We start from the raw sequence: 144179 nt of genomic DNA on the forward strand, positions 1-144179 counted from the left end.
AATGGTAAGCCTAAAGGAAAACAGAACAGAAGTCTGGATGACTTGGGAGGGCCACAGAATGAGACTTGGACTTAACTTGGGGAACAGTGAGGAGACAGTAAACATTTTGGAGAAGAGGAGTGACTTTATCAAAACTGTGCTTTAAAACACTGAACTTGGCAGAGACAATAAAATTGACCAGGATCTGTGTGACTCTAACTCAGGAGGGCCAGTAAGAAAAATAGCACTGCAGGTGAAAAAAAAAGAGAATCTCAAGTAGGGTGGAAGCAACGGGAATGGAGACGAAATCCTTAATGAGACACACATGAACAGCAGACTCCGCTGGAGAAGATTTGACGAGTGAGGCAGTTTTCTCCGCAGGAGAAGACTATGTTTCAGTTAAAGGTAGGTTTTAGTAGGAACTTTTCAAGATAAGGTCAAGGAAATTTCTTCTCAGTAGAATAGCACACAGTAGTCCCCTACCAAATATTTGTTCCATAGACAAATACATGAATGAATGATTTGGATTAAGTTCTAAAGACAAGAGTGGAAGATGGTAAAAGAAGAACCCAAAAGCTTGAGAGAGTCAGTTGGAGGAAGGTGAGGCTGGTTGGACAGCAATGGGAGTTAAGAAGTAGCATAGCGGGGCCTAGAAGCTAGATTAGGAGTCAGCCAACTTGAGCCCATGGGCCAAATCCAGCCCACAACTCGTTTTTGTGCAGTCCATGAGTTAACAATAACTTTTACATTTTTAAATAATTGAAAAATATCAAAGAAGAGTAATATTTCATGACATGTGAAAATGATAGAAAACAATTTTGTGTCCATAAATCAAAGGATAACTTTTTCGTTGTTTTATTATTGCAGAAGGGACCAGCCTGCACCTTACAGGAGCAGTAACAATGTGCTAAGCACTTTATAAACGTTATCCACATAATTCTCACTACAACCCTAAGAGACATAATTCATTGTTCTCATTTTACTGATGAGCCAACTGAAGCTTACGTTGCAGCCAACGTCACACAGTTCATTAGTGGCAGAGGCAGAAATGACACCCACATCAATCTGCCTTTCCAGACTTCCCATTTTCCCCTGGGATTAAAGCACTGGCTTTAAGACCAGGGAGGCCAGGAAATGCTTATAAAAGAGGGTTGGGGAGTGTGCCAAATGCTTAGAGGGCAGTATTAGAACTGAGTCGGAGGAAGGGGATGGTTTATGTGACGACGCAGTTCTAAGGGATGTGTATGAATTAACTCATTTAATTCTCATAACTCCTCCACTAGTTGGATACTATTATTAAAAGTCCTGTGTTGGATAAGTCGTGGCCTTCTTAAAGACCACCTTCCAGGTAAAAGGCCCAGTGTATAGATGCTTTAACACTTTGGGTCTTTTGATGGATGACACCCCTGGGCCTCCAAAGGCTCATCCAACCCTAAGTACCTATGATCCCCTGTTCAGAAGCATTTAGGGAAGGATTCCTATGGAATCCTTTTACCCCGTGTCCTGCATTCCTGCCCTAAGACTCCTCTGGAATCTCCCTCCTTTCCCCCATAGGCTTCTGAGACTTCCTAGCTCATAGTTCTCTGGTTCCTCCCTGATGCTTTCTCTAAAGAGACTGTCCTGAATCACAGCAAGTCCAAGTGCTGAGGGGTGGGGAGGCACGAAGCTCTTCCACAGAAAGCAGGGATGCAGAGGACAATCTTATGTCAAAGATTTCAGCAGCTGTAGATTTCTGAAAGTGGTATCTAGCCTTGTAGCCAGTGTGTTTATTCCTGCCTTTGTCACCTTTCGCCCTTAAAGCAGCCACTTCTCACTTGGAACTGGCTCCTGGCAGCTGCTGTCCTAACAGGAAGTGATTAGAATGCGGTCTGTTTTCACAACTCTCTGAACTTCAGGAGTTTTAAAACAAGTTTCAGCAGTGGATTTACTGCCTTGCTTTATTCTCCCTCTTTCTTATAAAACAACTGTGTAGGGGTTAAAGTTTCAGCACAAAATCCTCCACAAAGACTGACTTAGTTACTCTCCTTACTTAGTAAAGTGACCAGCCCCTCCTGCATATTAAATTCAAAGCGAGCTTGTTTTTTTTTTTTTTTGGATAGAAATTGGTGGGGGTGGGGAGAGAAAAGGAACTGGGAGGAGAAGGAAGGAGGGAAGTTAAACCTGTTTCCTTCCCTGTCTTTCTCACAAAAGCAAATATGGCATCTTCCATGAGGAGCTTGTTTTCTGACCACAGCAGATACGTTGATTGTTTTCGGAAGTTTCTCGACAATTCCACGGAACACCAGTGCATGCAGGAATTCATGGACAAGAAGCTGCCAGGCATAATAGCAAGGTAACAAAAAAGGACGTTTTTGTCAAAGGGACAAGCCTTGGGCTCGTTTGGTGCAGTGATGGATGGGGCGAGCCAGGGGCGCGGGCTGGGCGCGGGGATAAGAACGCGCTACCGAGAGGCTCGCTCGGCCCCCGCGCCCCTTCCCCTGCGGAGCTTTAGTTAGACCTTCGCTGCAAATGTTCAGAGGCGCAGATTCGTGCAGGATTTCCAGCTGCACCGAGATAAACGTTAACCATTGAAGGCACAAATCCACGTTCATTTGGGAGAAGATAAGATACAAATCTTTCAGCTCAGATTTTTCAGCTGCCCCTCCAAATTTTACATTTCAAAAACGTCCCAAACAGAGTCTAGTATTTTCATTAGAATCAAATATAAGTAATTGCCAAATACTGTTTGCCCCTGAGGGTTGAGAGGGTGCCTCTCAGTTCTCCTAACATCTATTTAAATTCATTTTCCTTATCCATTATTATAGTTATCACTCTCCAAAAAAAAGAAAAAATGTCGTTTCCTTTCAACTTAATATTAGCAAAAAAGCATTTTCCCATTATCAGTGAAACTCACTAGTTCCTATCCTTCTCTCGCAGACTCCTTTTTTTTGGTGATTAATGTGTTCAATTTGTGCCAGAGCCGATAAGCATTATAAGAGTAACAGATTCCACATGCTAAAGATAATCAAATCACCCATCTGGGGGTGGATTGCTGTAACATACTCTGTTTCAGGAAATAATGATGGAAAACTGGGAAGAAATGACTGTGGATCCAATTTGCAACAGCGAAGGAAACTGATATTTTTATCTTTTACTGGATTTCTCTATTGTAGGCCTAAATTCTTTCACCAGGACAGTACCTCTGCCTGACCAGAACAGGCATTCTTGGATGTATAAGGAATTCTGTTTCCTTTTCTATTTTTCATGGTTCAGTTTTTAAGTGTGATTTTTAAAAATAGAGTATTATAGAATATATTAATAAGTAATAGGATAGTTAAAAGTCAAAGCAGACAGCAAATACAGACAACTTCTTATCTAGGAACTAATTATAGTGTACTTCTTTGGGTCTTTTTGCTCATTTCTAAAATTAGAGGTAATGAGTTAATTTCTGAGTTATTTTGCAGTACTAGACTTCTGTGTTCACGTCTGTAGCTTATCCAGATCCTTGGTTTCCTTCAGCCATCAGTTTGGTTTGAAGAGGCACCATAGATGGATGTAACATAGTGAATGATGAGCCCTGTCTTCAAAGTGTATACAGTGTAATTGGAGATACTGAATATAGAGTTTATGAAAGACTGAAGAACTTCCAAAGGCATAACTAAGTTTGCATTATAGTGGTAATATATAATTAGGAATGATCTAAATCGAAGTATCATTCATTTGAAAAAGTACTATTTTCCTGAGGGTGATATTTGTAATGAGATTTAGCTGAAGGACCTTTAAAATAGCTGCTTAAAGTTGTTTATAAGTTATAAGTAGGCAACATGCCTGCTTCATTTTTCATTTATAATTTTTTTTAAAAAGCTAATGTTTCTAAAAAGCTTATAACAACAATAATGACAAAAATACTGGTTCCTTGCCCTACTCCCATCCCTGACTCCCACTTTCCAGAAGTGACCACTGTCAACATGCTAAAATCTTTTAGTTGTTTCTTAGGGAATTTTCTTTCCTAATTCTAAATAACATGTTATTCTTCTCCTTCTTAATTTTACTGTATTAAAAGAGCTAAATATACTTGCACATTTCCTTCCCTATCATATCAATATATTTATGTCAAAATTTTTGGCTATATAATTTGTTCATATCATTTTTCCTATGTACATATTATTCATAATTAAACAATGCATTATACTAACAATTACATTTCCTTTCATGTACGGATTTTTCCTTTTCCTAGAGTTAACTATTTTCTTGATTTTAGTTTCTTTTCTTAGTTTTCTATATACTTAACCATTATTTATACACCAAACATAAGTATTAATTACCTCTCAATATATTCCAAGTGACCAAGTAATCTGTAATATTTTCCCCAAGAGAACATCTTTTCTGAAGCTCTCTGTTCTTTTATTCCAACCTGAAGTGACTGGCTTTTGGCCTGCTATACAACTACTAATGAGGGAATTTATTTCACCTTCTGGAAATTCTCTTCTCTTCTCTCCAGTATTGGATTCCCTGATTCTGGATCTCATGCCATTCTTTTCTTGGTTTCCTTAGTCTTTTTCTTTTTCTTCAGCTAATCCTTTAAGAGCGTCCCAAGAAGAGTGCATGGGAGGTAAACTTTTCGAGACTTTGTGTGTTTAAAGATGTCTTCACTCCATGCTCATGTTTGTTAGATAGTTTGGGTATAAAACTCTATCCTGAAATGATGTTATATCAGAAATTCAAAGGTAATTTTTCATTGTCTTTTATTTAGCTACTAGAGTTACTGTAGAGAAATCCAATGCCCTTCAAATTCCTCATCTTCGGCTTGTGACATTTTTGTTGTTATTTTGTTTTTGTTTTCTCTACTTAGAAGCTTTCAGGATCTTCTCTTGTATCAAGTATTCGGAAATTTTTAGATAATGAGTTGTGGTGTGGGTCTTTTTCACCCATTTACGTGTGTAGTCCCTGGGCCATTTCAATCAAGATTCAGATCCCTCAGTTCAGGGAAACTTTGCTATTGTTTAATCATTCCTCCCCTCTGTTTTTCTCCTTCTGGAACTTCTAGTCATCAAACACCAGACCTCTAGAACTGATTCTCTAATTTTCTTATATTTCCAGTTTTCTACAATTTTCTCTCTCAGCTCCTTTTTATTTTTTGCTATTATATTTTTAATTTACAAGAATGTCCTTTTTTTTTTATACCATCCTGTTCATCTTTCACAGATGTAATACCTTCTCTTATCTATTATAAAATTTTCCTCTGCTCTCTATATGTCTCTGCTGAGTTCCCTTTTTCTCTTTCTTTTGGTCTCTGTCTCTCACTGTAGTAATTGGATATGGACTCAGCCATATGCTAGGGAATTCTCAGATTCTCTGTTTCCCCAGGGAGGAATCCTTCAGTGATATCTCTGGCTGTGGAGAGGGGATGGTGTAAGTTACAGTAAATAGCTATAAATAGTTGTTGGTTGTTGTTGCATGTAATGGATTTAGATCCTTGCCTGGAAAATAGTAAGTTTTCAGTAATTGTTAGTTATCACTGTAATATGTGAAATGGGATAATAATAATACCTGTTACAGGGGTTGTGAGGATTCAGAGTTAATTCATGTAAATCACATAGTTGTGCCTGGAATAATAATGATTGCTAATATATGTTGAGTGCTTGTCATGTGCAGACACATTTCTAAGAGATTTACATGAATTAAATCATTTAATCCTCACAACACCTCCATAAAAAATACGATTTCAGTCCTATAAGGTAAGTGGTATTATTATCCTGTTTCATAGGTAATAAAGATGTAGGGAAGTTAAACTACTTGCCCAAGGTAACATATAAGGAAGCTGAGATTTCAGTCTGGGTCCTTTCCTGCATAGCCTCATTGTGGTACCCACAGATATAAGCATTTTTAAGAATTAACCAAGAGGATAGATAGGGACGAGTGTATTAGGATGCATGAGCTGGAAGATAATTAGAACCAAGGAAGGCAATTCATTCATAGGTGTCCTTGACTCCTTCCAATTTCCTTAAGAACCTTGCTTCCACCTGTCTTCATCCTATTAGTCTGTGTAGGCTCTTTTACTTCAGCTGCAAAACAGGCTCATTTACCATCCCAAAGCCCAAACAAATACCATTCTTTCAGTTCATGTTCACCTCTAGCCATCATTCCTTTCTCTGTTCACTCATTCATCCTATTTCAATGATCTCTAGATCTTCCTCTTTAACAAGTTCACTTTGAATCCCACAGCTATCTGACTTCTGCTTTCAATCTTCTTTTAAAACTGCTGTTATGAAAAAGATATTCATATTGCCAAATTCAATGCATATTTTTCCTTTTTTATTTTTTAGTAGTACATTGCCACCTGTGACACTACTGATGGCTTTCTCCTCCTGTAATTGTCCTATCATCCATCTAATTGTCCTACCATCTCTCTGAGCTTTACCATTTTCCTCTACTTTGAATATTCCACATAATCCAGTGACTTTTAAAAGTTGGCATTACATCATCATCCACCACTCTTCTAACAATGTGCCATATCCTTGGGTGGTGGAATCTACTTTCCTAGTTTTGACCATTACTTTATGACAGTAATTCTCCAGAATACATCATTGATCCTGACCTCTGTCTCACCCAGCTTAAATCTTGCCTATCTAAATGTCTGTTGAATTCAGATTTCTCAAAAACAGAAAACAAAAAAAAAGAAAAAAAAAACCCTGACGAAACATAAATTTGCCGCTAAACTATATTCTCCAGCTTCCTTTTTGGCACCACACTTAATTAAGTCATCAAAGCTGGAGACTGGGCAATCACTGTGCACTCGTTGTTTTTCTGACCCCTTTACATCATCTAAAGCAAGTCCCACTGCTGCTTCCCATTGCATCAGTTCCACTCTATTTCTAGTCCTAGAGCTATAATGCTGGGCTTTATTATCTCAGATTCCAAATTGAGAGCAAAGTAGTGTCTTATTCATTTTTATATCCTCAATGCCTAGGATGGGCATATAATAAATGTTTAATAAACCTTTGTTTGTTGAAAGGAAGTTAGCCAGAAGGAAGGATGGAAGGCAGATATCCTGGAGATAGTGGGAATCCCCTTAGCTTTCCCCCCACCTACAATGAATGTCTGATGATATCACTAGACTCAAAGGCCTACTTTTTCTTTTTTTTACATTTAATATTTTCTTTTCTTTTTTAATTGAGGTAACACTGGTTTATAACATTATATAAATTTCAGGTGCATATTATTATATTTCGATTTCTGTGTAGACCACATCATGTTCACCACCTAAAGACTAATTACCATCCGTCATGGTACACATGTGCCCAGTCACCCCTTCCCGCCCCCTGCTTCCCCTCTGGTAACCACCAATCTAATCTTTATGTGTTTATTTGTTGTTGTTGTTATGAGTGAGATCGTATCCTGTTTGACTTTGTCCATCTGACTTATTTCTCTTAGCATACTACTTTTTCTATTCTTGTTCTCCAAACAATCTCTAAACCAATGGTTTTCCTACCTCTGAGAAGTTTATAATGCTGTTTCTAAAAGTCTCCCAGTTAAAGACTGTTAATGAATGGAACCTATATTTCTACAGGTTGCTCAAGACAACAATATAACCACTGAAATGATTGTGACCTTTCATGTTGGCCTAGTTTTTGTTCACTGTAATTTCAGTCTCTTCTCTTCAACTAAACCTGATAATCAGATTTTACAAAGCACCTAACACATTTTTCTTAAACTACATGCATTTGTTTTTGCAGGATTGGAGACAAAAAGTCAGAAATTAAGATTCTAAGCATTGGCGGAGGTGCAGGTATGAATAACACATTTTAAAAATTTGTATTTCACTCCAAACATCATGTTGTTTGATGGCTATATTGTTCATTCTTTAAGAAAGCTATTTTCCTTTGCTGTTGGAAAAGATTAGCTTATTAAAAGTAAGGGCAATACCACTTCAACTAAGATGAATGCCCCTGTAGATTTATAGGGTTTGGGACTTCAGCCTTCATTACTATCTGTAATGTGGATAAGATGTGGCTTTCTTTTTTATAAATAGAGAAACATATAGGACATGTTTGGATAACTTTTATCCAAAATGATTTAACTGTTCACAGAAAAGGAAAATTTCGTAATACATTCCTTAAGCTTGCTCCGCTTAAAGTGTGGCCCATGGACTGGTTGCTGGTTTGCAAGCTGTTACTGGTCCACAAGGAGATAAGAAGCATGCCCTGGACTGTAAATCAACACACAGCTCCCTTCACTGAAAAAGTACTGTTGTGGGGAAAATATGCTTAATGACATAGACTCTTGTGACCCCACTCTTTGAGTTGCACTGGCCTAAACCATCCCCTTCCTCTGCTCCAGTTTCAATACTGCCCTCTAAGCATTTGACACACTCCCAAACACCCTTTCATAAGCTTTTCCTGGCCTCACTGCTCTTAGAGCCTGTGCTTTGAGCCCAGGGGAAAATGGGAAGTCTGGAAAGGCAGATTGATGTGGGTGTCATTTCTGCCTCTGCCACTAATGAACTGTGTGACGTTGGCTGCAACATAAGCTTTAGTTTGCTCATCAGTAAAATGGGAAAAATGAGTTATATCTCATAGGGTTGTAGTGAGAATTATATTGATGTTTATAAGGTGCTTAGCACATTGTTATTGCTCCTGTAAGGTGCAAGCTGGTCCCTTCTGCAAAAATGAAACAAAAAAGTTCATCTTCAGACTTTGCCTCATATCAAATTCCTGAGTAGTGTTTGCTTTATTTTTTAAGTTGCTAGTAATTTGGAGGTCTGAGTTAATATATTAATATATAAAATATAGTCATATATATTATATTATGTATGTATATATTTATACATATCTTTATTTATTTATTGTTTTCTTTTGAAACAATGACTGAGTGATAGCTTAGTATTGGTTACCACTTGATAAGTGGACACTCCATTACCACTTGTTACACAGTGCCAAGTGGTAACCTCTTGAGTGCTCCAGTGCCACATGAATGAGTGAATTGTGGCACATATTAAAACAAAGGTGGCGCTGGCCTGATGGCGCAGAGGTTAAGTTAGCACATTCCGCTTTGGTGGCCTGGGGTTCACCGGTTCAGATCCTGGGTGTGGACCCATGTATCACTTGTCAAGCCATGCTGTGGTACACATCCCACATATAAAGTAGAGGAAGATGGGCACGGATGGTAGCTCAGGGCTAATCTTCCTCAAATAAATAAATAAATAAATAAAACCAAAGGTAACCAAGAGCTCTCTAATAGAATGGGACAGCTAGTTTTTGATGTCATTATTTGTTCAGTTTTTAATAAAATACACTGTGATATAATGTAATAAGGACTAACTCTTAAAATCATTTTACTTTATTATCATCTTTCACCAAGGACACAAAAACCAATAAGAACAAATAATAAAGGATATTGTCATGAATGATCTTAGAGAGAGTGTTTAAGCTGAAATACTCTATTATTGCTTACCGATATTTTGAGTCCTAAGGACTCTAAGAGTGGTGAACTGCACAGAGTGTCCTGTTAATTCATTTAACCAAGACAGTCATTTCTAGTGTGTTTTGCATATGAGTTTCAGGCAAGCAACAGGCAATGAGACTATCATTTGATAGTGTCACTTGTGCTTGGACAAGAAGAGAAGCCCTACAAGGAAAAGCAATTAAAAATAATCTTTATCATGGCCGAGTTAATTGACCTTTTAATATAAAGTTAATTGAATTTCTAATGTAAATTTATACAGATGCTTATAAGCTATCTAGAGCAAGGAACATTTGGCCTACACAGTGATTCCTTACATAAAGGTGCACATAGGAGCCAGTACAGAGAACTTATCAAAACAAAGGGGGCAACACTTGCAGTTCTTCTGATTGAGCACTAACATTGTATTAATAACTGGCTCTGCCTTGAGGTGAATATGGGTACCCTCTAAGGTCACTCTTCATGAGAAATTGATCAGAAATATAAGAACTCCAAGAGAAATTCAGGCTATAGATACTTTGCTTTCACTGCTCAAGTAAACTACATGAAATCAAGAGCAATACATTTAAAATCCCTAGGTCTAGATGTCCCTGGCATGAAAGAGCAGTGTTTGGGAAGAGAGGACTCCACACGCAGTTTGAGTGCTCGTATCCCAACTAGGAGATGCTCACCTGATAACCTGTCATTGCCTAACTGCAAACACTGGGCAGAAGAACAATATATTGCAATACAGTGAGGAACTTCCTGTCCTTACCTTAGAGCAATGGTCTCCCCACATGTTCCACAATCTACAGTGTGCCTGAGATGTTTTTGCATTATTCTGCGGCTTGAATATCCTTCCAGATCAGTCACTGAACGCCAGTCTCTGGCAAACAAGGCCATTGGCCCTGTCTGGTACATTGTGCCCAGCTCCCATAATGCATCTTACAGGGGTCTACTTTGGCCTTAGCGTACAGGCCCCTCTTGTTTCACTTCCTAGATGTTCTCTTGGTTGCCCAGACACCTGCAGATCAATCATATTCTGCATATCTTTGGTGCAAATATTCTCTCTGCATTCATAATGGTGCTCCCACTTCTCCCCACCACAATGGAAAAACATACCAAAAGCAATCAAACTAAAAACCCCCTAAATAAAACTGTTGCTTTCATATCACTTGATGCTTATGTTCTTTGAGAGCCTATTTGATTTTCTTTTCAGAAACATGAGCAGGGGGTGCATACGCACCCTTTTCTGTTTTCTGCCTTTTTTCTATAGAGGTTAGTGTTTCTGTGGAGAGAGGTTCCACAGTTTAAGAGAGAATCTAAGGTTTTGGAGAAGGGTGTTTGGCAACTCAGTTCAGAAGCCAAACAAATATTAGGGCTCGGAGTAGTTCAAAAGAAAGGGAGTCGATGGCAAACTTTTTGATGTTGTCTTTAAGCAATCTACCACCTCAGTAAAATACAGTCAGTCAGCAGCACTGTTACCCACAGACTATATGTTTACTGTTAGGAAAATGTATGAAATAAATGTTATATGAACCTGAGAAAAGCGAGAGAGGAAATCAGGAGAAAAACAAATCACAAACGGAAATACAGACAACGTAGCTTTTACAAAGCCCAAATTGGGCAGTGTAAAGCCGCGTGTGTATGTGCATGAGTTTGTGTGCTTTAATGCAACACAGTGAGCAGCCAGGATTGCTTTATTCAAGGTATTCATATCATGTTCATTTCAGCAATTGTTTTTAGATATTGAGAGCAATTGCATTGTATTCTAAATCTCACAGAATATGCTTTTTGGTCCACCTTCAACAATGATGCTTCCTAAAATTAAACCACCCAATGGAGCTTCATTATTATTCAACTTTTAATGAGTGTTGTCTTTATGCTAGATGGTACATGGAGAAAAAGAAACCCATATTCTTTTTGGTAAGGGAGAATGCTATTAATTTACAGTACATACATTTATGCCTGGAAAAAGGTTTCAGAAGGCAGTAATGGGCAATGTGTTCTCCTTGCTCTGGGCTTTGCTTAAAGGAAAATCATTCTATCTGCTGCATTGTTTAGTTCTCATGTTCAAATGCCAGAAAGTTTTATAAGGGTTAGACAGGACTATAACTCAAATAATCTCATTTTATCAGCTTTTTTATTAGCCTGTTGTGTACCAACTCAATTGCCACACCATATATAATATAATAGTATATATGCTTGTAGATAATATTTTTTAATCCACTGAAGCAACTCACATATGAAATACAGGTGGTATGAATCCTCTTATAACATTTTTTTGGCAATGATTTTGATGACATATGTTGAGAGCAGTTATGTGGTTTTCCTGTTCTGTAACATATAGACACCAGCATTCCTACAGAGATTAAAAAACAAAAGCGAGTTTAGAGACCAAAACCCTCATTTTACAAATAAGAGACCTGAGAACCATGAAGGCAGAACAAGACCCAGGTGTCTGGATCTTAGTCCGGTACAACAAATTATACTAAGCAGCTATAGAAGTTAATTATTGACTTGGCAAAGGAGAGATTAGGTACTTAGTAATGACCAGCTATTTGAACAGTCTTATTTTATCAGATTATTAATCTTGTCTCCTTTCATAAGCGACATATTAAGGTGACACTGAAGTTTAATCTTCTAAGTTGGTTGGATAGAAGTGGAACAAATGTAATTAGGGCAAGAACTGGAAGAATCAATGTGTCAGCTTTAGAAGCCAGGAGGTAATAAGACACAAAAGTTAATGTGTTCCAGTGGTCTAGAGTAAGACAAAAGTCTGTATCAGCAAATTAGGAATGATTGGGGAAATACTGGGAATTGGTGGATTTTTTTTTGTCCAGAAAAAAAGAATGTGAATGAGTTTATAGCCTTCTTCAGATATTTCCTGTTGAACAAACTACAGAATGGTTGAATTGGGCCAAAGGTTGAGAGATTTCTTGGTTCAGTATTAGAATTTACTAATGATCAAACCTGTTCAGAAATGGAAGCACACATCTTGGGAGATAGTTTATTCTGTCACTCTAGGAGGGCCAGCATAAGCTGGAAAAACACTTTTCAGGCACGCAATAGAAGGGACTCAGGCACTGATTTCTTGGGTGTTTGGGCCATTAAAAGTACTTTCAGTCCCGAAAATTTATGGTTTTATGAGTAACCTTCTAGAAAGAAGTAGGCATTTCTCCAGAGTGGTGTGGCTAACACCATGTTGACTATATTGAGGAAGTGTAATTTAAATGGGATTTCTGGATAGATGAACACTTTTTAATCTGTATTCTAATTGCTTATAACTTGAAATGAGTAAGAACTATTGTACTCAAGCGCAGCATGCTAGCAGGTACTTCATTACTGGAAGGATATGGACTCTGGTGATTCACTAATCTACAGGCTTTAGGACTGTCTACTTCAGGTAACCATAGTTTTGGGCCTCAGAAATAAAGTATTGTTAAAGGCATTTATAACCATATTATTAAAAAAAAAAAACTATTCCTCATATATAATTTTACCAAAATAGTTTCCCCCATTATATTGTATTTAAAACTTTCAGTAAACATGGAAGTATTTTTAAAGACAAATACATTGCTGATTTGAGAGAACTAACATAATGCTGCAACATTGGAACCTTTGTCATTAAAACCAGAGTAAACAAGATTGTTTTGGCTAATTCAATAAGCCTTGAAACAAGAAAACAGGGGATAATGAGCAGAGTGAAGACAAAGCTACCATTATTTGCAGATTAAATGACTGCATACTTAGAAAAGCCTATAAACTCAGTTGTGCAGCCTTAGAATTAATAAGAATGCAGTAATGGCCTGATATAAGTAAAATAGGTAAATAGCAATATGGTAGATCCACATTCTTTTTTTGTTAACATTTGAGTGTTTTTCATTCACAGTTTTGATTATTTACAAGGTACTTGAAAACCCTGGCATGTGGTTGTCTATAATTTTGCTGAAGGTCAAATTTGTATCTCGCCAGTTCTTGTGCTAGGGTGGGATGCGGACTCTTAATTATTGAATAAGCTTCCACTTAACATACACTATTAAATAAAACTTCGCTATTTAATATACATACACATGCAACCCTGGCGTAGGGGGTCTGTTGTCATCTTCATTTAATAGATGGTGAACCTAATCACATGTGCCACAAGGGTTTTGGGGGTTATGGAGATTGGGGTCAATACCCAGGGTCTTCTGTCACTTTGTCTCTATTAATATCAGCAAATTGATAGAAATGAAAAAATATTTGATTAGTTAGCTAATAAGATATTTAATACAAAATATAAGAAACTTATTTGAAGAAAAGTTCAAATTTTTACTGAGAACAATTTGAGAAGGTTTAAAAAGCCAAAATGCAATATAGATGAGGTTACAGAGATATGGAAGCTTTCATGTACAAAAGGTAAGGATATGAAATGAAACAAAGTTTTCCTAAAAGTAATGTGGCATTATGTTTCAGTAACAGTTCCTATCTTCATCTAATACACAAAGGCCTGGTCATGCTGATTGTAAAAATATTGACATACTGGCTAAATAGCCACTCCCCTGCTGTCTCATCACAGCTCCAGCTGCTGCTTCAGCCCCTCCTCCTGGACTCCCGGATATCCCCCACCTCCCACTCTGTACCCCTGCCCGCCCCCCACCAAGAGCGCCATCAATTGGACTGGTCTTGGACCCCCATGGGGCCTCTAGGAACATGCTACAGTTCTTCAGCCTGCATCTTTTCTCAGCACCTGGCACCCTTGTCCTTAGGCCTGTTTTTTGTTTTGTTTTGTTTTTTGTTTTTAATATCACTAAAGAGCAAGGGTCCAATTCTAACCATTAAATCTGGTTCTCGGAATTAACCTGAAAAAATTAAGATTTTGCACAAAAATTCATGATTTATTGTCAGGCTGTTCTTAACAGAAAAAAATTTAAAACTAACTATATATAAAAATATATTTCCATATATAAATATATATTCATATATATTTCCACATATATATGTATACATTTACATATACTTTATATAAATGTATACTTTTATTTTATTTATATTTATAAAAGATAATAACCAGTTATACCCATTTTAAAGACTATAGTGTCACCACTACAAAATTCAAACAAATTTTGATATATTCACGGTTTAACTCTCAAGTGAGAACATTAAAATAATCCATATACACAATGATCTCACCTGGGTAGACTAAAGAAAATTATTTACTTGAGAGAAAAAAAACGGAAGAGCTTAGGAGGAAATAAACCAAAACGTTAACTTTTGTTTTCTCTAGTAGTAGATACTTTCTACTTTATACCTTTATCTGTTTCAAGTTTTCTACAGTGTTTATTTTATAGCCAGGAATAGGAACAATAAAACCAGTTAAAACTATAATTTTACAGTTAATGAGAGATGACGGTAGAGAGTAGACTCCCTGACCTCTGACAGCTCCTTCAGCTATTTGGCTGACGCCCAGAGCATTGTTCCGGCACATATGTTTTCATGACAATTTTCCTTCGGCCATTTTTGACTCACGTAATAGTATTTATGCCTGTACAGATACTTTAAGAACAATTTCACGTGTATTGTAGCTTAGCAGAGCTTTTTTTCAGAGCCTATAGACTCTCCCATGCCTGCTCCGAGTACGTGAGCCATGATGATGAGAGTGAGGGTGATGATCAAGAGGACAGTGGTTGTCCACTGTCTGTTCTTCGAGGTACTTGATGTTTTCCGTTGATGATTTCTTGCTTGTTATTCCACAAGGACAGCAGGCTCTCAGACTCTATTCACAGTAGGGTATGAAGGACTGATAATTTTCCTCAGCAACATTTGGTGTTTCAACCACTATTAACGTGGCAGGCAAATGGAGTGAAGCTCAGATGAGAGACCCTGAAGGTTATTTGAGAACGCGTGCGCCAGAGCCAGAGCGCGCATGAGTGAGCGCATGCGCACTCATATTGATGACGTCACACCAACTACATGATTCTCTTGGACTACCCTTGCCACATCAAGTAGTTTCATTTTATAATCCTGTGTTTGGGCATGGAGAAGGTAGGAGAAAGTTAGCACTTCATTAAGGGTAACGCAATGTAACTTTTAAACATTACAACATTGTATGTGTAGAATTTACTTCTCTTTCTAGGTATGTGCTGAAGTAGCAGTCAAGTATCTGTTTAAAATTTATAAATTAAAAGTTAACGCAGGATTCAGTCTTTTCTGAGTTGTCTATCAAATTCTCTACACTTCAGTATTCAGTACCCTTTGTGGCATTGTCTCGAAGTTTGTATTTCATGGAACATTTTGGTAATGTGGCTTTTCTTAGGCCTCTTGCAGTTGCAAAGCATTTAGGCAGTATTGTTCCTGGGCCAAGAGCCAGAAGACACAGGAAAGCAAATGGCAATGCCCTTTTGACTCAGAATGTATATGTGTAATCCCTTTCCTGAGGCCCTACACCTTTTTTAATATTCTACTCTCATCTTTCCATACTGACAGAACCGCCTCGATACTGAGGCACCCAGGGGAAAAGAGAGAGAGAGAAGGAGAGAAGAAAAGAAGTGATCTTGTCAAGAATCTTCTCTCTTTCTCGCTGCAGCCCCAAATCAGATTATACTTGCTCTGGTTGCAAACCATAGCTGAAATTATTTTTCATCTCTAAGCACAGAGTTATCTGGTCAATTTTTCTCCCTAGAAACAATTTTTTTGTGCCTGATATTCTAGTAGAGGGAACAAGAAAGATAATAATCTTAATGCAACATGTAATAGAATAAAGATTTTCCTGCTGATAATCTAAAGAATTCACATATATTTTGATGTGAGAAATGAAGCAAGAATAGATGGAAATCAAAGGGCAGGAGATACAGCCACAGTCTTTAATTCTCCATTTTCTTGACCTGCAGTTTTTCTCATTTGAGGAAGCCCCAGGGCTCTCAAATTGGGATTTGTGTTTCACTTGATGTCAGAAGGACAAGCCATCACGAATACATGAGGAGTGCTCTTCCAAGTTGTCATTTTCATATGGAGCTGCCCATTTAGAAAGGCGAATATTCATTTCCCTCATTCCCAGTCTCCTTCAGACTTCCCTTAAATGTCAACTTTTTTATGAAGCGGACTTGACCACCCAATTGAAAATTGCAAAGCCCCCCATCCATGGTGTCCCCTCACTCTTTTTTGCCTTGGTTTCCTCCATAGGACTTATCAGCATCCATGAAGGTGGGATATTTTTGTCTGTTTTATTCATTGCTGTGTTTCCAGTGATCAGAAACTTGCATTTAGTAGGTGTCCAAAAATATTTGTTAGATTAATGTATCATACCTTCAATTTATTGAGCAATTACTATATATCATGTACTCTGGTAAATTATCTCCATATAATGCCTCTAACCCTCTAACCTTTAAAATGACCCTGTAGCATAGACCATATTATCCTTAATTTACAGATATGCAATTTAAAGGGCAGAGATATTAACAAATTTGCATAAGATAATTCTGGTGAATACTAAATTTGAGTTCAGTTTCCTCTCTCTCTAGCCTCTAACTTTTCCTTTTCATATATTTTTTTTCCATTTTCAATTGGATGACCTTAGATTTCAAGCAAAAATGTACCATTCCCCTGCCATCTCATTAAATATATCCTTGAAGTTCAGGGAGTGGAGAAAATTTGTCTAGAAGATCAGATCTCCCCCTTTTCTTTGTTTTTGACTTTTTATAAATTCTACTGTCAGAGGTTTCAATTATATGTCCCTCTTTAAATATAGGCATGATGCATTTAAAATATGGCTTGGATGAAAGCAAAGATATTATAACCACAAAAATATCGGACTGTAAAATTAAGTAAAACACTCAACACAGCCCAGAGAGGAGACATGAGATGTAAACCTATAGTTGTGGCTGATTTGAGGGACAAGGTGGTACAAAAGAAAGAGACTTGCAAGGAAGGAGATTTTTTAAAATTTAATTTTCAGGGGCCAGCCTGGTGGCGCAGCGGTTAAGTTCACACGTTCTGCTTTGGTGGCCCGAGTTTTGCCGATTCCAATCCCAGGTGCACACCTATGCACCAATCCTCAAGCCATGCTGTGGCAGGCGTCCCACATATAAAGAAGAAGAAGATGAGCGTGGATGTTAGCTCAGGGCCAGTCTTCCTCAGCAAAAAGAGGAGGATTGGCAGCAGATGTTAGCTCAGGGCTAATCTTCCTCAAAAAAAATAAAATAAAATAAAATTTAATTTTCATTTAACTTTCCAAATCAAAAAGTCAGCATATCCTGTTTGAAAGAAAATAACACAGGAGGGAACAAAATAGAAAAAAACCTCACAATCCAGCCTAATAGAAAACAATTTTTGGTTAAAATAAAATTTATTACCTTTTGGGCCTGGCCCCGTGGCCGAGTGGTTAAGTTTGCACGCTCCGCTGCAGGCAGCCCAGTGTTTCGATGGTTCGAATCCTGGGCGCGGACATGGCACTGCTCATCAAACCATGCTGAGGCAGCGTCCCACATGCCACAACTAAAAGGACCCCCAAGGAAGAATATACAACTATGTACTGGGGGGCTTTGGGGAGAAAAAGGAAAAAAATAAAATCTTTAAAAAAAAATTATTATCTTTTGAAGTAATTTATGGCCAGATAACTTCCAAAAATTCACTAATCAATATTTTTCAATGAAAGTTGTTTTTTGTCCTTTATATGCTGTAGTAACCTAAACGATCTATGTACTGTATATTATAGAAGAGGGATCACAGAGGAACTAAGCTTGGTTGAAGACGTGTTATTTTCCAGGCACATTACTAGGCACATCATATATGTTATCACATTTTATTCTCATAACTTTATGGGGCTTCATTTCAAAATGAAGATGCTGAAGTTCAGATATTTTGAGGCTCAGATGGTTTAAAATGTGCATCATCAGGTATAGATGGTGGAACTAAGATCTAAGCCCAGGTCTAGTTTTCCCTAAATCCCACAGACTTTCCCTCATATTATAAAACCTCAGCCACCATATCATGCAGGACCTGCCCAATTGCTTATAATTATGTTAGAGAAAGTTTTAGAGTCTTATGTGGTCCAAAACCTGGCAGAGAGCTAACAGAAGGATACACAGATAGCCCAAGGGTTCTCTCTTCCCCAACGTGTTCTCTGCTCTCTGCCCTGGGCTCACTCTCACCTCTTCTCTCACTACAGCCAGTGACTTTGTACCTTCATTGTTTCTGTACAGGATTCCATCACGACAGTGTGATGATTTATTGCACTAAATGTGGTACCTGTCTCCCTTTACCAATCTGTACATTTTTTCTTCTGTTTTATATTTTGTGTGATATCTGTTACTCATTGCATGCTTTTGTTCACTACTCTACTCTGAAGATTCCCCTATATCGCTAGGTGTGCATCTGCTCTGTGGATTCTGGCAGGTAGAGAATCCTGAGTGCTGTGCATCCACCACAACTTTTCTGTCCTACAGTTTGTCTCCATCCTCCTTTCATCACAAGTAAAGCTTTAGTGAACTTCACAATACAGTATCTCCTTATAAAGCTGTGTGAGAATTTCTTTGGATTACATATATTTCCAAATCCAGAACTCCTGGGTCATGGATATATTCGATTTGAATTAAGTATTTCCAAATTAGTCTCCATAATGGCTGCACAGTCTACATTCTGACCAGTCTCAGTGAAATTTTCTCTATCTGAATATTCCTGGCAGCACTTAGGAATTTTCCAGCTTTCTGCCTTTTTATCAGTCCAATAAGCATAAAGTGATATCTTATTGCAATTTTAATTTTCCTCTCTCTGATTACTGAGTTTGAGCAATTTTTAATATGCCCATTAACTTTAAAAAAATATATCTCTATAAACCCAATACTTCGGACATTTCCTGGCATATAATAGATCCTTAGTAAATACATGATTGAAAGAAAAGCATTGTAGCATGCAAAATTCTCAAAGTAGCCTTTGGCTTAATCAACTAAATTTTCTTTTGGTGAGGAAGATTGGCCCTGAGCTAACATCTGTTGCCAATCTTCCTCTTTTTGCTTGAGAAAGACTGTTGCTGAGCTAACATCTATGCCAATTTTCCTCTGTTTTGCCTGTGGGACACTGTCTCAGCATGGCTTGAGGAGTGGTGTGTAGGTCCACACCCAGGATCCAAACCTGTGAAGCCTGGGTCGCCGAAGCGGAGTGTGTGAACTTAACCACTACACCACCAGGCGGGCCCCTAATCAATTGGTTTTTGATACTTTCTTCATGTTATCCCCAAGTCTGAACAACAAATAATTATTCCAACTAAGTTTTTGAGCACAATCACTATATTAACCAGTTGTCTGATTTTATGACTAAAGATAGTTCATAATTTTGATATAGAAAAATTAAAATAAAGAAATCTACAAAAACAAATTTAAGAAAATAAGTTATTGGTACAGCTACTGTGGAAAACAGTATGGAGATTTCTCAAAAAATTAAAAATAGAAGTACTAGGGCCCAGCCTGGTGGCATAGTAGTTGAGTTTGTGCACTCTGCTTGGTGGCCCAGGGTTCAAGGGTTTGGATCCTGGGAGCAGACCTACACACTGCTCATCAAGCCATGCTGTGACGGCATCCCACATACAAAATGGAGGAAGACTGGCACAGATGTTAGCTCAGGGATAATCTTCCTAACGAAAAATAAACAAAAAGAACTACCGTATGATCCAGCAATTCCATCTCAGGGTGTTTATCTGGAGGAAATGAAATCACTATCTCAAAGAGATATCTGCTCCTCCATGTTCATTGCAGCGTGATTTATAATGGCCAAGACATGGAAACAACCTAAGTGTCTGTCAACAGATGAGTGGATAAAAATACACAGCCACACACACACACGCAATATTATTCAGCCATAAAAAGAAGGAAATCCTTCCATTTATGACACGATGGGTGAACCTTGAGGGCAAGTGAAATAAGTCCGTCAGAGAAAGAGAAATACTGTATGATCTCACTTCTGTGTGGAATCTAAAAAAGCCAAACTCACAGAAACAGCAGATTGGTGGTTACCAGGGGCTGAGGGTTGGGGGAAAGGAAGAGATGTTGATCAAAGGGTACAAACTTCCAGTTATTAGGTGAATAAGTTCTGGGGATTTAATGTGGTAGCTATAGATAATACTATATTGTATATTTGTAAGTCACCACCACCACAAAAATGGTAATTATGTGAGGTGATGGATACGTTAACTAACTTTATTGTGGTAATATTTCACAATATGTATGTGTATCAAATCATCACATTGTATACCTTAAACTTACACAATGTTAATATGTCAGTTAGATCTCAGTAAAGTTGTATGGTATAAGGAGTGAATGTGAGTTATACCTTCCCATTTTATAGGTGAGGAAATGAAGTCAGGAGATGTTTAATTGTGCTATTCAAGTTATGAGGAATTGTGGTAGCCTGATAGGGAAAAATGAAAAGAGCTGGGCCATTTGACTAGGGTTGGCGTGAGTTCATTAAAATCATTACGAGATTAATAAAAGATTTGATATCCCAACAATCATGCCATGAGGGTCTATATTCTGTCTCTCAATAGTAGCAAACAAAGATTATCGTTTTACAATAACAAGCAGGGCAGTTTAAGATAGAAGAGACCTCACAGGTAAGACTGTCAGTTTCTCACTGTCTCCCTCCAATGTGCACAGACAAAATGGGTGTGTGGTAGAGGGGTGCCACAGCAGCCCCAAAAACATGGGTGAAGAATTTATAAAGGCCCTCCAACTCCATCCGTTAACTGCCCTGGGATCTTGGAGGGCAGACACATATATCCATCATTAATTCAAGTGGAAATGTATGCTCAGCTTAAAGACATGGCCCCCGAATAGGTTTCCACAGTGTGCCAGCTCAGAGTGGGGCTGGCAGGGCTTTTGCTGGGAATTTCCTTCTGGCATCTCTTCACATCCTGCCCTTTAAACATGCTTTTGTATCACTGCAGACCACCTAGAAAACCTAGTTTTCCATGTTATGCCTCCCTTCTTTATAGATACTTTTTTCTTCTAGTCATCCAAGTAGCTATTTTACTGGGAGCTGTCAGTCTGTCGGTCTGTCAGTCTATCCATACATTCATGCATCCATCTAACCAATTATCTATCTTTTTTTAAGCAACAAAAGTTTCATTTTAGCCTCCTTTACTGGTACACTCATCCAAAAGAGAAAGTCTCCAACTCAGAAGATCATCCCTTTAAGTCACCAGATAAAGATATCTATGATCTAAGTTATGGTCACATTCTTCAATGTACTAACATTTACTATAAAATAGCCGGGCCTCATAAAATCAAATATATATGATTTTATAAAATCAGATACATGCATCCCATATATGAGAGAACAATTTCTGTACTATAAAGGATACCTTATTTAAAGATGTTTAATTAGAAACTTAGTGGTAAAGAAGGTTCTAACCTTAAAAAGTAATTATTGTGGAGAGTTTAAATAATTACAATAAGCTAAATGCCGAATTGTTGATAATGTGAGTTGTTCCATATTTGGCTGTAAATGTCTCAGGATAGTCATTTGCATAAAAGAGAATAGCCAGAATAAGTTTAGAGTTACACCTATTTCATAGCAGAGAGGATTTTGCGATGGTGGGGGGGGGGGGTGCGTTGTGAATGGTAAAGGAAAGGATTGTGTAATTTAGAAATGAACATTTCAAAAGTAATTAACTCAAATAAACTCCTGTAGAACATTTTAAATTATAGATGAGCAAAAAGAGGGGAATGGAAAATAACCTGTAACTCCACCAGCCTGAGATAACCTCTGATTGTAATTGGGTGCATATCTTTCTAAATGCTGTGTATTGACATGAAGTTACTCCGTAACCCATTGATTCATAGTGACACATTTGGACTTTTCCTAACTTTGCTCAAGTTCCACATATCGATCAACTGAGAAAATCAGTCACATCATCGTAAAATGCACAGATTCCAAAATCATTAATTTGCTTTGGTAGTCATGAAAGTGGGGGGCTAGGGGGGAGGGGAGGGAAGGGGAGGGGAGAGGAAGGGAAGTACATTGGAGTAGAGTTGTTTAATCATTATAATTTTTCCATTTGTCACAGGAAACTTTGCAGATTTTGTTCCAAAACTTCAGGGGGAAACACATAATAAGGCTTTGGTTAACCTGAACAACCATTGGCGTTTATGTATCTAATGGCTTAGGATGTCAAAAATTAAGTTGTCTACAATTGTCAGAATTATAATCAAGCAATGCCTAACGAGAGGGTACCTGTGAAAGGAGATTGACTATGAAATGAACATGTATTGCCTTATTCCCCTTAAATGCTGTTTTCTGGAACTCAAAGTTAAGATTCCCAGAAGTCTTTGGAATGCACACTAGAAGCAGGCTGCTGGCTTCCACATTTCTTTTGTTTACCCCTCAATTTGCTGAGAATGTCTGAATGATTTCATGGACTCATTTCTCATTTCCCTTCCCCCATTCTTTTGGCACATTAGTTTGGCTTGTATGTTCTTTAAAAGCATTTATAGGGCACTTAACATCTGATAACTGGAACACATTCATAATGTTACGGCTCCTGCTCAGAAGGATTCAGCTGAGAAAGAACAAATGGTCTTCTTCCGCTTTTTTTGTCTGAATCTCTTTACTGCTGGCTCATGGTACTATAGGGCCTGATAACCTCTCACATGCTCTTCAGTGATTGATGACCAAACCTGCTCAGTTGTTCCATCTAGCATTTTAGAGGCCTTGATACTTTTTAACAAGCTCATTGGAATCAGGCCTTTGCTAGTGAATAAAATAAGTGAAGTAGACCAATAGTTTACATCAGGGAACACAGAAGGTTTTCTTTGTGTTGCCAACTCCAGTCAATTGATGGGTAGTTTCTGTCAGAAGGATTCTGTTGCTGCTTCCAGGTTCTGTGGGAAAGACTACCAAGGTAATTAGTCACGTGTGGAAGAGTTTAAGATGCATAGGGTTTGGTCAGATAAAGTGAGGAAGTGAGGGGAGGGTATTCCTGGTAGAGGAGAAAGCACTGGCAAAAGACAAAAAGCATGGAAGATCACAGTGTATATGGGGGTGGGGGGGGCGGGCCGAGAAGGGTGGAAATGCAGGGTTCGTGGAGCCAAAAGTTTCAAAATATGAAATTCTGAGAGGTGAGAATAAGGAAGCAGGCACGGTGGACTATGCTCAGTTAGGAGCTTGGACTTTATCCAGCTGACTAGTCATTAGAAGGTTTTAAGGAGGGAAGTGATGGGCTTAGGGTTTTAAATGGTGGTTGTAGCGATGGCTTTGAGGGAGACAAGGTTCAGCAGAGATAGGCTGAATTTGGGGGATGTTATTGCAGTATTCCAAGACATAGATAATTTGGGTCTGAACAAGGGCATTGCTAGTAGGGACAGAAAAGAGAAAGTAAACAACCATTTATAGAACTTGCTGATGGCCATGGAAGGAGGATGAAGGAAGGAGCAAAGCTTGGGTGACTGGATGGATAGTGAACAGTAGAGTGATGTATCAAGAAAATATTTATAACTAAATGCTAAATGTTTAGACTAGACTGTAATACCATGGAACATCTGAAGTGCCTCTCTATTGACTCTCTTTTTGTTGAAGAGGTTTGTATAAATCATTTTTAAAAATGCATGTCTCCTATTTCTGAGGAATGCTAGAAGGCAAACTATGTAGGATATGCGACCAAGGAAAAGATTATCATATGGAAGATCTCTATCTCTATCTATCTATCTATCTACATGTGTATCTCACAATAATAAATAATAGAGTCCATTATAAATAACAAAAATAGCACAGAAAAATGAGTGCCTTTTGAGCATGGTGGCATTGTTTATTGTCAAATCCAGGATACTTTTAAGAGTGAGATTTGGATGGAGTAGGTAAAAGAATTAAAATTATTTTAATTTTCTGAAATTTTTATTTATTGAACAAGTTGTTTTTATTATATTGGTTGATTTATAAAATAGTTATTTTAAAAAACTATTTTCAAAAATCAAATTCTAATAATAGTATTTTGTTAAAAATAAACAACTTGGGATAAGAAACAAAGCCAGGTGGGGCCCCAGCACAATGAGCATGAAGTGGAACTGTCCCTGGCAAACAGGAAGTATGGTCACCGGCTTTATGAGGCCAGAAATGAATTTTATGTGCTAACTTCTAAGGAAATAGTTTCATTATCTCCTCTGGTGGTTCATTCGTTTCTGCTAGGGATCCAGCAGTGAATGCACAGATGGCCCATGTCCATACCTGGTTGTTATGTGAGCCCACGGTTGCCATGTCTCAGGGGCAATTTTAGCATTGTGTCCTCTAACATGTTGCCCCAAGAGGAGGGACTGGCTGGCTTTGAATATGGTAGAACATTGTGTTGCTTGGGAAAGTGACAAGATAGGAACATACTCCGGGGATGTGCTAGATCCATTCTGCCATTTGGGTAGATCCAAAATGTTGGGGTCCATCTTAGGAGAAGAAGAGCTCATCAAGCCCCAGAGGGAAAATTATTGCGTTTCACATTATTGAGTTTCAAAATGTTGGATTTGGGATCCTCAGAATTGAGGATATTTTATTTAAAATATATGGCTAGGCTGACAGTCAAGAACAGAACTTCTGGCCTCTGGTTCTTTGGGACAAGCTGGAATCTCTCTATTTCTCATTAGCCTACAGCTTTTCTTATCAGCCTTTTGCCTTAGTTACTTTTTTACTCTTCAAAAATGTTACTGTAGAGAAGAAAAAAAGAATTCTTATGTCCTTTTAATATTTGGTATCCTCTTGTTTCTCAGTATGAAGTAGTTAGAAGAACAAACACTCTGGATGTACCTTATATATTAGGCATATTAATATCCCGTGAGTATCAAATTACTCAAATCACTTTATCTGGTTGGAAACAATTTCATGGAGTTTGTGATAGGACTGTGGTCGAGATCAAGTGAGACATTCCAGGTAAAGTGCCTAACACAGTGCTTGACAAATGGGTGGCCAATAAACGGCAGCTACAGTTATTAAGGAAGGAATAAAAGGTTTCACGTTGGTAGGGCCACCTTTAGAGAAAACTGTCACAGAGGTTCCTTCATCCTCCATTTCAGCTTCCTTCCTACTCATTAACTCTCTCCCCATCTCATATTACCAGTACTTGGGGTTCTCATTATACCCTTAGACTGCCCTCTTTTCCTAGTCTAGCATCTTTTGTTCCTGATTTATCGTCCTCATCTCTTTCCCTCCAGACTTAAGACCTATGTTTTGGTTGTCTGCCATATCTAACCTTGGAAAGGTTTTGTTAATGTTGTTTATGCCCAAACATTAAAGACCAACATCATTTTCATGTGCTAGTCTTGCCAGAAGATAGTTTAATTTTAGTGAAGGTCAACATCATAACCCAAGAGAATAAAAGTGCAAAACTTAAGTTGGAGGCATCAGCAGTAGGAAGAGAAGAGATATTTTTAAAGAGAAGGACTCAATGAAAACAATAAAAATAATGAACAGCTAACATTTATTGGGTGACAACTCTATTTTGCACTGTGTTTTATAAGCATTGCCTCATTTAACCCTTACAACCAATAAATTAGGTACTATGATTATCACTATTTTTCTGATGAGGAAAATACAGCTTGGAGAGATAAAGCAAATTGCCAAAGGTCATATACACCTAATAAGTGGAGAAGACAGTTTAGAACTCAAGTTCATCCAACTTACCACCATCTCTCTCATGCATTCACTTATAGGCTAAATTTTCATCAGGGCACGTATTTATGTGCTCTTCTTATCATTATTTCCTAGAGCCTAGTGCAGTGGTTGGCACATAGTAAACAATCAGTTAATAGTTGGTAGATGAAGTAATGCATAAATATCTATTTGGCCATAACCTCCTCTCCATTTACTCCTCTGGGATCACCTCTTTCTTGGAGGCCCTGCCTTGCCCAGTATGCCAAAACTCTGAACTTCCAGTAGTCCCACATATACTATTCTGCTTCTTGACTTCATGCCTCTGTCTTCCTGTCCTTTCTTCCTACAGTTACCCATTTTCCCAGATGTTTCTGGACTAACTTCCATTTGCTCCATAACACAGAGCTCAGGAGTGACCTCCCTCCATGAAGCTTTCCATCTCTCTGGCCTCTGCTGCTATCCTCTCCCTCACTATCTCCATTCTTCTTCGTACCTCAGACCAACCCAGCCACAGTTCTCTCCAGGTCTACCTTTTCCACTAGATCATGGTGTTTTGGAGGGCAGATGTCTGACGTATTTTTGTATCCTTTTTTTGTACCTGACATTTTTTGTATGCTTCTGGCCTGGCCTAGTTTATAAATTCTAAGGTGCATTTTTGCATATTTTAACATCTCTGAAATTGAAATACATCTTCCAATTGGTGAAATCTTAAAATTATAGTTGACAGTGGGTTTTTTTTTTTGACTTAGGGATACAAAAGGAAGGGTTGATTGCATCCTGTAATTAATGGGATTTACATTAGATTTAGTGTAAAGAGGTTATATGAGTGAATGAATGAATGAGTGACAATCATAGCCCTCTTCGTATCACATTATTATTCCTACTTACAACCTAGCTGTTCTGCATCACAGCATCATTACAGGGCAACAGTTGAGCATTATTCTTTATTTATGATGGGCTTTCCTAGTAAAAGTAAGACAGATAATAAACTAGCTCAAATTATTCTTCATGATTTCTTTCTGGGCTGATGTGACTGTTCCATATGCTTGTCTTCCAGGTGAAATTGATCTTCAAATTCTCTCCAAAGTGCAGGTTCAATATCCAGGAGTTCATATCAACAATGAAGTTGTTGAACCAAGTGCTGAACAAATTGCCAAGTACAAAGGTACCTGTAACCCATGATGCTGTATGCCAATCTTATCCCCAAAGGTAGATCATCCCTAGTGTGTCCCTTCAATCATTTACAACATAGTTACTGCAGTATGTTCTTTGTAAGCTTATTGGGAGGAGAACCTAATTAATTTGTTTTCTTGGCAGGCATGGCTAAACACCTCACAATAGAAACAGTGAATAATTAGAGCCCATTTTTTACTGACTCTCCATCCATTCCCTAGTCACCAACTATTATTTTTGGATGTTTATTCTTGGAGAGAGAGTCATTAATTCATTCAGAAATATTTAAAGAGAATCCGTGTTTATAAAGAGTTTATGTTTAATGGGTTACAGCAGGAGTTGGCAAACTTTTTCCTGAAAAAGGCCAAATGATGAATATTTTAGACTTGGAAGACCACACAATCTCAGTTACTACTAATCAGTTCTGTCATTGTAGCACAAAGCCATCTGTAGACAATGCATAAACTAATGAGCATGGGTATGTTCTAATAAACTTTTATTTATAAACACTAAAATTTGAATTTTATATCACTTTCATGTATCACAAAATATTATTATTATTTTGATTTTGTTTAACCATTTAAACGTATAATGGCACAAGATATGAAAGACAGAGGCATGAAGTCAGGAAGTAGAATAGGGTATGTCTTTTCTGTGCTTTATTTTTTGTTTTTGGTGAGGAAGATTGACCCTGAACTAACATCTATTGCCAATCTTCCTCTTTTTGCTTGAGGAAGATTGTCACTGAGCCATCTGTGCCAATCTTCCTCTATTTTATATGTGGGATGCTGCCACAGCATGGCTTGTTGAGCAGTGTGTAGGTCTGTGCCTGGATCCGAACCTGCGAACCCTAGCCTGCTGAAGCAGAGCATGTGAACTTAACCACTATGCCACCAGGCTGGCCCCTAGGATATGTTTTTAGCTTGCAGTCCACTTAAAAACAGGTAGTAGGCGAGAAATGGCCCACGGGCTGTGGTTTGCTGACTCCTGGATTACAGAATTATATCACCTGTTTTACATCAATTTCCATTGATAAAACTCACCAGTTGATTCCCCATTAATACTGAGATAATGTAACCTATGTCTGATCAGGGTTCTCATAATTATTATTGGCTCTTTCTTTCATCTCTAATTTCATATACTACTAGAAAAAAAATCAGGATGAACTCTCTGGTCTTCCAGAGCTACATAAAAAAGAAAAATGTGCTTTATATCTGTTATGTATATAACATTGATTGCATGAAAATTCTAGATGGAAATGGGTTCCACATTTGCAATTAAAATTGATGGTGTGCTACGACTTCTCTGTATTTTAGAGCTTGTAGCCAAGACATCAAACCTCGAGAACATAAAGTTTGCTTGGCATAAGGAGACATCATCTGAATATCAAAATAGAATGATGGAGAAAAAAGAACTTCAGGAGTGGGACTTTATTCATATGATTCAGGTAAGAAACATTTATTGTTATATACTCTCAGAAAGGAGATTTTTCAGAAATCTGTATGAAGAGTGCCTAGTATTCTAACTTGAAAAAGAAAAACGAAAATCTGATTTTATAAGTGAGCATTATCCGTCCAATTGAGATAAAGAGGTTGATAATACTAAGAGATTCTCTGTAACATTCAAAAAGCTAGTTTTCTCTACTCAAAATACTTCTAGAGTTGTTGATATTGTTTCAATGTTGGCTTAATTAATTTTTGTAGGATTGAAAGGTCGTAGATCGATTTGAGGACAATAGAGGACATATGTCCCACATCCTAGCACAGTTCTCCAGTAGGTCTAATGGTCTGGATGGACCAATGTCCCAGAGTTTTATGACTTCTCTTGCTTTTGCCTTCTGTTGCCCTGGCTAGTGAACATGTGACAGAAGGGGCAGATTAGATGATTCCTGAGGTCAATAAAGTTTTACTGATATCAGACAGTCATTCAGTAGAAATTTATTTCCATGTTCTAGCACCGAGAGTGTAATTCTTGGAAAGGGGGTGACTATTCAGTAGATGGTATGGAGGCATATTTCCAGGGATTACTAATATTTCTCAATAGCATATAGGTGGATAGGCTTTGGATGTTGGCTACCATTAGAAGATGTGTATATTTTAGAAATACCACTTGATTAATAACAAGATGCTTCTTTCTTTCTATGGTCCACAAGTATAGTCACCCCAAAAGAATAAATGTAAAAGAAATCAAAGGAAAAAATGACTGCAAGATTGACATATCCAGGCAATCTTACATCTCTGCTCTCTTAGCTGACCAAATCATTTACCTATAAGGGAGTGCTTAACATTGTCCAGCAAGCCTATGGTGTTTCTCTATTAGACTTGCTTTCCCACCTCTTTAGATAACTAGTTCATACTCCCTCTCTCTCCTTAAACCTCCTATAACCCCTCTCCCACCATTCATTCCCATCTGATGACCTCACTTCATACTGTATAGCAAAAACAGAAACCATCAGATGGAAACTCATCTTTCACCCTCCAGATTTACAAACATAGCTGCACCCGTACCCACTATCTCCTTCTTCCATCTTACTACAAAAGCCTTTTATCAAAAGCCAATCCCTCCACTTATGCTGTGGATCCCATTCTTTACCTGTTATAAAATGTGGCAGCTTCAGAGATCATTCTCCCATTTCTCTCAAAACTTCCATGTTTGTTTTTTCTTTCTCACAGCAACTCTGCTTCCTCTGCATTACTATTTTATTCATCTCTCTTTCTTTATCTACTCTGCATTTTTCTTTGCTATGTTGTTGTCTCTTCATTGATCTTTAGAGTCCTACTGCTCTCATGACATTCTTTCAACTTAATATTCACAGTCAACTGCAGAGAATCTCAGTGTTTATCAGATCAAATTTCAGAGCATCTGCCATGACCCACCTCCTCTTTTTTAGCCAGGTCATGTCATAGATTGTTAGCCATCTTATGGATTAGCTGTATCTGGGTACCTATCTATGTATGGTCCCTGTGGTGAATAGCATGGAGTGACATGATACTAAATATGGCTCCTGAGTCAGCAAGGGCCCTGTGCCTGTCCCTTTTCTTTCATTCACTCATATGAGAGGGGCATAGCTTAGGTTCTTTTTTGCTTTATGCCATAAATTCTGTCATGGGCATCTACATAGAATATTGAACTCTTGTCCAAAAGAGACAAAGATGAGATATAAGTAGTAAGTATTTGTGGGGGTAGATTCCAGGAATGCAAGCCCTTAAGGAAAATTTTCCACCGCCAATGTATAATTCCAAGTTCTATCTGTGTTGAGTGGAAAGACTTCTCCTGCACTTCCCCAAAGATGGTCCAGAGTGATTAAAAATGGGTGGGCTGACCCCTAGCATCTTGTGACCAAGCATGTAATCTCATGCTTTACTCCAGTCTATTTTCCTTGAGAATCTGTCAATATCAAAGTCTGTCATATCTTCTGTGATTTAAAAAAAGCATCTGTGAGCATATGGTGAAGACAGTGCAAAGGGCTTAATTTTAAGGCAATGTTCCACGAAATGGAGTCTGTTTTTATGGTGCTGGCACCATTTTCTCCCAGAAGAACTACAATTCACAAAATAGGGAGTAAGCATAGAATCAATGCTCCCATGTGGAGTGGAGACTAAGCGTCTCCAGCTATAAATAACTGTGTTATTGAAGCCAGAAAGAGTAAATTTAAAACTATTTGTCTCTGGTTGAGCAAATACTATAGTTTTCCCTTTCACCAAATATTTTCTCACATTATTGTTGTATCTCTCCTTACAATTATCTTTAGTCTTTAAACTTCTTGTTTTTTTTTCTACTTTTTCTCCCCAAATCCCCCCAGTACTTAGTTGTATATTTTAGTTGTGGGTTCTTCTAGTTGTGGCATGTGGGACGCTGCCTCAATGTGGCCTGACGAGCGGTGCCATGTCTGTGCCCAGGATCCGAACCAGCCAAACTCTGGGCCGCCGAAGCAGAGCATGCGAATTTAGCCATTCAGCCACAAAACTGGCCCCTTAATTGTTTTGTTGAATAAAAATCCACTCAACTTGAAAATCAAACTTTCTAATGAGTGTCTCTCCAAGTAACAAAGACATTGACATAGAAAAGTGACTCATTTCTCTTTTCCTTCATTTCTAGATGCTATATTATGTAAAAGACATCCCAGCTACTCTGAAATTCTTCCATAGTCTCTTAGCTACCAATGCTAAGATCCTCATTATTATTGTGTCAGGTAAGTTATTTTCATTCAACTGAATTTTAAAACAGCAATAGTGCATATATGCATGGATTCATGTGTTTGTAGGCAGCTGGTATATTTCATCTTCATTATGAAATTCTTGACTTGGCTCCTGATCATAGTCAATTAATTAACACAATATTAGGAAAGTCCTTCACAACAGCTCTCAGTTTAGGGAGTCTAGTGGAATTACACATCTATTTATTTTTTTCTCTTGAGAAAATATGTCTTTGTTGTCTATATATAAATTCTCTTTTATATAACAGAGCAAATACAAATGATAGGAATTTTTTAAATGAGACTAAAAATAGTAAATATATTTACCTCCTTTTTGTCCCTTGAATATCTCTTTTCCCTCTGTGATGTTTATTAATAAACAAAGGTTTAAATATTTTAGATTCTATCAAATTAGATTAATTTGCATTTCTAGAGCCGTTATCAATATTGTTCATTATAGGTTTTCTCAAATAACTATCAAAAATGGTTTGCTTTGTTTGTTTTGTTTTCCAAAGAAGGCATTTGATCATGTCATGTTGCCTCCAGTGCAATAGTAAGTACCACACAGAGAATATAACTAAACATGTTAGCAAAAGAAACATTGACATTATTGAGTTCATTCGTTCGTTACTTCTTTCATTCAGCAATGATTGCCCACACAGTGCTAGGCAGGCCGATTCTAGACGTACAACAGCCTCTGTCTTCCTAAGCTTATACCAGACCCCATACTCAAAAATCATATGTCACAAAATTCATTTGTTCTTCAACATGAGGGACGGCTTTAAGTATGGCAAACATGGTTGTTGCCTGTAATCTTGGGTTTGAACTGATGTGGGAGTTTGGCAATAGAGAGTTCCTGTACACAACCTCTTGCCCAAGAGAAAGTTTTGATATACTATTTTTATCTCTGGTTAGTTAAAAATATTCATTTATATGGGAGATATCTGTCTGTCTTCCCATCTAGAAAGGCTTATGTAAACTGGATGCTTCTTACTAACCTCTCTCTAAATTAGGACACTTGGGTAAAGCATTTTGTACTATATTTAGGGATACAAAAGTAAACTTAGTCATCAACATTGAATGCAGTCAATTCTTGATCATCTGTATCAATAATACAGAAACAGTGTTGCAGACAGAAATAGCAATTCATCCAGAAATCATATATACTTGATTTTAGAATATATTTCATATCAATAGCAGATCTACTCATTTATACTTGGTTTATTCTAACATATTTTCAGAAGTTAAATATTTGAATATCAGAATGCAGCTCTATGAGTATGAGTTTATAACTCCCAATAAGAAAAAGCCTGCCTAAGATTTAGAAATGGCATGAGTAGTCTACAAGCAACTGAGAATTAACTAAGTGCCTTATGGATACACTCTTCTGCTGGCTATACCATGAATGAGTTAATACAATCCATGTAAACTAAAATAGGCCCAGTGTAAACTAAAATAGGCCCAGTGAAATTATGATGATACATGAAGCAAGAATGCTGAGGCATTTCCCAGCAGTGTGAACTTGCTCTATGAGTCTTAGTTTATTCAAGGGCTATTTCTGGATAATCATACCTACATCATATTACATCTGTGCATATATGTGGTTCATATGTACTATGTATACATACCTTCATGGGGAAAAATCAAAAGAAAAGGAGTAAAAGCTCAAAGATCAGCTTTTTTAGAAAAAGGTATTTTGAGTAGAAAATTATTCAATGTAATTTGATGGTGGAAATTTTTTATTCACTTTTTCAAGATGCAGTTCCACAATTCTTCATTACTACACATAGCATAGGATACAAGTGTCCCAAAAAGGAAAACATTGTTAATAGATATTGTTCCTAGACATATGAATGCAACAAATAACAGTTGTCAAATTATTAAAGGGACTCTAATGATGTCCTTCCTTTACCATATGTACTTCTTTCTTAGAAGAGATTTATACAGCTATAGAAGAAATGTTATATACATATCTTCGTAAAAGAAGAACCACTTAGCAAAAGGGGAAAATAGATTTAGGAATTTTATTTTGGATTTTCCACTTCTCTCCTAAGGCTGAAAGTCATAGTTTCATTGCCTCTATTTATCAGAAGAGTTGTTAAGTAAATAAATTAATTAAAGATAAGTAAAATGTTTTAAAAAAATAAACCATCTTATCCAATGTAGTTTCCTTTACAGTTAAAGAAAATATTCTACCTGAAAAGGGAAATAACATTGTTAAATATGTTGATCTTGTCATCAACTTGGGAATGTCTCCAGATTCCCCAGTCTTATGGGCTCCTGCTTAACTCTTAAAAATCCAGAGTAAGTGAAGAGCCGTCATGTCAAGTAACTTGGGTTGTCCCTCCCCCTCCCCCGACTCCCGAGTATTCCTGGGGGTCCGGCTTACATTTTCCTGATGGTGGCCAGCCATTGTTTGCTCCAAATGTCTGCTCCCAGTTTAACTTTTGATTTGTCTCCAAACCTTGCATGTGCTGCAACTACCTTTCCCATCTTGTTCTGGTTTGCCCCCAGCACGGATGTAGCCCTACCTCCTTCCTTCTCCAAAGTACCATTCTTTGATTTGGGGAGATGTTGAGATCTATGGAGAGGAAGAACAGCAGATATGGAATTCTGCATCAAAGTCCTACAGCCACTCTCTTTCTAGCTTTTCCTTTGCTAGGTCAGGGCCCACCTCCCTTGCACTAATTCCTCATGAACTTCTCAGACCTCACCCATATTCTCTCAGCTCAGTACTTTTCCTAAGACATCAGATCCATCATCCCATCTGTCTTATTTATTATATCGAGCAGCTTAACTCCTTTTTCCTCTACCTCTCTCCCCTAGGTAAACCTGTGTACCTATGAAACTGTCTTAACAATACATTTCCCTGAGATAAATTATTTTGCCCCCTCAGTGTATGGAAGAGACTGCAGTTTCCTTTTTAAAAAATAGCAATAATGGCTTTGTTGCATTAATAAAGCCAATACAAATACAGCAGTCCCTCCGTATCTGAAGTTTTGCTTTCCACAGTTTCAATTACCTGTGGTCAACTGCAGTCCAAAAAATATTAAATGGAAAATTCCAGAAATAAACAATTCATAAGTTTTAAATTGCACACTGTTCTGTTGTATGATGAAATCTCACACTATCCCATTCTGTCCCACCCCAGATGTGAATGATCCTTTTGTCTAGTGTATCCACACTGTATATGCTACCTGTCAGTCACTTACAAGCCATGTTGGTTTTAGATCAACTGTCACAGTATCACAGTGCTCGTGTTCAAGTGACCCTTATTTTACTTAATAATGGCCCCAAAGCACAAGATTAGTGATGCTGAGGTAGGGGAGGAAGAGAATTCCTCTATCCTCTCGGTCCTTCTGGCTGGTCTAAGATTTAAATTGACATGAGACAGAATAATAGGAGAAAATCAAGCAAAGCTTTATAACAATGAATACATGGAAGAAACCCAGGAAAGCTGAGTAACTCACCAGAATGGCCAAAGACGCCACCTTAAATAACATTTTCTCCTAAAGACAAAGGAGTATGTTGGGGGTAATGGTTTGGGACTTCAAAGGGGAGGAAGGCAATTCACATGGAGATGGAAAAGCAAATGTTTGGTAGACAGCACTTTGAACAGAATGGACTTGGCAAGGACGCTGCCAGTCTACCTGTCCCCAGAGTTATCTATGGTGATGGCCTGTCCCCAGGACAGGCCTTTTATCTTAAATTCTTTTAGGTAGTTAGGGGGAAGGTCAAAGTTTCTTTCAGAGTCTTTTGTTCTTAAAAATAAGCCAAAGAGACACATTTTGAGGTGGCCAATTCTGATCCCCCACACTGGCAATTCAGATATGCCAAAAAGAAGCCTAAAGTGCTTCCTTTAAATGAAAAGGTGAAGGTTCTTAACTTAATAAGGAAAGAAAAAAAATAGTATGCTGAGGTTCCTATCTATGGCGAATTTTATTACAGTATATTGCTATAATTGTTCCATTTTATTAGCAGTTATTGTTGCTAATCTCTTACTGTGCCTAATTTATAAATTAAACTTTATCATAGGTATGTATGTCTAGGAAAAAACATAGTACATATAGGGTTTGGTACTATCTGTGGTTTCAGGCATGCATTGAAGGTCTTGGAACATATGCCCCTCAGATAAGGGAACTACTGTACACAGGTCAACTTTTGGAAAAATAGATCAAGCTCAGTTTCCAACATTGGAAACAAATCTAATCACAAGAAATTCCCAATCAGATTTATTTTGTATCATTGTCAATCAATAAGTATAGGATTTTTTTAATGTTTTTATTGCAGTAACATAGGTCTGTATTATTATATAAATTTCAGGTGTACATCATTATATTTCAATTTCTATGTAGATTACATCATGTTTACCACTCAAAGACTAATTACAATCCATCACCACACATGTGCCTAATCACCCCTGTCAGCCTCCTCCTTCCCTGCTTCCCCTCAGGTAACCACTCATCCAATCTCTGTCTCTATGTGTTTGTTTGTTGTTGTTTTTATCTTCTATTTATGAGTGATATCATATGGTATTTGACTTTCTCCCTCTGACTTATTTCATTTAGCATCATACCCTCAAGATCCACCCATGTTGTCACAAATGGCAAGATTTCATCCTTTTTTATGTCTGAGTAGTATTCCATTATGTATATACACCACATCTTCTTTATCTATTCGTCTACTGAGGGATACCTAGGTTGCTTCCAAGTCTTGGTTATTGTGAATAATGCTGCAATGAACATAGGGGTGCATATATCTTTACCCATTCATGTTTTCATGTTCTTTGGATAAATGCCCAACAGTGGAATAGCTGGATCATACGGTAGTTCTATTCTTAACTTTTTGAGGAATCTCCATACTGCTTTCCATAGTGGCTGCACCAGTTTGCACTCCCACCAGCAGTGTACGAGGGTTCCCTTCTCTCCACACCTTCTCCAACACTTATTATGTCCTGTCTTGTTAATTATAGCCATTATGATAGGAGTGAAGTGATATCTCATTGTAGTTTTGATTTTCATCTCCCTGATAGTTAGTGATGTTGAACATCTTTCCCTGTGCCTGTTGGCCATCTGTATATCTTCTTTAGAGAAATGTCTGTTCAGATCTCTTGCCCATTTTTTAATTGGGTTGTTAGTTCTTTTGTTGTTGAGATGTATGAGTTCTTTGTATAGTCTGGATATTAACCTCATATCAGATATATGGTTTGCAAATATCTTTCCCCAATTGTTAGGTTGTCTTTTTGTTTTGTTGATGATTTGCTTTGCTGTGCAGAAGCTTTTTAGTTTGATATAGTCCTATTTGTTTATTTTTTCTCTTGTTTCCCTTGTCCAGTCAGACATGGTATTTGAAAATATGCTGCTAAGACCAATGTTGAAGATTGTACTGCCTTTGTCTTTTTCTAGAAATTTCATGGTTTGAGGTCTTACATTCAAGTCTTTAATCCATTTTGAGTTAATTTTTGTGTACGGTGTAATATAATGGTCTACTTCATTCCATTGCATGTGGCTGTCCAGTTTTCCCAACACCTTTATTGAAGAAACTTTCCTTTCTTCATTGTGTGTTTTTGTTCCCTTGTTGAAAATTAGCTGTCCATAGATGTGTGGGTTTATTTCTGGGCTCTCAGTTATGTTCCATTGGTCTGTGTGTCTGTTTTTGTGCCAGTGCCATGCTGTTTTGATTACTATAGCTTTGTAGTATATTTTGCATTCCAGGGAGTGTGATACTGCTAGATCAGATTGTGGACAGCAAATGCATTTGAGAAAGCTCCCAGGTCTTCTGTGGTGCCTGATCAACTTCCCTCCTTACCCTTGTGAAAAAACCATTGCCCTAAACTGCCTTCTTAGTGTTTCTTAAAACCTCATTCTCCATACCTTCCCAATGAAAATATTCCTTAAACTGGAATATTGCCCTAAAACTTGGAACACCTACAGGAAAATGTTTTATACTAGGCTCTGTTTTTATCAGGTTTCTTGCAGTCATTTTCTAAATGGAATTTGCTTCATCATTACCTAGAAGAGAAGTAAAGAAGCCTGTTCTGTGTATTTCCTTTGTTTCAGGGCACAATTGTTATCCATAGCTGCATTGCCATGCAGAAAACTGAATGCTCATTGTAGACGGATTCAGACAAGCCTAGAACTAGTCATTAAATTAAATTTCTGAGAGCACACATCTAGATAGATAATGGTGTGTCTGGATCAACATCTTGCTCTAAACCGTCATCTTAAATATGCCACACAGCTAAGGCTCTTGCCTGGCCATCTCAGTCAGACACTGACCTGTTACTGAACTGATGAGTTATTTCTCTGAATAGGCTGAACTACTCATATGGACACTCATTTTTGAAATTTATTAGATCATATGATAATGAAATATGGAGTCAGTTTTTAGATTTAATTATGTAGAGCACCTAACTTGGCTACTGAGCCATGTGTGTTCAGCCATATTTAAAACAGAGTCTGTAGTCTTCATCCTACATTGACTGCATAGGATAGTCATTGTGTAGATTTGGTTCATTCAGTGGTTATTGAGCTCCTACAGTCAGTCACTGCCAGGCTCTGAAGTTTGCAAAGATGACTATGACTTTTCCTCTGCCTTTGAAAGGCTCCTAATCTATTGGAGGATTCAGATACGTAAACACTTTCAGCAGTGTGCTAAATTTCCTATAAGAGGCATATGCAAAGTTTAAGGAGAGTTCCTTGAGAGCAGAGGGCTCTGCCTCTTACCTCTAGTCTCAGATCTTTGCAAAGCCTTTGGCACCTAGAAGACACTCAGTAAATATGTTTGAATTGAACTGGATTACTGTTTATTATTTCTGCCTTATAATATCCAAACTACAACTAGTTCTGAATGTCCATCCAAAAAAGAGACCATGTTTTAGCTAAAAGTGACTTCATGATGGATGTGGAATCAGAGATTACAGAAAGTTCTGGAGATTTGAAGATGGATTTAATAAATAGGAATAAAAGACTCAATAAAGAAGATACACATGTTCACACACATGCGCGCAGACAAAAGCAATGAAGGGCAGGGAAGTGAAACTAATTAGGAAAAGAAAAAGACATTGAAATCAGAATTAAGTGACAGCAGCATTTACTGGTCAGCCTGTTAGAATACGTGTTGCTTGAGGGAAGAGAGGCTTTCCTTTGTGTTTCTAAGTATCCTTTACAGAAGTAGCACAGCTCAGTAAATAGTTATTTAATTATAACGACCAGAAATTCCTCATTATGAAGATAAAAGATTTGATTTGGGGATGAAAAAGAAGAGAAATAAGAACAAAGGAGGTGGATTTTTAAAATGAGGAGTATCCCACAATAAAATGATGTCTATGGCATGTTTTTCTGCAAATGTTGGAGCCAGGCCTTAATGGAGAGAGTTGCTAATTAAAATGCAATTTATCTGGTTAAGGGAGATCAGCCAGGAGAACACTGAAGTTTTCTGTCCTTCCTTCTCCTTACCTGACTAAGGAAGGAGGCACATCATGGTATGTTATTGTTAATACAGTGCGAAAAACAGAATCTGGTTTATATCGCTTTGAAAATAAAGTTAACACCATATGTTGTGCCCACTGAGAGCCATTATGATAATGCTTCCGTCAGAAAGTGTATAATTGCTCAGCTCAGAAATGGCACCAAGTCACAGAACACTGACACCAGCACATTTTCTGCAATTAGTGTTTGCTGCTTCTTTCTCTGCCAGGTTGAAAATAATAATAATAATGATAAGAGAGCCCCTCCTCAACCTCTGAAATATTTATTTTCTTGTTATGTCTTGTTTGTAGGCAAATTCTTATTTGGGCAAACAATCACTGTCTTCGGAATGAAAGATTTTTTAATATATACTCATGATCCTCATTTTTTTTCATTGAAATGAGGTTTTATTTTTTTTTCTCCTTCATTCCAATTCTCCCTTCTCCTGGAGCATATCCTGCAGTGATCACTCCCTCTTCTGAAATATTAGTGGAACATCAATTATCTAGGCTATTTATTATTCACGATTTCCTGCCTTGGATAGTCTCTTTTGTTAAGTTAAATCGGGGGACTTTAGCCTAGTCCACGGATGAGGGCCAGGGGTCTTTGAGCATCCTATAACTATTTGCAGAACCGTGTGGGAAAGTATCATTTGTGTATTTTCCTGGGGAATCAGTTTCTTTCATTAGATCATAAAGGAGGTTTGGGAAACAAAAAATCTCAAGTATTTGAAATCTTCACTGAAAGTTCATAGAAAATATAGGTTCTCTCTTATATTGCTTTGGCCAAGTCTAGCTTAATTTCCTAACACTTCAACTGTGTTTACTATAGACAGTCATGGTTCTAAGTGCCTTGCTTTCTTAACTCAGTTATTCCCTACAGCAATTCTATAAATAGATTCTATTATTATTCCTGTTTTGCAGATGATAAAACTGAGGCAGAGGCTCATAAAGCTGGTAAGAGGAAAGTCAGGCTTCGCACTCAGGGAGCTAAGCTTTAGAAACCACCCTTAATTACTGCACTGGATCAACTGTGTATGTAACAACCCGGAATTACATGCATTCATTAAAAAGTCCATAAATAAATGCTCATTTGTTTTGATTTATTATTATTATAGGTTTCTGAAGAGCAAGTTTGCTTTTTCACAGTCTCAAGATTACAACCAGTGGAAATACATCATCAAACTAATTCCGTATAATGTTCATTTATTTTGTAAATACTTATTACCCATCTGCCATTACACATTACACATCTGTGCTGAGCATTGTGCAATGATTCACTTACGTTATCTTTTTTAATACTTGCAGTTGCCCCTGATGTAAGTATGGTTATCCCCATCTTATAGATGAGAAAACTGAGGTCCTGAAAGACTAAATAACAACCTCACCTCATTCATGAAGTGTCAGAAGAACAGTCCAACCTATGTCTCTCTCCCTCAGATGCTGCATCTCTTAGCATCTACGCTGGGCTGGGTTTTCAGTTAGATGCAACAGATATTGCTAAAACATCTTCTAAACTTGGGTACAAAATTTGTAGGGATCAGCCCAGTTACTGGCAGTCTGAGGCAGCATCTTATGAGCGGATAGGCATGAGAGGCTACCTCATCTTTGGTTGGAGTAAATCATCATTGTATTTACTGTGCTCGTTCTTTCCATTTCAGTTTTTACTCTTAGACCCTCCACTGAACTCAAGACTCACACAAACAACTGCCTTCCTCCTGTCACCCCCTGAATGTCCAATAGGTATCTCAAGCTTACGTTTCCAGAATGAGATGCCTGATGATACATTTAAAACTGCTCCTCCCTCATTCTTCCCATTTGCAATAATAGCAATTCTCTCTTTTCAGGTGCTTGGGCCAAAATCATTGAGGTCGTCACTGACTCTTTTCTTTCACTCATACCCAATATCCAAATTTTTGGCAAGTGACATTGAATCTAGGAATGTAATATATAAAAGATCCAACCACTTCTCATCCCTTCCAAGTTCGCTGGTCCAGCTTACCATCATTTATCACCCAGATGATTGCAGTAGCCTTCTTATTGTTCTCCCTACTTCCGCCCTTATGCCCCTAGAGTCTAGTCTCATCTGCGTGGCCAGAGTGACCTTATTAAAACTTAAATCAGGTTAAGTTACTCTGATGTTGTGTTGTCCAATATGGAAGACACATTTGACTATTGAAGTTGAAATTTAAATGAATTAAGATGAAATAAAACTTAAAATTCAAAATCGTCCCATTCACGACAACATGGAGGGACCTTGAGGGTGTTATGTTAAGTGAAATAAGCCAGATAGAGAAAGACAATCTCTGTATGACTCCACTCATATGTGGAGGTTAAACATGTAGACAAAGAGAACAGATTAGTGGCTACCAGGGGAAAAGGGGGGTGGGGGGTGGGCGCAAAGTGTGAAGTGGTGCATCTACAACATGACTGACAATAATGTACAACTGAAATTTCACAAGGTTGTAAACTATCATAAACTCAATAAAAATTGTTAAAAAAATCATTTTCTCAGTCACACTAGCTACAGTTCAAATGTTCCATAGCCACAAGTGGTTAGTGGCTACTATATTGGACAATGCAGATATATAACATGTCCATCAGTCCAGAAAGTTCTGTTAGATAGCACTACAATGACTTCCCATCTCACACCACATGACTTGGCACCATATCCACTCCCATCACCACCTATCCAACCTTATTTCCTTCCACTCTACTCTTTGTTCACTCATTTCCAATCTCACTGGCTTCCTGACTAGTTCTTAACATGCCAAGCATGTTCCTGCCTCAGCTCCTTCACAGTTGCTCTTCTCTCGTCCTGGAGTAATCTTCCCTCTGATATCTACATGGCTTGCTGTCATGTCTCTGCTCAAATATCACATTATTAGAGACTTTCTGTGACCACCCTACATAAAACAGCAACTCATCCAACTCTTTGAATCTCCTTATTCTTTGCTCTGATTTGTTTTTCATTAGCAATTAGCACCATCTGATGTATGATTTATTTAGTTATTTATTTAACTTTCTCTCTCCCACCCGCACTTTACTGACTGCTCTGCTCCAAGCCCCTAGTGTACGTACTGCCTGGCGGAGTAGGTAAATAAAAGGAAGAACAATTGAAAGCATGAACTTTGTTCTGTTGCACAGGAACCAGTGGCTGGAGAAAGCTATGGAAAAAGTACGGACCACGCTTGCCCCGGGATGACCTCTGCCTATATGTCACATCTGTTGACCTCACTCAAATGCTGGACAAGTTGGGGATTAAGTATGAATGTTACGACCTTCTGTCCACCATGGACATATCTGACTGCTTTATTGATGGCAATGAAAATGGAGACCTGCTTTTGGATTTTTTGACAGAAACCTGCAACTTTAATTCAACAGCACCACCTGATCTCAAGGCAGAAATTATGAAAGATCTGCAAGAACCTGAATTCAGTATAAAGAAAGAGGGAAAGGTTCTTTTTAATAATAACCTGAGTTTCATAGTGGTTGAGGCATAAATATCATGAGAGTGTCTTCAAAAATTATATTTTGAACAATGTTCATCCTTCACTTATTTCTGTATTAAAATTACAAATATATCTCATAACATAAATAAAGCATTGTCTCTTTCATGTAAAACCTAGAAAATTCCAAGACATTCTTGGAGTTCCATGTAGAATCATATGACTGCTGGTCTTATCCCCATCCTTTCTCCAGGTAAAGAGACCGCTTGCAGACTAAATACTGCGTCAGCTGGAAAAATGAGACAACTAAGTTTCACTGGCTTATTGACAATAAAATCCTTTCCATTTGTTGATAGTACTGGAATTTCCCAGAATACTAATAAAGTGTATGCTATGAATTCTTTAAATACTAGTAAAGTATATACTTATTGATACCTTGAACACTAAGAAAGTATATGTTTACTGATTTCCCCCCTTTTGCAAAGAAGTATTTGTCTTTGTACATTCCTCTATTGTAGTTTCTGTCTTATTTTTATTGATTACTAAAAAGTAAGCACTTTTGGGATATTACAAAATTAACTCTTTGTCATGTGTTGTCATTTCCTCCTATTTTGTTTTCCCTTTTAATTTTATCTATGATTTTATAATATTTTGTTTCTTGATATACTGATGTTTTTCTATTTTATTCAGTCAAATTTAATTTTTTTCTTTTTTTAATTTCTGGGTTTTTGACACGTGTGTGTGTGTGTGTGTGTAAGACTGTCCCTGAGCTAACATCTGTGCCCATCTTCCTCTATTTTGTATGTGGGAGGCTGCCACAGCATAGCTTGATGAGTGGTGTAGGTCCATACCCGGGATCTGAATCCATGAATCCTCAGCCACTGAAGCAGAGTGCACAAACTTAACCACAACACCACTGGGCTATCCCCCGACACATTTTAAAAAGGTCTTCTAAAACCAAAGTTTTAAAATATTAACATTTTTTATCATAATAATTTTATAGTTTCACTTTAAAAAACTAAATCTTTGATATGTTTGAAATTTATGTAAGTATAAAGAGTGAGGCTGAGAACAGCTGTTTCCCCTCAGAAAGATAGCCAGCTGTGTCAACACAATTTACTTGAAAAGAAGAAAACCTCCACTGACTTAAAATACACATTTTATCATTTACTAAATTTCCAGAAAAGCTTGAATCTATTTCAATACTCTATCGTGCCTTATGTCACTCAGTCTAAGATCTCCTCTAAGATCAAGTCATCTTCGGACAAGAGGATTTCAGGGGATTTTTGAAAACTTATTTGATATTTTTAATTTTATCTTTGATAATAAACATCTATCATTCTTATAAAAACAATACATCTATTTAGATAAGTAAGTAATTTGATAATAAATAAATATATTTTTAAAGTGAGTCAATAATTACCACTCCCTGTTGGAAACAAAACAAGAGTAAGGTATTACTCAAGAGCTCATGAATCCTGATTCTCCAGTGATGGAGCCTTCCACACAGCATGATATTCACTCTTTCACACTATAGAGCTACCGCTTAATGCTGCAGTAGAATCATTTGGAAGAGGTACTGCCCCTCCCTGATGATCTAGCTGAGGCCCAGGGAGTACACTGGAGGACAGAGCCTATTCATGCTGACAAACCAAGCTTTGTTGCTCATCATAAGTAAAACTGACTTGCATTGCTCTCTTTTCTTGGACAACTTCATCAATGTTTTTTGAATTATAAGTTCCAACAGATGAAATGACAGTTATCCAATCAGATTCCTGAATGTGAACCCTGAACCATTAATCATACTGATATGTACTACTGACAAAGGAAGTACACGAGGCACACATAATTGATGGATATGGGCCATGATGATCTTAAAAAACTTCACCAAAAGGATGGAAATCAAGACTACAGGGCGAATTATGGCCTTTTCTAAAAAGCACACACTTAAAGATAGAAAAGAAAAGCAGTCTATAGATGGATATTTGTAAATATGGCCCTTTTTGCATCTCTATATAGCCCTTAAAATCTCACCTGCTTCAATTTAATGTAACGGGAACAATCAAGATTTTTTAAAGAGAAAATCCTCATGAGTACCTACCAGTCAGTGGTGTAAAGCTGCATAGGTGCAAGGGATGGAACTGTTGGCTTCTGCCTGCACTGCATGATATTACAAAGGATTTGTGGCAGTCACATATTGACTTTTCAACTTTGTTCTTGTGGTTCTGAAAAAAGCTTGCAGCATGAATTGGAATGTTGTTTTATACATCATTGTACATCTCCCAGTGATTAACATGGTGCCATGCGTATGGAAGATGCTCAATAATGGTGTTCAGTGAATTCTTCCTCAAGTATCTATCTTACACCTGTGTGTTTATATTCTTATTGTAAACATATCTCAAGAAACACAAGAAAACTGTTTGTTGCCCTTAGTATTAATATAAACCTTAACTTTATTTAAAGTGTTTCTGGCCCTTTTTTAAATTTGTTGTTAGGGAGTATTGCCAAAATCCAAAGAGAAAACATTAAGTGGAGCACAGTATTTGAAGACCTTGATATTTGCTTATAAAAATTGGCAACTTTCTTGATTGAAAGCTCTGCCAATCTGGGCAAAAAAATTTTCAAATTTCTGGTGTGCATCCATATAAACAGATGCAAGGGTCACACAGAATACTAGATCTTAAGTCTGTGAAACTGCACAGACCCAAATATATATTTAATGTATTTAAAATGCTTATTTAGTAAGAAGGCTAACAGAATATTTTGTCATATTAAAAGCATATTTGTAGGTATTTATCCGATCAGAATATTATTTCTAAGAAAACAAGGACTTCTTGCTAAGCCCCACAGGGGAATAAATGTATAAAATAGTCTTGTTAGATGGAGTGGCAAGACCAGAAATCTTGGGTTCAAATCCTGGTTTTGTTAATTACTTGCTAGGTGATTTCAGGCAACTTATTTTTTTTCTATTCTCACATTTCTTCATCTTCAAAATGAAGATAATCATAGTTCTTACCTCAGAGGATTGTCATGAGGATTCCAGGAATTAAGCTACATAAATATACTCATAAAGTGTCAGACATGAGGAATTTCAAAAATATTAACTATGATTATTAATTGCTCATAAAAATTCAATATAAAGTGCAGAGAAGACAAAAAAAGTTAAAATTAAGGAAAATTATGACTGAAACTAAAGGAGTCAACCTACTTCCTTGACCTTTCTAGCCAAAGGCATATGGCCTTTCCGTGTCTATTAGAGCTGAGCTGGTGCTTCACAAAGCCCAAGGTGCCACCAGGACTGGGACAGTTAAGCCTCATCTTAGGGAATCTGCCTGCCTGATGCTCTAAGTGCTTATTCTCTGTACCATGAGAAGTGGCCCCCTCCCATCCCTGTCTGAGGGTGGGCAGCTGACAAGGATGGCAACTCATAGGCTGGCCAGAAATTAACTGGAGTGGTTTCTCTTGAAAAATATAAAATGGATTCTTTTAGTTCTTCTCCTAGAAATTTGGAATTACAAATTTTAGGAAATTAGGCATTGATTCTATCACTCATTCATGAAATATACATTCCACCAATACTTACTGTGTGAGGCATTGCTCTAAGCAAGGAACGTACTGTAATAAAGAAAACAAAGTTCGCAACGTCCCTAACCAGATTTCTATTGGGAGAGCAGACAAAAAAATAAATATATGCCAAATAGTGATAGGCACTGTTAAGAAACTAAAAGTAGATAAGGAGAAAAGGGTACCAGAGGGTATAATTTTAGTTGGAGTAGTCAGGGAAGACCTTTTTAAAAGGGTAAGATTGTGAACAGAGATTTAAATGAAGTGAAGGAGCAAGCCATGCGAGGAGTTGGGAGACCATTTCAAGAAGGAAGTGCAAGGACAAAGGCCCTGATGTGGGTGGGAATGAGCTTACATATTTGAAGAACAATCAGGAGGCTAGGTGGCTTTCTACATTAGCTGAGCTGACAAGTCAAAAGATAGATTCAAGTTCGGAGGAGGCACTGTGGGCCAAATGCGGGAGGAATTCACTAGGATGCCACAGTTAGAAAGAGTGGAATGGAGCAGACTTGAAGAGAGAAAGGGATGCCGGGAGTATAAGACCACATGGCCTTTGAATGAGAGATGAGCATTGGCTGCCTCAAGTAATGCTCTTCGCCATTTCCAACTCCTCTCTATGTCTATCCTGAAGACAAATATCCTTTTCCCCAAGGTATCCTTGTGGGTGTCTGCCTCTGCCCTCTCAAATGTCCTAGTTAGAACAGCATGTAAGATCTCATCTGATTCTTAATGAGTTTGAAAGATTGATGATTATCCCATTTTGAAAGTGAGGAAGCTGAGATCCTGACAAGTTAATTCAGCTTGCTTAGCCCAGCAATCAAAGCATGTTAGTAACAGGTGGTAAGCTAGACCCTAAACCTTCTGACTTCACACTATGTGTCCACATATTAGGCAAACTAAATTTATGATCCTCTTTCATCTTAGATGCAGCTTATCTTTAAAAAGAGTGAGACTTTATAGAACTAAATTGCCTTTGCCCTCAAATGTCAATCTGCACACTGAAGGGGATCTGATTACAAAAGGGAAGATGAAGCAGTCGAAGGGTCAAAGGGTAGTATAAAAAATCAACTCCTTGAATGATGAACTAGCACTCTTTCTAAACACCAGGCTTCACTAATGTTTGTTTTAATCTAGTCATAAATACCTGGGTTATCCCAACCATTTGCCTTGACTTTTGCCTTTATTTCTCTACCTCTGTTCCTACGAGATCCCAGGCATCATCAATTTCATGTTTAAATTATCTGCCACCCACATCCTAGTTCTCCTATGATTCATACACTGTGCAATACACATCCATAGTATGCGATCAACTAATGCAGGGTAGTTAAAGCTACGGATCGTGTAACCCATTTCTCAATGTGATATACACCATGAAAAGGCAACTGCAGTAAAAAGGGAGATGATTTAAGAGCCTCCCTGGGCAACGACAGTCACAATTTCCAAACGTGCCAAAAATTCATTAGGGCTCCATGTCAGATTGCCATAATCTCTGTACCAATGGATTAATAAATACAGTGATGTGCTGTTCTGGAGGCTGCAATGACACATTGTGGATATTCTGTATAAGCAGCGTCTTCCTATGATCACATTCTTCTCTTGAAGAATTATCTGTGTTTCCTGATTCGTCTTAATGATACTTGAAGGACTTTGCAAACAACCTGCCCAGGGTAGAAAATGTTGAAATAAATCACAGGGGCCATCAACCACAGTCCAAGCTTGGTGAGTTCTCCAAAGACATTTGATACAGAAGATGCAGGAAAATGTCAGTACCTCTATTTATGTCTTACAGCTAACTAATTTCATGCTAATTTCATTTCTATACTGTGATTCCTTTTTCTACATGTGTTGATGGATGGGCTTCAGGAGTTAATTCTCTAGTTTCCGATGCAGGCAGACTGGACATAAATCCCAGGGTTTTGTAGAAGAGGCCGTTGATCCATGCTACTTATTATCAGCACAAGCACATTGCAGCCTTGGCTTATTTAGCAAGATATTGCTACTGTTCTGGACGTTTTCCAAGGGGCTTAATCTACTCCACAATAGCTTTTAATGGGAGGTGCTTTACAGCCTTTATGGTTTGTTTATTATTATTTTTATTAATATTTTTACTTCTCCAGGTCTGATTGGGAGAAGAATCTGAACTTTTTCTAATTTTATAAAAGATATCCAGAAAATGGGACAAGGAAATTAGCGAGGGCTTACTGCTTCAGAAGAAATCTCATGGGATGGATTTGTTTGGGCAAAGTTGGCAACCCATTGGTTTCCCATCTGTGTGTCCTAGGAAAGTTGGAGTAAACATTGGCTCCCAGGCTTAGCTGCTTCCCTGTGTTTTCTTTGGTCTCTCTAATTTATAGATTTCCTGCTTGAAAAGGAGTTGATCGTGGAGGAAGATTCTTTGCTAAATAAAACCAACCTTAAAGAATTTTAAGTACTCCACATTAATAATAGTTAATAGTTATTGAGGGCTTATGATGTGTTTGGCACTGTTACATTATTTAATCTAATCCTCATAATATGCTTATGAGGTAGTTACTATTTTTATCCCAATTTCACAAAGATGGAAACTGAGGTTTAAGTTGCTTATATAACTTCCCCCACATTCTCATGGCTGGTGGAACCAGAATTCCATCCCACACCGATGAACCCCAGAGACCATGTTCTTAACCACCACATCTTGGCTGCCTCTAATAGTGACTCGTTGATTCTCTGTTCCTTTCTCTCCTAACTCTCAAAGCCTCATTATAGTAATTACCTCCTAGCCTCCGAATTTTCACTCTATTTCCTGGGGACTAATCTCACCTGGTGACTCTGGTACAAAGAGAGCACCTGTCTGGCTTAGTCAATTTTGATCCAACAATGTATTACCTTCAAAAGGCAGCTCGTACATGGCTGTGGCCTGACCTCTTGGGCAGGGAAGGACAATCCCAGTGAATTGATCTATCATTTTGATCTTGTGTAAACGTATTCTCAGTTATTGGGTATCCACAGAAAAAGAGACTGTGTAATGGCAAATAATAAGGCCTGTGTAGCTCCAGCTGGCCAGAGAGTTGTAAGGTAACATGGCAGAGACTGTTTCCTAATAGCAATTCTCCTTTTCTTCTCTAGTAACATAATATCTAATTTTTAATTAGATACATGGCTGCCCAGAGCAAGACTACATTTCATACTCCCTTAGAGCTACATGTAGTCAGATGTCTAAATTCCAGCCAATGGGATGTGAGAAGAAGTAACACAATTTGTGGGTTCTGCTGACAAAAGAAGAGGTATGTTCTCCTCTTCTGCTTTTCTGGATGACTGGAATGCAAATGTGATAGTGAGCTATCTCAGACCATGCAGACAAGAGCAGCAATGCCATAGATAATGCAGAGCAACAGGTAGAAGAAGCTGGATCCCTGGACTTGAAAGAGCCACGTGGCCACCTCAGGGTGGACTGCCTACCCAAAGACTGTTATATGAGAGAGAAACAACATTCTATCATCTGTGTACAATGTTAACTTATTGGGAGAAAGATTATGCCCTGACTACCACAAGTAGGGTAATCAGACCCAAGTCTTTCCCATCTTTTTCAGAATCTTTTTTCTAATCTATAAACCAGGCCAAAAGGAACACTGAGAAAATAAGAGAAAAACTTTGGAAAATACAACATAGGTTCTATTGGGTCTAGGAGCATGGGTCACTATTTTTGAGGAAAAAAAATTTTTTTCCAAATAGGGCAAAATACCAAGATGAGAAGTGTACCCATTTTATCAATCACCTGAATTCTAGATGTTTAACCTGCGTGATGTCAAATACTCACCTAGGAGATGACTTATTTATTCATCACAGTATTTAGTTCTGTTTCAACAAGTTATGGAGACATGAATATCAACAAATGCTGTAAATCATACCCAAACACTGCTTTTAAAGTGTCAGTAGGTAGAAGAATCACCTGGGAGGCTAGTTAAATATGCAAATTTCTTGGTTCTACTCTAGATCTGAACCATGTGTGAGGCCCAGGAATCTGACTTTTTATAGATCAACCAGATGATTCTCTGGCTCACCAGAGCCTCGAAACCTGTAAGGTACTGAAGCTTGTAAGGAATATTGATAATAATCATAATAGAATAATTATAGATATATTGTCATTCACTGATGTACCTAGACAATATTTCTCTAAATGCTGCAAATAATAAAATATCTGAGATGAACTGAGCACTTATGTGTCAGGTACTATACAAAATTTTGACATGTAATTACATTTAATTTTCAAAATAAAAAGGGATTCTTTACGTATTATTCTCAGTTTTTAGATGAAAACTGAGTTTGGATAGGTTTAGATGGATTTGTACACAGCGTAAGCTAAGAAGCGGCAGAGTTGGGTTTCTTCTCCAAAGACCAAGAGCCTAACTCTTATTTTATTATTTTTGGTGAGGAAGCTTGGCCCCGAGTTAGTATCCATTGCCAATCTTCCTCTTTTTCCTTGAGGAAGATTGTCCCTGAGCTAACCTCTGTGCCAATCTTCCTCTATTTTTTATGTGGGACGTGGCCACAGCACAGCTTGATGAGTGGTATCTAGGTCTGTGCCCAGGATCCGAACCCACGAATCCTGGGCTGCCAAACCGTAGTGTGCTAACTTAACCACTATGCCACTGGGCCAACCCCAAGCCTAACTCTTAGATGCCAAGGCCTCTCATTCATTCTTAGCTCCATCATCCATCAGAGGGAAAAACCACGGTTCAAAGGTCATTCAAGTAAGGACAGTAGTAAATGCACAGGTGTTCATATGTCCATACCCACCATTTGCGAGATGTCATATAGGACTTATAAAAAAAATGAACTCATGGATTAGAAGAAAATGAATAACATTAAAAACATGTTTTATGAATTTAAAGACCAATTTTTTACAAATCTTAGCTGTTACAAACACACACACGCGCACTGGATAAATGCTTTCAAATGGATTCCCATGATTGTGCCTACTCTATTTTCATATTCAAAATTCACTACAATTTAACTCAAAATCTTTTGCTGAATTGTTTCTTTTTTTTTGTTTTAATTTTATTGAATTTTGTTTTTTGGTGTATAATTGTCTAAGCTGTGGTTAGCATTTTTCAATTTTGTCAGTTTTTATAAATGTATATATATGTATATAGACCATATATGTGTGTGTGTCTGAGTGTATGCCACACACACACACTTCATATAAACAAAAGTCATTTATATAAGCACTTCCACACTTATATCACAGCTCTCAATCTCTATAGCGAGAGGAATTGTGATGTGGAATACAAATTTATGTTAATTTAACATGAATACTTGTGGGTTTTCTTAATTTGAAATAATACTTAAATAAGCAAGACACTAGTATATATCAAATCTTAAGTGGGTCCTTAATTATAGCAGGAAGCTAAACAAAGAAATTAACATACAAAATTTACTTTTAACTCAAAGACATCAATATATCTCATGCTTTTGTTGTATAGCAAGAATTTTTAACCAACAGTACTACTCAGAAGAGAAAAAGCCTCCATTTTCAATAAAAATAAAAATGCTAAACTTAAATAGATTAATATCTAATTTTATACTTTCATTTATATTACGTGCAAAATTATCTTAAATATTTGTTATGGATGAAGTGGCTTTCTACCAAATTGGGCCTTTTCGTAGTAGAAAATGTTAACATAAATTGTAGCATAAATCATTGCCTTGTAGAATACCAGAAGGCGCATATAAAAACCCATATCTTTACTGCACATATTTCCCATTAACCATAATCTATTAGTAATTGAAGTTCATTACAAATTCTTGTAGACTTTATTGCTATCATGCTGCATGACATACCGAACCTGGCTTGCATAACAAGAAGCCCTTGCTGGGAAATATCCTATTAACAATGACAGTGCATTTGTCATTGTGATAATAAACCCAAGAGCTGCCTGTAGACTATAAATTATCCAGGCACCATTTGTGCTGCCCTGGCTTGAAGGTTTGTCAGCGCTTCCATTTTAAACCCCTGATTTTTAGTGAGTTGTAACTCAACTATCAGAATCTGCAGTGAGCTGCAACTTTGCATCCAAGGACTAAGCTCAGGACTCCTTTTGGAACAGTTCTTAAGTGTGATTTACATTTTCCAATCAAAAAGAACAGAGGTCTGCTGGCTTGTGCACAATAGTATTAAAAGCATCTGTAAGACATAATCATTTCCCACCAAGAAAAATATGTTCAGATCCTGCCCAGATACCCATGGCTATGTAAATCAGAGTTTGTAACAGTCCCAGTTTTGTGCCTTAAAAAGACATTATTTAATTTTTCGTAGGGTAACAACTAAACTCAAATGTCAGGCATTCGAGGCAACTACATATGCCAAGTGATTTTTCCTTCCATGCAAGAGCCCCCACGCCTGCCCCCTTCAGATCAATAATTTGAAAAATAGAAGAATTTACGTGGAGCACTGAAAAAACATTACTGAGAAGGGAGAGGAGCTGTGGAGAAGTAAATGTAATATTGAAACAGAAACAGCCACAACTGTGTAAATAGATGTGCTTTGGCTTGGAGGCGAGCTTTCCCAGTCTGTGGCATTTCTCAGCCAAGCGGCTGGAAGGCAGCAGCACGAGAAAGGGCGTTCTGCATTACAGGGCAACTGGTTCCAGAAGCTTCCATCTTTCTTACCTCAAAATGGGGTATTAGATAAGTACAGTTACCTGAAAAATCTCCCCAGTTCCCCAATTAAGAACATGCATTTCCATGGATACAATCACAGTAACCAAGACTGTCAAGTCTTGGGGTTCTGCAGAGAGGGAATGACGGATAGAGGCTGACCTTATTTGGACACTTGTGTGTGAGACCAGATGTTGGGGACAATGGGAAAGCAGGCAGCGAAGGAGGAGACTCAGACTGGCTTTCACAGTGGTTACTGACTGCTAAGGGAGACGGACAAGAAAGAAAACAAACGTAATACAAGATAAAGTGAGACATAAATGCAAAATCGAGCTGTAGAAATGACTTGAGGGAATGTAAAGCAATTAGTTCTTCGTAGAGGATTAAAGAAACAGATTTCATGGACAGGACACATTGAGCAGGATCTGGAAGCAACTCCATTGTGCTTTTTTGTTGTTTTCTTTACAGACTCCTCCCACTCCCATTCTCCCACGCGATGCCCTTTTCTAGGATCCATCACAACATGAGGAGAATAAACAGATTCTACTTTCAGGAACAACCATTAGCTTGGGATGTGGTGGATTAATTTATATTTGCCCAACTTCTAATAATGACAAATATAAAAATCACAGCCAGAATGAAACAATTGCTTAGAGAGAGTGCAACCAAAGCATAGCCAGAAGGAATGAATCTGCTTTTTCTTTCAAGGAAACTCTAATATCTAGGTCTCAGCCTTCTTCCAGTGGGATACTGGGCCTTCAGTTTTACTCAGTCATTAAGTGGGGAAAAGCAGAGAAAATAGGCTCTTTTATTGAGTTTATTCCCAAACATCTTTGAATGAAAATTCACGTAGTTCAGAAGATAGCAGTGCAATCCTTTGCATAGAAAATTTACTGGGAGGGACGAGCTACAAAATCCTAAATCTATATCCCAGGCACTATGCTAAGCAATATAATATGTATTTCATTGCACTCTTGCAAATCATGAAGTAGGTCTTAATATTTCCATTTTACAGAGGGAGAAACTGATACTTGGGTAAGTTGTAGAACCTAAGACAGGTTAAGATTTGCCTAAGATCAAACAGCTATTAAGTGGCACAGTGGGAATTCAGACTAGGCCCATCTGATTGCACAGGCTGTGCCACAGTCTGTTTTTAAGTCAATCTCAAGTAATAATAAACTGGTGCATTGAGAGATCCAGTTCTCACTCTCCAAAATTTAGTTCATACTACTAATTAACTATGCTTCAATTTTTTTCTTCCTTTCTTTTTAGGTCCAAGTCATTTGACTGATGCTCTTCATTCATGTATCATTCTGCCTTATTTTTATTCTCAAGAGCTATTCCAAACCACAGTGCTATCACGTTTAACTAAAAGCAAAAAAAAAAAAAAAAGAGTAAATGTTATTTAGTCATAAAGATAATTGGTTCTCTTAAAATTACATGATATTCTCTTTGACTTATCTAGAACAAAATCCATAATTCAAGATAAACCTTTCATTTGAAAATAGTTCTGGTCCCTATAACAATGAAGCATATAGAGTTTGCCCCCCTAGATAAAAGTTCTGCCACCTTAACTGTAAATTCCACAATGCGCTCGACTCATTTCTTCCTCTGATAGCCTCTTTGCCATTTGGTGATGGATATCTGTTCCTTCACTTGCTTTCTTTTCAAACTCCATCCTAGTGCTCTAATAAATCACAGATTTTTTTTTCCTAGCAAGTTTTATGTCCTTTTATAATGGTGAACATGACTTGCATAGTATACAGAGTACTGAAATATTCTGAACAAATGGAGTAGGGTCATTTTGATTCCAAATATTTGCCCAGGCAATAGTTTGCCATTTGGAACCAACCTGAAAGCCAATGAAAGCATGACGAGCCATCTGCTCATTCTCTCTTTCTCATTCTCAAGAATTTAAAACAGTTATTTCCATTTGTATAGCACCTTTCTTTCAAAGAGTTTGCCAATTGCCATGTCTGTTATTTCATTTATCAACCCAAGCACTCAAGCTTTTCACTAAAGTAAAAATACATAATTCAGGAGAAAATAAAAACCTACGATATGTCTTATCAAACAATATCCCCAAAGGTTTTTCCTCACGGGGAACCAAACAACAAGAGCATCAGATGTCTTGCTCCGGGGATAAAGCATATGACTACAGCATGTAATGATCTCCTCTCCCTGCCCTGGCCAACCTCCCATGTCTTCACCAACTAAAGATGGTTTGAACTAAGAATAGGGGGTACAGTTATCGGAAACTTAAGAATGTTAGACCTAAGAGAGAATTCTTCTTGTTGTTAGGGTTTAGGGTGAAACACATATGCCCAACTCTATGTCAGATATGTGAGGTAACACAGAAAATCCATTTTAAATTAAGGGTCTGATAATACAGTGTGTCTGGGTCTTCCACTCTCAGTCAAGCCCAGGGAGACAGCAAACATCATGGAGTAATCTTTCTGCAATCATGGGTGGCTACTGCAGAGTAAAACTGTCACTTCTAGTGACTAAGTTTGTAAGAACAAGAGAAGGCAACAGAGGACACCACACACCAATATGTGTTCCCATAGGTTCGAGAGTGGCTTGAGCAAGCATTCCTAAGATCCCTATCCACTCCCCTCACTACCACCCAAATGGGTGCAAGGGCTGAGAGACGGCCACTCGTCCTCAACAGATCTCATACTGATGATGTGGAGACGCAATCATAGAGGGCTGCTTGGGTAGCGGGACTGGAAGCCAGTGAGAGCCCAGCGGATGACAGTGATCATGATGCATTGCTGACAGAGGCCATGGTACCATGTTTGCTCGCATCACTTTAACTATACAGATCAAATGTAAGCACTGGCTTTCTCTCACAATGAATTTAAATCCTCTCCTACCCCAAACTTCTAGTGTTGACACTAGAGAGAAGGATAGATAGAGAAAAAGTGTCTGAATTTGAGCTTCTACATGAAATGACTAAATAATCTATTATTCGTCTGAATTTGCCTAAACGTGACAGGATTATATTTGTCACCATTAGGTGGAAATGAAGTTGAAATAGACAAAAAGTAAGTCTGATTTGTGGAAAAATAAATTAAAATTTTGCTTTTGTGACTTTCAAAATATGTATCTGTCACTCACGTAAGGACTCAAAATCTATGTAAGTCAGTTTCTTCCTCCTCCCATCCTTGAACTCTATATTACCAATACTGGGGCATGACATATTGTCCTTAGTGTGACAGTGGAAGGAGCATTCCCATAATAATAAGACAGGCTCAATTTCAGATCTGGTACCTTACATTGTAATAACCCCTTCTTCCCAGTTCCATGCAAATTTCTCAATCTATAGAGATCTCACCATCTTGAGCCAAACTCTGCTTTCCACCCAATTTCTATACCCTATCTCCTAGGTATAGTGCATCACAGCCCAGCGAAGATTATCTCTTAAATACAACCCAGTACATATGTATTCATGCCTGTGCACTTTGCCTCATGAGAAGAAATTAGTCACTCCATAATTAGACAAAGCTATAAGTCAGCAGGTAAAGAAAGTCAAAGTTTCAACAAAAGAAAACCACACAGTCTATTCTTCATTCTCTATACTTTAAACCCCGTTAAATCCTTTTCTGATCATCTAACCACTCAATTCCTAAAACTCTTCCTCTGTGACTTATAAAACTCCTGGTCCATTATAATTAGATACATTATGTTCTAGACTCTGACTCTCTCTTGAGGATACCACTTCCCCCATGGCCCTTTCAAACCAAAGCTGTTAGCCCTTCTGCACTCTCACACACTGGGCTGGCAGGAGGGATGGCTGTCCTCTTATCCCCTCATTGCTCCTTCCTTCCTGTTTTCTCTTCTTTCTCCATGGAAATACTCAACTTTGAATCTCAGATGATCAGGCTATTCCACAAACCAGTCCTCCTTGCTGTAGTTATCAACTCATACACAGACCACTTCTTTTTTTTTTTAATTGAGATATAATTGACATACAACATTATATTAGTTTCAGGCGTACAACATAATGATTCTATGTTTGTATATATTGAGAAATGATCACCACAGTAAATCTAGTACACATTCGTCACCATACATAGTTAAAAAATTTTTTTTCTTGTGATAAGAACTTTAAAGATCCACTCTCCTAGCAACTTTCAAATATACAATACAGTATTATTAACGACAGTCACTATGCTGTACATTGCATTCTTATGACATTTATTCTATAGCTTGAAGTTTGTACCTTTTGGCCACCTTTACTCCTTTCAAAGCCCCCCCCCAAACCCCCCAATCCCCTGCCTCTGGCAACCACCAATCTGATCTCTGTATCTACGAGCTCATTTTATTTTCCTTATCTCACTTAGCATAATGCCCTCAAGGTCCATCCGTGTTGTTGCAAATGGCAAGATTTCCTTCTTTTTATGGCTGAATAATATTACTTTGTATATATATACACAACATTTTCATTTATTTATTTATTTTTATTTTTAAATTTATTTTAAATTTTTTAATTGCAGTAACATTGGAATATAACAATTTATAGCTTTCACATATACATTGTAATGTATTTTGAAACTGTGTAGATTACATCATGTTCACCACCCAAAAACTAATTCTAGTCCATCCCCTCACATGTGAGCCTAATCACCCCTTTTGCCCTCCCCCTCTTCCCCTATGGTAACCACCAAGCCAATCTCCAATGTATGTGTTTGTTGGTCGTTGTTTTTATCTTCTACTTATGAGTGAGATCATACTGTATTTGACTTATTTCACTCAGCATAATACCGTCAAGGACCATCCATGTTGTCACAAATGGCCGGATTTCATAATTTCTTATGGCTGAGTGGTATTCCATACCACATCTTCTTTATCCATTTGTCCCTTGATGGGCACCTAGGTTGCTTCCAAGTCTTGGCTATTGTGTATAATGCTGCAGTGAACATAGGGGTGCATGTATCTTTATGCCTTTGCGTTTTCAAGTTCTTTGGATAAATACCCAGCAGAGGGATAGCTGGATCATACCGTAGATCTATTCTTAATTTTCTGAGGATACCCCATACTGCTTTCCATAGTGGCTGCACCAGTTTGCATTCCCACCAGCAGTGTACTAGGGTTCCTTTCTCTCCACACCTTCTCCAACACTTGTTATTTCCTGTCTTGTTAATTATAGCCATTCTGACTGGAGTGAGGTGCTACTTCATTGTAGTTTTGATTTGCATTTCCCTGATAGCTAATGATGTTGAGCATCTTTTCATATGCCTGTTGGCCATCCGTATATCTTCTTTGGAGAAATCTCTGTTCAGATCTTTTGCCCATTCTTTAATTGGGTTGTTGGTATTTTTTTGTTGTTGAGATCTATGAGTTCTCTGCATATTTTGGATTTTAACCCCTTATCTGATATGTGGCTTACAAATATGTTCTCCCAATTGTTAGGTTGTCTTTTCGTTTTGTTGATGGTTTCCTTTGCTGTGCAGAAGCTTTTTAGTTTGATGTAGTCCCATTTGTTCATTTTTTCTTTTGTTTCCCTTGCCCGGTCAGACATGGCACTTGAAAATATGCTGCTCAGACCGATGTCAAAGAGCGTACTGCCTCTGTTTTCTTCTAGAAGTCTCACGCTTTCAGGTCTTACATTCAAGTCTTTAATCCATTTTGAGTTGATTTTTGTGCATGGTGTAAGGGAATGGTCTACTTTCATTCTTTTGCATGCAGCTGTCCAGTTTTTCCAACACCATTTATTGAAGAGACTCTCCTTTCTACATCGTATGCTCTTGGCTCCTTTGTCGAATATTAGCTGTCCATAAATGTGTGGGTTTATTTCTGGGCTCTCGATTCTGTTCCATTGATCTGTGTGTCTGTTTTTGTGCCAGTACGATGCTGTTTTGGTTACTATGGCTTTGGAGTATATTTTGAAATCAGGGAGTGTGATACCTCCAGCTTTGTTCTTTGTTCTCAGGCATCCTTTGGCTATTCGGGATCTTTTGTTGTTCCATATAGATTTTAGGATTCTTTGTTCTATTTCTGTGAAAAATGTTGTTGGAACTTTGATAGGGATTGAGTTAAATCTATAGATTGCTTTAGGAAGTATGGACATTTAAACGATGTTAACTCTTCCAATCCAAGAGCACGGAATATCTTTCCATTTCTTTGTGTCTTCTTCGATTTCTTTCAACAATGTTTTATGGTTTTCGGTGTACAGATCTTTCACCTCTTAGGTTAAGTTTATTCCTAAGTATTTTATGCTTTTTGTTGCAATTGTAAATGGGATTGTATTCTTAATTTCTCTTTCTAGTACTTTGTTCTTAGTGTATATACAACATTTTCTTTATCCATTCACCCATCGATGGGTACTAAGGCTGTTTCCATGTCTTGGCTATTGTAAATAATGCTGTAATGAACATGAGGGTACAGATATCTCTTCAAGTTTACTGTTTCAATTTCTTTTGGATAAATACCCAGAAGGAGAATTGCTGGATCACGTGGTAGTTCTATTTTTAACTTTTTGAGGAATCTTCATACTGTTTTCCATAGTGACTGCACCAATGTACTTTCCCACCAACAGTGCACAAGGGTTCCCTTTTCTTCACATCCTTGCTAACATTTGTTATCTTTTGTCTTTTTGATAATAAGCATTCTAAGAGGTGCAAGGTGTTATCTCATTGTGGTTTTGATTTGCATATCCCTGATGATTACTGATGTTGAGCACCTTTTCATGGACCCATTGGCTATCTGTATGTCTTCTCTGGAAAAATGTCTATTCAGATCGTCTGCCCATTTTTTAATTGGATTTTTGGTTTTTTGCTGTTGAATTATATAAGTTCCTTATATATTTTGGATATTAATCTTTTATCAGATATATGATTTGCAAATATTTTCTCCCATTCAGTAGGTTGCCTTTTCATTTTGTTGATGGTTTATTTTACTGTGCAGAAGAGGTCACTTCTTAATTTTTGACGATTTTGATCCTGCTTCACTGTCACTTTCTTTTATATCACTCCAGATCCTTGGTGATTTCAATGTCCTTCTAATCTAATATGATCCTTCTAATTATCTGGCTTCTCAGTCCCTGAGCTCCTCTCTTCCTATGATCCTCAGCCATTTGATCCCATAATTATACCATATACTTTGTCATTACCTGAACTACATCCCTTCCATATTCTCTATTTCCAGCATCATACTCTAACCACCACCTGCTATCTTTCCAGCCCACTCCTTCCAGTATCTGTTCTTCAGTCTACCTTTGATCTCATCAGGACCTAAAAATCTATCAATTATATCAATGTTGCACTTTTCCTGACCCATCTTGGATTCACTCCCCTTCTTATCCAGCCTTAATTCTGTGACCAATAGTTATAATCCCTCCCTTGCACATATGCATAGCTTCATCATAGGCAAAAAACAGCTCTCGTTAAACCCAATTCTCTGTCTACTCCAGACCTGCAACTATGCTACTGAACATGACTAAAGAAAAGCATAAAATCATGATAAATGGCTTCACTCTAAATTCATGACCACTAATCTCAAGTGGACTCTTAATGCTAACTGGAAATTATATCTCCACATCCATTTCTCTCCCACTTTACCAGTAGACTCTTTCATGCTTGAAATCTCCAATATCTCTTTCTCCATCCTTCATTCTTAGTTGATGACTTAGTTCCTCTTCCTCAGATTCATATTTTACTGAGAAAATAAAAGCAACCAGAAGAGAACTTCTGCAAACTCCCTTCACATCTACTCCCCTACCTGCATCTGTGTCCCTATATTCTGCCTTCTCTCTTGGCACATGGATGCACTGTCCATAGTCCTACCTCTTAGCTAAGAGGTCAATGCCTCTACTTGTGTCCTAGGTGCCAACTCCTCCAGCCTGCTCAAAGACATTGCAGCAGCAATTATCCCCTCTTTTTCCTGAACCATGATTTTCTTTTCTCTATTATAACTTTACTATCAGCATAATAACTTTTATTCTCCTACCTAAAAAATTTCTTCTAAACTAATTCTACTTCCTTCTCTAGCTATCATTTATTTCTGCTTTTCCCTTTACAGAAACTCTCCTGAAAAGTGTTTTCTATACTCACTGTCATTTACTTTCATGTCATTTCATTTTCCCTTAAGCTCACTCTGTGTTTATCCATACTACTCCACTGATACTGCTGTTTTCAGTATCACCAGTGTCCTCCAGATGACTAGATCCAAAGGTAAGCTCTTAGTCCTCACCTTATTCCATCTATTATCAGCATGTGACACATTCTATCTTGAAACACATTCGTCACTTGACTTTCAGGACACTCTCCTCTCATGTTTTGCCCCACACCTCATTTGTCATTATGTCTAAGGGTTTTGTGATGGTTAATTTTGTACGTCAACTTGATTGGGCTAAGGGGATGCATAGATGGTAAAATATCATTCTAGGTGTGTTTTTGGAAAATATTAGCATTTGAATAGGTAGACTGAGTAAAGAAGATGGCCTTCACAAATGCTGATGGGCATCAGCCAATCTGTTGAGAGCCTGAACAGAACAAAATGTACAACGGGGGAAAATTTTCTCTCTGCTTGAGCTAGGACATCCATCTTCTCTTGCCCTGGTTCTTGGGCCTTCAGACTCAGATTGAGACTTACACCACTGGTTCCCCTGGTTCTCAGGCCTTTGGATTTGGACTGGAACAACACCACTGGCTTTCCTGGGCCGCTAGCTTGCAGATGGCAGATCCAGATCGTGGGACTTCTCAGCCTCCATAATTGCATGAACCAATCACCCACAATAAATCTCTTTCTCTATATATCTCTATATAAATCCTATTGGTTCTGTTTCTCTGTAGAAACTTGACTAATACAGGTTCTTTTTGAGTTCCTTCTCATTTTCCTGACCTATTAATTTTGGAGTTCCAAGCACTCAATCTTTGGCCTTTTATTTTCCTTTCTATGCTCACTCTCATTCTCTTGGGGCTTTAATTTATTTAAGCACTCTTGATATACTAACAACTCCAAGATCTCTTTCCGAATTACAGATTCATAGAAGCAACTATCTACGTGGCATCTCTTCTTAAACGTCTAACAGGCATATCAAATTTACCATGTCTAAATATTAAGCTCTTAATCTCCCCAAACTCAAAGCAAACTTCCTCCATCTTACCTTTGCTCCATTTAAATTAATAAGAATGCCATCCTTCCAGAGGCTGTAGCCAGAAACCTTGTATTCTCCCTGAGTCCTCTCTCTTTTCTATACTCCACCCCAATATGACACTGTCAGCCCTTTCACAACTCTCCGCTCAAATGCTCTTTACTCAGAAGATCCATGACTCTCTTTTCCATTTCCTTCAGGTCTTTAAATACCACTCTAAAGAAGATCTTCCCTGACTTTCCTATTTAATATTGGAATCCTCTATGTCCAACACTTACTATTAATTCCCTTGTATTATTTTCTCTATAACATATATCACCATGTTTATATATATATTACTTATACATTTTGTTTGTGGTCTGTCTCCTCTGTCACGCACCCCTATATTATAAACTTTGTGAAGATGGAGTATTTTTTATTTGCTCACTGCTCTATTCCCAGTACCTAGAATAGCATGGGATATAGCAGCATGGGACATTCACTAATAGTTATAGAAGGACTGAACAAAATAGCTTATCCTTAATGTTTTACTGGACAAACACCATGGCCCTGTGAAATGTGTGTTAGGAATACCCCTTTCAAGGAACTAATTTGAAGTTTGCACCCGCCACCATCCATCCTGAGTATCACAAGGTCTCTTGCCTGCTACCTTAGTGCAGGAGACCGTTCTTTCCTTACTGAACACAAAGCAATTCTCAGAGGGGAGCCCAGTACTGTATTCTTGTGTGGAAGAAGCCTATGGTTTTGATGTGGTAAGGCGCTGGGTGTGATGGGTGCCCAATTTTAGGCTGATAAGTACTAACCTCCTTCCTGAAATGCAGCATTGTAGGGGCCAACAACATCTTATTTTTATATGCATAATTTTCTGCAGCACATCCATTCCTCACAGCATACTCTTCCTTTCTATAAACTATATTCATGAGTTTACGCTCATATCTAACCCCCTACCCCACAACCACCTTTTCCAAAGCCAGCCTCTATCAGTCAGGGTGCAAGCAGGAAAACAGGAACCACTCTGAGTATTTAAAATGAACACAAGGAATTGGTTCCAAATTTATATAGAGTAAAGAGAGGATGCGATGAAGCCACTCGGTACAGAGGGAAGCAATCCAGAGATGAGCAAGAGCAATAGGCCCCTATAATCCCAGGTTTGAAGGGACAGAAAGGAGTATTGTCACTTGAGCCCTGGGGAGGGGGTCACCTGGTATAAGCTGGAGCCAAGGTAGTTCATTGCAGGTTTTGCTGGAGGCACAGAAGAAAAGCAGCTGCTGTTGGAAATCCTGCCATAGGCAGACAACTGGCAGCTTCTCCCTTCTTCCCACTGACCTCCAATCTTCCATCAATGCCTTCCTTCACCAAACCCAACCATAAGCATGTGCCAGCAGACACAGCACAGGCCCTTAGAAAACTGCCTGCAGGGGGTAGTCATCATTTCCCTTCACTGCCTCCCCACCCTTTTTGATATAGAGCAGCTCCACAAACAGGCACACAAGATGGGATTGTGTTCATTTCTAGCTGTCAGAAGTTAATTGTCCCAGAAGATCTGAAGGTGCATATGGGGATTCTTAGGATATAAAGTACAGCCAAGCTTACTCTGAACAGGTTGGGGTGAGGTAGGGGTCTTCCGTCAGAGGGGAACTGGCAGGAAGTTAGGATAGGAGGAGGAGGACTAGGAGGAGAAGAGCCTCCAGTGCTATGAAGCTGCTTCAGGGCCCACTGGGGCCGTCTCCTCTGTCTCTAAGGGCACATCAGGGGAGAGGTCTGGTCTGGAACTGTTTCCCATCCCGTCCCAGGGTTCACAGCTGTTTGCAGACTTCCTTCCCATGACTGGGGCTTTGATTGTCAAGAATCCATAAATTCTCAAAAGGGCTATTAAGCATAGTTCTAAAAGATCATATCATAAGGGTTATAATTACAGTAGGTCCCAAACTGGGTAGTAGATATTGGACACTGTCTTTATAAGTTAGATAACAGAAAGGAACTACAAACTGAGCACACCCACAGGATTTTCTGGAGGCAACTGCTCACTTTTTGAAAATTTAAATGCAAACAATAGAATGTATGTCTATACCACCTCATCTAGTAACAGATTATTACACAGCTATTTTCCGTTCAGTTAAAACTTAGTGTTGAAACAAAGTTTTTGCTATTTGATCATAGGCCACATCTCTGACACAGGAGTTGGCATTAAGAGGGGGCAAGAAGATGTATTTCGGGTGAGAGAAACCTGAGCCAATTCATATCCCACCTTCTCCTTTACCATTTGAATATCCTTGAGGAAGCAGCTTAATCAAAGTCTATTTCCTCATCAGTAATAATGATTATAACTTGTACTTATTGAATGTTTCCTATTTGTCAAGTACCTAAGTATTCTTAGGTACTTATGTGTTAACTAATTTAATCCACAGAACTCTATTATTGGCTTCATTTTACAGAAGCAGAGAGAAGTCAAATAACTGTGCAAGCTCACATAGCTAAAAAACAGCAGAATTAAGGAGGTTTTGCATATTGTACAATGGAAAAGGGTCCTATCTAAGGGCCCACCCCTCCCATTATAGTCGTGGTAGACTTGTATATTGAACACGATAATTTTCCGGAAGATGGCAGTAAAGTGTTTTATTCTAACCAAATCAGTATATTATGACACTTTTTGACAGATGGGAGTAAAACATTTTGAGAAAAGTACACCTTTTTCAAATCTGCACAAATTTGCCATATGGGCAGCCATCAGAGGCACTGGGTAGAACCAGGATACAGATCTGAGTAATCAGGCTCCAGGGAGATGCTAGAAGTATGTTAGAAGGATGTGTGACAAAGTTTATTGTGAAAACAAAATTAAGGTACCATGTGTAAAGTGTAAACATTTGTTGGCAGCTTTCTCAGCCTTGCATCCACAAAGTTGGGCCAACAATCACATGAAAGCACATCAGTGGTCACATGATTAGGTATGTTGATATAGTTGCAAGAGGTGGAAGGTAAAAGAGTGATATAAATCAAGGAAAACTCTTCTCACCAGGGGGAACCCAACCCTCACTATACTCTTTAAAGATGAGGTATCATTGCCACATATTTTTCAGGAAAGAAGAGACTATGTCTGCACTTAATCCAGAACTGTGGGTGCCCCTTAGTTTCTAGATATTTTACCAGAACTCATAGGACTTCCTGGTTATAGCCTGCGCTCTCCATTTGCAATGGAATTTCAGTGATTTTCCATCCTTCTTTCAGATCTTGCCCGTCTCAAAAAAGGCCCAATATTCACCTACCTTGATAATAAACTTGACGGTGGCCACAGACCTCCTTTGAAATAATTCTTCCTACATTCCTTTTTTTTCCCACTAGTTTTGGAAGAACCTAGGAAACAAATTCAGAACTGGGCTTTATCCTTGTCCTACTCAAATACTTGTTTGTTTGGCTTTTAATTTATTAGATTTTTCACATACTTTTTCCTCTTGCCCTTTTTCCAAGCATCCAATCACAGCATTTTCACCTGCACTGACTCTGGCAAAATTATTACCTGACACAGAAGGAGCCCCTCAGGAAAGCTAGATGCCCTCTCATCAGATGGCTGAGCTTCCAGGGTGGAATCTCCAGTTCTTCTTGACAGACACCTTTTCCTTTGAATGTTTTTTGCAAAACTTGTTTACTCCAACCATGAAAGTACACACTAGTTTGCTTATTTAGCTGGAGAAACAATATGTGCTGACAAAGGAAAGTGGCGCTGCAAGGAGGTTCATTACTTTGACTACATAAAAGACCTGGCAGGATGGCTTGCTAACATAATGATAATACAGTCATACATCACTTAAAGACAGGATATGTTCTGAGAAATGCATCGTTAGGTGATTTCATCGTTTTGCGAACATCACAGAGTGTACCTACGCAAACCTAGACGGTATAGCCTACTATACACCTAAGGCTGTATGGCACTAATCTTAAGGGACCACCATTGTATATGTGGTCTATCATTGACCAAAACATCATTATGCAGTGCATGACTGTAATAACAAAAATGATAATTATGATAATAACTATGATGTATTGATCACCCAATAATAGAGAAATTTTTCCAGGTAACTCTCTTTCTTCTGTCTTTACAGAGCTATTAATGTGGCTCTCTGAACTCCTGGGAGTGAGGCAGGAGTATCTGAAGTGGGACAATGTTGGTGAGATTGACACCCGCCCCGGGAGAGCAAGGGCCTCTTGCCTTGCAAACTCTGCAGACGACTTCACGTTGAACAGCTCTGCTGAGGAGAGCAGGTGTAGACATGAACGACTTGGCAAGAATTTACCAAGAACTGGGGTAGAAAAGAAAGTACTAAACAGTTTAAATACAACATTTTAAACAAAAGATCCATGGGGAAACAGTGAGGGGTTATAAATCTCTGATAGTGACAGGTTTCTGAGACCCTTCAAATCCTAAATAAAAAATAAAGGTTATAATCTAAACATCTGTCCCCTACTCTTTTCTCTGTATGCTGCATAATTTTTTCTCTTGTCTCCCTCATCCTAAGGGTTAAGTTTTAAATAAATTTTATAGATAAAAGAAATAAGCAAGAAAATAAAGTTTATATACATAGCAGTACTAATTTACTCAACAAATATTTACTAAGCACAGACGTGTGCTAGGAAGTAGGCAAGGAGCTGAGGATTCATCAGAGAACCAGGGGGACAAGATCTCAGCTTTAACAGCATATAGTCTGGTGAGAGTTACAGACAAAAAGAAAAAAAAATAACAGGGGGTTAAATGGGGCTCTCCCCATCTTGGAGTTTTCATTGAGGCCTTAAAACTGAGAACAGTAGGTGTAAAGTACTCCAAATTCTAAATCAAAGTGTTACATCTTCTATGTCGGCTGTGTAAGAAGACTGGATAAAATTGGTTCCGCCATGTATTGCCAACACTCACCTCCTGGCTATAAAGAACAGGAAACAAGAGAGGCCTGGGAGTAAAGAGCAACGGACAGAGTGTTGTCAGCAAGCAGCCCAGGGTGCAGAGAGCAGACTGTTTCATCCTCAGAAAGTTTCATCCTCAGGAAGCAGAAGTCTGAGAAACATAGGGTCTGACATCTTACTACGCATGGCAGAAAGCCTCCAGCTGACCTTGTGTAACTTTAATTCTTTTTGAGGAAGATTAGCCTTGAGATAACATCTGCCACCAGTCCTCCTCTCTTTGCTGAGGAAGACTGGCCCTGAGCTAACATCCATGCCCATCTTCCTTTGCTTTATATGTGGGACGCCTGCCCCAGCATGGCTTGATAAGCGGTGCATAGGTCTGGGCCCAGGATCCAAACTGGCGGACCCTGGGCTGCCGAAGCAGAGCACGTGAACCTAACCACTATGCCACTAGGCAGGCCCCTGACCTTGTGTAACCTTTGGTAGCAGGTTTCATTGAAAAGTCTTTGCCATGGTCTGAGTGTGCTCCCGGAAATTCATATGTTGAAATCTAATCCCCAGTGTGATGGTATTTGGAGACAGGGCCTTTGGAGGGGATTAGGTCATAAGGGTGGAGCCTTTATGAATGCGATTAGTTCCTTTATAAAAGAGACCCCATAGAGATCCCTCTCCCCTTCCACTATGTGAAGACACTGAGAAGATGGCTGTTAACAAGGATGAGGGTTCTCACTAGACGCCGAATCTACCCGTGCCATGATCTTACATTTCCCAGCTTCCAAACTGTGAGAAATAAATGTTTGTTGTTTAGCAGCCATCCACTTTATGGTATTTTTGTTATAGCAGCCCAAATGGACTGAGACAGTCTTGCATGCCCTGGAGTTGGCAGTGCAAAGCTGGATTCTTTTCCTTGCTCCAGTAATAGTCTCTGCAAAAGGGCTCTGTATTTGGGTTATCTCAAAAGAGGTGAGCTCAACACAGTTGTTTGGGGGAGTAGCCCACAAGAAGCCAGGAGTCAAAGGAGTAATCAACCAGCATCTAAGCCATTAACTGTGTCAGAAAACTGCAGATGGGGAGTCTCCAAACTGAGAAAGAATATCAGCAGTCAGGCCTACCACACACAGAAGGCCCTGATGCCAGGTTACTATTGCTCAAGTGAAGTAAGTCCTTCCATGCCTACCCTAGTTCTACTTTTGCTCCAATCCTCAAGACACAGGGAGCCACACAGTCGGATCCGGGCAGGAGGGGAATGCAAGCTAAGGGAAATAGTAAAGAAGCTGATCATGCCCACTTGGTCCAATATGGTCTTTCTAGTCTGAGGCAGGCCCAAGTTGGGGAAGCTAAAAAGCTTTAAACACGGCAAGTCAAAGAAATTAAAGTGTAGATGTTTCACTGGATTGGAATTTTACTATCTCGTAGGAATAGAAGCAGCTATGGGATTATCCATTGTGGAAGATAATGAGTCAAGAGATCAAGGGTAATAGAAAGGTGTTTTCTGCTTTTATACAACACATCTGGCTTATTCAACAGTCATGTTTCAAGAGGACAAACAACCCTGTAGATTGTGATTAGTGCTGTGAATGAGCCAAGCAGGTCAGGAGAGGCTCTCTCAGGCAAGTGTCCTTGAACTTGAAACCTGAGTGATGAGAAGGAGCCAATCAAACAAAGAGATCTGGAAAGTATTCTCACCAGAGGAAACAGGAGGAGGGAAGGCCACAGGGCAGATGCTTTTAATGATCTAGGAATGGACCAAAGGGCAGCATCAGAAGAATCAGAGGGAGAGAGGCCTCTGATGGGGTTGGCAGTGGAGGCAGAGTTCTAATTTTTCAGAGCCTTTTAGATTGTGGCCTTCCATTTAAAATTAATTATAAAGGCAATAAGAAGCCATTAAAGAGTTTGAAGGTGATCAGATTTGTGTTTAAAAAAAACAAAGAAAGAAAGAAAACAACTCTGGCTTCTATGAGGACAATGTATTGCTGATGAGTAAGGATGGGCATAGGGGCACCTGTTGGAGCATTTTACCAGCCTAGATAAGATATGATAGTAGTTTGGCCTATGTATTGGAAGTAGATTTGGAGTGATATGAGTGGGTTTCAGATATAAACTGTAGGTAGAACTTGGGCCACATATTGAGAGATCAATTAAGAATCTATAGTGGATACTATAGGGACCCTGTTCATACCTTCTGTATTGGCAGATATACCCATTCCTCAGACGCCATGAGTGTTAGATGCTAATTGCTCACAGCTGCCACCTTCTCTGGAGAATTTTCCCTAGTAAAACAGCTACAGTACTTGGAAAGTTATGTCCTCCAACCTCCCAATCCTGGGGAGCCAGAAACCTGGCATGTGGTTGTTAAAGACCAGCCTCCTTGCCTCAAGGTGAGACCAACTTAGTGCACAATTTGCACTCCAGAGTTTCCCCATGGGACCACGCTGAAGCTAGTCTCACCTAGCTCCTTTCCCTAACCCTCTCCTGTTTTCCTCCCTTTCTGGTAGCACTCACCAAATAAATCACTTAAACATCACTAAGTCAATATCAATACATTAAATCACTTGAGAATCCCTGACTGAAGCTCTGCTTCTAGGGAACCCAACCTGAGAGAGAATTTAATTTTAAACATGTTACTTTTGACATGACTATGAAGCATCCAAGTGGTGATGCTAAGTAGGCAGGTTGATATATGACTCAACCTCGGAAAGATGGAGTATTTAGGTATCAGTAGTATATGAATGGTATTAACAGCCAGAGGAATGGATAAAAGCTCCAAGCAGGTGTGTAATTAGATAACAGGGTCTAGGACTGAGCTCTGAGATCTCCAAGATTTAGAGGCAGAAGGTAAAGATTCTTCAAAAGAGATAGTATGGTATCTTGGAATCTGAAGAAACTATCTTTATGCCTAGATTTCGGAGCTATAATAGGGTTCTACTATAAGATATTATGAAAAGTATTAGATTCCCTAGTGACTGTTGACTGTGTCCTTTAATACACAACATGAAAGAAGATTCAAGAAATGTGATTTTCTGTTAAAGAATCTTTTAATCAGTGATACCTGCAAACTGATGCTTTTGGTCTTTGTAATGCTAGGTGAGGTTATTTCATGTTAACTGCACAATTAACTCATGTCATCAATGAAGCTTTTTTCATTTGAATTAAGTCCCTAGTCCCTATAAAATTAGAATTTCTCTCATTTGCTGAAGTCTTCCAATTACTTTCTAAGTTGAATTAGTAGTGCACTAAACTTTTATTTCCAGAGAAATGAGTTCAAGTAGAGGTCATCCATGCAAATGAGTTGAGTGATCTCAAGCTAACATTTAAGTGTGTCAGAAAGTTCTATCTATATTGGTTTACTTTTAAAGGCAAATGAGATAAGAATATAGATTTTGTGTACCGACTTAAATAGAGATTTCTGAAAATCACAGTACCTTCATCTAAATCTTCAGCACCCCTCAAGTCACTTATCAGGGAGCAAAGTTTATGGCAAGCCCATGACTCCCAAGAGGAAGAGACAACAAGCCAGAGGGTAGGGCTGGCAAATCCAGCCATTTGTGACAACATGGATGAACCTTGAGGGTATTATGCTAAGTGAAATAAGTCAGAAGGAGAAAGTCAAATACTGTATGATCTCACTCATAAGTAGAAGATAAAAACAATGACAAACAAACATAGCAAGGAGATTGGAATGGTGGTTACCATAGGGGAAGGGGTGGGAAGGGAAAAAGGGGTGACTAGGCTCACATGTGTGGTGATGGACTATAATTAGTTTTTGGGTGGTGAACATGATTTAATCTACACAGAATTCGAAATATATTACGATGTACATCTGAAAGCTATATAATGTTATAATACAATGTTACTGCAATAAAATAAAACAAAAAAAGATAGCATGGGCAGTCAATCTGTCAATTATTAAAGCTTATACCAAGTTATAAGGTAATGAACTATAATTATGACAAAGCTCAAAGCTCTCAATTCTCATTTAATCTTCCCTGCAATGCTTTGAGTTAGGTGGTATTTTCTTCAACTTAATAATGGTCAAATGATCAAAAGAGCAAAGTAACTTGTTTGAGAAAGCAAAGCTAGTAAGTGGTGGATTAGGATACTAATCGTCTCTTTGATTCCAAGGCCCATACTTTCCTCTACACTAAGATCAATCATGAAGACTGAGCTTACTATCCTTAGATGTCCCAAGTCTCTTCAGTGTTGCAACAGAAGAGATCTCCAGAAGATAACATTCAGGGGAAAAGTGCCAGCTATACACCTAGTCCCTGACTCTCTCCCCATGAGTGCATCTCCCCAGTGAGTCCTCACTCATTGATCCTTGTGCTTCTTTTTGTCCCCATAATGTAAAGATCATCCTTCTCTTTGTCTTGAAGCACAGTTTAAATATATTTTTCAAAGGAACTTAAAAAAAGTTTGGGGGAGTGATGATATCATATGAAGATATAAGCAGCTGTAGTTCCAAAAGTCGTGTAAAATCCTAAAATAACTGGACATTTTGGCTGGGCCATATCACAGCTTGGATGCTACTCATGGGTGGCCATGGGCATTTAACTTTTCTATGTATATTTGTTTCCTCTCTTTGCATATAAGGGTTGAAACAGATTCGGATGAAAGGGAATGGAATTCAGACCACCAGAGCTCTATATCTAGAGACATAACAGATTGTCTGAGCACAGGAATTATGCTTAAAGATCAGATTGCAAAAAAGGAAAACAGGACCCTTTGAGAGTAGGGAGGCTGGACCTCTGATTGAGACTCAGTAAGTACCAAGGCTTAAAGTGTTGGAGGCTATTAGTGAGTGTGGAAAGGTATGTTAGTTGATACTAGAACCTCATCACCAACATCTGGTCTAGTAAGAATGGAAGAGCTGCAACCCTTGGGAACTTGGGTTATTTTACTAAGGACTCAAGCTATGAATAACAGATGATGCAACATTCTTCAAATACAATTTCTCTTTTTCATTACAAAAGGACAAGGAGGAGGACCCCAGACCTAAGGCACAGGGGCAAAATAGACAGCATTCCCCAATACTATAACATTCCCCACACTAGGTGCAGTAGCAATTTTCCCAAGGAACTATAATGGAGCCTAATATCTATGAAGTCCAGCTGCTAGTTGCTTGGGAATATCTCTATTAAAATCAGTCTCAAGGGGGCCTGATTTTCCGTTTAATAGGCAGTTCTTCAAAATGTGAAAGACTGATTCACTGTATTTATTCAACTCACTGCCAGGTCCCCACTCTTACTCAAGGATTTACAGAAGTATTTGAGCCAGAGAGGTTATAGGCAGACTTTCCTTACTGCAGACAACCAGAAGAGTAGTTCAGAGCTAACCAGACTTGGATGTTAATATTAAAACAATCACATCTATACTCATAAAATGGAATATTTTCATGGCTGTGACTATCAAAGTCCAGTAAAAGTCTCTTCACCCAAGCTTATCACAAACTGGGACAATCTCGCCCAAGTTCATTCTCTTCTAACTTCCTGCCTAACTGTTCATTATTATCATCTCATGACATCCCTTACCTTTTATGAATCCACTCAGGTTCTAGTTTACTTAAAGGCTTTGCCCCACCCTCCTAGGCAACTAAGAGAATTTATCTTGTAAATCGGCTCACTGTAGCTTCACAATATACTAGTGTAGTGGGCTGAATGGTGGTCCCCACAAAGATATATCCATGCCTTAATCTCCAGAACCTGTGAATGTGACCTTATTTGGAAAAAGGATCTTTGCAGATGCAATTAGGTTAAGAATTTCAAGATGATGTCCTCCTGGATTATCTGAGTACACCTTAAATCCAATGACAAGTGCCCTTAGAAGAGACAAAACAGAAGAAGACAAAGAAAAGAAGGCCACATGAAGACAGAGATTGAAGTTATGCAGCCCCAAGCCAAGGAACATGTGGAGCCAGCAGAAGCTGGAGGAGGAAAGGAAGGATTCTCTGCTAGAGCCTTGATAGCACAGCCCTGTCAACATCCTGATTTGAGACTTCTGGCCTCCAGAAGTGACACAATATATTTTTATTATTGTAAGCCATCAAGTTCATGATGATTTGTCACAGTAGCCACAGGAAATGACTACAACTAGTAATGACACTGAAACTACACTGTAACTATAACACAAATATAGTAAAAGATGGAATGTGTACTCCAAGAATATGGTTATTGAACAAGAAGAGTAAGGTGATTGAACACCTACTAATATTTTGGAGCATTTTGTATGCAGAACTATGCCATATTTCTTTGTCATTTCAAACTTATAGAACCATGGAAGATGGACAACACTATCCCAATTTTACAGCTGATGGAACTGGGTCTCAAAACGGTTCAGAATTTTCCCCCAAGATCACTGCAAGTAGGTGAGAGAGTGAGGATTTGTGTCCACGTCTGCCTGATGTCAAAACCTTTGCTCTTTCTAATAAGTCATTCAGACTGTTCCACATGGGGCTCACGTATTTCAAACCATGTCAAAATTACAGTAAACTAGTGGTGTAGCTGGAGATAGTTTAAAACAAATGCTGGCCCCCAGAGATTTAGTGTCACTAAAGGCACTGTAATCTTCATCTTTCTGTTTTAAAACATTTCTTCTGGAATCTTCACTCTCTTCCCAGAAAAAAAGTTACAAACTAGTTATTGGTGAGTCAGATTTGCATCTCCCTTTGTTTAACATCTTCAGAAAGATTTTTAGAAAGCTGAAAACAACTCATGAGACTGAGAGATCACTCATAAGTAATTAGTAAAAAATGGCAAAATTATATTTGTCAAATATGAACTATGAGTATAGATAGGTTATATTAAGACTGACAAAGTCTGACCTAAACTCTTTGCATATTTTGGGGAGGATTCCAAAAGTTTCCATGCTTATAATGGTCAGAAAAAGGTTATGCCTGGTATGAGAAATTATGCCCAAAAAACCTTCTTGGAATGATATCTTAAGGAAAATAAAATAGTATTGTAACCATCCACCACAAGTTCTTCTTAAATTGCTAATATATACCTGGTTCTTTCCTTGGACAAAGTGACTGAACTGCTGAGATTGTAAACATTTGTTATTGTCATAGCAGAAGGTAAACTATTTTCATAAATATGCAAATATATCCTACTGGGCTTCTATAATATTTCTAGCAACTCTGCCGCAGCATATGTCTATTTGAAATCTGATGATATTAAAAAGGAGGAGAAAGTGCAGAGCATGCAGCTTGGAAATATTTCTGCCCAGCAAAGCTAGCAATTAGAGCAGGGGATAGGTGAGCAGGCCTGGGATAATGAACAGTACCAAGATAATTTGCTTAATTTGATCTTCCTCAAAGCCTGAGGATGTTGTAAAGGAATGGGCTTTGTTTCTGTTGGGGACAATAGTGAAACAAGGACAATTTCTTTATGATCTCACTCCTTATGTACCCAGTTTTGTATTCTTTACAAGAAAAGTATTACGGAGATCCAAGACAAGAGCCCTTATCATAGAGGATTGTAGTTGTCAATTTAGTTATTGTAGTTTTAGGGACTTTCTCTCCACCATTCTGTGAGCTTAGGGAAGTCAGGGACCCTTGAGGACAGCCCCTCAGAATGTCCACATGCCCAGACATGCGACTTTGCCCAGTTGAAGCAAAGAAGGCTCTCCTTAAGTGTGGGTTAAATGAATAAATGAAGGAAGGAAGGAAGGAGAAGGAGAGTTAGATATAATAAGAACAAAGATTTTGGATTCAAAAAAGACTGGGAGTAAGCCCTTGCTCCACCACTTCCCAGCTACTTGATTTTGGACAAGCTCATGTCTCCAAGCCTCAGTTTCCTCATCTGAAACTCAATAGCCCTTGGGGCTAGCTTATATTGGGCATGGGATTGATGGCAGCTGTTAATAAGTTTTCAAGATGGTGAACTCCATAGCTGACCTTTGGAGAATAGACCTAGCATGGAATTTATTTTTTTCATAGAAAAGATATTTTTGACCACCTATGATGTGACAGTGCTGTGCCCAGCTCTTGAGATACACAGATGAAACAATATGGTCCCCACTCCCACCACATAATGGAGAGATACATCCCCAAAATGACAATAATAAATATAAAATGTATTTTTGATTATTATAAAAATTATTTTTAGTATTAAAATAATATAATAAATGCTATGGCAAAGCCACACACAAGAATCAATGGGGACACAGAAAAAGGAATGCCAAGGAAGACAGGGAGACAAGGACAGTTTGATAGTAGAGGTCGAGCTGAACTTGTAAGTGATAGGTGAACTTAATATAAAACAATAATAGGAATTTTTGGAAATGGGCTGAGTTGAAGGTCATAGGGCATTTCAGGGATAATGACTAACCATTGCAAAGACACAGAAGCAGTTACCAGTTTCCTAGGAGGGCTGTAAAATCTCCTTGCCTCCAAATCTTTCCCCAACAGACACTTTCCTTTCTGTTGAATGCCACCATCTTGTCCCCTGCAAACATCCCTGGGAAGGTGGAACACCAAGTGTCTGAGGCCACAGTGTGCACAGTTGAGTAGACACAGCTTTCTACAGAAGAGACCAAGTCCCATCAGGCAAGACTGGGTGAGCATATACAGCAAGCAAAGTGCCAGGTTCCGTAACATGTTCCTGTTTTTCATAAATTTGTCAAGGAGTAGCCCTACTGAATCTGCAAGATTTAAAGCAATCCATGTTGGAGAGAAATATAAATAGCTTCCTACACCATTTCCAGACACCAAAAGTTTGGGTCTCGAGCTCTTCTAAAAGAGCTGCTGCCTGTTCACTTTCTACATCCACATTTAGATTTGGGGGAGACCTGGGACAGGACCTGGGACTTTCCAAGACAGATCTCTGTTACTGTGCACTCCCCAATCTCAGCTTCCCCTTTTGATTCTGTAAATATTCAGAAGGCCCGTTTCTTAACGTAGAGATTTGTGAATAACTCACCCTAAGACAGAACTTCAGGGATTATAGAAAATTTGAGCTTAAATGGTAGTGGGACAGTATCTTAATGTGATGAGAATTAGGGGTGGGTGCTCATTAATACAGCATCTCCCCAGTCTTTCTCTGACTGAATCGTGCCTCATGGGGTCTCAGAGCATCCTTGGAAACGTTCTCAGGTGTTGCCATGTGTCTTCAGGAACAAGCAGGTCTCCAGGCTCTTCACCTCCATTTCAAGCAAAATAACTTGCACTTAAGCTCCTATGCGATATTTTGTTTAAAGAAAATGTTTCTGCCACTTCAAAAATTTAGATAACACTGATCTAGAGCAGTAGTTCTCAACCTTTGGGTTAGGCATCCATGTCACCCGGAAGACTTTTTAAAACACAGATTGTCAGTCCTACCCCGAGAACTTCTGATTCAATAGGTCTGGAATGGAGCTGTAGAATTTGCATTTCTAACAAGTTCCAGATGATGCTGATATTCCTGGTCTGGTGATCACACTTTAAGAATCAATGATCTAGGGAGACGAAACTGGCTTGGGAGGAAAGGGCCCTAGGTTCTGGCCTAAATATGCCACTGCCTAGGAGTAAAAATTTTGAGAAAACCCTTCTCCCTCTCTGAGCTTTAGGTTCTACAACTATAAAATTGGTGGGGATGGGGAGGGCATACTTTTTCAGATGCTAGAGATAGAAAAATGGCTCAGGGGCCGGCCCTGTGGCACAGTGGTTAAGTTCGTGTGCTCCCCTTTGGCAGCCCAGGGATCGCCTGTTCAGATCCCAGGCAGGGAACTACACACCACTTATCAGGCCATGCTGTGTCAGATGTCCCACATATAAAGTAGAGGAAGATGGGCATGGACGTTGGCTCAGGCCCAATCTTCCTCAGCAAAAAAAGGAGGATTGGCAGCAGATGTTAGCTCAGGGCTAATCTTCCTAAAAATAAAAGCAAAGAAAAATGACTCAGATTGGCTTAATAACAAAATGAAATTGATTGGTTCATGAAGTTGGAAAGTCCATGTGTAAGTGTCTGACTTCATGCATGACTAGGACACAGGTTCTCAAACAATGTCATCGGGATTCTGAGCCTTTCCATCTTTAGTTTTGGCCTCATCTCAGGCAGGCTCTCCCTGATGATGACAAGAGGACCACTAGCAATGCTAGGCATATATTCTACCAGCTTAGCAACACTAGAAAATATCTCTTAATAGTTTCAGTAAAAAGTATGAGAGCTGGCACTCCTTTATTGGAATGGATCCCATGAGCCAGTCTGGGACTTTGTTGACCAGACCAAGGACATGTGCAAATTCATGGAGTTAAAGGTAGGATAGACACAGCTCAGCCCACATGGACTAAAAGTGGAGGAAAGCTGATTCCAAGAAGCTACACCAAGGTGTTGCTATCAGAAGAATGGAGAATGGTGAGGCAAAGTCAGAAGACTGTCACTCAGGGGTGGATAAATCAGATCAGTATTTATCAACATTTTTTTTAACCTATGGACCAGCCGCCAAGAGAATTTTGTAAAACTTTTTTTAAAGGGGTTCATGCTTTGAAAGTTATTGGAAGTTTTTTTTCTATTTTTTTAATATAATATTATGTTGACTATTTTACATGCTTTTCAAATATTGCCTCCTTCCCAGAGCTGTAATTCCCTGGATGGATCAGGGCAGGTATTGCCAGCGAGGGAGTGAGGATTTTGGAGTCGGTCACACCTGAGTTTGAATCTCAGCAACACCACTGACTGTTTGCCTTTTCCTTTCCATTTTTGTGGAATGAGGATATCAATATTATCTTCTAGGGTGATGGAGGGCATCAAGGTAGATAATGTACGTAATCACTTACCCTACTCTACAGACTCAACAGATAACAACTATTTTTACTATTATTGCCAAACTTGGTGGGCCCATTTGGCCAAAGTGGTCTAGTTACCAGCTAGAAGTTTAGGGTTATTTCAGTCTATGGACAATCAGACCCAGACAACCAATCTGAATAAAGTCATCAATTTGATAGACTCAGGCTTGTGTCCCTCCCCCCCCAGCCAACTTTCATCTCATTATTCCCCCCTGACATCTTTTAAACATGGAATCTGGAGCATTTCTAGGAGTTTATAAAATAAGGTGGAAGGTAGCCTAGGTCAGATGAACATAAAAAATAGAGGGAAAACAAAGAGAACGTGAAATCAGTGGGAAACTTAATTTTCTTTAATTAGCATATTTAAGTGAAGCTTAGAAGCTGCTCCTTTCTTGAAACATTGCGTTTTATTAAAAGCTGTTTAGAGCTCATAACCATTCTGCTGATTTTCTCAAAACATGTTCTCCTTATAGGCCGGTGCTAAACTGTGCATATGAAATGAGCTCAGCTTAATGTTGTGTTAAAAGAATTTGGTCTCCAGAGCTGTCTCTCTTCTTAATAATATGTAATCATACTCCATCTATTTAGTTTTCATTTAACTTGCCCCATGCAGGCAATGAATCCAGTTTAATTAAATGTGCCTTTAAATATTCGAACGGCATTCATTTGCACCTAGCAAGACTTCCTTTCATCCTATTAAGACCCCCTCAAGATATAAAAACCCAATAAAGAGGTCATGTGAGATGTGCGTATGATAATGCAAAGGAAGTCTGACATTTCCTCCATAATTTAGTGAAACCTGCAGTAGCTTTTGGGCACATTGTCACAGCTGAGTGGAGCCAGTGTGGAGTCTCTAGGGATCTGGATCAGTCCTCATAAACAGCGCATTTGGAGATGACCTGGTGATCCTCTGGACTGGAGCCAGCCATGCCCAAAGTGAGGCCCGCTGAGACACAGATAGCTGCCCATGGAGGCTTTTGGAGCGCCTATGAAGAGGGCATGGCCCATGCCTCTGGTCATATTCCCTGGGGACACTGGGTGGATGGGGGTGCAGTTTCTCCTATTACAAGATTTGGTAAAAGGTCAGGCAAGCTGGTGCTGAATACTGAGAGAGGAGAGGTAGGTGCTGTTTTCTAGCCAAGAAAGGATAATGTTAGAATAGAGAATTGTTAAAATGATCATCCTAATCACTGAGTCCCCCAGTAAAGAAAGGACTTTATTCAACAGAGTGCTTCATTATTCATGCATTTAACATGTTTTTTATTCAGTGACTGCCAACTGCTAGCCCCTGTTACCAACCAGCGGCACAAGAGCAAATGAAACAAAGTCCCTGTTCTATTTAAACTTATATTCTTGTAGGAGGAGACAGAGAATAAACAAGAACAAGGAGACAGCAGCAAATAAATACACGGTGCCAGGTGGTGAGAAGAAAGAAAATAAATCATGTTAAAGGGCAGTGAGATTAAAGGGGGGTAATTGCAGGATGGGGTGGACATAGTGTCAGAGAAGACCTCTCTTGTTGGATACTATTTTGTAGGATCAGATTTGACACACTCTTGTGGGTTACATACACTGGGCCAAGTCCAGTGCTGGGGGCTTTCACACAGATTGTTGGAGATCTGCTATAATTTATGACACTCCATGGACTTAGTAAATAAGGTTAACTTGGTGGGGTCCCCTTTCTTTATCTGTATCCTTCTTCAACAGGATGAGAAAGAGGACATTCCCCAATTATTCTCCCCAGCATTTACAAGAGCCATACTATATGCTACTCTATGAGTTCTAGTATATGTAAGCTTTGACTGTCTAGTGAGAAGATAAGCTCCTTAATGATGATGACTCAGCCTTTTAGTTAGTTATTTCCCATGCAGCAGGAAGGCCTGTGTAATACAGGGTAACACGAACTTTCAAAATGTACCATGATTTTTAAAAATTTACATTTTAGTACTTTATGTTTTTCCAAAAATTGGTGTATGCATCATCCCTGTGTGGTAGAGAAGCTCTGCAATGTCTAGATATGTGGTCTTGGGCAAATTCATTCATTCAGTACAGTTTCAGTGTCAGGATTAATTTCCCTGGAATTCAACTTCCTCATCTAAAAGCTAGTGATATTAATGCTTGTTTTTCATGAAAGAAGTGAAAAATGACATGATAATACAGGTTAAACTACTGTTACAGTACACTTAATAGATGCCCTAAATAAAAGACATTTATGAGTACTGCTGTGTGTAGGAAGATGATGAGCATGAGGGAGAGACACGAGATATCATATAAAAGAAATAGTTATAGGCCAGATCATGATGGACTTTATTACCTAATTGTGATGAGGGTTGTTTGAAGTGTTTTAAGCAAGGAAGTGGCATGATCATACTACACAATGTGTAGAGAACAGATGAAAAAGAGACCAGAGTAGAAGTAGAAAGACCACGTATATGACTGCTGCAATGTTCTAGGTGGGAAATGATGTGATGGTTTAGGTTTAACAGAGGAGATGAACAGAAAGCAACAGACACAGATATGGTGTGACGGCAGAATGGACAGGGCTTGGTGATAAACCGAATGGAGGAAATCAGGGAAAAGGAAGAGACTCCCAGTTTTCTGAGTTAAGCAATGGCACCATTTTCTGAGGAAAGCAACACTCAAGGATAAGTAGGTTTGGCATTTAGTTTTTCACATATCATATTGAGATTCTTAATGAAAACAGAGGACTGAAGCTCAGAAGACAATGGTGGGCGAGAGAATTAGTTTGGTACTATTAGCAACAGACGGCATTAGAAAGCCCCAGGAAGAAACGAGATCACCTGGGGAGAAAGTGAAGCATGAGAAGAGAAGTCACTGAAGAGCTCCACAACTTAAGAGGTGCATAAAAGGAAGAAGTGATGAGACTGAGGACATAGAAGGAAAATCACAGAAGCCCTGGGAGTGACTCAAGAAGAAAATAGTTACCTACTTTGTCAAAACCTGCTGTGAGGTAAAGTTAGATGAGGATTTGGCAAAAGAGGTCATTGAAGACCTTAATAAAAGCAAATTTAGAAGTGAAGGATGCAAACCAGTTGGGAATGAATATGAGAATAAAGGGGAAATAACAAAATGGAGACATTTTTTGGGAGATAGTTATTGAGATCTACTATATGCCAGTGCCTTTCTAGACACTGGGGCTAGAGTAGTAAATTGAAACTCAAAAACAAAAACAAAATCACATGCCTGAATGTGCTTCTGTTGTAGAGGGGAGACAGACAATAAGCATACAAATAATTAAGCATGCAATATATCAGGTGGAAAAAATAAAGAGGCATTAAGGGGGTAGGAACTACTGAGGGGTGTGGTAGTTGTTTTATAGAGGAAGTCCTCTCTTTTAAGGTAATGTCGGAGCACAGACCTATAGGAAGTAAGAGAGCGCGCATGGCGTGCATGATGAGAATATCTATGGGAACACATGCCAGGCAGAAGGAGCAGCACATACAAATGACCTGAGGCGGCTGCACACAGAGCATTTTTGAGAAATAACAATGAAGTCAGTTTGGCTGCAGTAAAGTACATAAAGTGAAAAGGGATAGGAGGTGAGGTCAGAGTGTGATGTGGTAGGGGTGGGGCCGATCATGTCAGGCTTTGAAAACCTTTTTTCAAGACTTAAGTCTTTTCTTCTGAGATGGGAAGCCATTGGGGGGTTCTGGGCAGAGGCTGCTGCAGGGAGACAGGGCAGATGAAGCAGGAAGAGCAAGCAAGCGGCTATTGTAACATTCAGGTAAGGAATGAAAGCAGCTTGCTTCAAGTGGTAGTGGTTGACATGGTGAGAAAAGGTCAAATTCTGGAAATACTTTGAAGCTACAGCTAGTGTAATCTGCTATTAAATTGGATGCTAAGTATGAGTGAACGAGGGAAGTTAAAGATGCCTAAGTAGATGATTTAAGAGGTTAACTGTGAAGGGGAGTTGAAAACATTGGGCAGTGGCTGAATAGAGACGGGGATCAAGGTGATGTTTCAAGAACAAGTGTGGGCGTTAATAAAAAGAATCCACTCAAGGAGAATACTTCAAATATAACAGAAAGAAGATGTAATTGATATACAGAGGTCCCCGGGAAAGTGAGAGGGGACCTGGATATCTGGGAGCCTTAATATCTGTAAAGGATACTTTTTTCTTTAAAGCAGGAGGGAAGAAGAGGAGGATGGGTTTTTGTGTAGAAAAATTGATAGATTTGGTAGCAGGAAGGGGGTGGTCCCATTTCATTGTCTCTGTTTTGTCTTTGCCGTATGAGGCAAAGTCTTCAAAGACTGGTGAAACTGAGTAGAGGGGAAGGTTAGGTGTTATGAGGAGAATGGAGAAGATATGAACTATATTTTAAAGCACATAGAAGAATTTGCTTAGTTACATAGTCAAGTTACAATGTTAAGCACTTTTGAAAGCTCCTTTGAAATTTGGGATCATGGATTTAGAATCACACTTTCACACATATATATGGAAATGGGTGGTTGAAGTGAAATGGAGGTGAAGATTATTTGAAATGAAGAGATAATTCAAGGAAGTGTGAGACCAATGGGCTGCATAAGTCATAGAGATTGTCTTTGAAGATGTCTGGGAGTGGGGTCAAAGTTGAAGTGGACATTAAGACATTGAACAAGGGCATAAAATCTCCAGTGAATCAGAGGTAATGTCTCAGTGTTGGTAAAGGATCAATAGGATGGTGTAGAAGGATTATGTCCTCCTCATGGGAATATGGAATTAGCCACAAGAAGAAAAGGAGACAATTTCACCTCTTATCCCTATTATGAGATAAAACCACCCTTCTCTCCTGTAGGCTACAGGAAATGGGGTTCAGACAAAACAGAGATGGAGGGACCTTTGTAAAACAGGCTGAGGGTGAGGGGTATTTGCCCACGGGGATTATGTGTTCAAGAGGAATGGTGGAAGGGTTTGGGTAGAGGGAGTTTAGAAGGGAAGCCTCAGTGTTGGGGAATGGAGTGGATATGAAAGATCAGAATGTGACTGATGACTGGTGATGCTTATACCTCAGCGTACGATGGCATGAGCCTCCTACTGATAGAGGTTAGTGGCCATTAGGTCTAAAAGGATCTGTCTGTGAGCTGGAGGTAAGACCCAGTGTGTTATGCCGGGTCAGCTCCTCCTCCACTTCCCACCCTGCTGTTATTGGAAGCTTCAGGGAGTGTAATTACGGCTAGCAGCAATGGGAAGGCTCAAATATGGGGTTCTTCACTGAAGGGCAGTTGACTCTTGGTCACAGGGCTGGAGCTTCCCCTTCCTAATCCAGTTGGCTGGTATAAATGGAAAATGAGTCCCTCAGATAAAAACAATCACTAAATCAGTCTAACTTCCAGAAATACTGTCAGACTAACAGAACAGAGGTCAGTGCAAGTTGTAAAGTGACAAAAATGAGCTTCTTCTCTTTGGAACTGCTTTCACCAAGAGAGGACACAGTCTAGGCACACTTGATGGTACCAAATGTTCTGATGATTTGTGTGTACACAAAGTCATTTATCCTTCCCTGCAGTCTCCTGTTGCTGCCACATTCCCTCTCCTTCTTGCTGGTCAAGAGCATCTTCTTTAGGGAAACTCATGTGGAACAGAACATAGATCCCTAGGGAAATCTTCTCCTGACTACAACTGCACTTCACACTTCTCAGATCAAATATAAGAAGGGAAGAAAGAAGAAATTTTGTTAATCATTGGAAGAGGCAAACTAATGTATGCATTCTACCCAGGGCTGCCCATTCCAGTAACTGCAGGAGAGAAAGCAGCTAACCCCACCCTCTCCACCCTAGACAGTGAGTGCCAGTGACACAATAGCTACTAGGAAGGACAGGAAACACTCATCATAAGATATACACATTCTCCACTTCAATTGTGAGTTCCCCAGTGGCTCATTTAACTGGAAACCTATAGAATGTGTAACATTTTGATTTAGACTTAACGGCAGTAGGGAAAGATGAAAAAAGAAGTGAAAAGTAGACTTTTCTCCTTCGTGCATTCACAGCCTGCAATATCATGAGCGTTCTGAAATTGGAAGGACCGGCGTGGCAGTCCGAGGGGAGACTGAGCGCCCTGCAGTGGGGCTTTGGGTTGCTCTTGGAGTTATGGTGAACTGGACAGAAACAAACAGTGTCTGGACATATGTGCAGAATTGGTAGGGAGATCATATATGCATTTTTGGAGGCAGGTTCTAGAAACTGAGTTCTACAGATTTTGAACTTAGTATCTGTACTGCACACAGTTTTCTATATTGAGTCCCAGAGACAGGGGAGTGATCAGGAAATAGAAATGATTAAGTGAATTAAAGCACAATTTTGACCCAAGGACCTTAAGCAAAACAACAGCTTACTCAGGTATTCCTCACTTTCAATAAAGAAAATGAAATGAGAGTAGGCAGGTGATTACTGGTCTATTATCACCTCATCGACACCTCATTAAGAAGGATTTTAGTAGATCATAAACTTATTATAATATAGTACTATATTGAACATATTTTTTAAGTCAAAATAAGTCAATAAAAGGTCAAAAGACCACTGATTAAATGATGGAATGGACTAATAGAATGGAATATTCAGATCATGCTCTTGGTTGAGCATTTTTTAGACATGTCTATCTCACTTACACTCATGAGTCTAGGCATTGGCTCTGGCTTTGGTCTGCCAGTGTTCATATTCTGACTCCAACACTTACTGTGTGACTTTGGACCAGTTACTTAACCTAAATTTCAATTTCCTTATCTGTAAAACGGGAATAACGAGAACAGTGATGCTAGGGAGCCACCATGGGGATTACATGAATAATGTGTGTTAAGTGCTTGGTGCAATGTCTGGCACAGAGTAAGTGCTAGATAGACAGTATAAACAACTGTTAGTAAAAGTGAGAGAATGCAAACCTTAGCCATTGAGGTGATGTGTGAGTAGGATGTAAACCAGGACAGAGGTAATAGGGCCATATGCGAATAGAAATGGCCAAGGAGAAGTGGGGACTCTGCAATGGGTGTTCTCACTCAGAACAGCAATGAAAATGTGAGATCCCTTGCTCAAAAAGCAGAAAAACAGTGCCATTAAAAGTACTAAAATACAAAGTAATTACCTTCTTCTATGTACGTCCTTTGTTCAAGTATATGCTCCATTGTCCCATCAGACTTCAATTACAAAACACACATTCAAAGATTAAATTATTAACTTTCAAGACAGCAACAGCAGACCATTAAACTAACTGGGGTTCTTCTGAGGCCCTGCTCTCACTGTTCCACAGTAATTAATAAATGGTTGGAAATAGAGACCATTAAGGAGGATGAATTAATTAGGACTTTTAAGATCCATAGGAACAAGTCAGAGTCAAGGACATTTTTCTGATGAACAGATCGTCTAGGGTATGTTTTCTATTTAGTTGAATATAGCTAGGTTATCGACCAGTCTCACTTTGTTATGGTATGCCAAACCTTCTCACACACAGAGGTAGCCAGAGAAAACTATATACCAGGTTATTTAGTAAATTTCCCCCAAATGAAGCTGCCAAATACAATCTTAAAACTAGATATAACTTTTCAAGACGCACCCTGGGTCTAAGCTGTGCCCCCCAAATTGGGTTAATAGGATTAACTCATAGGATTTGCCTGGCTCAGCCACATGGATTCCTGATTGCTAATTGAGGAACTTTATTAAGTAATGGATTAGGATTCAAAGGGAATGCTTCAGGGGGTGGCAAGTGATAATTTGGTCAAATGGGACAATTAATATTGGACAACGTTATCTATTGGGTCTGAGTGGGCTTCTTTCAGCTATCCCACTGCCCAACTCATAATCACTAAGGCAGAGCAAACAAGTCCACATAGACTAAATGGACAAGAACAGAGGAAGAGTGAGATAACAGTAGAGTAATTAGGAACAAAGCCAAAGCAGGACCCCAGATGCCCAATGTTAAAGAGAGGCAAAGAAAAGTGTTGGTATCCTGAAAAACACACTGGTTGGAAGAGGTTATCAGCATGTGTTTTTAGACTGGGATGGGAGGGAAGGTAACAAAGAAAGGATTAGCCCTATAGCTGGGTTTGCTTATGGATATAGTAAAATTATTTTCAAATTACACCCCTCCTCCTTTTTATATAGTAATTAACATTGCATTGTGTTGTTTTCCAACATGGCTGTTAAAATTTGCAAAGTAATCATTTTGAAAATGAGAGCTTGACAGAAAGTCTGCCCGATGCCAGGTGGGAAACAATGGATGCTTTATTTGAGTTCTTCCTTATAGTTTTTGATCAGGGACAGGAGGTACCAAAAGACATCTGCTTCCAGTCCCACTTCTGCTGTTTACTTGGTGTGACCTTTGTGAGGTCTCACTTCCTCACTGGTCTTCAGGGTACTTTGTCAAGTGAAATGACTGGACAATTTCCAAGTTTCTTCTACAAATGTTCTGTGATCCTTCCCTCAAAAGTACCCTGTGAGACAGCAGAAGAATAAGCAGAAACTAGAACTTACTCTGAAGAAAGGCTGTTATCTTTGAACGTGTTAAATCACCTATGCTTATATTTATACCATTATATATTTTCCATCGCAGCTTCACAGTCTTCCCTATGTCCTTTCCATGCATACTGGCATACATGCTTAATTGCCTTAACAATAAAAACATAATTACAGTTTTAAATATTGTAACTCAGCATATGTTTGATAATATACTTTATTTACCTAATTAAAATAAAAGCAGATCAAACCCCCAGAGGAAGTTTAGAAAAGAGTTGGCCACCCTCTTCCCTTGACTTCCACATCCACAGAGGGAGAGGCTGGCTTTCTGATCAGTCTGTTGCATTTTCTGTACTAACAGTTTTCTACTACCAAAATGTGTCACTGAAGAATTTGGCTGATAATGTCCAGCACTGCAGGTTTTCACTAGACCAGCTTCCATCAATGATCTTTCGAGGGACGAAGAGATTGAAAGCGACTGACTTTTTGGTGCTGACTTCAACCCAAACATACCCTACCTGGTTCCTGAAGTCAGCTCTCTTAGCTCACTGTCATTCTTCTCTGAAGGATCAGGAAAGTTTCCTTTTTCCCTGTGAAACACAGGGGGTTATTCCACCTGTCTTCCAAACCATGAGGCTTTACTTGACTGCCTTTCTCCCGGGTAGTTATGTGTATTGTTTTTAGGGGACCCGTACATCTAAGAAGTTTGCAATGTGGTTCCAGAAGCCCCTTATAAAAATAAATAAGTTACATGAAGGGATAACTCAGTATTCTATTAAAATCCTTTATCCTCTATGCCTAATTAACAAAGGACAGGGGTATGAAACAAAATAAGAATTGATATTTAACTCAACTGAGCAAATATTTGCTGAAATTCTGCTCTCTATAAGCAACTTACCCATGTGTGGGGGAATGCAAGATGAAGCCAACTCTGACTTCTAGAAAGATTACAAAGGAAGTGATGGCAGTTGGAATAGCTAATATGACTCTAATACAACCAGTCTGTGAAAATGTGATGAGTGTTATAAAAGGAGAACAAAGAAAAATTGTGTTTGAGGGGACAGTGGTGGTGGGAGTGGGGTTCTCTGGAAGCATTTGCATTTCCTTTTAACTAGAAGTTTGGGTAGAACTTCAATTGTGAAAGAAGAAAAAACAATAATAATAATAATAATAATGGCTAACATTTTCTGAGTATTTACTTGATGGTATTGGTATTTCCTTTTTTAGGGAAGAAAACTTGACCAAGCTATCTTATCTATGAGATTTCAGAGCCAAGACTTGAAGGCATTTTGTCATCAAGGCCTGAATTCATAAATACTTGGAAGCACAAATAGAATGATATATTTGAGCAAGGCCTATAGTGCCCAGTGTGATCATGGCATCTGGTAAGGGAAAGAATGTACTAGAAGATGAAGAGCTAATTTAGTCCAGATTTCAGAAGGCTTTGAAGATCAGACAATATCTGACACTATCTTATTTCAACAAGAAAATCTTTGATACCATACTTTGGAGAAGGCAGGGAGAGAACTTTACCATGACACACCATTAAATATGAAGACATGTGAGTACCCCAGGTAGGCTAGTAACTCAATGCACCTTCAAAATAATTTGCTTTCAATATGTATTCAACACTTAAAGGAGAGGCAGATCAGTGTGTGGGGAATGTTGGATAAAGGGAACCCACAGTGGATGTGCTTGGCCTTGCATGTATTTTTCTGAGTTCTGGCTCCAAACTTCCAGGAAACAGGAAAAAAAAAGAAAAAGAAAACCTTTCCATTAATTTGAAAAAGAAAGAAAAAGACTTTATAAAGTATTTACTAGCATCAATCATTATTCAATCAAGTCTTTAAAGGGTCTCACTCTTCCTCCAAGGTTCTTAGTGGTATACTAGACATCTGTCATGTGTTCTGGCTTCCTAAGACCTTTCCAACACCACCCCAAGGGAGAAGCCAGAGACGTGGCTTTGTCAGCTTCTTTGAAGCTAGAATTCAAACCTGTTACCTGGACTCCACTAACCGGATGCCACCTTTTCAAAACTTACTTATAGAAAGTAAGCAGTAACAAAAGCAAGAATTGCACAGAATCTGTTTTTCTGCTGTTGTTGTGCTGCAAGACCAAAGGAGAAATATCCAGCATTGTCTGGAGTGGCTATAGAAGATGCAAGTTGCTTTGCCGGTGAGGAAGAGGCATCAGTACAGGCAGCAACAGTGGTTGCAGAAGCAGTGACGTTCTGATGCACAAACGGCAGTGGTGCAAATCGTTTTATCTATTGTGCAGTGGCCTCAGCTGCAGTTTTCTCACCAGACCGGCAGTACAACGTGGTTTTGGAACATTGCCCTAAATACTTAGTTTCCAGCTTGCTTTTGATGATTCTGTGATCTGCTAAATATCTTTTTAATAAATTCCTTTTCTGCTTAATCATCCCGAGCTATCTTTTGCTGCTTGGACTATAATCCTCGTCTGGTACACATGTCCTTTCTTTTCTGATAAACTCAATTTTCTCCACCTTGTTATATATCCAGGGATGTTTTCAATCCTCAGCTGATGGTTTGGCAGCTCATATGGATGGGTGCCTCAGGCAGCCGTTGTGCAAACCTGCTATTGAGTCTGGAACTGAATATTGGAAGGAGCAACTCCAGGAGGGCAGCCAGGGAGTGGTGAGAGAGCATAGATCACTGTGTGGCAGAAAAATGGGGAAGGAGGGCACTACAATGAAAGTATAACTCTGGGGCTGAAAAATATTAGGATCCAATTCACAATCTGTCTTGGCCTAGTCTCGAGTACAGCTGTAGTAACATAGGAATTGTCAGTTGCTCCCATCTCTGACTTCTCATAGCACATAGCATGTCTTTATAATAACATGTCACATGCAGTACTACAATTATCAATTCACTTGTCTGTTTCTACTACTAAACTGAAGCCAGGACTATGACATTATTGTGTGTGTGTACCTAGTACTGATTATTGGACTTCATGGGAGACCCAATAAAAAGCATCTCTCATCCCCATTCCCCAAATTCTGTACAAATTGATAGGCAAGATAAAGAAGTAATAGCAAACACTCAAATAGTACTTTCCTAAGCACTTTCCATTAACTCTTTTAACATATAACAATCTTGTAAAAGTAGATACAGGTTTTCCCCCATTTTACACAAGAGGAAATTGAGAAATAGGTTAAGTAGTTTGACAAAGACCATCTAGCATATAAATAGAAGTCTTTCCAGCATCTATGACAAGGCAAAGAGAGTTCAAAACGTCAACTTTTTCAATTATAGAAGTGACAGAGATTGTGGTTTAAGTGAAAAGCAACAACAGATTTCATAATACTGCACCCCAATCTTGAATAGCATGAGAAAACTGTAGTCCTCCCCAAGAGAAGCTTCAAGCACTAAGCTTAGCTCATGGCCAAGAGCAGAGAAGAACGTAGGCTCTCTGAAGGCAGGAAGAGCCCAAAAGGAGAGCAAAGAAAGGACTGAGCATCCCTGGTTCTTCTCCCTATCTCCCCAACTTGATCATTCACTCCACCTGCCTTGAAAGGGAGTGAGTAAGATGAGAGGAGAGGAGCCAAGAGGTTATGCTGATGGATGTTGCTTCCCTCGGGAACATGAACCAGGATAACGGATGCTTTCCAATCAATACTCCCAAGACCTTGGTTCTCTTAACTCATTTGGTTTAACTTTAAATATATGGTCAAAATGGTATGGTTATCTCCTTGAGGGAGAATTTGGGCAGCCTATTAGGGTCGTCTAATTCTATTTTTATAAAGTTCTCCCCCATACCAATCCCTCCTGCACTGAGGACTCTACTGAGGTTGCTGATGACAGTGTAGATGTTTCCCCACTGAAACAGGTCATTAATTAAATTAATTTTAAGACCACTGTAGCCAACTGAGATTTGTCTGCCTATGTTTTCCCAATCCTGATTTCTGTTCAAGCACACTGCCTAATATAACTCACCAGGAAATTTCAAATTAATCCAATAATAAAATTCCCAATATTGGAATATAAACTCCCTTCCAGGATAAAATTTTTTGGGATAAAGTCCATAGATTAGATTGTCTAGAAAGTCAAGTTCAAATACATCAAAATTCAAAGTCATTCAACTCCAAAATCAAATATTCTTGTCCTCGGGTATGAAAAGCCCAAAGAAAGTGAAGTCCTTTTTGTATTCTGCTTTCCCTTAGTTGAAGATGTTTTCTCAATGCCTGAATAGAATTTGGTTCCTTTAGCAGCCACAGCCTGTGTTGTCCATCACTGGAATATAGGCGGCTCCTTTGGACCACAGAAGTTGAATTAGTTCCACATCAAGTCCGTCATGTACCTCACTTTTTAAAGAGTTCAAATATTTATTAGAACATAAGAGATTACTCCAGTATGCTGCAAACCTAACAATGTAGAAGCGAAGGCAATTCCCAGTCCTCAAGCCCTCATCTCAGGCAAAGAAACCCAGAACTTAGAACTGCCGAAGAATACAGCAAAGAGTCAATGATATCTGAGAGAAGGGGGTATATGGGCAAAATTTTGATTCCGCCTCCAAAGGATGTCAATTAGGCCATGCCTGCTCAAGAAGACCATCACCTGCAAATTTAAACTCTGTTGAGAGGTCTTTTTAAACAACAGTTAATTTGGGCACAGTACCTCTATCATATCTGAGAGGGAACTCCACCTATGGGTTCTATCTCCCATCCCAGAAAGCGCCATTTGACATAGCATGTGTTCTAGAGTTTAGAAATTTGCAATGGTAGCAGTCCAATCATCAAGTCTTTTCCGAGGTATCATTCTTTCTCATTCAATGTATTTAAACGTTCCTGATTTCCATTTCTCCTTTGATTCCTGTGTTCCTGGCACCCTGCTCCTCTACTGAGTATGACTCTTTCTAGAAGCATATTCCCATACTCTCATGCTAGCAGACATTCTTACTCCTATGCCTCAGTGTCTGTTAACAGAGCCCTTGCTATGGAATTTAAGGGGCCTATGAAAACTGCCCCCTAGAGAAAGTTCTCCCTTTCCCTCCCTGGGTTTCAGCAGGACCAACGTCCTAGAACTGAGCTGCTGTTACTGCTTTGGAAACGTGTATGTGAGGACCAAACTCTCTGACATGTGCTCTTCAAATACAGGAAAACACAGAAAGAGCTTAGGAATTAACTAATCCAGAACCAGTCTGGAGCCAATTTGCGTGTTTGTAGGTGGGTAGGAGTGGTGATACAGAGCCTGTGAGGCAACTGCCACTGGCAGCATTATCTTTTCTACGAGAGAGACCTGAGTCATAGAGCAGTCGATTATGAGCTAAAACTAGAAAAACTTTGGCATCTTAGTGCCAGGCTGTAAAGCAGAAGTTAGACGAAATGAGTGTTACAGTTTCACAAAAGGGACACTTAAAACTGGCAGTTCCTGAGTCACTTCCACAGGTCAGGCCCTGCACGAGGCCTGGCGTGGTCACAACGACAGAGAAGCAGGCCCTGCTCTTTCTTCAGGCTTGTGGCTAAGGGAGAGTTGACTGTCTTAATCCCTGCTTCTTCCTTTCTTTTGTTTGGATGCTTTCATGGGTCTCTCTTACATCAAAGGGAACAATCTTCATTAAAGTCCATCTTTCTTCTAAAAATAAAAAGGTCAGAGTATAAATTCAAGATCTGTTCTGTTTTAGGAGGAGGAAACAAAAAGAGATTCTCCTGTAGAGAAGCTCTCAATAAGCCTCAGAAATACAGAGTTGCCCTCATATTCCTGAATATGGAATGGAATTTGGGGTGACAAATCCAGTGCACCCTAACATTTTACTATGAGAATCTTACCAGTGCTCTGTCTGCAGATCTCAGCCATGTTAAGGTTTAGAAGTCGCAAATATTCTACGCACAAATGCCTAAAAATGATCTTGCAATACCAAGCCAAGCTGAACTTAAGTAGCTTAAGATTAAGCCATGCAGTCCACACCGTAGGTCCCGACTATTGGGCTAAAGACCTTGGCACGACTAGCTATATAATTTTGGGGCCAAGTGCAATATGGAAATGTGGGCCCGTCTTCAAAAATTATTAAGAATTTCAAGACGATGACAGCAAAGCATAAACCTGGTATGGACGAGGCCCTTCAAGAAGCACAGTCCTGTGTAACTGCACTGGTCCTACACCCATGACCCCAGCCCTACACTGTGGTGGCCCACGTGCTGTTTGCAGACCTAGCACCCTTTGCCTGACTTCTTCTGACTTTATTACTAATGAACCTGATAGAAAACTTCACATGGGTGTGGGTCAAGTTGGGCAGCATAATACTGAGCCTTCATATTAGACAGATTGGTGTTTCTGGTCACAAGCATCAAGGGGAGAACACAGACTGGCCCCCACTAGAACAAACCCTTTACCATTAAGCTGATCAAGAGCTGACCAGACAAATTGCAAAGAGAAGGAAAAAAAGGATGTGAGTTATGCCAAGTTCCTCATTGACACTCTTCAAAGAGGGAGGTCATTGCCCCCCTCCATTCCCAAGCCTGGGAAGATATGAGTGCGTGGGGGTGGAGAGACACGAAGTGATGTCTCTTCTCATAGAAATCTGAAGCCTGGGAAGGGAAATCCCTACCCGAGCCCCCAAGATCCCTAGACAACAACTACTACAATATCTGGCATGCTGTAGGTATTTAATAAATATTGTTTAAAGAATAATGTCCCATGACTCACATTCATGTAACCTGGCCTATGTTAGAATTCCAGTGGGACTGCTGCATGCTCCACAGAACCAAATACTCCATCTCCTAGCAGCATAGTATTAGACAACAACACGATTCACTGTACATGCTATGAATTCCTTCCTCTCATCCCTGTGTGCGTTTCCCCATCTTGGCTTGGTAGAGAGCAGATGCTTCTAAACCCCGTCGTCAGTCAATGTGCTGGAGAGAGAAAGAAGAAAACTCAGTGTGAGTCTCCGCTTTGCCTCTGATTTACCCATGAACAAGAACTTAGGACAACCAACTAACCTCTTAGCTTTAGCTCTCTACTTCAGAGTGAGGGGGTTGAATCACAAACACGGCTTTCCACCTTGCACATCCCCCAGCAGTCTCTCTGTCTGAAGCCCAGGATCTCCAAGAAAAAAGAAAAGCAGCTCACTTTATCTGCAAAAGATATATGTTTACAGCATTCTGTTTTAGGTTGAACATTTTAAATAGATCCTCAGATATCTATTTAAAATCCTATTAAAAATGTTTACTATTAGATAAAGGAGAGAGAGGATTTATTATGATAATACATGACAAGATAATTCCTCATATTCCAAAAGGTCATGGATAAATTACCCCTGGTAAGTAATATTTTTAATATACAGCACATCATACTTAATGGAGGATGAATGAAAATTAATTCTTTGTAATTGTTACAAAATCCTGCCAATCCTCATAAACAACCTCTGCATCCCAACAGCAGCCATTCACGCCACAGGAGGAGAGTCAGTGCATCATCGAGTGCTCATGGCTCTATTACACTACAGTCGAGTCGTGGGACTGTGATGGAGAGAGCCCACTCTCATAGTGCTATTAGGATTCTTCCTATGAACTCCAGGCTGACTCAGGGCAAAACTGTGAAATAGGTGAAGTTTCATCTCTGGAACTGTACCCCATGTCCCATGAACAATTCTGCTGGGCCACTTTCCATGTGACAGTGCTTCCTTCATCTATGAGTATAAGGAACTGAAAATACCGTCACTAGAACAGCATGGCACACTCCAGCGCATGAAGTACAAGAAGGGAATGGAAAGGTAAACATAGCGTCTTCTTTGGGCTTTGTATCTTAAATGTCTGGAGAACTTTGCCTGCTTCTTACTCTGTAAAGCTTGGGTAGCAGAAAAGAGACAGCCTAACTCTTATATTCAAATAAGAAAGGGAATGATGTCATAGGTTGTTGTGTTTGTTAACCGTCTTGATATAACAGAGGATAGGTCCCCTCAAGAGGGGAGAAGCACAGTCCACAAACTTGACTACAGAAGAAACTCTTTGTTTCCTCCTTCTAAAATAGCAGAGATCTTCAATCTGACATTTGAAAAATTAAAGGCAAAAGAACTCACTCACAACAAGCTGAGAAATCAATGTGGATAATATTTGATTATTAATGTCATTTTGAGTAGAAAATAAAAGGACTTTGCTGAAAAATCTTTCTGTCTAAAGTTTCTCTTGAATTTTCTGAATTTTCCGTACTGTCTAACAAAAAAACAATTAATTGAGAACCTGAGAAGGGTTTGGGAGTCTCCTATAACATTTGGAAACAACTCCCCTAAAACAGATACCCACCCACTATTTCTCCCTGGGATGGTTTGCTGTCTGACTTCCCATCCACAGTGGCTTCCCCATCCATGTAACAGGGCCACAAAACAGGCTAAGGATTTCAATAACTTTAATACCAAATTTATTAGACTTGACACATTTATCATGTTCTTTTACATCAGTTGATGGGAGCAAAGCTACCTCCCAGGTAGCTAGACCCAAGGATTCAGGCAAATAGATGATCATGTGTCTATACTCTCTCTCCGATTCATCTTCCCCTTCCAGCAGGCTCTGCACTGACTTTCCGGTTGCAAACTCTTGTTCCTCTATTTTTTGTTCCCCATCTGAACTTGAGATGATTTTTAGTGTGTCTCAACTTAAAAAAAATAATTAATTCCAGTTCTTGTGGGTGTGGAGTCTCTTCCCTCCTCCTTTCAAGACTTTTTTCAGGAATCATTTTCTCCTCCCTTTCACTTAAGACCAAGATTACTCCTTACCGACTCCAGTGTTCAAGCAATGGGTAGATTGATATTTAAACTAATGTCTTAGGCAATCCCATGCAAATCGCAAAGCAATGGGGCAGAAGTGGGAATAAATCAGGTATTCTGCTAGTACCTGGAGGTCAGGCATCCTTGTAAAGCCAGAATCTCTGCTATACCTTTTTTTACCCTGGACCCTACGCCACTGTTCCACTTAAGGTGTCCAGCACATTCGGACTTTCCACCTGTTTTACTCAAGGAGGAGAGAGATCTAATAACATTGAACACACTGACACAGTGGTGGCCTAATGTAGCCTTCCAATAAGGAATCTTTGCTTCCTTAGAAAAAGATTTAGGAAGAACTGGGAGCTATGCTTAATTAAAAAGGCATAAGTCTCTAGTAGAACAATGCAGATAGAAGATCAATGGGGAAGGCAACTTCTTATTTCCTCTACTTATCAAATAAAACCTGCTTTATTATGATGCCACCTGATGGTCACCTGGACTCCATTTGCAAGGAAGCATTCAAGAAACTAGTAGAGTGTACTGGATGGAGTAGAGGTTTTGAAAAATACATTTGCCAGCCTTCTTATCTCACCTGAAGCCATTCCCATTTCTGTCTTTTAAAATAGAAACTGTAGAGTAAATTACAGCACAGAACTAAGCAGCCTGAAGTGGAAGCACAGGGAGCTGAACTTGGTGGGGAGCCATTAACACCACATAGTAGTGACAAGATCCCAAGAAGAGAAATGGTTTGGAAGGTGGATTGTATTGTTTTGAAGTTCAAGAAACTTTCTCTTTGACAATCTCACTCCCCTTCCTTCCTTCCTTTCTTTTTTTAACAAGAGTAATGCTATTCTTGGCTAAGAACGTGTTTGATCCTGAGTCCCAGTGGTCTTGATCAGCTAGATAGACTGGCAACTTTAGCACAGGAAAAGACGGGCATTCCTTGTCTCTCTTTCTGGCTGCCTACATGGAGAGTGTTCTGGGGATGGAAAAGCCATTGGCAGGTTGGATGATCCACTGAAAGAAATCCAACCTGTTCTGTATAAGAAGCAGCTGATCTCCAGGTAACAACACCAAACTTCAAGCTGGAAATCAGGAAGGAGGTACACGTCTGAGATAGAGGATGAATAAATCCCTCATCAGGATAAAATGGACAACAGTGTAGGCTACACACATAGGTATATGACTGATGGGTATAGAAAATAGGCCTAGGAAACATCCATATATAATTTTAACAAAGGAATGACAGTGAATGTCTTAAAAGAACTCTATCCTTCTGTCCTCGTACAAGCCTTTACCATACTTCCTGGGCCTCTAGCTACTTTCACAGTATCCCCAGCTCCAGCATCCCTATCTTCCCCTCCATGCTGTCACCAGAAGGATGTTCATAAAACACAAATCTGGTTGTGATGCTCTGTTGTTTAACCTCCTCAATGGCTGATTATCCACTACAGGATTAAACCCAAACTCCTTAGGAAAGACTTGGCCTACCTCATCTCCCACAAATGTGCAACGCGAAGATTCCATCAACGTCCTCATCCTTCCATGTGTACATTCTGTTATCTTAAACCATCATGTCTTTTTTTTTAACTTTTTAATTTTTAACCAATTTTAGACTTACAGATAAGTTGAAAAAATAGCACAGAAACTTTCCATATAGCCCTCAGTCCCCCTAACATCTTACGTAACAACAGTCCATTTATCAAGTAAAAGAAATTCACATTGGGACAATATTATTAACTAAGCTAACAATCCTATTCAAATTTTACCAGTTTCTTCACTTTTTTTCCTGTTCTGTATCACATCTAGGATCCCACCTTGCATTTAGTTATTATTTCTCCTTAGTCTCCTGCAGTCTGTCACAGTTGCTCAGTCTTTCCTTATCTTTCATGACCTTGACACTTTTGAAGAGCGTTAATCAGTTGTTTTGTTGAATGTCCTTCAGTTTTGGTTTGTTTGATGCTTACTCATGATTGGAACAAAGTTATGCATTTTTGGCAAGAATGCCACAATGTTGTCTTCCTCTCAGTGCATCTTATCACTCAGTTCATAATGCTGCTATGTCTTATTACTGGTGATATTGACCTCTATCTATCACAAGGTGGTTTCTGCTGGATTTCCCTACTGTAAAATTACTATCTTTGCCTTTCTAGTTAATACATATCTTGGGAGAGATACTTTGAGACTACATACATCTTGTTTATGTTAAAGTTTTTACCCACTAACTTTGGCATCCAACAGTGAATCTTATCCACAACAATTATTACTGATGCATGATCCGTTTCTCATTTTTTTCCCTTTCTCTTAACTGCCTCTCCTTACTTTTTCCTCTTGGCCAATTTCAACCTGTACATCACAGCTCAAGACTGTTTCTCCTCTGAGAAACCTTTTCAGAGTGCCCAGGGCAAATGAACTTCTCTCTCCACACTTCCTTAGCAGCCCACACATAGCTTCACAACACACATCACCATGTATATTGGCTGTTTTTGTTTCCCTGTGAGTCACCCTGCATGAACTTCTCGAGGGAGACTACATTGTCTCAACATTTTTTCTACCAATGCCTAGCACAGTGTCTGGTCTATAATACTCATTCAATATATGTTTGGAGAATGAATACATCTATTATATTCTTTCCAAAATTCATTTACAGGCTGAACAATTTAGAGTTTGTGTTGTTACAGTTAAAGAATAATGCTCCTTTCTAAATACACGATTCTGATTTTCTGCCAAAATTTTACTCCTTTGGGAAATTTACTTCATCATGTTCCTGGCATCAGCCTTGTTTAATCCTCTAAAAGCTGAATTAAAATCCTCCTTGCTGCTTTTTTTTCCCTACCTCCCCTCATCCTACAATGGCCTACCTTTTCCTCTTCCTCCTGTGATTCAGTTTGTAAGAATATTTTCATGGGCAGAGAAGAAGAAACACTCTTTCATTCCTTTTGCTAAGCTTCTGGGTACCGCCTATTCTGATTCTGACACATGAGCTTCCTTAATCTTTGTTATACTTTTCCTCCTGTGTGTTTGCTTTATTCTGTAAGTTCAAGGGAGATGTCTAAAGCTGCCTTTATTCCCCTGAGGAAGCAAAACAGTGAGCACTGACTCTTTGGTTAACAGTTCTCACTATTATTACTGCATAATCGGTGATGGGAATCATTCATGCAGGAGACCAGGCATGCATGTGGATGAAGAGCCTACCTGGCCATACGCTCATAGACATATCAGCAGTAACTAATATAATCATAAATGCTACAAGGAATTTGTCCTCCACCATCATCATCATCATCATCATCATCACCTTCATCATCAAAACCTATGCCACATTGTGTGTGGTCTGCACAGAACCATACCTACCATTCCCAATTCTGTAAGCCCTCTTGGCACTTGGAACTCTCATATACCTCATTTTGGTAGTTGCTTTAGACTGTATTGTAGTCATTTGGAGTTGTTATCTTATGCCTCTCAACCTACTTTCTCCCTACCTGTGCTAGATCAGGAATTCTTTAAAGGCTGAGACTGAGGTTTACGCCCCTCATTATCATTTCTGCCTACTGCTGTGCTGAGAACATAACAGGAGCTCAATGACTACTTGTGAAATTAAACTGCTTGTATTCCATCTAAAACAGAAAACAAAGAAACTGATAACCTGGGGAAAGGTATGCAAGGAATTAACACTTATAGAATGATAACTTGTTTTTTTTTCATTGATAGAATATTATTCATGTAGAACAAGGCTTCTAGAAGTTCTAAGAAGTTAGAGAAAGAAATCAACTACTGACATTTTAACAAAAATCATGAACTCTAGAATGAGACCTGAAAACCCCAAATATTCATTTAGATTTGATTTATGTAATACTTTTCTAACAGTAGATGACATTCGACAAAAAGAACAGTCTAAATGTCACTCTTTTTGCCTCCAAGGAAGTATTAATTTTAAGAATCCACCTCTTCTTAATTCCCTTTGCTTATGTCTTACTTCTGATCCTCATTATTTTTTATCTAGATAATTGCAACACCTTTAAATGATTTTCCTGCTTCTAGTTCCTTTCCATTCAATTCATAACAGATGGCTCCCCATTGATCATAAGACCAAGTTCTAATTCCTTGTCATGGTTTACAAGATGCTTCAATTTGGGCCACCAATCTATTTTATTAGATTTCTCTCTTACCATTCTTCTTATGCAAATTGTACTCTAGCTGCATGGAACTTCACAAATCTTCAGGAAGGAATATAGCATGCATTTTAGCTTTTCACACATTTCCTCATGCTGTTTCTACAACCTGAAATGCCCATCACTTTCACCTGATCCTCCAAGGACCCAGGTAAAAAAATATCCCCTCAGTGAGATATTCCTTAAGTTTACAAGGCAGAATTGATCTGTCTCCACCATTTGCCACAGAACTTGGTCTGTGCCTTTACTATAACATTTGTCATATGGCGTTAGAATTCTTTGTTTACCAACCTGAAGTTCCCTAAGGCTAATAGCTATTCATCTCTGCATCACCAATACCTAAAAAGAGACTGTAGCAGGCTGGGCTGCTATAACAAACTCTGAAATCTCTGTGGTCCATCATGATGAGAGCTTAATGTTCACTCATGATAGGCTGATGTGATGGGGAGAGGGAAAGAGTGTCTCTTCCACAGAGTCACTCAGGGACCCAGGGTCCTTATATCTTATGATACCATCATCTTCAACATGCAGACTTCTAGTGTGTCAAAAAAACAGTTTGTGGAAGATTGCATGCAGGGAATTTTTTATGGGTGAGACCTGGAAATGGCATACACAACATTAAGTCACATTCCATTGTCATAACTCAGTCACAGACCCTACCTAACCTCAAGGGGCCTAGGAACTGTAGTTTAGCTTTGTGCGTAGAGAAAAGAAGAGAAACACGGATGTTGGAGAGTACAGCATTCTCTGCCATCACAGACAGTAAATGGGTGCAGAATGACTACAGTGAAAGACCTCTTTCTAATCTGAAGCCATTGTGGTGGTTTGGAAGGAACAACAACAAAAAGAGTTTTTGAACAAGATAGTCTGGTTTCAGACTATCGCAATGCAAGTCACTTACTAGCTCTGTGGCCAGGGTGAATACTCAAAGCTCTCCAAGCTTCAAGTTCCTCACTTCTAAACGGAGTTGGTATGGGGATTAACTGAAGTAACACATGCAAAGCGTCCCGCACATAGGAGGAGCTATTTAATAATTATCCTTATTTCATTCAAACCAATATATTTTTAGAATCTGCAATGAGCTAGTGCAGTGTGCTAAGTATAAGGAATAGAAAGATCTATTCAAAGCATTCCTTACCTTTAGGGAATTCACAGGACAGTTGTTAGGGCACAACTGTAGACCAGAAAATAGACATTTAAAACACACTGTAATAGGCAGGCTCTTCATAATAGAGGATTATCAAAATACCCAATAAACATGTGAAAAAGTGTTCACATCATTAATCACCAGAAAAATGCAAATTAAAGCCATAATAAGTTCCCATTATATACTCACCAGGATGAGTAAAATCAAAAAGATAAACAATACTAAGTATTGGGAAGTATATGGGGCAACTGCGAATTTCTTACCTAGCTGGGTGAGTATAAATTGGTCCAATCACATAAAAACAACATTTTAAAGTACCACTAAATCTCAACATACACATATCCCATGACCTAGCAATCTCACTCCTGTACATGTGCTCAACAGAAATGAGTGTTTATGTCCATCAGAACACAAAGGAACACTGATAGCATCTTTAGTCATAAAAGCCCTAAACTGGAAAGAAACCAAATGGTCTGGGAAGAAGCCTTATGGAACTTTCTGGGGTGACAGAAATGTTCTATATCTTGATATAGATGCAGATTACACAGGTATATGCATCTGTAAAAACAGACAGAACTGTACATTTAAGATCTGTACATTTCAATGTATGTAAATTATGCCTTATTACTTCTAATAACAATAATGACAATAATAATAAAAGAATAAAGTGTAAAGCAGGTGCTTCCAGATCACCAGTTACAAGAGTCTCTCATCATACCAAAGCATTAGTTGTTTATGAGGATAACTCCTATATCTTAAGGTATGTCACAGCCCCTCATGGATGCAAAGAAACTTTACAATGAAAAAGATTATCTCAATAATTCTCCCCACATTATTAAAATTATTATTATTAAAAAGTCATCCTCAGTTTCAGCTTTTTGACAATCTAGCTCTTTGATGGCCCTTTGGAACCACCATTATCAGTTCTGTCTACTACCTAGACTATATTTTAAGGCAGACCACCCAAACATACCTCCATTTGGGGTAAAAATCCAGACAGCCATTTTGATTTATATATATTAACCTTCTTCATTAAAAAGATAATCTTTCTTACTTTAATAATTAAAAACACCAAGTAGGAAAGAAGATATTTTGTTGCAAATATGCCTTAAAATAAGAAGTCATAAAACCAAGTTCCTCAAAGTCCTCTTAAGCACTGCCTTTTAAAAACTACATTCTGTTCTCTAATTGTATGGTAATATATGAATGTAGTAAAAATGTTTGGAAATATAATAAAATAGGAAGACAATATTATCACCCAAATTCCCAATCCCAAAGACAACCAGTTTGAATTTGAGATTATCTTCTGCCCTTAGATAGATAGACACTCTTTTCTAAGTTAAGATTTTTAAAAATTAGAAGATAAAAAAGACTGACAAAAAATACCAAAGTCACTCACAATTCCGCGACTCAAGTAAGGTAAGCACCATTGACTTGATGCCATAGAAGAACTGCTTGTTTCCTTGGTTGTCCAGATCTTAGGAATAGAAGAATGTGTCTGGGAAGAGAAGAACAGAATGTGGAACATCTTCCCATCTGGCTCCATGTGCAATATAAGTAGTTACAATTTTTCTTCGATTTTGGCATTAGATTATTTTCCAATTTTAGTTTCTTTTTTCTGAGTTTTGATCTTTTGCTGTTTCTATATTTTTTGTTTGCATATATTTACAATCATATTTTAATGAGAGCTGGAGATTGCTAGCTACTTGCCTTTTTAAATCAGAAATCTATTAATTGCAGGATGACGCATCTCAATGAATTAGATGGCGAGTAATATCTAGTATCAAACATCACAAGAGTTTCTGTAAAACCTGGGTTATTAAGGAAGGTAGAGATGACTTTTAGAAAGAGAAGCCAAAAGAAAAAGACTTCTAAAGGCAAGGAAAACCATGGAGGAAACTGTCTTATTGTTATTACACAGTAACAGATTCCTATGTTGGACTCCTCCAGATTCCTGTGTGGAAAAGAAGATGCATTTGGCATGCCCACATAGTCTCATTGGAATTATTCCTCTTTTCTGCTTGGTGACATTTGCTTCCCATCATTAGCAACTAAGAAAGCAGTGTGTAAGCTGCAGGATAATTGAAATAGGATCCTTGGTGTACTATTTCCCACTAAAGATCAAGGTTCAAATACTCAGGGATTCTAAAACAGAGGAAAATGCAGTCACTTATGGGAAACATAACGTGAGCTCTATCTCAATAATATTTTATTTGGTGCAGAAATAATATCCTTCCCTTCCAAGAGAGAAGCTTTGAATATCATTTACTTGACCCCTGTAGCTCTAAGTGCTATTTCCTCATGGAGAGACTTGCAGGTTTTCACTGCCAAATATGCCACTTTTATGGAATCATAAATGGTGCTTTTCTTGGAGAAGAGGATTAATTTAATCAGAAAGGGAATTCTAACCTTCTAAATATTTTCAAGGGTCCCTGAGAAGTTTGACCTTGTCAAATCTGACATAGGTCATAGAAATAGAAACATACTTAGGATTTCAGACAAGAAATAAAATTATGTGGAAGCAGACATCTTCACACTTGGAGGAACATGACTACCTGGCAATAGGGCATTGGATGAAACAAACTCTGTGCTACACATCGAGTCTAACCCTGGGTAAATCTCATTCTCTGCCTACTCCACATCTGCCTCCTAGCAACTGAGCAGTTGAACAGGGATAGAGAAAAAAAACATAGCCCTACTAACTGGCATCATTTCATTTTTAGGACCATAAACCTGAAGGTGTCCCACTGTCAGGCTATCCTCACAATAACAGCTGACAGTTCACAGTGCCAGGCTCAGTTTTAATCCCCCAAACAGTCCTAGGATGTAAGTACTATTATTATTCCAATGTTACAAACCAGGAAAACTGAGGTGCTTAGCTGTTAAGGTCATAGTCATAAGTGATACAGCCAAGATTAGATTCCAGACAGTCTGACTTCAGGATCTACACAGAGTAAACAGTACACTACACTGCCTCTGCCATATGCTCTCATTTTCCTAGTAAACTTGTTTTCCCATTGTTAGAGACCATTATTTACAGACACACTTTCAAAATCTACAGAAATCACTCTCCCTTCTTCATTCTTAATTGATGCCCTTAGTTTTATTTTCTTGAGAAAATAAACTATTCAGAAGACAATGCCCTTATCTCTCCATCACCAAATCTCCCAGCCTCCATGAATCAGTATCCGCATACCCAAGTTTCTTTCCTGATATACTGGGTAAAACATTCTCACTCAGATAGGGCTGCTAAAACTAGTCTCTCCAAAGGGGCACTGACTGCCGCCCCCTCTGGCCTGCTCAGGAAATCGGCCTGACCATCTAATTTACTCTCTCTATTGGCTTATGGGGCAGAGACAATGATGGTCACTGAAGATTTCATTTGCTCTCCTCCATTTCCCACCTCCTTTGCTGTTAGGCAGGTCATGTGATTACTTCTGGCCATTAAATGTGCATCAATTCAGGCTAAGATAGTGAAAATCCTGTTCACTCTTTTCTAGTCTTTTTCTTCTGCTAGAGCGATTGAGGCATTTGCATATTGAGATCATGTAGATATAAGACAAGGGAGCCTCAGTCAGACTGTGACCCTGAGAAACGATGGGTAGCAGAGCCTCCAGCTGACCTTCCTTGAACATGTAGCATGAGTGAGAAATAAACCTTTGTTGTAGTAAACCACTGGGATTTGGGGCCTATTTGCTACTGCAGCCTATCCTGACTAATAAAGCATAAAAACATTGTAAAAAAAAAAAAAATATCTCTTGGTCCTACAACCCCTTCCAGTTATTGTCAATTTATTCTACTACCTTTAGAGAAAAATCATTGAATGTATTATCTACATTCAGTCTCCACTTCTTTACCTTCCATTTTCTTAACTCTATAATCAGGCTTTTTTCCTCACTAATCACTCTTTATCAATGCCACCAACAACTTCATCTCACTAACTCCATGGGTCAGTTCAATGTCCTCATATTACTCAAACACCCAGGGAGAGCTGAAATACTCTCTTCACTTTACTCTCCATGAAAGTCATTTATTGCACAATGGCTTCTCTTCAGGGTTCATACTGGCCAGTTTCTTTTCCTCCGCCTTTTCCTGGATATTGTCTTGGCCCCCATTCTTGGTCCTTGGCCCTGTTCTCTCTCCTCTACTGGTCTTCCAATACCATTACCTCATAGTTCATTTACAGGCTGATGATGGCCAATTTGTATTCCCATCCACACCTCTCCCTGACTCCAGACTGGGTAGTAATAGTAGTAGTTTAGAGGAAAATAAAATATAACATGTTCAAATCAAAAATCTTTATTCCCACCTTACCCTGACAAAAAGTCTGCTCCTTCACTCTCTTCTTCATTGCAGCCACCAACATTCATTCACTTTCTAAAGCTTGACCAGGGCCTGTACACAGATGAAGACTGTGCACTGCACAATGCCAGATGGCTCCATTCTTTCCATTATTTCAAATCTTTCTCCCACCTCAACTTCCTCCACATCTAATCCATCAGAAAGCTCTGTTGGGTTTACTCTCAAAACACATCTAAGTCCCATTACTTCTGTTCAATTCTTCAAACATCACACTCCTCTGAGATACCATCTCCTTCACGGACTTGAGAAATTGACTCACAATTGGCCTCCTTGCATCTATTCCTGCTGCACCAGTTTCTTCTCTACACAATCACTGGAGAGCTCTTTAAAACCAGACATCAGACTATGTAGCTTCCCCTGCAACACTCTTCCACTGCTTTTCATCACATTTGTAACAACAGCCCAGCTGCTTACCATGGGCTCCCCTGACCTACATAACCGGGCCTCTGCTGCTCTCCAGCCTTACCTCCGCTTTGCTCCTCCTCACCTTCTCTGCTTCAGCCGCACTGGCCTCCCTGAGGTTTTTACAACACTGTAAGGTAGTTTCTGCTTCAAGACCTTTACACCTGCTATATCCTCCCTATCAAACACTGTTTTGTCAGATATTCACACAGCTCGTTCCTACATGTCTTCAAATCTCTGCTCAAATATTACCTCCTCTGAAAAGCCCACCAAGACATCCATTCCAAAATAGCCTTTCCATTTCCTACACTCTCTCCTTTTTAATTTCTTGGTAACACTTACCATGATCGGAAATTATATTCTCATATATACTTCTCTGTTTAACTACTTAGTTTCTGTCTCTCCTCCTGTAACTTGAGCACAGAGAATTTGTCTTACTTATCACTGGATTTCCAATGCTCAGAATAGAGCCAGGCATCTAGTAGCTGCTCCATGAATCGCTACTGTATTAATGAATGAATTAATAAATCAGATACATCTAATTTTGTATATGATTCCTTTGGAATTCTATCATTTTTCTTCAGATTTTAATTTCAAAAGAAAGGGAAAGATTCGTTGAAGCAGAAAAATCTCCCTGACACACAGAAGACTAGGAATGATCCCCAGCTGAACAAAGGCCAAATCTACAAAAAGTTGACAAATTGGCTGAGTTTTGGTCAATTCGTTTTTAAAGTTACCTAAATATGTAGGTTTTTGCAGTCACTGGATCAGCCATGCAGTCAATCCAATTCAGTCTCAGAAGGTGGAAATAGATGGAATGTTTTTAAACCTATATTTTTTACTTTCCCAACATGGGCAGCCTATATTTTAGACAATTTCCAACACAGAAACCATAACTTCATGAAAATCTCTGTAGGTGTTGACCTTGTATCCATTTCTGCTGCATGATTTCCTTTTCACATTCAAGTACTTAGAAAGCACATTTGCCCTTGTTACTAGAAAAACTAATGTTGGGCAATTGATTAGAATCTCTTCTAATCCTCATGTTTCCTGAATTCATATTAACAGACGGGAGAGAGAAAAACAGCCTCATCTGTGATCATTCCAAATAAAGCCTCATCTTCGTCTTTCCATCTGAGCATGAAGTTTAAGAGCAAAATTCATCGCAGAGCAGAGCAAAGGGGTACATTTTAGCAAGTAAGCTTCAGGCTGACTTGATCCAAACTAAATGCTTTGTAATCTCTCTTTAAACAAAAGCTTTAGCTTCTGTAATCCTCCTCTTTATCTTTCCCTACGAAGCCTCCTGAGGTTGAAGCTGCTGCTCATGTCATTTTTATAAACAGCCTAGATCTCTGCCCACAAATTGCTTTCCCAGGGTGATGGCAGCAGTGTCAACTTAGCTCAAGTGTCATGAGTCATGTTTCTCTGCCTTTGGAGACACCTGGCCAAGCACAGCCTGAGCATCCTTTGCTTGTATTCTCACTGCACAGACGTCCTGTTACTGAGCATCAAGCCAGCCAAGGGCCTTGGCTCATTAAAGCGTGGCTGAGAGACTATTGTGTCTGTCTGCACCTTCTGTTCTTGAAATCTCAAGAAAAGCCCTCCATTTGTTGTGTAAACACACACTGTGCCACATTGTACCCCTGGCTCCACCCAAAGTCTCGTGTCTTTGAAAAGGTCCTTTGGTGCCTGTGAACTTCCACTGCCTTTCTTGAGGGGAAACAGCAAGGAAGCTCGGACTCCATGATGCCAGACATGACGGCAGGCATCACCCTAAGGAAGCACAATCTAGCCAGGATTGAAATCACTCATGCTGGCCCAGTAACTGTGGCCTTTCCAACAAGCATCTTCAATTCATGCTGATGAAACTCTGCATAAAGAGACAATGAAAACCTCCACTTCAAATAAAAGCAAAAAATGAAAATCAAAACACTTCAGAGAGAGCACCTATTACAGCGGGACCTTGTGATTGCAGGTATGTGCACACACACACAAGCACACACACACAAGGACTCTCTGCAAGGGAGCAGCTGTTCTAACTTTTCACAAGCTCAAGCTCTAGCTATTTGTCAAAGAAAAACTATCTCTAGACAAATCCTCATAAGATAAAGACTAATTCTGACTTTATCTTTGACCTAGAACTCTGGGCTCAGACTATAGAAAGTTGCTATAGCTGGGAAGAAAGAGAACTGGATTCTCAAGAAGTGGCCTAGATTAATGGAAGGAGCATGGGCTTCAGAATTAAAGAGACCTGGCTTCAAATCCCTTGTATTCCATTTATTAACTGTGCAACTATGAGCAAGTACCTTAAACTCTGTGAGCCTCAGTTTCCTCATATGCATAAAGCTTCTTGGAAGCATTAAAGATGATGTGTGTGAAGTGGTTGGAACAGAGTAAGACCTCAAGGAATGGTAGGTAGCTTCTACTACAGGCCAACTCTTACTCTTATTGGACAAGACACACAACCTCTGTGGGCCCCAATTTCTTCCTCAAAGAATCAATTCTAGTCCTCAAAGACTCAAAACTTTTTGCTTACACTTACGGAAGGAGGATTGATTTAAAGAATCAGGACTTTCTCAACAAAAGCTGATGAATCTTCTCCTTCTCCTTGGTGTTCCTGAATGGATGGTAGATGGGCAAATTTTCTGTCGCCACAATACAGAGGTGTTAATAAAATGGGGAAGGGTGATAGTAAGTCTTTAGGGAAGAAAGTGAAAAATCTTCACTCTCATCTTGGCTTTGTTCTCCCCCTCATTCTCTCTCTCTCCCTCTCCCTCTTTCTCTTTCTTTCTCTCTCTCTCTTCAAATGTCAAATGGAGAATGTAATATCTCAGCCTTACATTTAATGAGATCATTAACATGAAGACTCTTATAAAACTATACACAAACATAAGTTATTATTGTTAACTATGTAAATATTATTGTAGTGTCTCCAGTTTTCCTTGGCTAAAATTATGTTCAACTCTGCACTGTCCTAGAAAATACTAATTGAAGAAAAGTTAATGTTCCTGAAGTGCTCTACACAAAGAATACTGGTCGAGAGATTATTCCATCTTGCATTTGGAGAGTTTCCCAAACACTCTCTTTTCCACACCCCAAATTTGATTTGTATTATACAATTTCATTTGTCATCCAGGACTGTCATTTACTTCCTACAAAGGAATTCATGCAGCTTGACTCAGTGTCATCATTTTAAAAACGTGTGCATATACAAGGACTGTCTTGATCCTTTATTTAAAAAGTAATAGAATTTATATGGGAACACACACACACACACTGTTTTGAGTTGACTGCCTGGCATTTTGCAGTTGCTTTTTTCAGGTGATCAATCTATCCTAAAATTGCTTTCAAAAGACAGGAACTGATCTGACTCAAACATTGGAGTTTTCATTCCCTCTCATATTGATTATAGTGACTACAATTACAAACCAACATCCAGAAGGTAAAACTAATCTCTCTCATGCTGGTGAACAATTGGTGAATTCCATTGACCTGTTTTTCTTTAATGAAATAAACTATGTTTAATCTTTCAAAGTGTCCTCAAATTGCTTGATTCCCACTTATTTTTCAGCATTAAGGGCTCTTGAGAGTCAAAGTGATAACTCCACGCACCAAACCTTTTGTAAATGAATTACTGAAGACAGAAGCCCCAATGACGGAACAAACACTATGGATAAGATGGAGTGTTACCACTTACACCTGGTCCCTGCTTGACTCATCATTAGCATCATTCTGATTTGTACTTATGGAAAGGTGTAATAGTTTTCTGTTGCTGTGTAATGAATTACCACAAATTTAGGAGCTTAAAACAACACACATATTTATCATCTCACGGTTTTAGTGGGTCAAGAGTTTGGGCACCTCTTAACGGAGACCTTTGCTTAAGGTCTCACATGGCTGCAATCACCATGTCAACTGGGTTGAGTTCTCATCTGACAGCTTGACTAGGAAATCATCCACTTCCAAACTTACTCCAATTGTTGACAGAATTCTGTTCCTTGTGGTTGTAGCACTGATGGCCCTGGCTTCTTACTGGTTGGATGCTGGAGGCTGCCCTCAGTTCCCAGAAGTTGCCTTCAGTTCCCTGCCATGTGGACTTTCTCAAATGGATTCTAACTTCATGTTAGAAGATGAGTCTTTAGAGCAGGTCTGCTACCAAGTCAGTCTTAAATAACAATGTAATCACAGGGGTGATATCTTTTACTTTTGCCATATTCTATTGGTTAAAATAAGTCACAGGTCCCACCCACCCTCAAGGGAAGGGAATTATACAAGAGCATGAACATGAGGAGGCAGGAGGCATGGAGGGTAGAGCCCATCGTAGAATCTGTCCAACATAATTGGTACAAAAGGCAAAATATTGAGAAGGGGCTAAAGGAGCATTCAGGGGCAACCAACATTTTCAAGAAGGAAAGCATCAAGGCTGAGATGGAGACGCTAACATGGCCAACCCAGGTAGACTAACATTTGGCACATTTCTAAACTGATTTTTTAAAAATACCTTCTCCATGTTTATATAGACAAGAAAAAAAGAGCTATGAAGGGAATGAAAAGAGAAAAGAATTCTGCAGACAGTAGTCTAGTTTGAAAACTCACTCCGTAAAATAAATCCTTGTTTTAACTACCACCACCTTCTTTAGAAGGTAATCTAGTGACCACCTGTTGTTATTCAGTTATGCTCTCCACAGCCTCACCATCCGCCTATAACATTATTCCTTTTAACTATAAAGAATATGCATCATAAGACAAATTTTGGTAAATTCAATTTTCTCTCTTTCTATTCCCAACAACATTAGACCAGAGTCTAACAGATCAACTCCCAAGTAAAAGGCTGGACCCTCAGCTGAGCTATGCTTTTATGCTTATGTAGCAGAGTCTTTCAACTTGGCAAGGAGAAGAATTAGGATGGCTAGTAGCCTTAACTACTCTTAGGTTTTGTCAAACACTACCTGGAATGGCTTCTAACTATATAAGTGTCTCTTTCTAACTGCTTGATTTAAGTTTCTGGAAACTTCATTTTGGTAGAATTCAAGGTTGGGGAATTTACCATCCTATAGTGAAATTATATTTTGAAATTCACTTCAAAACACTGTAAGTGAAACTACAGAAGTCCTTACAAATATTTTGTATTCTTTTAAATAATATAGATGGGACAACAAAAAGAGTATCAATTATGATCTAGATATCCTAAAGTAGGGGAAAAAAAAGAAAGGCTGGAAGAAAGAAAGAAAGGTGAGGAAGAAAAGAGAGGCAGGAGGGAGGAAGAGAACATGGCGGGGAGGAAGAAAGAAAGAAACATACAATTAATTTTCACTTCCTATCACTTCCTCACAGGGTTCTCCCTGGAAACCACTACTTTGGCCAGCAAAGCTCCTGAGGTAAGGGCCTGTGTGAGGGGAGCCTCATAGGCCCTCCCATTCCCAACAGTTTTACCACCCTTTGTGCTACCCTCCTGGCCCCTGGAGGCCCTGAATTGTGACCCCACGTTCAATACCTCATTTAATTCTTTCAGCGCGGTCTCTCCTTTAGGAGAGACTCATGAGAAAAAAAACTTCTTGGCCAAAACCTTGTCTTTTATCTTTAATTCTGAATCCCTTGTTTCTGTTATTTCTAGATACACCAAAAGAGGGACCTTGAAACTCACTGGAACCAAAACATTCATTATTCCCAAAAACTTATCCAAGGAAAACTTCAGGAACTAAATCAGAATTTAGAGTAAGTATATATGTGGTGGAAGAATTCCTGTACACCCAACCCAGACCTACCTTCTGCCTTCTCAACAGGAGGCACTGGTTCAGGTCAGGCCATCTCTTGACAGCCCAAACTGGGGCCATTGTCCAGTCTGACTATTTGTTCTCACACCAGTCTCTTGCAAGGCTGCCGTTTTTACTCCTCTCCAGGTATCAAAATCTGGACAAGCCTTCAGGGCTCATTTTCAGTCCCTCTGATTCCTCCCCTCTGCTCCAGTGGTCTCAGCCTTGGCTGTATGATAGAATCTCCTGGAAGATTTAAATGGAAAACAAACAAACAAACCCAATATCCAGATCCCAGGCATGCTTATTTAATTGGCCTAGAATGGAGCATGAGCACTGGCATTTTGAAAGAGGTCCCCAGGTGATTCGAACATGCACAAGGTTTGAGGTACATTGTTACACTTAATTCCATTCAACTTGAATCATCAAAATTCATTTTGTAATTTAACTACATTTTCCATATTTCCATGTTTACATGTCTCAGCTTAGAGTGAAAAAGCCTCTGGTTCCTCCAATTGTGGATCTTTCTTTGCTCATCCAGTCAAGAAGTACTTTTCTCCTTTAAATACAAAACAGACTCAGGTTGTCTTGAGCTTATGTATAAAGAAGGAGAATGTCACTTTGGGGCACGGGATTGAGAGCATCCCTTACTAGTTAACAGGCAGCATGTGCAAAGAATAGCAAGCCTTACTTCCCAGCAGAATAGGAGTTAACTCTGTGGTGGAATTTGAAGGGTTCTTGGCAGGACCTTTGACTTAAATATCTGTTTTACTCTTGGTGCCACATTAACTAAAGTTCTATCATTAAAGATTGATTTGTTTGGGTTAAGCTCTCACCTCTTCAGGAGCTTTTCATCAGTCATAATGAAAAGGCATAATATCCAAGTGTAACTCAGCAGCTCTAATTTAGATGGCATGATACACATACGGTAGCACTTGCTGAGGAGAGGAAAAAGCATAAGTAGGTGTCTGTGAGCAAAGGTTGCTTGAAAGTCCACGGAAAAAGTGGAGTATGAGGATCCAAATACTTAGAAGAGAACAGAGAAAACACATTTTTAATATGATCACCTCTAAATATCACTTTGCATAATTAGATTTCTTAAAGAAGAGCTGTCTCTTAGATAAAGATTATATTCTCTGTTCAGTGACTAGAGCAGAGTATCCTGGAGCCCTGACTCTGGATAGTTCCTGAAGTTTTGCAAGCCATATAAGTACTTGCTGATGGAACATTCTCTTATTGAATAAAAAATTTTAACCAACATTTTTACACAGATGGAAAGACAAGGCCCCTCCTCAGAATGAGACCCTGTGTAGATGGAGCACTTGTAAGACACAGCAAATATTTGATCTTAGAGCATGCTTGGGAGACAGACCACATTCCACTTCATTGAGGATGGCAAAAATTAGTCTGGAAAGTTTTCAAAGTAGTATTAGAAGTATTAAAAGACAGATGTATACATGAGAGGTTAAATTTAGATGATAATGGAGGGGAAGTCCAAGAACTGATAAATTGGGCTAATAAAAGGAGCTAACAGTTACAGCATGACTATTGGGTTTTCTGCGAGGACTCCTAAAAAGAGCATCAGAGAGACAAGAACGCCTGCAGTGTTGGTAAGGGAAGTTGGCACAAGGAAGATGTTCCAAGAAAAACTTCATCAGGAAGATCCATTTCACCAGGGGCCAAAGCAAATCCCAGTGAGTGAGGATGAGGTGGGACCTGTACGACCTATTCAATTGTGTCAGGAAAGTTCCAGGAAGTCAGATATTTGAAATGTTCACATAGACAAAAAGCTGGATTTATTTGGTAAGAGAGGGAAGAGTGAGACTGGCCTTAGGAAGAGATGGCAAGAGAGGGGGAGAGAGGAAGATTAAACAAGACAAGCTTTAGACTGTAAAAGAAGAGAAAGATACAGATGAACAAGAGATGCAAAAAAGAGAACAAAAAGGGGAAGATAAAGTTTCCTGAGGAGAGCAGAAAGGATAGTTGGGCCTCAATGGGCACAAGGGGAGGAATGAGAAGGACCTGGTATCCTACTGCTGGTCTGGAGATGAAGAGGCCATGTGAGAGGAATATGAGCAGTCTTTAGCAGCAGAGAATAGCCAGCAAGGAATAGGGACCTCAGTCCTACAACCTCAAGGAAATGAATTCTATCAACAACTTGAATGACCTTCGAAGTGGATCCTTCGCCTGACCCTTCAGACAAGAGCCCAGCTCGGTCTTGATTTTGGCTTTATGATACGCTGAGCACAGAACAAATTAAGCCTACCTAAACCTCTGCTACAGAACTTTGAGCTAATAAAAGAAAGTTGTTTTAAGCAGCTTAGTTAGTAGTAATTTGTTATGCAGCAGTAGAAAATCAATACAGCAGCTGTGACAGTCACTAATGTGACTTTCCTGATAATCTGATTCTTCTCTCCTCAAGGATAACATTGAAGATTCTTCTCTCCTCCAGGACAATATCCTAACTGTCTGTGGTTAGGGTAGGTCATTTGATGGTTAGTTGAAGTAGCATGTGGGATACTGGGATAGCATATTTAATTAGTTGTGCCAGATACTGTATGGCTCCCATCTTCATGCCACAGGGGTCTTGGAAGCTTATGATAAAGTGAAGACTCCATTAGCCAGGTCCCTGCTTGGTGCAATGAGCAGAGAGCCACTGCTGACCTGAGTTAGACATTTAGTGAGAACAAGAAATAAATTTTTGTTGTGATAAACTCCTGAGGTTGGGGGGCGGGGGGGCTGGGGTTGTTACTTTAGCATAACCTGGTCTATTCTTTCTACTACAGAAAGTAAAAATATCAAGAAATATGAGTGAAGAGGTGGGGGACAGATTTTAAAGAGAGAAAGTAAGTCTCTCTAAGTGGGTGACACTGAGCAGAAAACTGAATGAAGTGATGGAGTCAGCCATGTGAAGCTCAGAGGAGATAACGTTCCAGGCATAGAGAACAGAAAGTGGAAAAAGCCTAAGAAGAAGTGGGCTTGGCAAGCAGGAAAAACAGCATGGACAGTGGGTCTAGAGTATAAGAATCAAGAAGTAGGCCAGGGACAAGTCACAAAGGCTTATGGGCCATGGTGAGGGATTTGTATTTTATTCAAAATATATTAGAACTTCATCCACATGGGACAAATTTTAAGCAGCAGACACTATCAATCAAAATAGGTAGGTTATGCTGTAGCAACAAAAAGAAAATCTCAGTGCCTTAAAGCAATGCAGATTTTTCTCACGATTGCACTGTGTCCATTGTGGGCCCGGTAGGGATTCTGCTTTCTCTGTGGTCACCATCATTATCCTCACTCTAGGAACCAGACTGATGGGTCACCACTGTCCAGAACGTGCCAATCTCTGTGGCAGTGGGAAGAGTACAATCTGGAGGGTCTTGAATCAGCAATTAAATGCTCCAAATCAATAATGCAACTCAATAACACTAAGTTGCTTACAACCTCTTGGCCAGAACAAGCCACATGATCCCAACCATTCACAAAAAGGCAAGTAAGTGCTATCCTACCAGCTATCCAAAGGGACGGGGGCAGTGTGGTCAGTGGGTAACACTAGTGACTACCACAGGAGTGACTTCATATGATTTATATTTGTAAACTATCTCGGCTGTTTTGTGGAGAATATATTATGGAGGCAAGAGAAGAAACAAAAAAATCGGTTAAGAGGCTATCTCAGTTATCCACGAAAGACATGCTAGCGGTATGGGGGTAGTTGGCAGAGGCCAGGACCCGGGGCTGAGGTGCGGCGGAGGCCTCAGGAGCGGTGCGCCCCCACGGCCGCCCTGTGCCCAGGGCGGTGGGGGAGGGCAGAGCAGCTCCGCGGGAGGCTCGGGACAGAGTGCCTGCGGCCGCCCCTCCCATGCTCCAGCGCAGCCAGCGCTGTGGGCACGAGGGTGCCGCCCGCGTGCGCATGAGCGAGGATGGGGACCCGGGACAGCCCGGTCACGAGCTACGGACTACCTCCTCAAGTTCCTGCTGGCAGGTGACAGCGACGTGGGCAAAGGCAAGATCTTGCAGGACGGCGCGGCTGAGTCCCCGTACGCCTATAGCAACTGGATAGACTACGAGACGACCACCATCCTGCCGGACGGCCAGCGGGTGAGGCTGCTGCTCTGGGACGCGCCGGGCTGGGCAAGGTTGTGCACCAGGTTCAGGTCCTACTTCAGGAGCGCGCAGGGGCTCCTCCTGCTGTACGACATCATCAACGGATGGTTCTTTGGACGGTATTGACCGTTGGCTCATGGAAATCCACGAGCATGCGCCCGCGGTCCCCCAGATCCTGGCTGGGAACCCGCTGCCCCTGCTCTTGAAGCCCTAACCTGATAGCGCAGGCGCGCGCTTGCGCAGAAAAGAACTGCAGGACCGTCGAGGTCGGCCTGCTGTGCAACTTCAAGGTTGCGGAGTCCCTCACTGCGTTGTGTCCTGTCCTGCATCGTGCTCTTGAGGCGCAGCATGGAAAAGATCTGGAGGGCCCAACACAGTGTTCTGCCTGCAGGACCTCTGCCGCCAGGGCCATCATCTCCTGCACCCCTGTGCACCTCATCGACAAGCTCCTGCTGCCGGTCACCATCCAGAGCCACCACAAGTCCTTCTTGATGGCCAATGGCATGAACGCCGTCACGATGTACTGGTCCTCCTACTCGCTGGCCGATGGGTCCGGGGGCGATGGCAGCAAGGGCAAAGGCCTCAAAAGGTCCTTTACCGTCGACTATCCACCCCATCCCATCGCAGCCCCAGCCTCCGCCAGCCCAGAACTGCTCACGGAGCAACTGCAAGATGTAGCCAGGCAGGCGGGGCGCCGCGGCGGTGCGGACGCGCTCTGCGAGGGCTCGTGCTGGGGGAGCGCTCCTGGCTCGGAGCAGAGTAGACTCTGGCCACACAGCCCCTCCTGGGAAGCTTGGGGCCGCACCAACAGGCTTGGTGCCCTCAGCTGGGAAGAACTCCGCTGAAGGGTGGAGGGCTGCGCTGCTGCTGCTGCGGAGATCTTGGCCGAACAAGGCCGGGACCCCTGGGTGCGGCTGAGGAGCCGTCAGGAGGCGCTCTGCCTGGCCCCAGCCCGGCCTCCAGGGGACTCTCCCTGGGGACCCAGGAGGCCTGGCTCACGTTTCTTATTTATATAGAAGACATTTCGCTCCTTTTGTACATTTTTAATGGGCCAGCAGGGAAGCCTCAATGCAGCCAAGTCAGTGAGCCCACGTGGGCTGTGAGGACGAGCCTGGGACCTCTGGAGAGGGAGGGGATTTGAGGCAAAGATGGACAAGAATCCGCCGTCAAAGCTTCTATCTTTCTTTGAATTACATACGCTTCCCACAGGGCTGTGGGTGCTGTGCAGGAGCCAGTGGGGACACAGGAGGCAAATGAAACTTTGAGCAGCCATCTCGGACCCTGACTACAGGTACTAGCCTTTCTGAGCATGGTCGTTTAAAAAAAAAAGCGGTGTCTCATTTAAAGGTTGAGCAAACACATCTGTGGTGACGGATGGGGAAGTTTCAAAGGTGACTGATAAGTTTTGGCCCGACTACCTGGATGAATTAAACTGTTCATTGCTAGGTAGAATATTCATGGTAAGAGTTGCATTAGAGATGGTGGTGAGAATCAAGGGGCTTACTTTTTTTGAAACGTTAGTGTTTAGTGCCTGGGTTTACCAGACTGAATCCCAGGGGAAGAGTTGAAACCTCATCTCCTTAGAGATGATATGTATGTCTGAGAAATCACCATGAGGCCATCTAAGAAATGAGTTTTCTAGAGAAGATAACAGGACAAAGACTGAAGCCTGGGGCACTTCAACCTTTAGAGCTCAGGATGCAGAGGAGTCCTAAATGAGGCTGAGAAGAAACAGTGAAGGAAGGGGAAAATCAGAATAGTATGGTGGTTCCAGAGGCTAAATTAAGAAGTATTTTGTAAGGAAGGAATGAGTGATCAGCGTTAGCAAATGCTGCAAAAACATGAAGATAGTAAAGACAGTGGCCCGATGGACCTCACCAACACGCTAAACCCAACAAGGAGGATTAAGAAGAGATTAGATGGTGAAGGAATGGAGAGAATGATCACAGACAAGAACTTTTGAGTTTTGCTATAAAAAGAAGTAGAGAAATGGGATACATACAGGGGGTAAGGTGGGTAAAACTATGTTTTATTATTATCTTTTAATATTGGAGACTAACAATGCATTTGTATTACAATGGGAAATTGGTGAGGCAGGGAAGATATGGAGTAACTGCAGGAGCTCATTCCCTGAGAGGAAAAGAGGAATTAGCATACGATGAATGTAGACTCACTTTGAAAATTATAACATGCTGATTCAGAGAAGTTCTGTTAGTAGGTGTAAACTATGCCTTCTAGAAAGAAAAGAACTCAGCTCTGACTTTAAATTGTCAGTGATAAACTCTGAGAAAAAAACATAGAAGTACATTAAAAAATTCTAGGAGATGACTTCAAACAATCCTAAACTTTCTAAGCTTGGGGCGTAGCATCAACGCTATATAATATAGATTGGGAGGTCCAGCTGATTTAGTGACACTAAAATCACACTGAAAGAGTGTGAACTTCATTGCTGATGTCCTCGTAAATGTCTCCTGCCTGGTTCGAATTTAAAACTCTCCCAAGATTTCCTTCAGTTACAAAACAAAGAAATACACTCTAATCAATATGCATAATTATGCATATTACAGTGTGAAGATGATCAACTTGTCTCTTGGAAATTTATGGTAAACACATTTTTTTATAGTACTCTCCTGGGGTTTTGACACAGCCCCTCTGGTTCCTGGGCTATTTCTCTCCTAAGATCTACAATTCTGTATAAAGGGGATTGTACTTTCCCCCCCGCCCATTTTACTCCCTACAGTACTGCTCTATGGCATCAACTTTCACCAGTCCTGCTGGGCCAGGGCCCCACCCTTGTGAATTTATGTAACCTTATTTACCTCTTTAAGGGCCCTATCTCCAAATACAGTTACAATGGGGATTAGGGCTTCAACATATGAATTTTAGGGGCACAGAATTCCATATTAGCCATCTTTCTAATAAATTTGATGGCAATTCTAGCTTTACTTGAATAATGTGGCTTATTTCGTACTTTGACAACTCCCTCATTACAAAAATTCTTTTTAATCCCTCTCAGTTTCCATGACACTACCATTTCTTGATTCTACCTATTTCGTTATTTTATTGGCCACTCCTACTCAGTTTACATCCAAATTTCTCTTCCCACACCTTCCCCTAATTCTTGTTAATCTCTAGGCCCAGTCCTGAGGCCTCTTCTTATCTCACTTAAAATTATTTCACTATGGGGTATTAATTATGCCATAGCTCCAAAATGATAGGCTTACTGCTGACACACACTTTTGTAACTCTAGTCCAGGCCCTCTCTTGAGCCTCAGAATTGTGTGTGTTCACTTACTGAACATCCTGGAATCTGTTGAACATGTCTGACTATGATAGACACATGAGCCCAAAAAGCAGTAGGCACTCAATACATATTTGTTGAGTTTATTCAGTTTACTCATTCATTCATTCAAAATTATTCATTGATCATCTACTAAATAGCAGACACTTTTGTAGGTGCTTCAAGTACATCAGTGAACAGAAGAGGCCAAGGTCCTTGTTCTCAAGGAGCTTCCATCATAGCAGATTACAGACAATGGTCAATAAACATACCAAATAAGTTAATTATACAGTATGATGGAAGGTGTTCAGTACTAAGATTAAAGAAAAAGTAGAGCAAGATAAGAGGGATCAGGGACAGGTCAAGGGGAAGTTTGAAGGATTAAATTAGATGGTCAGGGGAACCTCACTGAGAAAGGGAGGTTTAACAAAGGTTTGAAGGAGCTGAGTGAAGAAATACAATTGTATCACAGGCATCTCAAATATTATAAGTCCAATTCTCCCTTCAGCAAGTCTCTTCCCTGGAATTCCCAGTGTGATTTCCATTCATTCTTCTACTAAGTTAACCACATAAATTTATCTGCCAAAATGGGACACACTGGCAAAGGATGGTACTACAAGCATTAACCAGACAGCCCCAGACAAACTGTGATGTATGGACGTGTGGGTGACTAGCTATCACCCCAGGCAGAAACCTGTCAGTCATCCTTTCTTTCTTCTTCTCCCTCATCCGTCTCTTCCCCATCTTCTCCCAATAGATCACCAAGTCCGTTTGATATTATCTCCAGAATATCTCTTTTTCTCCATTGGTACTACTGTTGTCTTAATTCAGGATCTCAGGATCTCTGGTAGGATAGACACATGAGCTCAAAAATGTTCCCTCTGTCTCTCCATCTGTTCCTCCTCAAATCCTTTCCCTATATCTCAAACAAATCTTCTTAAACACTCAAATCTAATCCTGATACTCTCATTTAAAATATTCTTCAGGCGAAAGAGGAGAGTGAAGGGCATATACAGAGGCTGACACGGGGCACCCTCCTCTGTCACCCTTCACCTACTCATGATAAGGGTGGAGGCCAACCCCGCCTGTGAGCTCCTGCTGCAATCCAGCTCCGCCAAATGCCTTCTCTGAAAGGTAAGAACACGGGGGAATCAGCCAGTTTATCTTTGAAGTCCACAATTTCTGCAATTTCAAGTCTAAAACTCAGTGCCTCACAAAGATTAAATGCCCATTATTGTCCTTAAGATGTGGGAAATTAAAAATATATCAGATCTCTCTATATTTCCTATTTCAGTCCAAATGAATCCAATTAGGTTTCACTGCAAACTATAAAATACTCTAGGCCTATTTCCTCTTTAAATTGATTATAAATGTTGATGCTCTTAAGTATAAGTGCAAATTAATCTAGGGAATTCCACAAAATTTTATTTCTTAATTAAGCAATTTAAACTAAATTACTTAACTGAAATGACTACTCTGGCTCCTAAGATTGTTCAAGGTCAGACAAACGTAATCAAATGTAACATAGTGCTTTTTCACTCAGTATAAACCTTTTCGTCAAACTCGCATCACTGCTCTTGACTTGAGAGAGAAGAGAGGTGACCTCTTGAGCCAGATAATCTCTAGAGACTGGGACCAAGATTATCAGAGGCAAGACTGGGTGGCAACAGTGAGGCCAAATGGAGGAGTTTCTGGAAAATAGAAATGTGGTTTCCATTAAACTGAGAAGAAACTGGGGGCTTAGATTGTCCAGAAATTAAACTTTCTACTGATATACACCTGGCAATGCTCCAATGAGCGCAATCCATTTGGCCAGCCAGATGGACTAGTCCTGGCAGCTTTTCAGTCTCATGCACAAAGCATTTCAGCCCAGGGAAGAGAAAAATCCCCAAACAAAAATATAAATAGAGAAGACTCCAGCATTGTGGCTAAACAACGGGGAAGACTTGTGGTCTTACAGACGAGGTTTCCGCAACACTGTCTGTGCATTTCAGACATTCCAACTGTTACCTTTTTTCCTTGATTTTTTACTAGCTTATTTATCATGGGTGAAGGATGAGATTGCTTATCTGAGGCTCTGTGCTTTTGGCAGAAAACCTTTATAATGCTCAGTTACTCTTTCCTGGAGGAAAGAAGGCAATTTCTAGCCTCTTTCTGAGAAAACATACTAAGTAATACCAACAAAGAACATTGATAAGAATCTAAACTGAAAGAGATCATTGAAAATGCAAACTTCTATATTGTCAACTATCAAAGGGGCTCAGGCTAAAAGGATGGACTCACCAAGGAGATTATTTATTTCTCATTTAGGATGACTTTACCTTTTTTCACTTTGAAACACCATGAGTCCAATTCAAGTCTCCCATTAGCTTGAATGAGAATTATCTTCTGTCAATCCAACTATGCATCTGAGTTGAAGTCCATTGATCATCTTTCAGCTGAACTGCCATGGCTACTCAATAATCATGGCCTATTTCCTATTCCTGAAGTCAAATGTTCAGAGAAGAGCATGACATCCCCTGAGCAGTCTAAGCATGTTTCCTACTTCCTCGCCCAGAGTTTGCTGAGGGAGGAATAGAGAGAAATCCATTCTAAGCAGCCATCCCAATTTATGCCTTTCATAATTTTGGACTTCCGAAATTACTCTAAATATATATTTTAACTCACTAATGAATAGGTTATTTGCGGGGAGTTGGAGAGTGTGAAGTAAATGAGAAAATGTTATTGTCTTTTACATATTGAACTTTTTCATGAAATACATTTTTTTCTCTTTAGATGTATAGATTCAGTTAAAACTTCAAAAATGATCCTCCCTCTTTCTTTCCCTGTCTTCATTCTAGCAAAGATTTGCTTAGGTCTCACTCTGTGCCAAGTACCACCCTAGGGAATTTCTGTGAATTATCAATAAAATAAAGCATTTTTGGTAAATTCCAGGTATTACACACAAACTGCCTACATTTCCGTTAGTTAATCTTCAAGTTTCCTCCATCATTTGCATCTTCACAAGACGTCAAGTTGAAGGTCAAATATCACAAATATGGAATATTTTTCAATTTTAGGTTTGGTTTTTTGTGGTATTTGAGCCATATTCAGTCTAGCTTGTTTTGAAAACTAATTCCTTAACCCAATTTCAACTCTTCATTCAGAAATATTGGGAATTTTCTTTCTTTATTTCCAAAGAAGAATAATATGATTATCTGTCCTTTGGTATCAGCTGCCTTTTTAGGATCAATCCATTCATTCATGTTTCTCTGTCACTTTTGCACCCCGACCTTTGTCACCATTGGCTTAAGTTCCTGACAAAATCCTCAGAATCATGGCCTGCTATAGTCTTTTTGAAGAGTCATTACTTTAAATATATTTTCCACCATGATATGAGCTTTTTATCTTTCGCATGTTCCTTTTTTTGTTGTTTCTGTGAAACAAATTCAGAGTACTAGGACTGGAATACTTCAGGTTCATGCCTTGGCAAATATCCCTTAGCAGATATTTTCAGAGATACTAGGAAGCTTGCTGCCATCAAGCCCTCAGCATGTTTGCAAAGTGGGCATAGTTTGACCGTATCCCATTATCTGGTACTTTCCTTTCTCAAAGACCTTGGGCTGTTATTCATCCTTTTGCTGGCCAAAGCAAGAGCCAATTTAAAAACTCAGTCTAATTTACATGTAATTCAGCGCACCCATTTTAAGTGTACAGTTCAGTGCATTTTGACAAATGGTATACACTTGTGTAACCACCACCACTATCATAGAACATTTTTATCACCCCAAAAAGTTCCCTATGTCTTTTAAGGTCAATCCTCCACCCCCTCCACCTCCTAACCCCAGGCCACCGTTGATCTACTCTCTGTCACTGTAGATTAGTTTGGCTACAAAACTACAGTTTTAGAATATCATACAAATTGAATCACGTACTACATGTTCTTTTGTGTCTGGCTTCTTTCACTCATAATGTTTTGTTTGTTTAAGATGTACTCTCTTAGCAGCTTTCAAATATGTAATACAATGTTATTAACAATAGTCACCATATGTACCTTACATCCCTAGGGCTTATTTATTTTATAACTGGAAGTTTCACTCATAATATTTTTAAGATTCATCCATGTTCTTGAGTGTATTGATAGTTCATTTCATTTTAGCAGAAATGAAATTCTATTTTATGGATATGCCACAACTTTTTTATGCATTCATTTGTTAGTAGGCATATGGATTATTTCCATTTTTTGGTTTTACTATTTGAGTAAAACTGCTATGAACTTAACTTGTACAAACTTTGTGTGGATACATCAGGGCTCTTTTGCAAGAAGAAATATAAAGAAATATTCGAGGGCTGTAAGTTCAGATGGCAAGGGAAGAGGCAGGTAATAAAAATGAATGAAGCAGACTAAGTATAAGATAAAAGGGAGTCGTGAGGACTGTAGCAATTTACCACATCCAGGTTTTAACTCTTACTTTATGAAATGTTAGGAAAACTGAAGTGATAATACACTGCAACATCAAAAGAAAAGTGCTATAGGTCAACTCATTCCTTGGATCAGGTAACAAACAGCTCTTTTCAGGTTTTTTCCTTCCCGCAGGCTAAAGTATCATTAAGAAGGCATCATTAAGAAAACAAATAGTTCTAGACAGTATTGGGTTTGAATTCATGATCCATACCTCCTAACTAGGTGATCTTAAGCAAGTTTGTCTGTGTTTATGAACCTTTGGTTTTTGTTATCAAAATGGGGATAATAATATTACCTATTTCGTAGCATGGAGGTAAAGCATAAAAAAATAAAGTATATCTGGAATTAGCCTAAACAGTCTTTCTGTCATTTTGGCATAAGCTACAATTTGATTACATGTCTTCCACATGCCAGGCCCTATATGAGGCACATTACTCTCATTATCTTACTAAATTCTCATCTCATTAGCTAGACAAGAAACTGAGGCTGAAATAGGTTGAAAGCCATGTGATCAAAGCAGAAAACGAAGGCCACTAGCTCTGGCTGGAATTTGCCAGGCTTCCTCGAAGCATGAGCCAACAGCATAACAATTTTCATGGACTTTAGATGTATTTCTGCATTTGCAAAAGGCTGGGGCACATTTGAAGGGAAGCTTACTTTTTTGCAACAGTTACAGCTTCTGTCACTTGTCCATCAGCTACAGGTCTGATGTGCTCATAAAAAGCTGGGGGTCAAGCTTTTCTGAGAACTCACCTTTGGCCAACTCTAACCACATTGTCAAAAATGTGTCTCCTCCACTTGACTATAAGCTCCATCCCCAGGTCCTCTCAGAGTTTGAATATAATTTTCCTCATATCAATTTCAGGAACCAGCATCTTTAGATGAAGGACAAGTTTTCGTTGCTTCATTCCATTGTGCGTATTGCTATAAACTTTATAACATCTGTGGTAGCTGGAACAACCACTTGGGTGGTCTCAGTTGGCCTCATGACCAACTATGTATCTCTCTTGGTATAATATTGAGCCACTTATTTTCGAAATGATATCACTCTCCCTCCCTGGATCCCTGTTATTTCTTTGCTTATAATATGAGGGTGTGCCCTAGATGGTTTATAAGATTCTTCACAGCTTTAAATTCTCCTTAATTCAAATAATACCCACTGGTTACTCTCCTAGTTCCAATAATTTTGAAGTAACCTGGCATTTTTCTGAGATCAGGTTCCTATAGAACAGTGGCTCTCAGGACCAACAACATCAGCAGCGACTGGTCCACTTAGTTTGAGAACCACCCTGTTGAAAGAGAGAACATCATCCCTCTCCCTCTACTCTAAGTCTGTCCTCAAACGTCAACGCTGGCTCCAACTCCACAGCAGCTGCCAGCTAAACCTCCCTGCCTTCTGCAGAGACTCCTGGAGTGCCTGGAGAGCTGCTGGAGGGGTTCATCAAGAGGATGTGACTGCTGCTTCATCTGTGAGCTGGACCCAGGCAATCAGAGGCTCCTCACCCCCTCCCTGGACCTTGGCATGTACATTTCACCCACTCTTCCCATAGTGGAAACCGTTTCAAGGACGCAGCCTTGAGAGAGCAATGTGTTGTTGAGACCATCAGGACAGTATACAGGACTGAACCCAGTAGAGGCCTCTGTGTAAACTTTTAAAATTCTGGTGGGTGGATACAGAGATCTCATCTTGCAGCCAATCAAGACAAGACTCATATGTAAAGTCCCTTGCTTATTAAACCTGCCACCTCACAGTCTGGAGTGGTTTACCTCTTTCTTCAGTCTCTCCTTGCCCTCCATGTATAGGGCTCAGTTTCAGATTTTACCTGAAGAACTCCTGGGGTTGGGAACCACAAGAGTTCATCAGATTCCAGTCCCCTGGCCCCTGTGACGCAACATAACATCTTCATTGGCCTCCTTAATGAATAATGAGGATAATTTCACTTCCCAAGAAACACATAACAACTTTCCAAAATTGAGTGTCAGTTTATATGCAAAGCCTGTTGAATGGCTTCTGGTTGGTCAAGGGGAGAAAGGAGAGAAGGTGTTTTGCGGGGGAAGGGAGGTGTGCATGTGTCTGTGTGGTTGGGGATTGAATCGAGGATAGGAGTCAAGAAAATCTTCTGCCTGAGCATCACATTCATGGAGGAGCTTGAATTTAGAATTCTGATATAATTTCCAAATTAGTTTATGTGTAAACTCACAAAGGTACACTTGAAAGATAGTCATTGTTTCATTTCTGTCCTATTTCTGGATCATACTTCCTGTGGTGTATTGTGAATTATTTTAAAAATAAATGCTGTACTTACCTCATAGACAACATAATTATGTTGCATTGGGCTTTCATGAAAGTATTTAATTTGTTAATATATTAAGTTCTTGGGCCCTATGTTTGCAATTATTCATGATAACGGACTAATAGCCTCAATATATCAACTTGTCCTGGCCTCGTTCCCTTATAACAAACTCTAGGAAGATATTCAATGTCTAGATGAGCAGGTATGGGAGTCCAACATCAGACCCCAAATGGATACAATGCAACCTATGCTAATAAGTTCTCCTTAAAATTGAACTCCTTGAAGCAGTCAAGGTACTTCCTAATTTCATGTTTTATCTAGTTTATATCAAAAGTCAACAAACATTTATCACATGCTTAGTATGTGCCAGACACTGCATTAATACTGAGGAAACAAAGACAAAAAAGACAGCCTGTATTCTCCAAGTGCTCACAGCCTACCAAGGGAAAAGACTTGAATAATGGGTATAATTCATTGTAATAAACACTGTAAGAGAAGTACGCACAGGATACATTTTAACTGGGGAAAAGGGAAAGCGTTCTGGGGAAGACACCCAAAATGATGGCTATGAATGTGCCGCACTACTTTCCAGGACAGGAACAACTTGGGCAGAAACTAGAGCGTTTGAAATAAGAGGGCGATGGTAAAGAGCCACAACAGCCAGCTGGGTTTTGCCACAGGCTAACCGGAGTGAAGTGGACGTGGGAGCAAAAGAGCCCCACTCCAGCTCTCATGGTTTCTAAAACCCCTAAATCTCTCACTCCCTCCAATACTCAGTCTCTTTTTGTTTGAGAGCTTTCTGCCTGAGAAAACCAGGGGACTGAAGACAGGGACCTGTTGGGCTTTTCCCACCAGGTCTGCCCCTGCTCCCCAGGAGCTGGCAAACTGGGCCATTCAACATCTGGGCAGCAACACACGGCCACTAGGCTCCAAGTTCTCCTCCCTGAAAAGTATGGAAGGCAGAAGGATTTTTAAAAAGAAAAAGAAGGGGAAAAAAAAGTTCTGTGTTAATGCAAACAGATCCGTGTATCAGCAGAGAGTTATCAAGGTTAATGAGAAAAATTATCTCATCAGAACAACCCTGGGATGGAGGCATGCACGCAGGAGCTGCTGCCTCTCTAATCTGGGAGCGCTGGGCCTCGCGTGCAATGCGATCCATCAAAGTCACTTCCTCAGCCTTCCCAACTTCCCCGGGGACCACGGCCCCCCTCCTGCCACTGGGAAGGAAACCAGTTGCTAGGAGGGTCAGTGCAGGTGGGTAGCGAGCACGAAGGGGACACCAGGTGCACCCAGAAGCAGACAAGTGAGCAGGGAGCTGGGCCCCAAACCTCCTTCTGCCTGTGAGGAAGCCAAGAACCCAGGATGCCTAAGCAGGTGTCAGGGGAGGTAGGGAAACATGTGCCCTCCACACACACACAAGCGTACACACCACACACTGCACACACACACACACACACAACACGGACATGCACCATACACACAAATACATGGACACACCCACGCACACACACCCCACATGAACACACCACGCATGTCCACACGGCACACACAGACACACAGGCATGCTGTGTGTCCTGTTGTCATTTGTTTTCACTCCTTCATCCTTTATGGGAAATAACTGTTCAGCCAGATGCAATTTCAAAAACACTTGTCCTTAGTTCCTTTGGCAGGAGCCTGGAACCTCCACCTGCTGCCAATCCTGTGGGTAGAGAATTTTCTGTTTTGTTTTGTTGCATTTATCGTGGTGGTGTTGATTTAGTTTTGCTTCGTTCTGGGGAAGGCAGGAGGCAGCAGAGAAGTAGCAAGGAAACCACAACTTTTGCGAGGGATCCATCCTACCTGCCGCGCAGTTTGCCAGAGCGCGTGCCCACCCACGGTTCCACTCACTGCCTACTGCAGGGGCCCAGTTCCCCTTACCATTGCCTTAATTCCCCACATGAATGTCAAGCCTACCACTAGCAGCAGGCTCTCCTCTTTGACCAGACCCCTTTCTCTTGGCTACACCTCCACAATTCCTTAAATTTCTACGCTTTGCTCAAGCCCCAGCCGCTGTGGGAAGCTTTTAGTCTTCACTGATCTTCCCTCTCTTCAGGCATTCTGTACTAAAGTTACAGTAACTTTAGTACTCTAAAGCACAGTTTAGCCCATAATTTATATTGACTGGTATTCCCACTAGATTTCAAGGATGTCAGTCTCCACTTCTCCAGCCAGCTTGTAAGTGGCTGCAGGGCGTGATCAGTGTTTTAAGCATTCTGGCATGCTCCCTCACTCAGCTCCTGGCAAAATTGGGGTAGCTGGTTTGCAATTTTCATCTTAAGGCATGGCCAGTAAATTTCATATTCATTATATTTCTTTTTTTGACAGAGGCTTTATTTGAGAAACTACGTATTTTTCTATATGTTCTCTGTTTCCATGCATTGCTGAGAACTTTTAAAGATGGTCCAGATTTACAAATTGTTCTGCAAAAGCAGAACTTGCCTTGACATAGTTGTCAATATTCTACAGTAGTGAAGCCCTTGGGAATGGGGAGGCAGAGGGGAAAGCTCAGGAACTACTAGCCCTAGTACCTGGAGCTGACCTCATTTGATGACAAAGATGCCCTCCTCATGTTAGCAAAGAAGAGACACAGTTTCTAGGCAACTCATTGAGGTTAAACAATTCCCCAAAAAATCCTATACAAACTGTTTGGCCAGTGTGATCAAAATATAGTGCAATTTACCCATTCATCAGATATGTATTGATTGCCTATGAACTATATTCTGGACTCTGAGTAGGGCACTGGAGCTATAACTCTGAACACGACACTTATGAAACTTGTACTCTAGAATTGCGAATGGTGACCACTACCATGAAGGAACTGGAAAGTTGTGGTGACAAAGGAGGAGCTGGAGTGGGAAATGGGGGCAGGTGAGTTGGAGGGAGTGGGGACAGGTGTATTGAGAACTAACTTAAGTAAGGTAACCAGAGAAGGTGAGGACATTTAATGACCTAAAGGGGGAGAAGAAGGCAGACTTCAGAGAGTAGGGGAAAAGGTAGTTTGTTAAGTAGAATAGTTGGTTTTGTTCAGCTCTATAGCCACTCATTATTCAGGGCAGCTGCCTAAACAATGAGAGGCGTAGGTCACAATTATAACAGCTAATTCACATTTACTGTTCACGCACAAAATGCTCTCCTTACAATATCGCTCCAGATATCCTATTGCAAATGAGGAAATTGAGATCAGAGAGGTAAAGAGAGGTTGGAGATCCAACCTGGGTCTAATGGATTCCAGAGTGGGTGCCTCCTCCCCCGTTCTAATCGTGGGTAAGAGCCACTTAACTCCAGGGTCTGAAAAACTGTTCGGAGAGTGTGTCCTACTGATAGTATGTCTGTAAATCAAATCTTAAATAAATCACAACTGTTTACTTGTAAAAATCAGACAAACCATAAAGTACATTTAGGAGTAGGGAAGAGTCAAACAATTAAGCAAATAATTCCAAAAGGTCAAGAATGGCTGGCTGTCTTGAAGCTTCCTGCTATATATTATATGTTAACATTCACTGGTCTCTAACTGGAGAAACAACAGACAAGTATTATTGGCTCCAATTTTTCCTTCTTTCATTCCACAGATATTTTTTGAGTACCTGTTATTTGCCAGACACCATGGGAGGAGCTCAGGATACAGATAAATACCATATTGCTGTCCTAGAATTGACATGCAATACTTTGGAGAACAAAGAGAAGAGAAAATTATAATACGGTATGGGAAGTACTATGATAGAGGTCACCAGAGGGGCATCTGAGGGGCAGAGATGGTGTTAAGAGAATGTCGACAAATGCTCCTTGAAGGAGGTGATTTCTGAGCTCAGTCGCTGGAACCTTAGTAGAAGTTAATCAGGCAAAGGCTATAATCCAAAAGAGATAGCAGGGAACATCGTGGGAACTTCCAAGTAGCTGTTGTGTCTGGCTCTAGAGTGTGGGCCATGAGGGTGAACACAGTAGGCAATGTTGAAATCTAACCAGAGACCACACTGTGAAGAGCCTCTACACCGTGATAAAAAATTAGAATTTTACTCTGAGATCTATGGGAAGCCAATGTGTGTGAAAATTTCAGCAGAGGAGTGGCATTGCTTTTAGAGTAATCTCTCTGACAGCTGTGTGGAGAATGAATTAGAAGGAAGCGAGACCAGAGGCAGAGTAGGGAGGGATCCATGCTGTGTGCCAGGCACTGTCCTAGTCACTGGGGCTCTGACCATGAACAAGGCAAGGATGGAGCCAATAGGCTAGTGAGAGACACAAAGTTACACTGACAGATCCCTTTTTATATTCACCACCAAGAACCTCAAACGAATCCTTTGTGCTGCCCAGCAATCCTGCTTTAGATCCACTCACTCCTCCATTCCCCTAGATACTATTTCATCACTTCTCTTCCCTCAAATTGCTACTTCCTCCCAGAACCTCATACTTAGTTGTTGACCCTGCTTCCCATTTCACTGGGAAAATGGAAGCAGCAGAAGAGAACCGCCATAGACTCTCACCACCACATCTGCCCACCTTCAGTACCTGCACATCCCGACACCCCCTGCCCAGCACCAGATAAGCTCACTGTGCTCCCGTCTAAAGCCAATCTCTCTTCTATCCTGGATCCCATTCCCTCTTGCCTGTTCAAGGCAATTCTCCCCTGCTCTCCCAAGACATTTTTGTTCACCCATAAATCATTCCCATCAGCATATAATATGCTATTACTCTTCCCATCTTAAAATCCTCTTGACCCACTTTCCCCACCAATTGCTGCCGTGTTCCTCTGCTCCCATTGATAACAAATCTCAGAAGAGTTGTCTATACTCACTGTTCCAATCCCTCTCCTTCCAATTTTTCTCTGTAAACCTGTTACAGTTGGGCTTTAAGCAGAAATTGTTTTGCTAAATCCAGTGGTCAATTCTCAGTCCTCATCTTAAGTGACCTATTAGTAATGGTACAGTTGCATAAATCCTCTTCTTAAATTTCCTTTCTTGACCTCACTTCCAGAGCACATATTTTCTTGGTTTTCTCTCTACCTCATGGGTCATTGCTTTTTGGTCTCTTTTGCTGATTCCATCTTTTCTCCCCAACTCTTTATGTTAGAGTGCCTGGGATGCTGTCCTTGATCCTATTCTCTTCCCTCTTTATACTCATACCATCTATATACTGACACCTTACTAATATATATACATAGAAATCTCAGCCCATTCCTCCACATTTTAGCTTTATATATGCATCTGACTTCTCAAGACCTCCACTAAGACATCTTATAGATGCTCAAACTTAACATGTCCAAGACTGAACTTATCCCATAAAGCCTGCTCCATCAGCAATCTTCCCCATCTCAGATGATAGCATCTCCATTTTTCTAGTTTCTCAGGCCAAAAGTCTTGGAGACCACCTGGCTTCCCTCTGTCTTTCACACTTCACATCCAATCCATAAGCAAATCCTATAGCTCTACTTTCACACCCCACATCCAATCCACAAGCAAATCCTATATCTGTCACAGTATGGCTAGAATCCTATTACTTCTGGCTACCTTCACTGCTACCACTTGATCAGAGCCATCATTTCCTATTTCAAAAGCCTCCTAACAGGTCTTTCTGTTTTTACTCTTACTCTCTAAAAAATCTATGTTCACCACTAGAACAATTTCCTGACACTTATCACTCATTGCTCAAAACCCTGAGTAACAGCCAAGGTACCTACAGTACCTAAAAGACACTACATAACTTGTCCTCCCACTCACCACTCTGACCTCACCAACTTTCTCTCCTTCACTCACTGCTTCAGCCATTCTGACTTCCTATCTGATTGGGTCCTATGATATCGTGATTTATAATGAATATATATTTGATCTTTGGCCCTGCTTCTGGAACAGAGCTCCAAACACCATTGGAATTTCCTAAGTGATGAGAGCTATAAAGATGTCTTTTATTATGTGAATGAAGTGACTTTTGGAATGTACCTAAGGATGGGGACTGGTTGCCAGGAGAGCCAATCATGTGACTAGAGGGTTGGTCCCACCCCCCTGACCTCTGGGGAAGGCAGAGGGGCTGGAGGTTGAATTCAGTTACCAATAGCCAAAGATTTAATCAATCATGGCTGTGTAATGAAGCCTCCATAAAAACCTAAAAAGGATTGGGTTTGGAGAGCTTCCTGGGTGCTGAACATGTGGAAATTTGGGGAGAGCCGTACACACAGAGAGAGCATAGAAGCTCCACACCCTTTCCCCATACCTTGCCCTATGTACCTCTTCCATCTAGCTCTTCCTGAGTTATATCTTTTTATAATAAATTAATGATCTAGTAAGTAAAATGGTTCTCTGAGTTCTGTGAGCTGCTCTAGCAAATTAATCAAACCCAAGGTTGGGGTCATTGGAACCTCCAATCTATAGCCAGTCAGAAGCATAGGTGACAGCCAGAACTTGTGATCGGCATCTCAACGGGGGTGTGCAGACTTGTAGGACTGAGTCCTTAACTTGTGAGATCTGATATTATCTCCAGGTAGTGTCAGAATAGAGTTGAATTGTAGGACATCCCTCTGGTGTCCGAGAACGGCTTGTTGGTAAGGGAAATCTTCCACCCACACACACACATGGGAATTGGTGACCAGAACCTTTAGTCCTCAAATTCTCCAGATGCACCTTCTCTTAAGGTTTTTTTTATTGTATGTTTCCTCTTCTGAGAAGGTTTTTCCTCTACATAGCCCCATATACTCCTCTAGATACACTCTCACCTCATTTCTGTTTTTGCCCATATTAAACTTTTTTCATAAGGCCTACTTTAAGCACCCTATGTTAAATAGAAACCCCTTACCCAACTAGCATTCTTGATCTCCTCTACCCTGTTTTATTCTGTAGCACTTACCACCTTTTACTTTACCATATAATAATGTACTGATTTACTATATTTTACATTTGTATTGCTCTCTGCCCACCAGAAGGTAGGCTCCTCAAGAACATATCTTTGTACATTTTGTTCCATTATGCATCACATTTACCTAGAAAAGAGTCTGTCAAATAATAGGCATTTAATGAACATTTGATGAGTGAATGAATAGCAATGTGTTAAGAAGGAACTGAAGGATGCGCCTAAAATGAGACAATGTGTATGGAGAAAAGAGATACAGGAGATGAAGAAGGTAAAACTAAAGAATCTCTTTGATTGAATTCAGAGATAGAAGAAAGGAGTAGAGGATGATTCCCAGATTTTAGGCTCAAGTATCTCTGTCGAGGATGATTCCATTGAATGAGATAAGAAGTGGGAATTCAATTTGGTACCTGGTTGTGGGACACTAATGTAGAAAGGTCTATTTCTCAAGATTTTTTTGTTGAGACATAATACACAGACTACAAAACTGACTCTGTTAAAGTGTACAATCAGTAGTTTTTAGTATATTTACAAAGTTATGTAGCCATTGCCACTACCTAATTCCAGAACATTTTCATTGTCTCACAAAGAATCTCCATACCCCTTAACAGTCACTCCCCACTCTTGCCTACACTGAGGCCCTGGAAAACAACCAATGCACTTTCTGTCTCCATGAGTTTGGCTGCAGTGGTCATTTAATATAAATAGAATCATATATTACGTAGCCTTTGTGACTGGCTTCTTTCACTTAGCATAATGTTTTCAAGGTTCATCCATATTGCAGTATATATCAGTACTTCATTACTTTTTATGGCTGAACAATATCCCATTATCTGGATATGCCACAGTTTGTTTATCTGTTCATTCATCAGTTGATGCATGTTTGTTGACTATTATGAAAACTGCTGCTATGAACATTTGTGTACAGATTTTTATGTGAACATAAGTTTTCAATTCTGGGAGTGGCATTGTTGGGTCATATGATGACTCTGTTTAAATTTTTGAGAATGTCAGTTGGTTCTAAGTAGAGTGACCGTATGCCTTTGTTTGGCAAGCAGAATGCCAGTCTATGCATATATCACAGTGAAGTTAGTGTTAGTGCTCCCTTTCACTCTCAAAAGAGCCCAGATCAGGACGTCAAATCATATGACCCCTTATTTGTAAGGGTCTGGACCTGAAGATGGAAGTCAGGATTATAGATAGTAATTGGAAGGCATAGACAAATTGCTACATGGAAGTAGATAGTCACCCAGAGAATTTGTAAAATGTGAACAGATGGGGGTTAAAGGCAGAAACCTGTGACATGTGGACATTTGAAGAGTTAAAGGAGGAATATGAGCCTACAAAATTGTTGAGATGGATCTTCTGGAGAGGTATGAGGAAAGCCATGGAGAAGCATTACATAAAACTCAAGGAGAAACAAGTGTCACCAAAGAGAAAGCAAGCAGCAGTATCCATGGCTGCAAAGCGATTATAAAAGATAAAAATTGGAACCTGTTCCATGCAATAACATTAATGACCCTAGAAAGAGCAATTTTGTGAAATGGTAGGGAAAGTCCCAGAGAACAGTAAGTAGAGTGAGCACGAAGACTGAAAAGGGAGGCGGTAGAGATATTCAGTGTGGGTTTCTCTTCTAAGAAGGGTGGCTGTGAAGAGGAGAGATGTGGTTGGTTAATATTGAGGGAAGGTATATGTTTGGGTTTTTATTGTTGTTTAGGGGTTTTTTTTAGGTAAAAGAGATGTAGATATGTTCAGGAGGTGGTTGAAGACAATAGAGAGAAAAAAAGAGATGACTGGGGAAGTGCATCTGCTCAGGTCTACCTAGGCAGGCAGGTAATAGGCACCAGGGCCCAGGTGGGTAATGTAGCTTGGATGAGACCCGGAACTTCTTCTACACCAAGGTTTGGGGTGTGGCAAGGATGAGAAGCTGTGGGGATAATTTAGTGAGTTTTAAGACTAGAGTGGGTAGAGGGAAATTTTTAAAAATTGAGGAAACTCTTAGCAAGGCGTCTGTGTTCTATGACAAAGGCAGAGATGCATTGAAAGGTGTTTACTGAGCATGAGGCAGAACACTGAGCAGGGGTCTTGAGGGAAATAGTGAAGGCATGGGGAAGACATGATGCTGATGAGGAAAGTTCCAGCTTATTTATAGCATCAGGAGCCCAACAGAGGTTGAATTAGTGGTACCTTGGGCACCTTCCAATAGCAGGCCGGGAGAGATGCAGAGAAAGTAGCAAAGTTGGTCCAGCCCTGGATTTCTGCAAAGTGGGCAATTCAGAGGTTAAGGGGAAAAGGAGGTAGAAAGAGCTGGAATGGTTGAAGGTGGACCATTGTATGTCAGTTGAATAGGAAAGAATGGATCCTAAACTTTCCAAAAATTTGCCCACCAGTCCAATAAACAATAAACATTAGCATGTAAAGAGAAGTTAAGAGAAAGCCAAAAAGCAAAACACAAGGAAGCCACAACAGAGAGCCTGACTTCTTTCTTCTGTAGGTTATTCAACTTCACAGATCTCAAAATAAATAAATAAAAAGCATTTTCAGATGTTTTCTTAACGCTGAACTATGGATAGTTACAAAATGTCATAAATATCCATTTATGTTGAAATCTGCTCACAGGGAAGAGATGAGTTTAGTTGCAGTAAAATTGAATTGACTGAGCATTGAAATCTAATGGAATTTTTTTGTTCATTTATGTTGCATTGCTAAGCTTTCGGATTTGTGTGTACCCTTTCACAATAAATATTTCATTTTTCTTACATTTATAATCAGTCCAGTTTCACTTATCATTAACCCCACAAGGCTAATAAGATTGGGCAGTATTTTCTATTTGCCTTTCATTGTTAAACTTTTAATAGTTAACTTTGATAACCTGTATAGATAGTGGACAATTTTGATTTTGATTTAGATGGTGTGTCAATTTTCTGCAACTGTTCCTGAGGCCCTTATATCATTAAACATAAGGTAGTATGATAAAGGAAAAACTGGGATTCTAAAAATGAGTTTCATACAAGTTATACCTGAACTTCCCTAAAATGTCAGTTAAAGTAAAAGTGCTGCTGGCAAAAGTTAGTACAGCCCCACTCCCTAGCCAATGAGTGGAATAACAAAAGGAACTATCAGACAGTCGTAAGATAAATCTGCTTCGTATCGTGGTCTTGTTGTTCTAGTTGATGCCATGCTCTTCCCTAATTCTCTGTCCATACGCATCCTACTTCTCCTGAGCAATCGGTCAGTTTCAGTTCTGCTTCCTCTGAATGCCTTCCAGTAGGACAACACTGATTCCATATTGTTTTTGATCTGTTCTATGCAGTTGCCTACACAGCCCTGAAAGATCTGACTCCCGCATTCTGCTCCAGTCTCATCTCACACTACTCTCCCTCTTGCTCACCATACTCCAAGCTCAGTGGATGTGATGATTAATCTCATGTGTCAACTTGACTGGGCCACAGGGTGCCCAGACATTTGGTCAAACATTATTCTGGGTGTGTCCGTGAGGTCTGTGAGTGTGTTTCCGGGTAAGATTAATATTTGACTCTCCTGGGTCTCCAGCTTGCTGACTGCACATCTTGGGATTTCTCAGCCACAATAATTACATGAGCCAATTCTTTATGGTACATATACATCTATATAAAATACAGATATATAGGTACACAAATAGATATGTGCATGTATATCCATCTTATTGGTTCTGTTTTGCTGGAGAACCCTGGCTAATACACTGGGTATCTCATTAAGCTCTTTCCTGCCTCAGGACCCTCCTACACACTGTTCCCTTTGCGAGGAACTCTCTTTCCCCTGATCTTCCCATGACTGCCTCCTTCTCGTCATTCAGATCTCTGCTCAAGTGCTACCTCTCCTATAAGTCTTCCCTGATTACTCTCATAAAACTCCTGTTCCCATCATTCCACAAACCCCTATCCTCCACCAAGACACTCTGTTTATTTTCTTCTTGACATTTAGTGAGGTCTAGCACAACATTATTTGTGTATTTGTTCTTGGTTTACCTCCTCCTTTCCTTAGTGTTACATTTCGAGAAAAGCAAAACCTCTCATCCTTGTTCACCAGCGTATCCGTGTGCCCAGAGAAACGCTTGGCACATATTAGCTACTCAAAAAATATGCTACCTTTTATAGAGGCCAGCCCCGTGGCAGAGCAGTTGAGTTTGCACACTCGCTTCAGTGGCCCAGGGTTCACTGGTTCGGGTCCTGGGCGCAGACCTAGCACCGCTCATCAAGCCCTGCTGAGGCGGCGTCCCACATAGAGGAAGTAGAATGACCTACAACTAGTGTACACAACTATGTACTGGGGGGCTTTGGGGAGAAGAAGAAGAAAAAGAAAAGATTGGCAACAGATGTCAGCTCAGGGCCAATCTTTAAAAATAAATATTTATACTGCCTTTTATTTAATGGTGTAAGGAACTCAGGAACAGTTTCAGAAAAATGACACATCCTGTAATTATTTTAAGTAGCTCTTTGTACATATCATCAAACTTATGGGGAAAACGTATAGAGGCTACAATGATAAAATGAATCTATTTTTTCATCAACCCAAGAAGGCAAGTAATGCTTGCCCTTCCTACCAAATAAGGATCAAATGGGTGACGTATTTAGAAGTGTCCAAAATATACAAACTGTGGTTCAATATGGTGGGAAAACTATTATTCCACCTTGTTAAACACTTTGTGTTGGGTTTTACTTCCATTTGACACTTTATGAGCACTTTTGCACACTATTAAATAGTCTTTGCAAACATTACTTAGGGACCATAATGCTTTGTGTGGATGTACAGTAATTTAAAATCTTCCCTCAATTGCTGGTCTTTTGGAGTTAGTTTATTTACATTAATTATTTTATTTTATTTGCTTTATTCTGAGATATAACATAACAAATTAAGCGTATATATGATTTTTGTTTCAGGATGGGTCTCCAGATGTAGAAATAATGCATCTAAACATAAGAATTTTTGTGGTACTCTGAACATAGTGGCACACTGTTTTCCATTATGGGTTGTACTAATTTTCTCACTTTCCATCTTTGAAGTTTTGAATGGAAAACTGTTTGATCATTAGCACTTGTGGGGGGTGGGGGGAACAGTTTTCGACTGTTTAATGCACATTTCTTGGATTATTGGTGAAGCTGAGTGGTTTTAAAAATATATTTATTGGATGTTTATATTTCTTTTTCTAAGAATTGCTTGCTGTGTCATTTTGACCATTTTTCTATGTGGTTTAAGGATGTTTTTCATTTAATCAATTTGTGTAAGCATATTATAGATTAATGGCTCCTATCATTTGTCACGAAAGTTTCAAATATTTTCCCAATGTGTCCTTTGTCTTTAAATTTACATATGACACAGAACTTTTCATTTTTAGGTGGTCGAACTTATTGATAGTTATCTGGCTCTCATATCTTTCATTACTTTTATGCTCGGAAAGTTCTTTATTTTTAGATCAGAATATTATTGATATTCTTTTTTATTTCCTGGCTCTGATAGGATTTCATTATTTACTTTAACTCTTAATCCACCTGGAATTTTTTGATGCATAAAATGAGGATTTTCCTTGTTCCCATTCCCATGTCTAACCAAGCACTATGTGCTCATCCATGCTCTCAGTGCCCATTTACTGAATAGACCAATATCTGTCGGTGGGGTGTCCATTTTGTTCTGTGCTGATTTATTGGTTGAATCTTGCCCCAACACCATTCTGCTTAAAATTATTAAGAGATTACTACATGGTTTGTGATTATGCAAATTCAGTTCGTTATTATTACTCTTCTTTTTAAAAACAGCATTGGCTATCCTTACTTGTTTACTCACTCAGATGAAATTTAGACTCTTCAAGTTATAGCAACTCAGACTTAATCTATAATTTTTGTTGAAATTACATTGAACCTGCAAACTAATTAGGTAGAATTTTGTACTTTTACAATTTCAGTCTTGTGTCACAGAGTCAAGAACCTATGTTTCCCCATTTATTTCAAGATTTGGTTTAGGCTATACGAGAAAGATTTCTAGTTTTCTTTACAAGTCTTTTAAAGGTCTCATTAAGATTATAACTAAATCTTGGATGTTTAATTTCAGTTCTTGTTCAGGTACCCTTGATGTTATTATACTATTTCCGAGGAAGTAAATATTGCTCGTGTGTGTTCAAAGTTTATCTCATATATTGGGAGAAGAATTGAGGGGGAGCAAACTATCCAGGAAGTGAGGAGAGGAAAATATGTAAGAGAGAGGACAGAGGAATCAGGTGAGGAGCCATTTCCACACAAAGACAGAGTTTATAAACCCTCATATGGTTTAATTTAGTTCCCATGATGCCTGAGTTTTTACTTTTAGGCAACCATTCCTTTGATTTAAGGATTTTTCACTTTTAGACAGTCATTCCTTTGATATAGGAAAGAGTTCATTATAGAAATTTAAGCTATTATTCTCATCCAGTAGCAGATCATAAATATTTTTGCAGGTAAAGGAGCAAAGGTAAGAGTTGATAACGACTGAGCAATCCCAGAGCAGAAATAATGCAGGTCTCTTAGAGGAGGAGGCTCGAGCCAGTCCCAATGAGTATTAGCCCTGTACTGATCATAGTTCAGTGGTAGTATGGGTCCAAAACAAACTTGTTAGCGAAAGAGTTGTCAGAAATAGAAGTTAGGGCCCCCATCAAACTCAGAAACATAGTAATTAGTCTCTGGGTGAAAGGGTCGAACAGAATCAATAACCATTAAAACATGGAAGACTTTAATCAAGATAATAATTTCAGAAGAAACCAAAAGAGAGAAAGGAGGTGATAAGGTAGCATAAAAGTTAAGTTTCCAGTCAGAGAAAAAGCAAGTACTATGCTGGAAATAACAGAGTAGTTCCAGAAAGAAGAATGGTACTTGGGTCTTTGAAATCTTAGATAAGCACAGGTAGTCCCTAGCTGCCCAAGTCACCTTCTCGTCTTCACCATCCTGAACATGCTGAAAGCAGAGCAAGATGGCTAACATGGCTGTGGTCCTGGACGGTCAGTGAACATCATGCAGACACTGGAAATTAAGTCATAAGCACCAAGAGAGGAGAGAGTGGCCAAAAATGGAGTTGGGGAGAGTGTGCCAATCACACTTCATGTAGCTTACAAGTTTGCCAATGTTCGGTGAATGGAATGTGAGATTAGTGATTCTGAAAATCTGCTTTGCCACATATGATGTTCTATTAATAACACTTCACATTCAAATTGTATGTTATAATCTACAAAGTGCTTCCAAAACCACAAAACCATGATCTAAATCTTCCTCAGAATTGTGAGGGCTCGTCTAGAAAGTTATATTAGCTCCATTTTATAACTAATGAAAACAAGGCTCTGAGAGGTGCAGTAACATCATAGTAACACAGCTAGTGAGATGCAGGCATCCTGAATCCAGTCCTTCTGACAGTCCATCTAATTCCCTCTCCACAATCTGTCTCCTTTTCTGCTGCTCTTTCAGCCCAGCTGCTGGTTCTCAAACTTGAAATCATCTGTGAAGCATTTAGGAATACTGATATCTGGTTCCTACCCCTAGAGATTTGGGTTTAATTGGTGTGACGTGCAGCCTGGACGTTGGGATTTACAAAAGCTCTCAGATGATTCTAATGGAGCAAAGTTTGAGAACCACTGCCAAAGCCACCAGACCCACTAATTAACACTCTAAGACTGGCAAACACTTTACTCAAAAAAGTAGCTAGGAATTTAGTGATCCCAGTATCATTCAAAATAAGTCCTTTGGAATCAACTGGTGAGGTAGGCAGTGTTGTTGGGAGTTGGTGGGTAGGTGGTCTGATTTCGATAACTCGCTTAAACAATTGCAGAGTTAATAAGAGTTGACTGGAGTTCATAAATATCTCTTTTCCCCTCTTCATACTCCTCACTGAAGTATTTTCTCTTGACTTCTGTTACCAAAGAGTACATGTGGGAGTTGGGGAGGGTGGTGGGTGATGATTACCTGCAGGCAGATCCACATATTGAAGAAAACTGCCTCAACCATGACCAAGGCAAGCTAAGGTGGGTAAAAGCAGATTCATAAAAACTGGGTGTTCATATTAAGAGTCAGTCAGGGTAGAAGAGCTGAGACAGCAAGGGGAGATGAATCAGGAGAGACAAGGCTGGGCTAGAGATAGTAGGGCATGGTCTTGCATGGGAAAGGACATTTGTGTAAAACTGCATGTGTTCTCAAAGCCAGTCAGGTTGGGTGAACCAGTGGAGCATGGACAATAAGGACAGAACCAAAGAAATGTGTACAAAGCAATGGTGAGATGTCTTTAGACAAAGTCAGCGCTGGCATTTTTGGGTGCTCACGCATGGAGCGAGCGGTGCCCGTTGGTGTCTCCACAGGTGAGGAGCCTCCTGCTCTCCATCTCGACCTCAGTTCTTTTCCCTTTTCAAGTGACTTAGCTCCAAGGAAGTTAGATATTTGAATGTTTTCTTTCAGAAAAGCTCTCCTCATATCCTAGATTGGAGCTCAGGATATGTTTTTCCCACCATAGAAAAAAAACAGTAATAACAGCATTAGTGAAAGAAGAGTTGAAGTAGCCCTATTGGAGTAATATTCCGGAACAAAGGAATTGGGAACCAACAACCAACTGCCATATTTAACACAATCTCTATGGAGAAGACATTACAAGTTTCAAACCAACTTCCACAAAACTTTTGGTCCCATTGCAGCGAGCTGCTTGAGAGCCAAGTCTGGGTCTTTTTCATCATTGTATCACTGGGGCTTAGCACAGAGCATACTTAGGTTGAATTGTCCAACCATGGACCCATTTACAAGCTGCAAACTGTTTTTACTTAACACAGGATTAAGTAATGCCTCAAATATTTTTATGCACCCTTTCTTCCTCTCTCGTAATTTGATGTGGGTTAAATTGAAGACTGGATATTTTGTTTATCAGATATAAATCCTGTCCTGGAAAGCAAGTCTAAAGACTTCTTGCCTTCCTGGAATTCTAATTTGGAAGAGGTTTCCATCCATCTCCAGTCCCAGCCCCCAAAGACAATAATCTCAGAATCTCCCTTATATTTAGCAGATCAGCCCTTGTACCAGTTTTGTCTAGGACAGATTGCCCTTTGCCTGATTTCTTCTCTCTCCTTTTTCCTCACCCTGCTTTATCAAGCTGCAACCCTTTTTATCTGCACACAAAAGTGGACTCCTAAGTGCTGGTTTGTGATCAAGAAGCAACAAAGCTGTCATCTCCCTAAATATATTTTTATATTTTGCTTGGGGTTGTCACTATAAATAAGAGAAAGTATTGCTGATGGGGTTTTTCATGTGTGTACTCTCTCTTTTTCTCTCCCTCTTCATTCGCTTCATCATCCCCAGGCCCCCAGAGCTGTGTCACCACCCCAAAACAAATGGGAGAAAGCAGCCAATTACATTAAAATGCAATATAAATAGAGGGAACAAGCAATTTTTAACTTGGGTTTCCTGAAAAACTCTTCACATTCTGATGGCTAGTCAAGGGAAGGGAACAAATAACGAAGTTATTTGGCTGTCATTTCATTTGAACTATTATAGGGATCTCAGTGGCTCAAGGGAAGAGCCACTGAGTCCTCTCTCTCTTATGAATAGTTTAGTTTTTGTCTACTTCATTCGTTTGGGAGAATACAGAGGCTGATGGAAGGCATCTCAGGCAGAGTCTTAAGAAAATTATTCTAGGCATAGGCCCAGTGACAAGGATTGTGGGAATAATGAACATGAAGACTTGAATCCCTCATGTCTTCTAGAAATGGAAGAACAGGAAAAGATAGAAGTGTGCCTTCCAGGAATTGCCATACACATGCCAATCTCTTACAGTGGGCAATGTCACCAAGCATCAAGGTTTATCCAGGCACGTGAGAATGTGGAAGGAAGAGATAGTCACACATTCAGCAGGCTACTCGGAAGCATGTGGAACAGGGGTGATAAGTATGTCAAACACATGTGGCAATCTCCCTTGTCATGACCATGACAGATATTGTAAATGAATTACAACCTTCTCTCCTGCACAACCCAAATTTAGTCTAAAAATCTATTTCAATGTGGAATGTCAGATACATTATCCATCAAGTGGTGTCAGCATACCAGAAGAAATCTATTTGCTATCCATGATCTGAAGTGTTCCCAAATACCTGCCTGTTAATTCAGATCAGAGGGAGTGTGATCTAGGCTTGAGCTAAGCAAGCAGCACCTGCCTTCTGAACCTGTGCTTTCTGCTCCTACTCCAGGTACAGCCACACTGCTTACCAGGATTGCCCTATCATGGGCTCTTCCATTTCTCCCACTATCACATCCATTTCACTTTGCTTTCTGCTCCATTCTATTACCTCCTGCCTCCATAATAACCACACAATATTCAGGGACTGTTTTGTTGAGGAGGTGAATGGAATGGAGTCGGAGATGATATGAGGGAGATGGTACTGGTTTCCTCTTTATCTCTATCTCCACCCAGATGTACAGTGTGTCTTTAGATGTTCAATTCTGGTAATTGAGATGTGCAACAAAGTCTTCAGATGCCTCAGTTGGTACTTTACTCAGCTGCTATGATGCCCCTTTCTCATTTTTAGGCTATCTGGGAAATAACAAGACTAATTATGACCATTGTAATGACATCTATAAATAATTTTTTCACAAATAAATAAACTGCTAGTGCATGACAGAGATGACAGCTGAGCTTCACCAATTTCAGATGAAGCCCCCACTCCTGCATTCATATCAATTGTAGCCATACTGCTGACTTGTGCCTATTTTTTTATGAAGCTTCCTTCAATTCAAACAACCTCACTAAAGTTTGAAAACAGTCTCTGAAAACTAATTTCTGAAGGTTATCAAATCATATTTATCTACTATAATGGAAATACATTTCAGTGTTTGTAATTAAAAATAACTTGAATCATGATAAAAATTTTCTCTAAGTCATACTCATCTTTATATTGAGTGTGGTGTTTACTGAAATGTTAAGATTTATTATCCATAAACACGTGTAGACAGTTTGAAGGACAAAGGGACCCAGCAGCTCACTTGAGTCCGTGAGGGATATTTCCTGAGATTCTCAATCTTCAGAGGCTTCTTTCCCTCAAATATGATTCTTAAAGAAAATTGAGAGTAAGAGAAATAAAGGAAAACAGTTCAACCTTCAGATCAAGCAATTGTCTCAGAGTGAGTGGGGATGGCAGCTATTTTCAGGTGTTAGGAATTCTGAAGTTCTTGCCTACCTCAAATATGCGTCTTAAGTTTCCGATGTAAATGTACCCCACTGAGTTAAGATGATTCTCCTCTCTGGGAGAAGTCACTCATTAAACAGTTATTGTTTTATTAGCTTTTAATGTATAGCAGGGTTGGAGAGAATCAGTCATATTTTGGGACAGTCTTAAGAGACAAGTATTGAGCCTCTTCTCTAGCTGGAGGGGCTTTATAGACACTTTAGGGACATCTTGAAGTCATGGGAACCATATTTTTCTTTGACCACTTTTATGTCATCAGAACATTTTCACAAACTAGATTTCTAATGTAGCTATGCCCTTTATGGAAGCTCAGCTCCTTACCTCATCACCCCGCTAACATCCTCCACCATCTGCCAAGTGCAAGGCTAGATAGACCTTACACCTGGTCTCCACCAATGTCCAGTGTTCCTTGGAGGCTTCCTTTATACCATCTTGTTTTTTCCCCATGACCTTCAATAGGTATCAAATGTCTTCCTATTTTGCAGCTCATAGTCCCTGGTGGGATACTCACTACGTTCCTGTTTCCTGGAAAAAGGACATCTTCTCAGCTTTCTCAGAGCAGTGGTGACTGATACAACTCAGTGACAATGACATTAAGCCTGTCTGATTTTTAGTAGCCTGAAGGAAAGCATGAACAGTATTGGCTCTGGCTTGAGCTACATAGAGCAGGACAAGAGTTTCTTGGTGGACTCAATTGATTCACAAACATAAATGCAAAACACTTTGATAGTTTCAGAAACACTGATGGGGTGGGAGAAAGGCAGGACCTAGAAGAGGGTATGCCGAGGTAGTGAAGTATGCAGATGGGGCTTAATGAGCTAAGTAGGGCCTTGATGTTCATTTGACCTCACTGGTCCTAGGCTTCTGATACCTAAGAATATATGGTTTACCACAACTATGTGATTTCCATGAATGTGGAATCAATTGTTATTCTTGGAAAATATGATCCTCCTTATGAGCTCTTGAAATCACCTTAAAGTCTATAATTGTCCACAAGAAAATAATTTTGACTTGAGGCCTTCCAGGTTTATTTTTAAAAACCAGTCAATTCAATAAATAGTCCCAAAGATCCCTGTGAGTATAAATCTCATTAACGTCTGTCTTAATAAAAGATAGCTAGATTCCCGTACCTGCTTCTGCATTCAACCTATTGTATGTTATTTTGCAGAAACATATGAAGAAAATCCGGCCTCAGACAGATATGTAGTTGGAAAACTAAGGAGAATTCTAATTGCCTTTTCAGATAATTATAAATGTTCTTTTTTGATAGTACACCAAAACTCAACAAGTAGTAGTTTCTTAAGGATTAGTTGTATGTGGAAGTTGAAACTATATCAATGGACTTTTCTTATTCTGTTACACTACAGTCCATTAGTCTGTCTTGCTCTTTGAATGGGTGATTCTGTAGCATCATGCATTGGTGACTTGGAATATATTGGTTCACTAGGTTATGCAGATCTTACAAATGTTGACACATTTCATTATACAATAGCAAAAAATCTCATTTATTAATAACACCACCAATCTCATTAGAAAAGTCTTTAAATATTGGAAAGCTGGCAAGCTCATACTAATAGAGGCAAGTCTTCCAAAATTCAAATTTTCACTTGAAAGTTTGAATTTTATCACTGGCAACAAATACTGTCAGTCATTTTCCTCAGTGACACAGACTTAACCCTTTTCATGATGTCTTTCACATACCCAAATCTGAATGTCCATAGTTTGTCTCTTTTCTACTTTCAAGTAA

General features: G+C 39.5%; 1 protein-coding gene and 1 pseudogene across 1 annotated transcript; both read left to right on the forward strand.

The window, feature by feature from the left end:
• Window positions 1-1435: 1435 nt before the first annotated feature.
• On the forward strand, window positions 1436-42734 carry HNMT (histamine N-methyltransferase). The gene is made up of 6 exons (XM_014863899.3): window positions 1436-2311; window positions 7695-7747; window positions 27056-27163; window positions 28488-28618; window positions 31270-31363; window positions 41982-42734. Exons 1-6 carry the CDS (start codon window positions 2175-2177, stop codon window positions 42335-42337), a joined length of 879 nt encoding a protein of 292 aa, XP_014719385.1. The 5' UTR covers window positions 1436-2174; the 3' UTR covers window positions 42338-42734.
• A 71411-nt stretch (window positions 42735-114145) lies between these two features.
• On the forward strand, window positions 114146-115007 carry LOC139045187 (ras-related protein Rab-40C-like; annotated as a pseudogene).
• The last annotated feature ends 29172 nt before the right edge of the window (window positions 115008-144179 follow it).

Source organism: Equus asinus, chromosome 4, assembly GCF_041296235.1.
Source record: "Equus asinus isolate D_3611 breed Donkey chromosome 4, EquAss-T2T_v2, whole genome shotgun sequence".
Taxonomy (NCBI): Eukaryota; Metazoa; Chordata; class Mammalia; order Perissodactyla; family Equidae; genus Equus; species Equus asinus.

Bases quoted from the DNA above. Each gene is read 5' to 3' on its own strand.
- HNMT (XM_014863899.3), top strand. From the start codon at position 2,175: ATGGCATCTTCCATGAGGAGCTTGTTTTCTGACCACAGCAGATACGTT. The intron at 2,312-7,694 runs GTAACAAAAAAG...TTGTTTTTGCAG, and splicing joins CTGCCAGGCATAATAGCAAG to GATTGGAGACAAAAAGTCAG. The intron at 7,748-27,055 runs GTATGAATAACA...CTTGTCTTCCAG, and splicing joins AAGCATTGGCGGAGGTGCAG to GTGAAATTGATCTTCAAATT.